Source organism: Podarcis erhardii (genome assembly GCF_964252035.2).
Source record: "Podarcis erhardii genome assembly, chromosome: 4".
Classification (NCBI taxonomy): domain Eukaryota; kingdom Metazoa; phylum Chordata; class Lepidosauria; order Squamata; family Lacertidae; genus Podarcis; species Podarcis erhardii.
In genome coordinates, this window is record NC_138508.1 from 30,383,453 (window position 1) to 30,527,631 (window position 144,179).

At 42.7% G+C, this 144,179-nt stretch overlaps 3 protein-coding genes across 9 annotated transcripts; 1 reads left to right on the top strand and 2 right to left on the bottom strand.

The window, feature by feature from the left end:
* Nucleotides 1-22,992: 22,992 nt before the first annotated feature.
* Nucleotides 22,993-48,409, bottom strand: LOC309341241 (coiled-coil domain-containing protein 169-like). 3 transcript variants are annotated; one of them, XR_014156163.1, is made up of 9 exons: nucleotides 48,215-48,408; nucleotides 46,022-46,104; nucleotides 44,884-44,994; nucleotides 44,734-44,774; nucleotides 34,178-34,276; nucleotides 33,936-33,989; nucleotides 28,368-28,444; nucleotides 26,234-26,323; nucleotides 22,993-23,233 (listed from the first exon to the last, which is right to left on the bottom strand). XR_014156163.1 is itself a non-coding variant. In XM_081860813.1 (9 exons), the coding sequence occupies exons 1-8, from the start codon at nucleotides 48,283-48,285 to the stop codon at nucleotides 26,273-26,275; spliced, it is 582 nt and encodes a 193-aa protein (XP_081716939.1). In that variant the 5' UTR covers nucleotides 48,286-48,409; the 3' UTR covers nucleotides 22,993-23,233; nucleotides 26,234-26,272. The 3 variants fall into 3 exon arrangements, 2 of the variants coding, with proteins under 2 accessions (XP_081716939.1, XP_081716938.1); XM_081860813.1 differs by having other exon boundaries at nucleotides 26,234-26,318; nucleotides 48,215-48,409; XM_081860812.1 differs by lacking the exon at nucleotides 26,234-26,323.
* Nucleotides 48,410-50,066: 1,657 nt separating this feature from the next.
* Nucleotides 50,067-66,167, bottom strand: SPART (spartin). 3 transcript variants are annotated; one of them, XM_081860425.1, is made up of 10 exons: nucleotides 66,013-66,167; nucleotides 61,881-62,719; nucleotides 61,530-61,727; nucleotides 59,984-60,088; nucleotides 57,399-57,522; nucleotides 55,575-55,769; nucleotides 54,359-54,517; nucleotides 54,168-54,258; nucleotides 53,255-53,315; nucleotides 51,107-51,309 (listed from the first exon to the last, which is right to left on the bottom strand). In XM_081860425.1, exons 2-9 carry the CDS (start codon nucleotides 62,688-62,690, stop codon nucleotides 53,255-53,257), a joined length of 1,743 nt encoding a protein of 580 aa, XP_081716551.1. In that variant the 5' UTR covers nucleotides 62,691-62,719; nucleotides 66,013-66,167; the 3' UTR covers nucleotides 51,107-51,309. The 3 variants fall into 3 exon arrangements, with proteins under 3 accessions (XP_081716549.1, XP_081716550.1, XP_081716551.1); XM_081860423.1 differs by lacking the exon at nucleotides 53,255-53,315 and having other exon boundaries at nucleotides 50,067-51,309; nucleotides 66,013-66,165; XM_081860424.1 differs by lacking the exons at nucleotides 53,255-53,315; nucleotides 59,984-60,088 and having other exon boundaries at nucleotides 50,067-51,309; nucleotides 66,013-66,161.
* Nucleotides 66,168-89,053: 22,886 nt separating this feature from the next.
* On the top strand, nucleotides 89,054-115,929 carry CCNA1 (cyclin A1). 3 transcript variants are annotated; one of them, XM_081859223.1, is made up of 9 exons: nucleotides 89,054-89,179; nucleotides 101,087-101,265; nucleotides 108,363-108,597; nucleotides 108,896-109,020; nucleotides 109,333-109,556; nucleotides 111,192-111,396; nucleotides 112,552-112,665; nucleotides 113,814-113,947; nucleotides 115,637-115,929. In XM_081859223.1, exons 1-9 carry the CDS (start codon nucleotides 89,104-89,106, stop codon nucleotides 115,686-115,688), a joined length of 1,344 nt encoding a protein of 447 aa, XP_081715349.1. In that variant the 5' UTR covers nucleotides 89,054-89,103; the 3' UTR covers nucleotides 115,689-115,929. The 3 variants fall into 3 exon arrangements, with proteins under 3 accessions (XP_081715349.1, XP_081715351.1, XP_081715350.1); XM_081859225.1 differs by lacking the exon at nucleotides 89,054-89,179 and adding an exon at nucleotides 98,707-98,858; XM_081859224.1 differs by lacking the exon at nucleotides 89,054-89,179 and adding an exon at nucleotides 98,889-99,081.
* The last annotated feature ends 28,250 nt before the right edge of the window (nucleotides 115,930-144,179 follow it).

Here is a 144,179-nt window from a genome sequence, read left to right on the forward strand (position 1 = left end):
CTGTAATCCAGAATTTCAGTTAGGTAGATGCAGTTAATTAGTGTAGCTGTGGTGTAGTTGGAGTTCACAATAGTTTAATCTCCATTAATATGTTAGGCGTGTAATAATTTGATAGCCATATCCAAATTAATATTTCTCCCACATACTTAGTTGGGAGAAACACGCTTTTGTCTGCTTCGTGGTGGGGGGGGGGGAGGCATCAACCCCTTTGTCAGAAATCAGTAATCACATTTTTCAGGATGGATGAAACTGCATTATAACAAATCACACAAAGGAAAGGCCCTTAAAGGAAAATAGGGCTGTTAGCATAGAAAGACAACATACATTTGATTGAAACAAATTATGCAAATCTGATTCAAAGTTCCGTTTCAGAGATGGCAAGCAGTTTAATGGATAATGTTCGTGCAATCGACAATAAAGAATCATAAGCTTGAGCATTGGCTTTCAGATATCCTGGTCTAGCATTGCAAAAGACAAGTAGACTGCCTCAGAAGTAAAAATAGTGTTTTCAAAGGAAATAAGACGGATTCAAGGAAGCTACATGTCCTGATGGTTGTCTATTACTTCCAGCATCATAAGATGCCTCTGAATCCCAGTGGTTGGAGGAGGAGGAGAGCAGGAGAGGAATATTGCTTTCATGGCAAGACTGTGAGCTTCCCATAGGAAACTGATGGCCAGTTTGGGAACCAGGATATTGGAATTAATAGGCCTTTTGTTTCATCCAGTCAGGTTGTTCTTATGTTCTTATTACAAAATTACTCTCTCTATATATGCCAGCTATAAACATATATTTTCATACTTGAGCATTAAATAAGGGTAAAATAAAATTTTAACCACCTATGACTTAATTAGGAGTCTATTAATGCAGGGAAGACTCTTCAAAAGCTACTTCTGGGAGGGAAAAGCGGTGGCACAGGCCATTTTAGGGGAGGCAGTGTGAATTTTCTTTGGGTCTGGAGTACCCATTACTCCTCACTACCCTGCCACCCTGGGCGTCTTCAAGAGGAAGGACAGGATATAAACTGCATGAATTTGTGAGCAAATAAATACCCCCACCCTCTAGAAGCACCCCTGAGTTAACCAAATAAGAGGTTAAGAAAGTGATGAGGAAAGGCTGGGCAGGCAGGAAGTTCATAAATTAAGCAGATACAACCAGTCACACTTCTTCCTGCAGGTTTCTAACCAGATGCTTTCTTTGAAGTCTGACTACATCCAGAAAGCTGAGCAGAGCGTCTCAGCACCAGCAGCAATGGACAGAGCCCAGCTGCTGCTGCAGCAGCAGCAAGCTAACAGCAGCACAGAGGCAAAGAAGGCCAATGCCCAGCGTTTGAGAAGTAGCAGCCAAGTTTGACAGCCAGGATTCCTGAAACTGCTGAGCTGTGAACAGTGTCTGCAGCAGCGGGGTGGAGAGTTGAAAGACAGAAGCTGGGAAATCGGCTTGCAGATTTGCAATGGTTGGAGAACAATAGGAGACGCAGTAACAACCACTAAGAAACTTCAAGAAGCTTAGAAAGTGGGCAAGGCAAGAAAAGAGAGGTAGTATTTTTGCAACTGGGCTTCACAGGTCATCATGAAGGTTAAAAGTTAAACTGTTAATAATGCATTTGATTTATTACTTGCATTGATATCCCCCTTTTCCTTCAAGGAGTCCCAGGGCCAGGTGTATCATTAGGCAGAGTGAGGCAGCGAATAGTCCCTTCTATTACTCATGTACAGTAAAAGTAGCCAGAGGAACATGTTCTGTTTTTGAAACAGTGTTTAATCACGGGCGGCATGATGAGTTAGAGTCTGCTCTGGCTGGAGTTCTTGAGCACTTGGCACTTCTGTAAAGGTTTTGTGAACCAATGCCTAGTAGAACAAATTTAATTCAAATTTTCCAGGGCTAATCTATTACCCAACATAAGCCCTTTATGTGCTCCCACTGGATGTTGCAGAAATTGCTGGATTGTAGAAGAGAGATTTCCTTTGTTAAGGGGATTTTCTGCCCTAGCCATTATGAGAAACTAAGAACAGAACAACACATCAGACCATTTGGTTTAGCAAAAACACAAACGCTTAGCAAAACCACTTATAATGATTGACTTGTCCCAGTAGCAGTCTAAATTAAGTTGCTTTGCATCAAACTTTTTATTGCCCAAGAAAAATTGTATTAAAGAATTTGTACGGTATATTTTGCTTTCCAATAATCTTTGAATTAGTCCTATGAAGCTGACTTTTATGGATTACTTCCTTAGGCAAATACATTCTCTGCTTCAATAACTTTTTTTTTTAAAGGATCAGATTTGTTCTGTAATAGTAGATGCTCAATGAAACAGAAATACTTCCTTCATTTTAAAGAATTATAATAGGGGCCTCCAAACCAGACTTGTGGTACTGGTTAAAAAGGTGAGGAAGATAAAGATAGATTCATCTCCATGTATTTCCTGTTTCAATGGTCTCCAACCTACAATCATGTGATCAGAGGCAATATTAGGCTTGTTTACATGACACGTTACACTGAATATGTGTCCGCACTGCCTCTACTCATGTACAAATGTTCATGTGAAATGTTCTGTGCTCCTCAACTATTGTATACACAGGAATACAGCCAGGAGCAGCCATTGGGGAGAGTCGCCACTGCACACCTGGCCTCCTGGCTGTGGCATTGACTAGGATGGAGAGGGGAGGAAGTGGAGCCTAAGCAATGTTCCTACTGGTTCACCCACCAAGTGTTGACCTCACACCTTGTCCCTCTCCATCCCAGGAAGCAGTGATGCCTCTTCTGGCACCCCATCTGTTTCCCATCACTGTCCACTCCAAACACAGAGTGTACACTCATTGGGTGTTATGTGTAAATGACTGTACAAGTGTGCAGCTCAACTATTTGAGTACAGTTTGTATACTCACTGAATGCAACATGTGAACACTCCTATTAGCAGCACAGTGTGTCCTTCAACGAAATATTAGTTGAAGAAAAGCAGCTAGTCCTAATTAAATAGGCCATAGCAACTTGGAAGCTACTTTATAGCAGGTCCGTTGCCCGTCCAAGGCAGCATTGTCCGCTTTGACTGACAGCGAGTCTCCAGGGTCTCCTGAAGAAAGAGGACCTTTGCATCACTCACTACCAGAGCATTTAAACAGGCGATGCAATGAATTAAAACTGGAGACTTCGATGCAGAAAGCAGATGCTCCACCACTGAGCTATGGGTTCATCTCCATAATGAAGAAAAGATCAGTGCAGAAATATTGATCATTTCTCTGCCTCTGTGCTATTGAAATGATCTCCCTATATAAAAGCCCTTGCTTGTTCAAACTGCAGCTCATTTCTTAAGTCAATATTTTAAAAGGGGGGGGGGTGGAATGTTGTGCTTACTCATTATATCACGGCGGGGCATATATTTTATTTGCTTATGTGCGAAGTTCAAATTTCAACTATTGCAATTTAATTACAATGTATTGTTTGCAGTCAGTGGACCATAAATAAATTATATTCGGATTACAATCTATCAAAACAGTGGATGAGTTTTGAATTTAAGCAGCAGTTTGCCACGGAGTATGGAGAGACATGCCTGAAACTTTTTTTTTTTAAAGCCCAGTGCTTGTAAAATATTTGTTGTACAGTTCTTTGGTGTGGAATTCTTTTTATTTCCCCCCATTTATAAGGGTTTGGAGTAGTATTCATGTCTGTTGATCAGCAGGAAAAATGTGCAAACACAAAGGCTGTGTACACACTCCTGTTTACTCCACATCCAATGCACTCCCAACACTGGTTTGGGGTGTTGTGTACACACAATGTTAGCCACAATCCATATCTATCATACAGGGGCGGTCTGGCCTGTTTTGTCAGCAGTGACGTGTACACACAGCCAATGTTTCTCTGCTCCTGCCTTCACCTATCATTGACATTTATGGACTTGCAAGCATTCTGCAACAATGGAGGAAAGAAGCATTGCACACAAAAAATATAAACAGAAGAAAGGGGTTCTCTGGGTTGCAGCTGATATCAAGAGCTGTAATTGAGGGTTTTTCAAATTCCTGTAATCATGCTGACGAACTGGTTTGCTTTGAACAGGGACTCAACTTCTAGCATTCCTGCACATACACCGCAAACATCAGTTGGTGTACATAAAGTATTGGGTGTACACTGCACCAAAGCAGAACACACACAATGAACTTTCAAATGTGTTTGCTGCATCTGCAAGATGGACACACACACACACACACAATCTGCTGGCAAATTAATTACTGGCAAATTAATAGTGTGATAGGAGATGAAGCCCAGAGTAAGAATTGCCTAGAGTAATAAAAGCATTTCAAATGATTTCACTTATCTTCTGGGTCTGACCCAATAGCCTGAAATTTAACTATTTGAACTTGCAAATTAATGTATTATCTAAGTGAGATGAAATCTGACAAAAATATTGTAAGTAATAATTTAACCTTATCATATACATGCATTTCAGTCATGGATATTTGGATAAATGAAGTCCTTTCAGTATTTTCTAAAAAAGAAAACCCTAACTTCATAACTTTACACTAATTAAACGATCAATAAATTGCTATTTTATTCTTTCTGTACTGGTCAAACACACAAATGCCAGTGTCTTTGGTCACTGAGTAGGGAGGAAAGTGAAATTTGTTGATCAAAACCAAAAAAGCTTACATGATGCAAAGGGAGTAAAACAAAATCAGGAGTATGAATTTTTTTGTAAAAGAAAAGAATTCTGATACTCCACCTATCTATTTATAGACTTATGCAAAACACTTGCTCCAGAGTATCATCCAACTCATCTACTTTCCATATATACCAATCTTTTTTCCGTCTTGAAACCCAGATATCAAAAGTTCATTTTCTTTTTGGCTCAAAAAGTCTGCAAGGGGTTTCCAATCATTAATAAATGTCAATAATGATTTTTCTCTAATTATTAATTATTTCACTTCTATACTGCTTTATATTTTTAAGAAAAATATCAAAGTGGTTAACAGCATATTAAAACATCAATACACAATCCAGAATCAAACATTTCTGAAGAAAGTCAAATACAGAGTATACAGTCAAAGCAACATAACTAACAGAAAACTAAAAGATTATCTTAAAGATTTCAAAATAAAACATTACAAGTGAGGTCAACTACAGAATACATATTTAACACAAAGTTAACAAAAAAAATAAACATTTTTTTTAAAAATTGCTAAGTGAAGTCAAATATAAAATGCACATTTAAAGCAGTGTAATTAACAAGAGAATAAAATATTATCATAAGCACGACACAGCTGTTTGGCAGGCACAAAAAGATGGAGCAAAAGAATCCAAGTTAGGGTTTGTTGTGAGGCACAGCAATGTCCCTCTGGTCTCACCAGGTGCCTTTTTAGTAGGGCTGGGTGAGTCTGGGTCCCGCCCCCTAGGCCAGGTGGAAAAAGGCCTTGCAGGGAGCGGCCTTCACAACTCACAGCCAGGTGAATCAACTTCACCATCAACTTCACCATCTCAGCCAAATCCAATAATTTCAATAACCGTTATTCCATAATAGGTGATAGTAAGTCCTTCCATCTTTGTGCATATAACAATCTCGCCACTGTGAACCTATATCAAAAAAATCTTCCATAATTTTTTTCTACTTTTGAATCTATTAGACCTAGCAGGTAGAGTTCTGGCTTCAGCTGAGTATCAATTTTCAATGTGCATTTGCACCCAATATTTTGCAGCTTTTTTGCACATCCAGCAAGCATGGACGTCCCTTCATGTTCCTGACACTTCCAACAGACGTTTGGAATATTTTTTATACAATCTGAGTAACTTCTCAGGAATTAGATACCAATGGTACATTGTTTTGTAAAAATCCCCTTTTAATCATAACACAGTGGGTATTTTGGCCCTTTGGTCCACATGTGTTCCCATTGTTCTATCTGTATATTATAATCAATATATTTTGCCCCTTTAAGCATGCATTCTTTAACTTGTTCCTCTTCCATTTCAAATTTCAACAAGAGTTTATACATGCTCATCATCACTACCCAATTGCATCTCAAAATCCACCTTACTTTGTTCCATACCCCAAGTCTTCTTATCCAACTTAAATCTCTCTACTAGTTGTAAATAATAAAAAACTCACTGAAAGTTGTGGTGTTCTGTTGTTATTCGTTGTTCCCTTGTTTTAATTTTATCATTTCCTTGATGATAAAATTTGCCTGTCACCTCTTTTCTGAAGAAAGCTTCTTGCGGTGAAATCCATCGTGGTATCTTTGTGCATAATCTAGGTTTATATCTATTCCAGATTCTTAGTATGGCACATCTGATAAAATGATTCTTAAATTCCACATTTAAGTTGGGCAAAAAGATTCCTGTATTGCAAGGGGTTGGACCAGATGACCCTAGAGGTCCCTTCCAACTCTACAATTCTATGATTCTACAGCTTAAATAGTGGATTTCTTAAGAATTGTGTGCCGTTCTGGATTGTGCCTCCATTGTAGCACAGAAGTGGATGCATCAATGGTAATGTTATTGCAAGGAAGCCAGAGAGCTGACATGTTGCTAGAGCTGTGATGTGCCAGACGAATAAGAGCAGAAATGTGGGGCCAAAGGAGACTGCTTTCAAAAGTTACATCAACAGCATTTTCTGAAGCATAGTGTGTAAGAAAACTGCCATGAATTAAGGATAAAATGTACAAATTAATCTTCATAATTCCAAAGGATTCACACTGATGGCAGGAAAGACATACAAGACCCAGGCTAACTACAGCTTTCTACAGAAGACTATAGGCATGATGACCATAGCTAACTTCTCTGGCCTTCACAAAATTAGCTAATCCCTTTTCTCTTAGGCCAGAGATGAGGGAAGCGCAGCCCCCCAGTTGTTGTTGTTGGTCAACAACTTCCATCATGTCTGACAATTGGCCATGCTGGCTGGGGCTGATGGGAGTTCCTCATTTCTGTTTTAGGCTTATCATATACTTGAAAGTGGGACGCGGGTGGCACTGTGGGTTAAACCACAGAGCCTAGGACTTACCAATCAGAAGGTTGGCGGTTCGAATCCCCGTGATGGGGTGAGCTCCCGTTGCTTGGTCCCTGTTCCTGCAACCTAGCAGTTCGAAAGCATGAAGTGCAAGTAGATAAATAGGTACCGCTCTGGCGGGAAGGTAAACGGTGTTTCCGTGTGCTGCTCTGGTTTGCCAGAAACGGCTTAGTCATGCTGGCCACATGACCCAGAAGCTGTACGCTGGCTCCCTTGGCCAATAAAGTGAGATGAGCGCCGCAACCCGTCGGCCACAACTGGACCTAATGGTCAGAGGTCCCTTTACCTTTACCTTATACTGTATTTTTCACCCTATAGGACGCACCGTCCCATAAGGCGCACCTAGGTTTTTTGGGGGGAAATAAAGGGGGGAAATTTATTTTCCCCCCAGGCGCGGTGCTGGGGCGGGGGAAGCCTGAGCTTCCCCCGACCCCAGCCCACAGAACAGGCAACTCTCCGCAAGCCGTGGGAGCCCGGCGCCGGGCTCCCGCGCCTTGCGGAGAGCTGCGCGAAGTCTGGGCGCGCTGAGCTCAGCATGCCCAGGCTTCAGCATGCAGGCAACTCTCTGCAAGCTGCGGGAGCCCAGCGCTGGGCTCCTGCGCTTTGTGGAGAGCTGCGCGAAGTCTGGGCGCGCTGAGCTCAGCATGCCCAGGCTTCAGCATGCAGGCAACTCTCCGCAAGCGAGAGCTGCGCGAAGCCTGGAGAGCGAGAGGAGTAGGTGTGCACCGACCCCTCTCGCTCTCCAGGCTTCAGCGAAAGCCTGCATTCGCCCCATAGGATGCACACACATTCCCCCTTCATTTTTGGAGGGAAAAAAGTGCGTCTTATAGGGCGAAAAATACGGTACTTGAAAGTAGATATTTGTAGTTAATTCTTAGCTCTTTTCAGTTAGTTTGTCATTCTTCTGTGTACTTATGTGCATTAGCCCAGAGGCCTTTCAGCATATTTCAGAAATCTGAATAATAAAAAATACAACGTGATGGAGTCAAATTTGGTGCAAGAAGTTACTCACATTCTAGTATACCAATGTGATTGTATCAAATCAAGATAGGCACAAGCCAGGCTACTGTATCAAAGTAAATGAAACTTGGCACGGCCTGTATTAAAAGCAGCAAGCTCCAAATTAAAAAGACTTATGGGCTTCCTGCTGTAACTTTATACAGTAATTGAAGCAATGACAGCTTGCTGCAGCTGTCACTTGAGATTTTTCAGCAGCAATCTGAAGAATCTAAGAGGATTTCCTTCATACTAATATACATAGGATTGGGCTGTTAGGCGGTCATTCCCCACCTCCTAAAAATCTGACAATTTATCCCATAAAACCATGACTGTGCCTTTCATTCCCACTTCCCTTTTATATCAGACATGTTAAATGGGAACATAAGCAATGCAGAGAAAACGTAATTGTACTTCATCAGTATGTAGTGCATTAAAAAGTAAATACTGCTGAAAATATTGCCAGCTTGGAAAGAGGAAGGCAATAGAAAGCTTACTGCAGAAAAACAAGAAGTTGGCCATCCAAAACTGAAAATGTCATTCTACTTTCCCATCCAAACATTCTGAATTTATTGACATATTTATGGCACTTGCTATTTCATTGGATTATCTCAATTTTTTACCTTTCCTAAAATCATACAGGGTGATATCCCACTGTAGTGTCCTGCTTGGGCCATGGACTTCCATTCATGCAAATGAGATTTCCCCTTCTACCACCATGGTCTCCCAACCCTCTGCTCTGAAGGGTTGTGGGAGACAAACAAGAATAAATCCATTTTCCATACATAGTGTAAATACATGCAGTTGAACAGCACCTATGTTGGAAGCAGCACTTGTGCTGGGTTGCCTCAAGATCCATTATTCCTTCTCAGTGGAGCACATTTCATCATGGGATAGCATGAGCATGTTGTTGTTGTTGTTTAGTCGTTTAGTCACGTCCAACTCTTCGTGACCCCATGGACCAGAGCACGCCAGGCACTCCTGTCTTCCACTGTCAGCCGCAGTTTGGTCAGGCTCATGTTTGTAGCTTCGAGAACACTGTTCAACCATCTCATCCTCTGTCGTCCCCTTCTCCTTGTGCCCTCCATCTTTCCCAACATCAGGGTCTTTTCCAGGGAGTCTTCTCTTCTCATGAGGTGGCCAAAGTATTGGAGCCTCAACTTCACAATCTGTCCTTCCAGTGAGCACTCAGGGCTGATTTCCTTAAGAATAGATACATTTGATCTTCTTGCAGTCCATGGGACTCTCAAGAGTCTCCTCCAGCACCATAATTCAAAAGCATCAATTCTTTGGCGATCAGCCTTCTTGATGGTCCAGCTCTCACTTCCATACATCACTACTGGGAAACCTTTGTTGGCAAAGCATGAGCATATATCACTCAAACTCAAAAGGACAGTTGTCCTACAACTCAAGAACCTTGCAGATGGCCACTCTCACCTACTTTAATTCGGGCTGGATTCTGTTCACAAAGCACTGCTGTAATTCCTCATTACATTAGTGTCAAATGGTAAGCTGACCTCAGCAACACAAAACTAGTTACATAAGTAGGGAAGAAGAAGGGGCTGCCCAGAGCTTGCTAGTTGCTTTGCTTTCTCCTTTGCTCCCAGGCTTCTTTTCTTCAGGAGTAGCATCCCAATCTGTGTAAGGATTAATTTGTTAACACAGCCTTGTCAAGAGGCACTGTCCCTCCAGGGATGCCAAACAGCAATCACTCTGAAGTGCCAGAGTTTTATTGCAACGTGTTAAGATAAATGATAGATAATCCTCATGATAGGAAACAGAGCACAGGCGCAGGGCTGTCAGAAGGAAGACACACACACCCTTCAGAAGTACCTTAGGAATAATTAAAGAGGGCTCAGAGACACCATCAGAAGAGCACATCTGTCAAGATCTTCATACACTCAGGGACTTTATAACTGCTTGTTTAGTCATGCAAGCAAAACAGCTCCAGCTTATACAAGACACACTTAAAAGTTATGTCTGTACTGACGTCCCCCTCACAATCCTTACCTTTCCATTTGTTCCTTGTCTCCTCATTTCAAAGCTTTGCATGCTTAGAAATTCATATGCATTTCCTTCTACTGGGATTATGGACTCAGGGTTTTATGTGTGCAGTTGTACCCACAAATCCAAACATTTTGATGCATTTGAACAACAACAAAAAATGGGTGTGCTGGGAAGAAATCCCTGAACAGGACCAGGAAACACTGGAATAGACACAAATTGTGAATGGTCAGAAGTTACGGACTGCCATATTTCCCCAGTTATGCTCGTTACATCTGATACAAATACCAAGATTATTAATAAGTCTGTTCACCAAAGGATGCTGTTTCACTGTTCTTGCCTTTCACGGGGCAGGAAGCTCAATCTACTCTACAAACCAGTTCACCTAGAAGTTGTGATGCACACAAGGGTGCTTTTTTTAACTTGCCTGCAGGACTGCTGCATCTACTCTTTTCTGTTAAAAGATAAATTTAACTGTGCTTTTTGTTCAGCAGAAAGGCAAACATCTGTCTCTTTGGGTGCCAACAAACTTGGGGATGGGGTGTAGGATGGTGAAATATATCTTAAGCATATTAATTTGCACTCAAAGCCATCATCACATCAAGCATGAATTGCATATTGCTATAAGGTACTTCACATGCTATGATAGAAGCAGGATGCCATTAAAACTTTAGTGTGTATATTTGTTTCTACCTCATAATGTGATCTGGCACCATGCCTTTTTATATCACATCCCTGCCTTGGGATTCATTGCAGCTCCCAGTGGTACACTGTGTAAACACAGCAGGAGAGGAAGATTACGTGTAGTTACTTCACAAGCTGGCATCTTGGAGCGGCAATCATCTACCATTACTGCTAAGCAGAAAGAGCCTGTCTTAGAGTGGTAAAACTTCAGATAGGTGGCAGAGCTAAAGGTACCCTCATCCATAACTGTTCTACATGGGGGGGTTTTGTAGGAGAAAGTAATTGAAGTTGCCCTGGGATGAAAGGAGGTGAACTCTGTTGGCAGCAGTTATCGCTTGATGCTGCCTTGCAAACTGTAGAGCAAGAACCTTCTCAATGCTGGTTTTCTCCCTAGATTAAGATCACATTAAAAAGAAAGCAGAACATTGCATGGCAAAAGCTTTCCTGTTTGCAGAGGAGAAACTGGTTGACACACTCTCTTATAATTGGTGCCACACGACTCATTTCTGCATTCTGTTGTAAGAGGAATAAGCTGCAATCATAACAATCTACTAAGATGTAAGCCCCACTGACATTGAGAACGCAACACAAGAAGAGGCCTTTTCTGTGGTGGCTCCCTGTTTGTGTGATGCTCTTCCCAGGGAGACTCACCTGGCACTTTCATTACATATCTTTAGGCACTGGGCAAAAACTTTCTTCTTCAACCAGCCCTTTGGGTGATTGAACATTCTGGTCTTCCAAATGTGTTTGTGGGAGGGGAGGGAGTTATAGGTTTGTGTTTGTTCTTTTTATTATGTATTTTGTGTTCTCATTTTGTATTTTTATGATGTGAACTGCCCTGTGATCTTCTGATGAAGGGTGGTAGGCAAATTTAATAAATAATAATAATAGCCATGCATGTAGAAATTCTGCTTGCCCCCCCCAAAAAATCAGTCTACTTTGCCAACTTAGAAGAAATACTAGACCTGAAGCCAAATATTAGGCCAACCTTTAAATCCAGTTCTAAGACAAAGATTGCTTCTAGCCTCATGACCTTCCAAGACGTACAGAGGCAAGTAAGTACAGAGGCAAATCCCTTCTACTGTTTGCTCCCCTTCCTTTCCCGCCATACATGTGGATCAATTTATTTTTGCTGTTGTTCTCTCAGTGCATAAAGAATTTGTACTCAAACGTTAAATGTCAAAATCCTTCTTGGGGAAAGGGGGCTTTGACTGTGAACTACAATTAAAAAAGCACTACAATAGCGCACACGGATTTAACCCAAGCACAAAAGAAAGCCACATGGATGCAAGAGCACAATGTCTTATATTCTAAAAGAACCCCAAAGCACTCAGTAAATAACTATCTCTCGCAACCGCACCCCGCCTCCTCCTTCAGTTCTGCCGCTAACAGAATGGAGGGAGGGGCCAGATGGGTGGCTTGGCTGACATTCTCATCAAGAAAGCTGTGGCAGAAGGCTCTGGAGCTAAAAGCTGCTTTAAGTGGGCGGATTGCTGCACCCACATTAAGAGACAGGGATCGGGAGAGGGCCCTGTGATTGCATAAAGCTATTTAAAATTATGTATTATCTGTTCTGTGGACAACCCCCCCCCCCCAACACAAAAATACACCGCTGCCTGCAACAAGGAAATAAGAGTTAAAAATAAGCTCAGGAAGTGGCGCTCTGTGGATTCATCAGATTGTTTCTTAAACCATAGCTTTACAGTGCAGTCCTGTCGTTGTTTGCTTGGAAGACTACGTTCAGCGGGGTTCATTTGAAAGCGGACACTTACAGAGCCCATGTTTCTTGTGGCATACATGGAATGGGCAGCCCTTTCCACAGGTAAAAAGGGTGCATATACACCCCATCAGCCCCAAATCTGCTCTGGACAGATTTAGGGTGAATGCAAGGGAAAGAGACGGGGGTGCAACAAAAACATGTGCTCAGTGCTACATTGAATACAGCTCACCTTCTGGTGGGATCCCGCCTTTCTCAGGCATAGAGGGTCAGCTGGGAGTCCTATCAGAGTCAAGCCCCTGCTAAGTTGATAAAATACAAGAAAGGTAAAATGTTGGCCTGAGTGTCTTCACTAGCCTGGGGATCACTAAGCTCAGGGACAACCCAATCATTGGGCAGATGATGGAGGTAGGAAAAGAGTGAAGCGTTTGACCACAGATCTAAGTGTGCCACATAACTGAGGGAGTACAGGCCAGGCAACTGATTTAAAATAGAACAAGCCACAGTTGACTGGATAGTTCACTCCTCCTGCTCTGTCAGGCCAAGTCAATTGAGATATTAGCATTGCTCTCAGTTCCAAAAGGCCTGGAGGAAGATTTTCAGTGTTGGCAGCAGCCACACCTCAGGGAAAGGAATGTGTTTCTCTTCCAGGGCACCACCACAGAGAAGGCCCTATCCTAAGCCTAAGCACCCTGGATTTCATTCAGCAAAAGTATTTTTGTCTGTCTGTCTGTCTGTCTGTCTCTCTCTCTCTCTGTGTGTGTGTGTGTCTGTGTCTGATATACCACCCTTCACTGATAAAGTATTAAGGCAGTGTACACCAAAAGAAACATAAAGGCAGGACAATAAATTACAGGTCAAATATAATAGTAAAAATGATCCGATAACCCTAGGATACAATAGAAGGCAGAATTGTCACTTCCATACAAATCCAAATGGACAATCAATATGCCGCACTAAACAGATTTATCCATCCATTCCTACACATGGGTTAAATTTACAAGTAGATACAGTTACACAGTACTAAAAAAGAGGACATGAATTTGCTTCAAGGCTTTCACTTCTTAAGGTTATTTATCTTTCAAACCAGACTTTGAAACAGCCCTTCAAATGTATGACACCTTCATACAGAGTTCCTGATTGTGCACCTGGTCTATGCAATTCTTTTCCCAACTCACTGTGTGTGGCTTGGGAGGGGGAAGCCTCCAGTATAAACTGGGCCAATATGTGTGGTAAGAGGGGACAAACTACTCCACCAGTTTTGTTCCTGTCTGAATGCATGAGCCAGGGAGGCAACTCTCTCTTTCTCCCCACCCCCCAGCCCTAGTGTTACCACTTTAATTTTCATGGAAACTTGACACCTTATCTTGACCTTGGGAAAGAAAGGCAACTCTAGCCAGCTCTTCCTTCCCATGGAGATACAAACAAATGCTAATTAAAACAAAGCATGAATAGATGCCTTTCATCAGAGATGCCAATATAGTTAAAGAAAATGATTTAATACTTAATTAGCTGCAGAGCTCCTTGTACTTGCACAGTGGCAGGCGAAGGCTTAGAAGAAAGAAAAAGGCAGCGGACGGGTAGCTTCTCCAGGAATGTGGCCAGATTGGGAACCTCATTTGCTACAATGGTGGAACCAGCAGCTGTTTTCTGAAATAATTCCTACAAAGCCTTGGTTGCAGCATCTGCAGCAGCACTGCTTCTCATTGATATGATATAAAAGTAACTCAAAGTATAAACATGGCTGGCCCACCCATTGGAGGTTTTTAAGCAGAGGTTGGTGGATTCGAACCCCACGTTGGTAAAAAGATTTCTGCATTGCAGGGGGTTGGGCTAGGTGACCCACGTGGTCCCTTCCAACTAAACAATTCTATGATTCTATGTCTACACTCCCTTATAATTGTGCATAGAATTTCTGCCGTCATCAGGAACAAGCTTGTTTGACCATTTTCATCTTTTTCCAAATGTATCTTATGATTTTCTAACAAGTATAAAAAAATAAAAAGTGTCTTGTCTATTTTGATTTCAGGATTTCCACAATTAGCACCCCCCATGAAGTTTATGCATGGCAAATTCCTTTTGTTTTTAACCTTTGTTGCCTGTACTTCCTCAGCAGGGAGAGTCAGGCTACTTAGCTGGGACACCACATATATATTTCTGCCAGGCAATTAACAGTTGCACAGCTGCAAGAGGTTTAGCACCAGACAGCTGCAGGAAAAGAAACCACATGCCTCATACTTTCTTGCAGTATTTTGAAAACTTGCTTCAAAAGGCAGCTTCTGACTACAACCTTTTACTTTTCAAGTGCCAATTTAAGCCAAAATCATGCAGAGAGAAATGTGGGTTTGCCACTGAGCATACGGCCAATAGGCAAACCCAGCCAATTGCAGCTCCGCAATCAGCATCTCCATGTATGATACATGTGCTTGTCAACTTGACATTTTACAGATTAATCTTTGGTGGAGATGCATGTTTGAAATAGTTCCATCTTACTCTGGGGTACAGGCTCAGGCCAATTATGAAGGAAGGGCTCTGGAGTGCACAGCCACATGGTTTTGGTTGAGTTACGAAATTCCTGCATCTAAAAGTTCGCTTTAATGGCTATATTTGGGAAATGTTTTCTGCAGCACTTTCCCCCCGAGAATGTCATGTTTAACTGCCACATCTAGATACCAAGTGTGAATGATTAGGAATGGCATCGTTTTTTTCCAAGAAATGAAAGACTATCTGATATTGTTGGTCTTTATGGTAGTTTAAATTATGCTTATTACTTGTGAAAAAGCAATTTTAAAAATTGGGGAGGGGGAAGAATCGAATAGAATGTAGCTTGTGAGGGAAAAGGCTGTAGCTTACTGGAAAAGCATCTGTTTTGCCCACAGAACATTCCAGGTTCAAGCACCAGCCTATCAAGGTAGGACTAGGAAAGACTCTCTGCCTGACAGCCCAGAGAGCCATTGCCAGTCAGAAAATTAAAGAATTATAGAGTTGAAAAGGATCCCAAGGGTCATCTAGTCCAACCCCTGCAATTCAGGAATCTTTTGCCCAATGTGGGTTCGAACCCATGACTGAGATTAAGAGTCTCATGCTCTACCAACTGAGCTATCCCAGCAGACAGCATCCCAAGCAGACACATTCTCTCTCTCTCCATCCACCCACCCTCAGTTCATCTCTATCACTTTTCCCCAGGATCCTCACCCAAACCCACATGCACATTCTGTCTCTCCTGTCTCGCAAAACACACAGCTCCCCCTCCATTTGTGGCTGCAGCATCATTTCACCCCATATTTCTCCTCTGGGCTGTTCTGTTTTCTGTCACCCCACCTCCACTCATGAGAACTGGAGATTTTTGGGGCCCTATCTCTGCACTGTCCATGGAGGCGCAGGTCAATTCTGTGTCCAGGGCAGCTGTCTACCAGCTAAATCTGGTATGCAGGCTGAGACCCTACCTGTCTGCGGACTGCCTCGCCAGAGTGGTGCATGCTCTAGTTATCTCCCGCTTGGACTACTGCAATGCGCTCTACGTGGGGCTAACTTCAAAGGTCACTCGGAAACTACAACTAATACAGAATGTGGCAGCTAGACTGGTGACTGGGCATGGTCGCCGAGACCATATAACACCAGTCTTGAAATACCTACATTGAATTGTGGTCGGATACGTACTGAGAGCCAAAGTGTTGGTGCTGACCTTTAAAGCCCTAAATAGCCTCGGCTCAGTATACCTCCATCCCCATCATCAGCCCAGACACTGAGGTCCACTATGAGGGCCTTCTGGCGGTTCCCTCATTGCGAGAAGTGAGGTTACAGGGAACCAGGCAGAGGGCCTTTCAGGCAGTGGTGCCCGCCCTGTGGAATGCCCTCGCATCAGATGTCATGGAAATAAACAACTACCTGACTTTTAGAAAACATCTGAAGGCAACCCTGTTTAGGGAAGTTGTTAATGTCTGATGTTTTGTTCCGTTTTTAATCTTCTGTTGGAAGCCGCCCAGAGTGACTGGGGAAACCCGGCCAGATGGGCAGGGTATAATAAATTATTATTATTATTATTATTATTATTATTATTATTATTATTGCTGCTGCTGCTGCTGCTGCTGCTACTACATTGCTTTATGGTTTGGCAAGTTTACGGAATGGGGATTCTGTGTTTTACATTATTTGACTGTTGAATTTTATTGTGTTGTTTTATTCTTTTAACTGGAAGCTTGAGGGTCACTCGTAAATAGTCTAAATAACCTGCCTGACACCAAGCCTTCAAGATAAAAATCCATTTTTCTTTTTAGATCTAGTGCTGTTGTCTGCTCTGCACCTTGATTTACAGTGCAATCTTATGTGTCTTTTCTCAGGAGTTAACATCTGATGAAGTGGAGTCTGGTCCATGAAACCGCCTGCGATAATAAGTATGATGTGCCAATGAGATTGTTCCATCAGCCACAGCATTTCTGTTTCTCTGATGGAACCACCTTCCCTCTTCTTCCCCTGCAGTTTTGTGGTATCTCCTGTCCTTCAGGGGTAGATGTGGGGGAAGCACATGCGGGGGGGGGGGGGAGCCCCATTATTCTAAGCAGGAGTCTTTGAGCTGGCTTCTGTTACTGGAATGGGGTAGTTAAATCTGGCCCACATCCTTAAGATGTTTATGGTGCTAGTGTAAAGTCAGGAGAAGGCTTTATGAACAGGAGGACAGAAGAACAGCTGTGAATTCCTACTACTGGATACTACGGCACTACAAAGATATTTGACCGTGTACAAAAGTACAAGTTGCTCTGAACCCAAGTGTAAAATGGCAGGGGCCAACATTTCCCATACAGTTTATGCCGTTATCACTTGTTTTCCTGCACAGAAGCAGTGACATCATGCTCTGCCTGTAGGAGTTTAATTGCAGCCTCACTTTAATGCTATCTGTAATAAGAACCAACCCTGTTAACGCTGCCCCTAACAAGGCAAACAATTACAACACAGTAATAAATACTCCTCCATCAAAGCTCTTAAAATGCTTGAAGACAGCCCATCCATTAGGTTTGCACTTCTGTGTGCCTTTTAAGGTTAACCTTGGAGTTGAGGTTTAAATGCCTGGTCTTCAATCTTTCAGAGACTGCTAAAGTTTAACATTAAATAATATTAGTGTTGGTAAAGAAAAATACATGCCTGAGAAGACACAAGCCAAAACAAATCCTTCATAGCTCTGCTTTGCAAAGGTGATTCATGAGCCTCTTGCTAGGACTTGCTGACACACACAATGGACAGCCATACCTGTGTTCAAAGTAGCAGGGATGCGGATGGTCTAAACCACTGAGCCTCTTGTCGGCGGTTCGAATCCGCACAACAGGGTTGCTCTGTCCCAGCTTCTACCAAACTAGCAGTCCGAAAGCATACCAATGCAAGTAGATAAATAGGTACTGCCAGGGCTTTTTTTCTAGAAAAAGAGGTGCTGGAACTTGTTCAACTGCCGCACTGCACCACCACCATCCGCCTCTGCCACACTGCCCCAATAACCAGGCTGCCTCCTGCCACCTCTGCCATGTAGGCGTACCACCCTCAGCCTTTGTCGTGCAGCCCTGAGCACTGTGCCCAGGAAGAGTGCATTTTTTGTGGGGGTATCCTGCTACATCCATCTATAGGGCACGCCATACTATTTTCCTGCAGTACTTCAAGTGTGTTATTGAGAGCAGAACTGCTGCAACTTTCGTAAGCAGAGAACTTGGAATTCCATCCATAACTTCACTGAACATGATTATTCAATGAGATGGGGACCATGGTTTAACACAGCCTTCCCCAGTGTAGGGGCTCCAGGTGTTGCTGGACTAAAACCGCCATCATCCCTTGGCCATGCTGGCTAAGGATGTTGGAGAATGTATTCTTGAGATGGTTGGTTTGCCGTGTACTGGTGCCATCATCTTGGTGATGGGGCCACTGCCATAAATTCCTCCCATTGCACTCTGGCCTGCTTGCATCCACAGTAGCTGTTGCAGTGCTCATCAGCTGTGTATTGGGCTGGAAAAAAGGCTGCTGTACATTCTGGGTCTTCAAGGTGCTTGCACCTCCTAGGACAGTGCTGTGCAGGGTTGAAACTCTGGACAATACTGCGGACATCAAAGTTATCTCTCTCAGCAGTTTCATACATTTATTAAGCATCATCAGTGAAAACACTGAGCTTTGCAGAACATCAAAGCCCAATACTAATAAGGAAGGCCTCACTTCCCCGGGGGCTACTCTTCAAGTGAGAATGGAGAAAAGGAAACAGAACTACAACAAAGTAAGTCTTACCTGATGTTCTAAATAGTTCGAGGAAAAGATGCGTCCCACAGTATCAACAATCACTAAGTTATCCAACAAGATAAGCAGGGAAGCCTGTACTCTGTACATCCCCTGACTCAGATTATTCATCATGGCTGCATTTCTTTCTAAAACATGTCCCCAAAAGCAAATTTAAAAGTGTGAAACATGCTTCCTCCAAGAACCTCTGGGGTTGCTCTACTACGCAGTCCACCAACTTTCTCAAAAAAGGAAAGTTGCGCTACTGCCTACAACAGGCTAGTTCCTCCTCGTTCAAATATGCCTTTCTTTTCATTTTTTAAGAAGGGGACAAGTTCATTTCTTTTTAAACAGGCAGGATTTATATTTTTACAATGAGGCATTATAACAAGCTCCTCTTGGTTGGGCTTCACAGCCACGATGGGCAAGGATCTAAAGCACATGAATTTATCTTCACACCATCTATCAGCTGTAACTCAGTGGCTAGAACACATGCTCTGCATGCAGGAAGTTGCAGGTTCAATTCCTGGTATCTTGAGTTAAAGCTGGAAAAGAGCCTTGCCTGAAATTCTGGCAAGAGCTGCTGCTAGAATAGAAAATGCTGAACTAGATGGACCAATGGGTCTGACGAGGCTGAGGAAAGAATAGAGCAAAATTGTCACTGCACAGAACAGATGAGTCACCATTCTTATTAGTCTCTGAACCAGCTGGGAAACCTCAGCAGGATGCTATTCAGAAGAAAGATTATCTTCACTGCCGTCATCCGTTACACCTGAGCGGTGGCAGCAAAACAATGCTAGAGGCCATTCTGTAATGCTTGTTCCAAGTTGCGGGAAAGTTATCAGTATTTTAATCACAGGCTATATTTTAGGTGCATGCTGTTGTGAGCAAATCATCCTTCTCTGTTTTCCTGATTAAAGCTTTGTCCTGTTCTGATCCCAAGGAGGAACCCATGTGAGAAAGAAAGTTTGGTTGTTGCAGCACCAAGGAGAATTTCTTGGGAGCAGCTTGCTCCTGTGAGGGCTGGAGGTAAACTGAGGCCTTTAAACTTCTGCCTGCAGTCAACCTGTTCTGTGCTTTGCCCCTTCATTGCACATGCTATAGAATCATACACTTGTACTAGAGCAGGGGTGGGACCTTCTGGCCTGCCAAGCCTCCCCATTTGGCCACTGAGGTCATTTTGTGGAAACCATGCTCACCCACCTGACATGATACATTGCTTATTCACCTTGCAGTGGAAGAGCAACAATTAACTGCTGCTAAATTACACATACAGTGGTGCCCCGCAAGACGAATGCCTCGCAAGATGAAAGAGTTTTCCGTTTTTTGAGGTGCTTCGCAAGACGAATTTCCGTATGGGCTTGCTTCGCAAGACGGAAACGTCTAGCAAGTTTGTTTCCTTTTTTGTAAAACTGTTAAAACCCAGGGTGCATTGCTTGAAGAGGTGCAGTTGCGACTTGACTTCGAGGAGCAACTCATAGCACGCGGTTTGGTAGCCTTTTTACAGGTTTTTGAGGACTTTGGTGATTTTTGAAGCTTTTCCAAAACTTCTTTTGCATCCATTTGGTAAGTTAAACTTTTAAAACTTTTTTTGTGGTTTTTGGATTTTGGGTTGGGGTGTTTGGAATTCAAGGACTTGGTGTTGCGGGGGGGGGGGGGTGGTTTGCAAGAATCTGGGAGCTTGTGTGGGGGTTTTTTTGAATTTTTATGATTTTCTGTGACCATTGGGCCATGTTGTTTTTTTAAAAAAAAAAATTCTGGGTTTGAATTTCTGTGTGGTGGGTGGCTGGGGGAACAGTTGGGGAGGGGTTTGCAACAGTTGGGGAGGGGCTGGGGGAACAGTTGGGGAGGGGTTTGCAATTTCTGTGTGGTGGGTGGGTGGCTGGGGGAACAGTTGAGGTTTTTGAAGACTCTGGTGATTTTTGAAGCTTTTCCAAAACTTCTTTTGCAGCCGTTTGAGGTTTTTGAAGACTTTGGAGATTTTTGAAGCTTTTCCAAAACTTCTTTTGCATCCATTTGGTAAGTTAAACTTTCAAAACTTTTTTGGGGGTTTTTGGATTTTGGGTTGGGGTGTTTGGGATTCAAGGACTTGGTTCTGGGTTTGAATTTCTGTGTGGTGGGTGGCTGGGTGCTTTTGAATTTTTTGGATGTGAAGCACTGGTGGTTTTTTTTTTGTGAGTTTACAAAGGTAGGAGCTGTGCTGCCATGGGACCCAAGAAGACTGCTGCAGAGGCCGGCGAGAGGAAGAAGGAGAAGGTGACGCTGGAAATGAAGAAGGAGATCATCTGGAAGCACGACGGTGGAATGCGTGTGGCAGACCTCACCAGGGAGTATGGGAGGAATCCATCGACCATCGGGACCATCCTGAAGATGAGGGAGAAGATCCTTGCGACTGATGACAGCCAAGGGTGTCACCAGGATCGTGAAGAACCGCCCAGCTGTTCTGGAGGAGGTGGAGAAGTTGCTGCTCATCTGGTTAGAAGAGAAGCAGTGTGCAGGGGACACAGTGACTGAGGCCGTCATTTGTGAGAAGGCCAAGGCCTTGCACGCAGACCTCGTCCGGGAACAGCCAGGAACCTCAGGCGAGCCAGAAGTCTTCAAGGCAAGCAGAGGTTGGTTTGACCGGTTCAAGGCAAGATCTGGAATCCACAGTGTGGTCAGGCATGGAGAGGCTGCCAGTTCTGATGTTCCTGTGGCTGAAGACTTTGCAGCGGAGTTCCTGGAGGTTGTGAAGACAGAGGGCTACGTTCCACAGCAGGTCTTCAACTGCGACGAGACCAGGCTGTTTTGGAAGAGGATGCCCAAAAGGACTTTCATCACTCAGGAGGAGGCCAAGTTGCCTGGCCACAAGCCCATGAAGGACCGTCTGACCCTGCTTTTCTGTGCCAACGCAAGCGGCGACCTGAAGATCAAGCCCCTGCTGGTGTACCACTCGGAGAACCCACGGGCCTTCAAGAAACAAAAGGTCGACAAGGAGCAGCTGAGTGTCATGTGGCGATCCAACAGTAAGGCTTGGGTCACACGTGTGCTGTTTGTGGACTGGGTCAATCTTGCTTTTGGCCCTGCTGTCAAACTACCTGCTGGACAACAACCTGCCGCTGAAGGCTTTGCTTCTGATGGACAATGCCCCTGCTCATCCTAAAGGCCTTGAGGTGGACTTGTTGGAGGAGTTCAGCTTCATCAACATCATGTTCCTGCTGCCTAACACCACGCCACTGCTCCAGCCGATGGATCAGCATGTCATCGCCAATTTCAAAAAACTCTACACCAAGGAGCTTTTCAGGCGATGCTTCGAGGTGACTGATTGCACCACCATCACCCTGCGGGAATTCTGGAAGGACCACTTCGACATCGTCACCTGCTTGAAGATGATCACCACGGTCTGGAACGGGATCAGCCAGAGAAATTTGAACTGCGCTTGGCGCAGCCTGTGGCCGGACTGTGTGGCACCAAGTGACTCTGATGCACCAGAGTCAACAGTGGTGCAGGACATTGTTGCCTTGGGGAGGACCATGGGCCTGGAGGTCACAGAGGAGGACGTCAGCGAGCTGGTGGAGGAGCACGACCACAAGCTGACCACCCAGGAGCTGGTCGAACAGCAGGCAGAGGCTGCGCAGGAGCACGCCTCGCTGGAAGAGGAGGAAGCAACTGAGGAACGGCTGTCCTCCAAAGAACTGAGGGACATTTGCCTGAAGTGGAAGGATGTGCAGGCTTCTGCACAGCGGCACCACCCTGACAAGGACCTGGCACATGACCTTGTGAACACTTTTGATAAGAGGGTCATGTTGCCTTTCAGGGAGGTGCTGAAAAGGCGGATGAAGCAGCAGACCATGGACAGGTTCTTCAGCAAGAAGCAAAGAGTGGAAGAGGAACCTTCTTCGAGTGGTCCCCCAGAGTCTTAGAAAATGTACTGTACACGTTGTTGATTTTTAAATGTTTTTCTGTCATGTTTAGAAACTTAATTTATTGTTCCTTCAATTTTTGAAATGCTCTTTACAGTATGTGTGACTTTAAAGAGCAGTTAATAAACTCTTTTTGTACCAAATTTGGCTTTGTTTGGACTTTTTTTGACCATAGGAACGCATTAATTGATTTTCAAGGCATTCCTATGGGATTTCGTGCTTCGCAAGACGAAAAATTCTCTAGACGAAAAAACTCGCAGAACGAATTAATTTCGTCTTGCGAGGCACCACTGTATCTGGAACCACCCCTAGAAGTGAAGGACAATGAGGAAGAGATCCCACAACAAGCTGCAGACTTCACCAGGTTTTTCATTACATTATTAATATGTCATGCACCAAACAGGTGGTGCAGACATTTCCTTATATGCAAATCTACTAGAGTCAATCAGGCTTGCTTGTTCCTAAACGTGATTAGGAAGAGGAGCGTTACTTTTAATATAATCTGTATCAAAATAATACTTTGCACTTCACTAAAATTCCTATTGGGAGAAAGGAAGAACAAATGACTAAAAGACCCAGGAATAAGAAATCAGAGCTTCAGTTTCGGAAGATGCTTGACTCCTGCAGTCTTTTTAATTGGTCCTTTCTTTGGGTCCAATATTCGTTGATTTCTTGGAATATTGCACTTTCCTCTGAAACATAAAGAAGGACAAACAGAATTCAGAAAGCACAATTAAACTTGCTCATGTAGCTGCAGAAACTGAAATTGTTTGGCAATCCTTACTACTACTACTAGACACTGCTGTCACTGCTATTATAAAAAATATGGTTGCCTAGATTTTGAAGAGTAAGTAGGCTGCCAAGCTTAAAAAATAGGGTTAATAAATACGTATACCAAATCGGATGTTCTTGGAGACTAATAAGAACACTTTAACAATAATTATTCCCAGTCCATGGTTTCGGAATGATACAATTTATATGATAATCAATAGGATGCTGAACAATTGAACAAAACCCAGAAATGATTAAAGCTGGGAATAACTGGTATCAATTATTTCTTTGTAAGAGACGGAAATTGTTTTCTGTGTGTCCAATTAAGAGTTCTCTGCAGGAACTATCCTCCCTAGAATCAGTGTTCAGTTCTGTGCCCTTACATATACAATTAAGGAAGCTGGCTAGACATATTCTATTATCTTCCCAGGGAATATGCAGCCAACATAAACATAAAGATGAACCCATCAGCATTCTGCATTACTTTCCATTGAAAAGCACTGCTCTGAAGTTGGGTGTTCACAGTTTACATTGTAGAGAAAGGCACCCACCTGACAGAATCTGGGTCAGATTTGTAGGGAGAAAGAGAAATGATTGACCTTACATTTAATTCTGTCATTCAGCACAGCACAAGAGACCCAGAGTTCTCCATACATTTCAGATAACTTGGGAAGGGTCGCCATTCCAAAAGCAAAAGACTGACCCCACCCCATGCCCTCTGTCATACAACAGAGAAATTGCAGTCTTCTCAGTCTAGCTTTTCTTCACACAAAAAACCCATAAGGTAAGATGAGGGGTCATGCATGCTACTCTAAGCTCCTTGGGGAAAGACACAAGTGTAATAATAAAATTAATTCAGACAGTAGTGGGGGTCTCATTCTTAACTCCATGCCATATTCTGGAGGAAGAAAGAAGGAGCAAGAGAAAGAAAGACTCTTGCTGTCTGTCTTTCTCTAAAGTTGGTAGAAAGGCAATGAATATAGGTTATCTCAGGGGTCCTCAACTTTTCAGGGTCAGTGGGCGCTGGTCACAAACTAGTTGCTGTGGGGGTGTGGCATAACACAAAATGGCTGCTGCAGGAAAGAGGCTCAGCCAGTGCAAACAAAAATGAAGCAGGAAGAGCAGTCTCTCATGCACTGTAGATTTTTGAGCGGATATTTAACTGAGACCTTTCATGGGTGCCACAGGAAATACAGGCAGACTACAGTGGTAACTCCTACGTTATCATGATAAAAAATGGCCGCAAGAGTTATGCCCTTGAAATTTTGACTAATAGTTTTCAGTGTAATGAGTGAAAATCACTTGTGGGTTTTCCATCACATGGTATGCTTTTTAAATCGATGAACTAGCACAGTTTGATTCCCGTTTTAGTTGATTAAACTAAAAGCCATCTTACATGGGAATTTTAAACTCTTTTCCTAAAGCTGACTCACTTTTGGCTGACACTGACACAATAGAAAAATGTGGTTTTAGTAGACTGGAGATAAAAGTTTGGTGTCGGGGTAGTTAAAGAACAATGAAAAGATGGATTCCTCCCCCCACCCAATCCCCTTTTCATTATTGGGATTCTAATCTGTGTTAGCGACCACAAATAGAAAAGCAAGAGGTGGCATTTATTCTGAATGAACTGTGTGGGAGACAGATTGTATAAGCTGCTCTTTAAAAGTGAATCATTCAGGAAATCTTCCTCCTACAGTCAGGAAGCTGACTCTGATTGGCCTGTGCATGGTGCTCATAAGCATCATCAAGGTCTATATGTTATATGGAACTTTCCTTATCACTTAAAATACCCCTTACTGTTCTAACAGCAGATTCAGAAGTTTGCCTGAAGAGCGCTATCACTTCCTAAAACACTTCAAATAACTGTCTTCCACATCCTGAGGAAGTTTTCAGGTCAGTCCCTGGGCTGCAGATATTTTTTTAAAAAAATGTTCACATGTACTATACCACCACGCATGCCTGGTGCCCCACCACCATGTGTTGTCTCAAAAAAGAGAGATTCTACATGGATCTAATTATGTGAATTTGTCCATGAAAGCAAAGGACTGGAAAACTAATAGAATTATGGCAGCTGCCATTAAATTAACACAGAAAGAGAAATTAAACATGCTTTATGTGAGATTGTTACCCAGTTATTTAATTACTGCAGAGCTAAAACAAACAAACCATTAATAAATGTGAATGATTAATAGAGTTGTAAGGTAGGTCAGAATCTAAAGAACCATGCAATGAGTCCAGCTAGCCTAAATGAGCTTTTGACTTGTGCTTTTTGAACAGTGGGACTATGGCCACTTCCTCTAGAACAGGCATGTCCAACTGGCTGATCGCAATCTACTGGTCAATCACTCAACATCTTTGGGTCTTCCTCCCCCCAAAAAGCTCAACAACTTTGGTCAATTCAATGGGTAGATCACTGCCAGTTTTTTTTTTAGTGGGAGTATGGGAGTAGACTGCAGTCTCTTGGGAGTTGTACATGCTTGTTCTAGAACCAAGAAAAATTTCACAAGGAATATGTGGTTTGGACTGCTGATTTTCTGTTTCAAGAAAAAAGCCCCAATTCTGTATTAAGTATTATTAATTTCATTTCTACACTGCTTTATATTTTTCTAGAAAATGTCTGTTTACATTATATTAAGACATCAAACAAAACCATCCAAAATAAAATATTACTGAAGAAAGGCAAATATAAAGTATACATTCAAAGCAACATAATTACCAGAAAACTAAAATATCTTAAAGATTTCAAAATAAAACATTACAAAGGAGGTAAACTACAGAACATTTAACACAGCAAAGTTAACCGAAACAAAATTGCCTTCAACATATCAAAAGAAAATGTTACTAAAGGCAGTCAAATATAAAACCTATCTTTATAACAACACAATTAACAAGAAAATAAAATATTATCACAAGCCTAGAACCTATCTGCTGTTGTTGGTGCCAATCCTGCCAATGGTGGTTCATGGCAGGCGGCAGCTATGGAAGCTCAGGCTGGATGACCTGGGTCTGCACTAAGAGACAGCACTAAGTAACTCTTGGGACACTGGCAACAGATATAACTCAGAGCATTTCCTTGTATGAATCATAGAATCATAGAATCATAGAGTTGGAAGAGGCCACAAGGGCCATCGAGTCCAACCCCCTGCCAAGCAGGAAACACCATCAGAGCACTCCTGACATATGGTTGTCAAGCCTCTGCTTAAAGACCTCCAAAGAAGGAGACTCCACCACACTCCTTGGCAGCAAATTCCACTGTCAAAGGTGTCCAGCATTGAGATTATTGTTAGTTGTACTCAGCAGTGCCATATATAGGAGGGGAGTGGCAACAGCACCAGTGAAGCTGCCGCCATCAAGCCAAAGCTCTCTTGACTTTGCCCACCTTGCCCCACACCATCCCTGTCTTGGTGAGTGGCAGCACAGTTGTGGGGAGTGCACAATGGCTGCTCCACCCTGCTCACACACCACTGCTGCTTGTACTGATAGGACCAGAGACCATATTCAAGATGGTTTTCCAGACAATGAATTGTTCATCAAAGCCCGGGGGTGACCACGTAGTGTCTGGCTGATGTTTTCGACTCCCATCAGCCCCAGCATGCATGGCCAATGGCCAGGGATGCTGGAAGCAGTAGTCTACAAGATCTGAAAGGCACCATGTTGGCCACCACTGATCTAAGTTATTAAAGGATGAAATATTGATTTTCACTGAATAATCAGAAGATGTCACCTGCACTAATCCCTTCCTATTATTGTTTTATGCAACTGATATATTTAATTAAAAAGACAAGGCAGTTAATAAGCCCTTAATCTGTGGACTGCCAAACTATAAAGATTATAAAAATGAGACAGCAGGATCTGGTTTTCATAATGGGATACTTTATTCTAGGTTCTATAGTCAATTGTTACTGCAACAATTATTTGTTCTAAATTCAGACTTGGCACACAAGCCCCACACAGCAGAACAGTTTTATATCCTCAGTCCCCTCAAAATGGCTTGGCTCTCTCTGTTCATTATGAACATTTAATAACATGGAAAGCTTTTTGCGGCACCTGTATAATTAAAAGACTGAGTTTGACTTTTACAAATCTACCTGAAGCAATTAGGCTATGGCATAACGCCATGTTAAAATTATCACTGTTATTATATAAACGAGAACTGCACCATCTATAAAATATTAAAGATCAAGTAGAAATTGTTGCTCAGATTTTTCAGCTGGGTGAAACTGGACACGAAGAGGTTGGGATAAGTAGGATAACTGACCGTTTCCCTTAATATTTAAAATAAAAATATGTGCTAGAATCCAAAGAGTTGTACAACCAAACCAGCAAGCCCAAGAAGACTTCTGGCTTTTGTTTTCACTTACATTTCATAAACAAGGAGTAGAAAACACTCAACCCTCCAGGTATTGCTTAACATCATCCATCATCCCTGGTCATGCTTGCTAGGAGTGATGGGAGTTGTAGTTCAGCACTCCTGTCATAAACATTAAGGGCTCATCCACACTCCTGCTTGTTCCATGCCTAGAAAACATGCATCCAAGCAGATTTCCCCTTGCCCTGCTCCTTTCCCAGGAAAAAACTGCACTTCAGTGCTAAATCAGGGCAAACGTCAGGCCAGAGACAACCCCAAATACCATTTGCTCTGACTGAGCACTAAAATGCAGTTTTCCCCAGGGAAAAGCAAAGGAAGTGTGGATAAGCCGTAAGTGATGTGTTACATTTTTTACACTGGAATAAGCCAGCCGTCACCAACCTGGCTTCAGCACATGGTTAACAAAGAGAGAGCTTTACCACAAGCCCTGGTTCAGAGGGCATACTAAACCTTGGCTTAGTTCAGTGTGGCATATGAATAAATAAAAAAGACTGAGGAAGAGCAAAGTGGCTGCAAGCTCGACACCAGGAACCAGCACGTTCACACGGTTTTGGTAAGCTATAATTTGGCTTACCACATGATGCAAACCAGGACAGTGTTGTGTTAATAAAATCGTAAATCTCAACATAGGCTGTCCCAAGTTCCTTAAAACCAAAAGCCAGGTTAAATATATATATATTACTTACCGCATAAGCTGGTCTTCCCTCTTCATTTCTGCTGCATCCATTTTCTGCCTCTCTGACGGTTTCAGTGATCCTGAAATCTGCAGAAGTAAATACGTGTTCATTCCTAATTTTACATGCAAGCTGGAAATGTTACAGACATATTTGGCAGAGATCTGTTAACACAAAGTTGCATGCATGTTGCATGCTATGTTCAGTTTTTTATGACACCTGGTTAAGACAAAATACCATCATTATTTGGTACAGTAAAAATGAGTACGTAAGGACATAACCACATCTCCCTAGAAACCATAATTTCAATCCTGGTTTGCAGGGCAAGCATAAGCACAAGCCTTTTTTGTCAGTTCTGATAACACAGCAAACTACTGCTTGCTTCAAACCAGAACAGGAGTGAGGGAATTGCCAGTATGGTGTACAGTGGTACCTTGGGTTAAGTACTTAATTCGTTCCGGAGGTCCGTTCTTAACCTGAAACTGTTCTTAACCTGAAGCACCACTTTAGCTAATGGGGCCTCCTGCTGCTGCCGCGCCGACAGAGCACGATTTCTGTTCTCATCCTGAAGCAAAGTTCTTAACCCGAGGTAATATTTCTGGGTTAGCGGAGTCTGTAACCAGAAGTGTATGTAACCCGAGGTACCACTGTAGCGGTTAGAGTGTCAGACTGTGGTCTGGAGACAAGAATTTTGTGGAACGGTTGAGGGAGTTGGGTATGTTTAGCCTAGAAAAGAGGAGATTGAGAGGATAGTCATCTTCAAATATCTAAAAGCCTGTTACATGGAAGATGGAGTAAGCTTGTTTTCTCCTGCTCTGCAGACATCTCTGTAGCACAGTTGGTTTGCCAATGACCCGGTGCTGGAAACCAGCTCTTCATATAGCAAGCCCATGGGATCCTGCCATCTTCCATTCTGTGGACATGACCAAGCAAGTCCACAGAATGGAAGATGGCAGGATCCCATGGACGTCATTGAGACAGGAGTACAAACATGCCCGGAATATGGGCTTGGGAGAGCACATCTTTGTTTGAGACTCTATGATGTGATACCCAAAATCTTCCTGACATAGCACATGTGTAGGCATTGAGGTGTCGCTCCTGGTGGCTGCAGTTGCCCATGACTCACTTCCATAAAGCAACCGTGCCCAACATTGCTTTATGGTACTGGACGTTAGCACCACATACTCCCATACCCTTTTGGAGAGGTGAGCCATTGTCATAGCTGCCTTGTCAGTACGCTTGTCCAGCTCAGCATCAATGTGATAAATAGAATATATAAGATAAGGAGGGAGCATGCAAGTCCAGGGCTCCTCAGTTGGAAAAGCCATTCTCAACGCTGGGTATTATGTCTGAAGTAGCCTGAGACAGTGCATGCAGAAAACTTAAGAAAGTGCTATATAAATACTATTGTTTATCAAACAATGAATGAAATCAGCTGCTTGAAACTTCAGTCTTATGCATATGCTTATAATGCCAATAACAACTGACAGCTCCTGCTAGTGGACTGCTGGCCAATGGCATAGGATTGTTTCATTGACAAATCTATTACAATCTGAATCTTAAGAGCACTTGTGCACAAGTGTGCTTTTATTGGTGATCCCAAATAAAGACTACTATTTAAAATCATAACATGATTTTAGACATTATGGTGTTGGAAAGGGGAGGATATGCTTGTGTTGTTTTAAAACATCTGCTTTCTAGTTTACATGCTTTTTTAGTAATTGTATTGTATAATTTCCAAACTGTCCTTTAGCAATGAAATCTACAAACTCTATTTGGATCTCAGAGGCTACAGCAAATACTACTAGAGCTGTATACATTGCTTCTGCCATCTAAAACATGGAAAAATTCAAAGGGAAATCTTACTGACTTTCAAAAGGACATAGGGGATGCCTGACTTTTTCTGGATTGCAGCAACAGTTTCCAAAGATGCTTAACCTAAGTTTTGCTGAATAGGAAGCTAGGTGCCCATGAGTGAACACATACCTCCTATTTGTTCCTTTCCTTTCTTTCTCTCCATTCTCCTTAAACGGTGTATGTGTTATAAACAAAAATGCATCATTATTAGCTAGCCAAACAAGGCAAAGTTGTTCTTCAGCAATGGCACCTCATTCCAGAAGACACAGATAATTATAGAGAGTGAACCATATGCCTGCTGCTTAAATACATGGAAACATGGCTAATTGCAGCCTTCCCTTTTCTCTGCACTGATACACAATGAACTGAGCGACAGTTGTTTGTTTGTAGTAGAGGCAAAGCATCACGCCAAGCTACTACTTTGAATACTATTTAAGGAATAATTTTCTTCAAACAATATAAGGAGACTCTTTCCAAACTATATATACATCAGCAGCAGCAGCCTTGCTGACTTGACTTCATGCCAGGAAATATTGCTAAGGTACTTCCCAAGCTACAGTAACTTCCAAAAAATTATGATTTATCCATTGCTCCTGAAAGACAAGGAACTCTGGGTGCACCTCCAAAATGCTTACAGTAATTCAAGGCTACTAAGAGAGCTGGAATTTGTCATATATAATCCAATTCACTCTTGATTACTAAAGGAGTCTAAAAAATGTGATACTTTGCACCTAAAAGTCAAAATGCAGCACATCAATCCATGTGGCATGCTGAACCAAATATTGGGTTATGGGGCTACCAAATCCTCCTCAAATGGGTTGGGGAAAGATGACACTTCCAATAGCAGTCGTAATATGAATCTAGGATTGCAGAATACAGGCTTCATTTTTGTGTGTGCACACTATGAATGTATATATGTAATAACTGCCATATGTGAGAGAAACAGGGAGTATGCTCCATTCTGAGACACTCGATATTTTTTAGTCACTCAGCTGGGTATTCACAGGCATGTTCACATATAATTGGAAAGATTTTGTTTAAAAAGCAGCCTATATATATAATATTTTAAATAAATGCTAAATCTATTTAGCAGCCTGAACCAGGGAAGGCACACCAACAGGGCTGGCCAAGGGAAATCTATTTGAAGGCAGCTTGATGCCAAAGCAGGGCGCTCACGTAAATGCCTGAACTACAACAGCTTCCTTCTGAAAAGTTCATTAAAATAATACTGAAACTCATCAGGTTGCCTGTGATGTCCATTTCCAGCTCCAATTCAAAGTGCTGTTTTTGACCCTGAATGAGCCACATTATATAAAGGACCATCTCCAATATGAATTTGCCTGCCAATTAAAATCATCATCGATTGGGGAAGGGCTCTGCAGAGCATCTGCTTTGCATGCATAAGGCCCCAGGCCTAATCCAAAGCATCTGTAGGTAGGTCTGCCTGAAGTTCTGGATAGCCACTGCCAGATGGAATAATGGTCTGATTTGGTACAGTATATGACAGCTTCCCACTTTCATGTCTCCACAGATCCTTTTCCTACTTGTGGTTTTGGAAGCTAACATATTGGCAAGAGAGTCTTTTCTGGTAGCACCCAAACTATGAAACTCCTTCACTAGACATCCTCACTTGGTACCTACATAGCTATATTTGAGGCATCAGGAGAAGACCATCCTGTCCTCCTGGGTTCTTGTGGTATTTTAGATATACAGTGGTGCCCCGCAAGACGAACGCCTCGCAAGACGGAAAACCCGCTAGACGAAAGGGTTTTCCGTTTTGGAGGCGCTTCGCAAAACGAATTTCCCTATGGGCTTCCTTCGCAAGACGAAAGCCCATAGGGAAATCTCCGGGACAGCGGGGAAGCGCAGCGCGTCTTCCCCACTGTCCTTGGACCTCCTCCGAAGGCTGGCGGTGGGGCGGAGAAACCCCCTCCCGCCGCCAGCCTTGGGAAGGCTGCTCCGAAGGCTGGCAGCGGGAGGAGGTCTCTCCGCCCCACCGCCAGCCTTGGGAAGGCTGCTCCGAAGGCTGGCGGTGGGGCGGAGAGACCTCCTCCCGCCGCCAGCCTTGGGGTGGCTGCTCCGAAGGCTGGCGGTGGGGCGGAGAAACCCCCTCCCGCCGCCAGCCTTGGGAAGGCTGCTCCGAAGGCTGGTGGCGGGAGGAGGTCTCTCCGCCCCACCGGCAGCCTTGGGAAGGCTGCTCCGAAGGCTGGCGGTGGGGCGGAGAGACCTCCTCCCGCCGCCAGCTTTCGGATGGCTGCTCCGAAGGCTGGAGGTGGGGCGGAGAGACCTCCTCCCGCCGCCAGCCTTCGGAAGGCTGCTCCGAAGGCTGGAGGTGGGGCGGAGAGACCTCCTCCCGCCGCCAGCCTTCGGATGGCTGTCCTGAAGACTTGCGGTGGGAGGAGGGTTTTCCTTCCCACCGCCAACTTTCAGAATGCTGTTCTGAATGTTGGCGTGGGGAGGAAAAACCCTCCTCCCACCGCAAGCCCCGGGAACAGAAGAGAAGCGCTGCGCGCCTTCCCCTCTGTTCCCGTACCTGTTCTGAAGGCTTGCGGTGGGGAGAAAAGCCCTTCTCCGCACCGCCAGCCTGGCAAGCGGTCTTCATAGGAACGCATTAATTGATTTTCAATGCATTCCTATGGGAAACCGTGCTTCGCAAGACGAAAAACTCGCAAGAAGAAAAAACTTGCGGAACGAATTAATTTCGTCTTGCGAGGCACCACTGTATTACTGCTTTCAAGTGCTGTTCTTATAATGCTGACTTTTGCAGTTTTATGTTTTGCAGTTGTTTTATTATGCCACTGAGTCTGAATCCAACCTATAATACAATGGCTGAACTTGAAACCAATTGAAATGAATGGGACACATCAGGTGCAATCTGAACTCCACTCACCTGAGACTAAGCCCCAATGAATACAACAGGACTGACCTGTGAGTAGACATAGTTAGGATTGTTAATCTGCTATGTTTTTGTATGGATTTGTTTTGTAAGCTACTTTGAGGAAAATTAAGGCAGCATAACAGACATATTATTTTAACAGAGTAACATATTCAGTAACTTTTTTTTAGACAGGAGACTGGCAGGCCCCCAGGTAATTTTAGTTATCAGGCTTAGCAGACTGGAAAAAATGTATTTAAAAATGGGATACTTCATCATCTTTCCTCCTTCCAAACAGTCAAGTCTTTGGAATATTTTGTAAAGGACTGGAAGTCTTTGCATTTCAAAGTTTAATTAAACTCAAGTAATGAGCCAACAAAAGCCACTGGTTACTCAAAGGCAAAGATCTAGTCAGGACTGATGTAGAAAACGAAAATATGTAACTGAAGATCTTCCACCTTATGATGATATCAAAGTGGTACAAAGGCTTATTTTTAATAGAATTGCAGCTGGGGGAGAAAGAAGTAATATGTAGAGAACCTGTCTGCCAGCAGTAAAACTTAATGCAGTATAGAAATGAGGCTGCTGCTGGTGGAACAAAGTAGTCAATTGGCTGTCAAGGGTGGAAGCACAGATTCAACCATTTAATTCGACATGGGCAAAAAGATGGCAAGAGTGATTAACATCCCTTTCTAGCATTCCAGCTGAGTCAGACTTAGCTTTGCAGAGTTTTCTGGCTTGGAGGCAAATCAGCTTAAAATAGAGAAGAAAAGTCCAGCGGGAAAAGAGTAATGATCAGCTTAGGATAAAATGTTTTCTCATCAGGCTACAGAGATTTTTGGACTTACTTGTGAAATCACGGCTAAGTATGCACGACGTTCATCATTAGCTTTATGGTAAGCCTAAATTCCAAAACAACAGATAAGTAGTTACAACAGAAGAACAGACAAAAGATTAAAGAAAAGCATAGCTCAGGATTTATTTATATATTCATTCTTGTATTCTTTTCATCAGTGTTGTAAACAACATATTCAACAACAAATAAAAACTTCTAAAGTATTTGTGGTGCTGGTTATGGCAAAATACAAACCTTTGCTTCTTGTTCCAATCGAAGCTCGTAATCTTTCAGTTGGTTCTGCAGACTTCTCTTCTCTTCTCCCAGTTGTTGAAGAAATTGATTTAAAGAATCCTGCCATTAGGTACAAAATAAAATAGAATAAAATCAACAGATTTATACATAGTTTCTTGTTATTTCACTAACTGAAAAAAGAAGATGACAATTTCTACCATCCTGAATTTATGGGTGTGCACTTTTAATGCTTAGCAATTGCGGTCACTGTTCTTCCTGCTGTTTATTAGTCTCCTGCTGACTTGCCCAAAAAGATGAAGACAAGAAAAAACAGGCCATATGTTGCTATCAGTTCTGCACTGTAAAGTTTCAATGTCTTAATGAGATGCTTGCAGCTCACTTTGATTCTTGTCCTCTCCCAACTGAGCAAATTGTGTTTTCTGTAACTCCAGTTTAGGTAAATGCCGTGGGTAGGAAAGATCATGGTTCAGTTGCACAGACCTACTTACAAGCTTCTTGCTGATTTGGCAGCATCGTTTTCAGTACCATTTACATAATTCTGTGTCAGTTCTCCACCGCCTTCAAAAGTCTTAGGCACTGGTCCAGTTCAGACACAATGGAAAACTATGGCTTCCTGCTACTTGAACAAGTTGTAGGAAGCCTTCAGCTTATGCATTTCCTCTTCCTCTCTTGTTCACCAGAGGAGGGGAGTAGAAACCTCCACTTGGTTTTAAAACAACCACGGTTCCCTGTGATGTCCAACGTGATGGAATTACAGTTAGTTTAAACTATAGTTTGAAAACAAGGCAGGCTCCAAAACTTGCAAGTTCAGACATCATCAGAACCTTACTGGGCTTAAAACTGGAAGAAAAAAACTTTTGAGCTCCACCTTGCAGTCATGAAAGAGGAGAGGAAAGTGTATGTGAACCAGAAGCTTGCCCCAGCTCATTCACACTGTAGAAAACCATGGATTGCCATTACATGTCCAGGTAGGGTTGGGAAAGACCGCTTTCTAAAACCCTGGAGAGCTTCTGCCACTCAGTGCCAACCAAGGTGGTGAATCTCTGGCCCACGGTTCTAATTAGGCCCATCAGCCTTTTCCATTTGACCTGCAAACCATTTCAGTCAAGCCTATGCAAAGGCAGCTTGTGCCTGAAAAATCTTACGCAAAGCACTATGAAAGATACTGCTCTGAAAGTTCTTCACAAGAAAGCCTCCTGTGTAACCTCCAATCTCAACATTTTAAAATGAAGAGGAAGATGTTTGTGTGTCATAAAGGTCCAGATTATAAAGCAATATGGCCACTCCATTATCACCGTGGAAACAGGTAGGAATCAGCTTATGCAAAATGCATCCCGACAATGCTCTCCTATACAGATCTCTTAGAAGGAAGCTCCATTACGTTCAGCGGGACTTACTTTATGTAAATGTGTTTAGGACTGCACTCTTACTAGCCAAAGAGTAAGGCCCATTGTACAAAGTGGGACTTACTTCTGAGTAAGCAAGCTTCAGATTGCACTGAAAATTTTTCACTGTGATGGGACTACTGCAAGAAGCTCATTGCAGAAATTCTTGCAAGTTCTATGGAGTCAGGTATTGTACAGGTTATATGGGGGGGGGGGAGAGAAGGTAAACAGCATATAGTAAGAAGAGCTATTTGGATATGATCATTAAAAAATACATCACACTAGTTCCACAATAGAGCTGTCCATTTTTTAGCTTGCTGAGAGAAGTATTCTTTTTATATAAAAAAAAACCCCAGAGAGCACAGTTTACAGAGAAGTGAACAAAAGTGGCATGTTATTAAAAAAATGCTGACATATTACAATAAATCCCCTGCTGGTTTTGAAGTCAAAAACTGACACCAGAGCCACAGACTGCAAGACGAATTCTCCCATAGCTGGGTAGCTGACTGTTAACTTTAATCTTCTCTAGAGGAAGTAACACACAGCATGGAAAGATAAAAAACTACTTTTTCTTCTTGAATAAACACCAAAGTCATGCATGCATCTTTCATTTATGGATGATTCTCTCTCGAATGAAGAACCTCCACCATTGATATACTAGAGCCTAGAAAACCAGTAGATCTGAATGGCAGTGGATTTAAGTCAAACTAATTGGATCTATGCAGAAAAAGGATAACTAACATTTAGGAACTCCTGTTCTCATATCAACTTGCCTGTCTGACTTTGGTCATCCCCATCAGTAGTCCAGGGCCTTTTATGCTGTGACACCCTGCCTGTACAATCTTCTTCCCCTCCAAGCTCATTTGGCTCCTACTCTGGTAACTTCAGGCACCAGGCAAAGTCTGTTCCCAGGCCTTTCACTCAGTAGTTTTTAGTATTGTAATAGATTTTGTGAAGTTGCTTGTTGTTATTTTAGGATTTTTAAAATAGTTTCTTTTTTGTCATATAAACCAACAGTTGATCACTGTCATGGAGAGAATGTTGGTCAATTCATATGTGTGTTTGTTCCATGTCAGTTACAGATAGGTAGCCGTGTTGGTCTGCCATAGTCAAAACAAAACAAATTCCTTCCAGTAGCACCTTAAAGACCAACTAAGTCAGTTCTTGGTATGAGCTTTCGTGTGCATGCACACTTCTTCAGATACACTGAAACAGAAGTTTCCAGACCCTTCTATATAGTGAGAAGGTGGGGAGGGGTATTACTCAGAAGGGTGGTGGGAATGGGTGATTGGCAGATAGCTGTGATGAGCCTGTTGACGACTCTTAACGACTGCAATAGGTCTTACAGGAAAAAGCAAGGGGTGAAAAGGTGAAAAATGGCTTTGTCATGTATAATGAGATAAGAATCCAAGGTCTTTGTTCAGACCAGGTTTGTCCATGGTTTTAAGTTTGGTGATAAGTTGTAATTCAGCAGCTTCTCTTTCCAGTCTTTGTAGTAAAACAGCTCAAAGATCTCAAAGTAGCTGTTTTACTACAAAGGAATTTCAGAAATAGACTGGAAAGAGAAGCTGCTGAATTACAACTTATCACCAAACTTAAAACCATGGACAAACCTGGTCTGAACAAAGACCTTGGATTCTTATCTCATTATACATGACAAAGCCATTTTTCACCTTTTCACCCCTTGCTTTTTCCTGTAAGACCTATTGCAGTCGTTAAGAGTCGTCAACAGGCTCATCACAGCTATCTGCCAATCACCCATTCCCACCACCCTTCTGAGTAATACCCCTCCCCACCTTCTCACTATATAGAAGGGTCTGGAAACTTCTGTTTCAGTGTATCTGAAGAAGTGTGCATGCACACGAAAGCTCATACCAAGAACTGACTTTACTGGAAGGAATTTGTTTTGTTTTGTTCCATGTCAGTTTTGCATGTGTTCAATCATTAGTTTGTTCTGTCTCATTTCCTGTGGATTTTTTAAATGCATGAAATCTTTCTTATAAATCATGCACATTTTTCTTCGTACTCTCCCCTAAAGTATGCAGAAATGTATGTTTTTCTATACATTTTTCCTTAAAATCTGTAATTTATGCATTTCTGTACACATTTACATGTAAAATATGCATTTTTGCACCAAAACTGTATCATAAATACACAGAAGTGTATTGTCAACAAAATCTGATTGTCAACCCATGCTCCACACAGCATATAAATCTGGGAACTCTGAAATAGGTTGCAGTTTAAAATGTAGGCTGAATGAAATTTCCTTCTATTCTTGATTCAGAGTGTGTGTGTGTGGGGGGAGAATCCCTAAAACAAATGTGTTTTCTCCCCAAAGCAAATGGGAAAAAGAAATCTTTGTAGTGCAGGCAGAATGACAACTTGTCAGGAGCTATAAGCCTCATCTGTCATACAACTCTCCTGGGTTTTGCGAAGGCGAACTGTGAACTAAACAAATATTTACCAGTGAGTATCCCAATTTTGCTTCAGATACAAGAAACAATCACTAAAAGAGCTGATGAGTAAACCAAAGAACAAATACAGTGGTACCTCGGGTTACATACGCTTCAGGTTACAGACTCCGCTAACCCAGAAATAGTGCTTTAGGTTAAGAACTTTGCTTCAGGATGAGAACAGAAATCGTGCTCCGGCAGAGCGGCAGCAGCAGGAGGCCCCATTAGCTAAAGTGGTACTTCAGGTTAAGAACAGTTCCAGGTTAAGTACGGACCTCCGGAACAAATTAAGTACCCGAGGTACCACTGTAATATTATTTTGTAATCCAAAATGTTACCAATGTAACTGCCATTTGAAGTAGCCTACTCCTTTGTTGAGTAATTGGTGAAGATATGAAAGAACATCACATTCTGCAATGAGATACTCTTTTTGCATTGGAGAAGCATCAAGATGCACCAGTAAAATGGAGCCTTTTTACTTAATGTATTTTACGCTTTCCTCCTATTGCAAATAACAGGCAAGGATGGAGAGGTGATTCTGACTGGGACTGCTATGGAGGTGGGCAGGATTAAAGCCTCTTTTTTCATCTCCTCAAACATCATAGTCGTGGTTTGAGTTCGACTTCCCTGCACCCAACTATTTATTCTGTAATAATCAGCTACCCAAGTGCAAGCAACTATGTGACAGACATCATGGCTAATTTGCTCCTGAGAGAAAGAAAGAGCTATAGGAGCTTTAAGCTAAAGCTTTCTAGGGGTACAAAACTGCCTTCTTTGCCCAGCAGATGTAGGACTGTTGAATTTGCTGCTGGTAAATGGGTTAGGCTGTGTGCCTCCGCCTTTGTTCACCTTGTGTATTTATAAATAAACTCAAATTATTACAGAAATGCCTTAAGTCTCCACTGAGATCTTTCTCCAAAGGAAACCAAACTGGAGTAATGGCTGCCCTTGGAATGCCTCGGTACTCAGGGAAGTGGGGAATACATAACTGTACAATCACGTGTATGTTGACTTCCAAGTGAGTCCCACTATGTTCAATAGAGCTTACTCCCAGATAGGGACAGAGCAGGATGGAGGAGAGAGAAATATGCAAGCCTACCTAATTTGCACTTCCCAAAACAATTTGCAAACCAAAATGCAGCAAGCTGTTCTTCAAAATTTGTACTTCTCCAAATTTTGCAATGCTGTTCTCCAACCAAAAAAATACATAAGTGTATAAAGGATAAAGTATACACAAAAATGTATATATTCATGAAAACAATGTATAAAAGTGCTTCAGATGAGGGGAAATTGCTCACAAAATGTGTATATTAGGCAAAACTACATTAAAAATATGCATATCACATGGCATGTGTACAAAATTTCATGCAGGTGTTGTTTTTTAAATCACAAAGTGATATGGAAAGGGTGAACTGAAGTTAAGATTTGGAAAAAGGAACACTGAGAGAAACTGAAATTGAAAGATTTATCAATTCATCCTAGGTAAGTGTGCAAAAGATTACAAACTAAAAGGCTGTGGAGCATCATAATTTGGTGGGCTGCTCCTTTGATTTCATATCTTATTTTTGGCATTTAGCAAAGTCTCAGGTTTCAGAAGACAATTGCCTCATCAGATCCTTGTTTCTCCACTTCTGCAGTATTGCTGGTTTAACCATTATTCAACTGTTTTATGTGGCTGCAGGCAGCCTCTGGTTTTTTAAAGCCACTAACATACACAGTAATCACATTCTGGATAATATAGCATATTGCACAATTAGCAATGCAAGTAGCGTTTCTAATTAATTAGTCCCTTGTATTCAAAATGCATTTTAAGCCCCTTCTCAAAGGACTGCAAATTTGTTTTCCCCAAAATTTGGCATATCAACTGCTGAGCTAGTGACATTTATTTTAATCTCAATTCCCTTTTACTTTCTCCATCGGGTAGAGGCCCAGATGTGATGTATTTGTTTGACATGTTGTGGAAATGACAACCACTGTGAAGCCCCTGTAAGCTAGTCAACCTGCCATTTGAAACTGAATGCAAATATCCATCTGAAAGAGAACAACATTCCCTCCTTCAAAAGCCAATAGGTGGTCTCTATCAGCTGGCTTAAGGACATATTTTAACATTATAAGCCACAACTGTGACGCTCATGGATGCCAGCACTTAGATTTGCAACCAATTAGTGAAAATAAATTAAGACTAGAGAGGCTGCATTTTAATTTATTTATTTATTTTGCTACTGTAACAAAAGTCCCATTGCACCTATATGGAATTATTTATACTGTACGCATGATGGTGCTTGTGGTAAAACTGACAACATGGCTACTCTTCAATTAAACATAAACCACACAAATACAATGGGCACAACACAGCCAATGCTAGAGCAATTTTAAGCCTCCTGTAATCACTGAAACCAATGGGACTGCAAGGTGGCTATCATTACCTGAATTGTGATCAATAAGTAAAATATCTCACTAACCTATGTCAGGAGCTAAAAGACTCTGAAACTAGGGACCTAAAAGCCTGGACCATATTTAAATATGAAGTGCCCCCTGGTGGCTAATTTTAAATTTTACAATCAGGTTTATTGAATAAACCTATACAGTGGAACCTCGTGTTACATGCCAACCCGAACGCTGCGGGTTATGAGCACCGCTAACCTGGAAGTAGATGCCCCTTGTTGCGAACTTTGCCCCGGGATGCGAGCGGAAATCACACGCCAGCAGCACGGCAGCAGCGGGAGGCGCCATTAGTGAAAGCGTGCCTCATGTTATGAGAAGTTTTGGATTACAAACAGACCTCCGGAACGGATTAAGTTCGTAACCGGAGGTACCATTGTATTACTTCAGCCATTCTTAACTAGTTGTTTTTCCTAGGATATACCCCAGAACACACTAGGAAGGCCTGCTTCACTCTGCAACATGCAATTGCCAGTGGGAGCATCATGCCCTTAGTTAAGACTTCAATTCAGAGTTTTATCATGGGAAAATCAGTGCCAAGTTGAGGGGGCACAAAATTGAGAAGATCCATAATTGAGAAGATCCATTTGTGGGCACCAAATCTTGGCCTTGCACATAGCTCCATAGTACAAAAGATTGCCAAAGTCCATCCCTGGTCTCACCCAGTAAAAAGACATTCCCAAAATGTCATGTGATGTCTGCTGTGATGCTGTGAGGAAATTATTCTCAATTTCAAAATAAGTTGTAGTGCCAATACTCACATGAATCTGAAAAGAAGGATGCTTTTCCTGGCAAGTGGGAGTTTTCCTGTAAGTCAACTTGCTCATAAAAAATGACATCCATATCAGCAAACTGGAATTTTTCCTTACAAGTACATTGGCATGCTCTTGTGATCTCTTATTTGCCCTTTTCTGCACAAATATGCCCACATTTACTCAGGTGCAATTCCTGCTGAATTCAGTGGAGCCTACTCCCAGGTAAATTAAGTTAGGAGTGCAGTCTTAGCGCCCCTCTACTACTCTCTGCATATGCATATGACACACATGGAAGGACTAGAAATACCACAGCCCTATGCTTCGACTTGCTGGCATCATTCTCCACAGCCATCCTCCTTCATCTTGATAATATAAGATCCCTGTTGGATGAGGCTAATGGCCCATTTAGTCCAGCATTCTGATCTTACAGACACCAACCAGGTGGGAAACTTGCTAACAAGACCCAAGTACAAACATAGAAACTTGAATTCAGAATCACTACTGTCTCTGAATCTTGAAACCCAAGTTCTGTAGCTTCCCATAGGAAAACTGGTATGGATGAAGGGTTACAGAATGAATGATATCCACTATAAATTACATCATGTATCCCAGCTTCCTCAATTGTTCCCAACAGAAATGTTGCTAAGATGGTATCACAACTACATGTATCATACTTATGAAAGTCCTGCAATTTTCACCAGTGTATTTGCCTATCAGGATCTTTCTATAACCGTAGGTTGCTGTCATGCAGGTATTGTCACCATGGCAGAAGCAGAGGAAGGCCACCTCTGCTAAAAAAATAATTTCTGAAGAATTTTTTTGTTTATTTCCTGAAATCTCTTTTGATGAAAGGATGCTGGCTTCCTAATTTTGAAGAAAGCAAAATTCACAGTGCATGATGATTCCAGTGAATTGCATTTTGATTGCTTCATAATTGTTGCCAGTATAAAATAAAGCACATGGGGCACTAACAAATGTGCCAATGAAACAGAGCTGACAGCAGGGATGCCGCTGAGCTGCCACTTGATTTTAGGGAGCAGTTTCAATATCTACCTTGAAATGTAAAGATACAGATTCTCCTTGTACGTTACACCTTTCAGTTCTATCCTACTGCATCTAATCATGTTCATTGGTTCTACTCCACCACCACTCTGGGGAAGAAACCAAGCTCAAAAGATATACTTAGAAACACCATTATACATAGATAACAATGGACTGTAAAAGGCACAGAGAAAAAAACAACTCTCAGAAAGATGTCTCTTTGACAGAGCAAACAGAGTGACCTTTAGCAGCAATTGCACACTGAAAATTCAATTTGCTCCTGCATTTGTCATCCAACCATTTTCATTACCATTAAAAATTCTACTTTGATTTCAGTATGCCTGTCCCCATGATACCTAAAAACCTATTTTTTATTATTACCTTATTACTTTAACTCAAGCATATTAACCTTTGCAGGCTAAACAAAGCTGTAGGGGAAAGCCAAGTTCTGGTAGAATAGCCTATTCTAATTTGCTTCTCTTCTTATAAACGATGGTCACTGGCTTCAGTTTGATTAGGAAAGGGGTCAACTAAAATAAGTTATCTTAGAGAAAGCTCAGGAAAAATTGCTTCTCCCTTAAGAGTTCTAAATTAACTAATAACGTTGCCATACTATCTTAAATTGGCTTAAAATGTCATCTGTTCTAAGTCCAAGATCTGCAGCTGACAAGGTGCAAAGCAATCACTGTCCAAAAGATTTGGCAGTGGGATGTTTAAGGCTCCAGGGACCAATCCCTGTGATACTCCCAAACCTATGAAGTAGTACAGTCCTAGAGTTTATCTAACCAAGATCTGAACACCCTTTCTAACCTTGCCCAAGTCAAAAGCAGAGGATTTTCTAAATGGTTCTGCCAGCTCTTCATTTAGCCTATGCTAACCTTGGACTTCAGCGAAAGCATTTGAAACAAAAGCAAGCAAGCAAGCAAGCAAGCAAGCAAGCAAGCAAGCAAGCAAGCAAGCAAGCAAACAAAAGACAATACTTCATCCCACACCTCCAGTATTAAATGCAAATATTGTAACCTTTGTGAGAAACATTTTTTCTCATATTATTTTAAAGTATTACAAAAATACAAACAGGCAAATGTGTCTTCCAAAGCAGGTCATTTGAGGCGTTTCCCTGGCTTCTCTAATCTCTAATTTAGGGTTAGGGGTGAAAAGTTCCTGATTGCATATGTGGCAGGAGTCCAAGTTTAATGCATGTTCATAGCATTTTGCAGTCATTGTATCACTGAAGTTTATTCCAGATTGTCATAGGTGGAGAAACTGACTACTCTGGATACTGGAATTCAGTGGATTCTTAATGAGACTGCACCCCCCCCCCGCTCCCCCCCGCATCACATTAGCAGTTAGGGTTAGCTTCTCACCAAGGAAGCCCAGGCAGCTGCTACCACAAAGAGCACTTATAAAATAAAGCACAAAGAGCACTTATAAAATAAAGCACATGGGGCACTAACAAATGTGCCAATTGGCATGCTAGCTGTGACCCGCTCTAGAGAGTACAGATCATGCAACTTCCAGACTAGACTGCTCTGATTTGCTTTACATGGGGCTACCTTTGCAGATGGTTCAGAAATTACAGAATGCAGCCATGTATTAGTTGAGACGAGGAGATTAGATCATGTTTTGCTGATACTCCATCTGCTGCACTAGTTGCCAGTGTGTTTCCAAGCCATATTCAAGGTGCTGATGATGACCTTTAAAGCCAAATAGTTTGGGACCAAGTTATCTTAGGGACAGCATGCACCCACATCAGTCGAACTATGCCTTAAGATCTGACCTTTTAACATGCTCACCAGCAAAATCTATCAGGATGGTGAACACAAGAAACATGACTCTCTCTGCAGCATCCCTGCCCTCTGGCATTCAATTCTAGAGGAAGTTAGGGAGACTCCTTCTTTGATTTTGTTAAAATAATGTTTAGAGACTAAGGTGAGACGCCAGATGTTAGTTGGAAATTAGGCCATTTGTCCAGTGCTGGTTTTAGTTGTCAAATTTTATTGATAAGGGTATTGGGAATTTGTGAAACGATTGTTCTAAAAACAGTATATAAGTCTCTTAAACAAATAGGCCAGCAGGATATCCCCACCACCCAGCAATGCATGAAGAAGTCCTAAGAAACAGGGTTTATTCTCAGCATTTGCCAATGCATTATAAAGCCAATTTGTACACAGATCAGTGATCACATATGACTGCCTCACCATATGCTGGGTGCCGACTCATGCAGGCTTTTCCTACAGCCATCATGGGAACAGTCCAAAAGAGGCTGGGGTGGTTAAAAAGCACAACAATTCAATGGTAAAAGCCAGCAATTATTTAAGCCAAACCACTCCTCGATGAAATGCTACAAGGCAGAATGAGAGGGGAGTAGATGTGTCTCAAGATTACCAATCTATCTGTAATATAAAACATACATTTCCTTATATAGTAGAATATAGTAAAACTACTAGACATTTGTTCAGTTAAAATGCCACCATACTTACCACATGCATTTGATCAAAGGAGCGAACAGATGCCAATCTGTCTACAAATAAGGAAAAAATGCAATGAGCCTTCTGATCAACAATATGCAAGCACAGAGAATGTTTGTGAGTAATAGCTGTCAATGCCAAACAAAAAATCTTAAGCCATACCTGTTGGGCTTTCATGAACTTGCTCCATTTTCCCCTGGAGAAGGCCAATTTGCCTTTCTAACTGTCTGTTCAATTCTATTTGGGTTTCATATCTGGTTTTCCATTCATTGTCTTAAAGGAAAAATAAAATGCAATTCAGTATGATTCATTTAAGGTTAACAATGGTTTGTTTTAAACTCTGAGAAATTTGCTAAAATATTCATCTGCAGCACAAACTGACAAGGCTACCAAAATCCATAACATGCTAGAACAACATCTCATAGGTTCTTAGTCCACAGGGCAGCAAAATGCAGAAGGAATGAAGCACCTGATAGGGGGAAATACTTCTTTCCCTGCTAAAAACTGAGAAGGTTGACTGTTCATTGGCAGAGGATGCTTAATGGTTTTGGTACCAGAGCAAGTGAGCTGTTGTCCCCACACATTGGAAACCTGAATCCAATTTCATCTTACAGATGGCGGGCAGAATCCATTTGCTGGGAAGATGGGCCAGCTGATGTCTCTTTCTGGTAGCTAATTGTTAAGACATGGGTTGGCAACATGGGGCCTCCAGATGTTGCTTGACTACAACTCCCATCAGCTCTGACCATGGACCATTAAGATATTTCCTAATAGAGATTTCTTGAGTGTTTGCAATGGGAAAATCATCAGAGCTTGTGTGTGTGTGTGTGTGTGCGTAAGTGAGGAGAGAACAGCACCACTTGTGAGCTTCTTTGGAACATGCAGGTAAGAGGCAGAATTAGAGAGTGTATGTGTGAACATGTGCTAAGTATTGGGCCTGAAGCACCTTGTCATGCAGGGGCTTTCTAGAGAACTGATGTGTATTGGTGTATCTGCTGTCTTGGAACTGCTGTCTCTGCCCCCACTTTTGCTGAATATTCATAAAAGAAATATTACAAAAATCCTGTGCTTTTTCCTCCAAAAGAACCCCAAACCCACTTCCTGCTGTTCCTGCAGCTTCTTGCTACTCATGGAAGTGAGAAAAATGCAACAGTATGCTTTGATCAGCATGCACAGCTGGCACTTAAAAGGCAATTTAATATCAATGCCTGAAGCTCTTGTTGTGTTTACTTTGTAATTAGATGTACAACATCATGGGCTTTTTATTACATTTGCAGAAGGCTAGAATTTAGTCTCTTACCTTCATCCTCAACACTGTTAAGTCTTTTCTCCAGTTCTGCTACTGTATTTTTCATTTCGAATACTGAGAGTTCTAGCACTTCTCTGTAATGTGGAAATAACATATAGTTACATAATTTAGAACCTTCTAATAGACAAGGGGAAGGGAATGTTTTTCAGCCCAAGGGATGCACACAATGGTGCGTGGGCTCAGAAGCAAAAGTGGATGGACAACAGGTGTGACTGTTATCTTTGTACAAAAGGCTACATTCCACCCACAAGAACCAGAGGTTTCTACATCACTCACCCACACCCACACCTTCACTCCCAATCCAGGCAAGGAAGAGACATTATCATGGTTCTAGGACACATTCCAGCCAGGAGCAGCAGCACTAAAGGAGGATGCAGAGCAGACTTCATAAGGGCTGCGGCTTGGTGAAAGGGGTCATGGCTTGGGGAGAGTCCAAAGGCCAGATACAGAGGGTTGCATTTGGCTGACAGGCCAGATGCGTACAGAATACAACATACCGTATTTTTCGCTCTATAGGACGCACTTTCCCCTCTCCAAAACAGCTGCCTGCAGCCCAAAGCCCAGGGAGCGAGGCGCTGTGCACCCCGGGCTTTGGGCAGCTCTCCGCAAGCCTGCGGAGCCTGGCGGGAGTTCCCGCTGGGTTCCCAAGGCTTGCGGATAGCAGCCTGCTGTCCCCGCAGCCCTCTGTCTCGCTGTTCCAGCTTTGGGATGGCTGTGCAAAGCCTCCACAGGGAGGCGGAGTGAAGACACCCCGCCGCCCTGCAGAGGCTACAAAGGATGTCCCCGAAGCCTCAAGCCTTTGGAGTACAGCAGTGCTCCAAAGGCTTCAGGGATCTTTGAGGCTGGCGGTGGGGGAAAGCAGTGCTTCCCCCCACCGCCAGCCCCACAAGCTGGGAGGGGCAGCGGCAAGGCCTGCTCTTGAACGCACCTTGAATGCACCTTGTTTTTGAGGGGGAGAACAAGAGAAAAAATTTTTTTTTTCCTATTCTCCCCCTCCTATGGTCCGGTGCGTCCTATGGTGCGTCCATAGAGTGCTCCGGTGTGTCCTATGGTGCTCCAATAGAGCTGAAAATACGGTATATGATAACTGGGGGGTTTTACACTGAGGAACACATCCTCATAAGGTACCATTCAAAACTCCTGTGACTGCGTTTTGAACTAGTTGCCGTTTCCCAACCATATTCAAGGTCAGCCCAGTCTAGTGTGTGTTGCGGTATTCTAGATGCATGATTCTGGTGGGGTGGTATTATATTTCTGCAAGCACATGGAGCTGCTTCTCTCATATCGTTTCCTTCATTCCAATCCCACTCCCAGTGTCTCCACACCTTGGAACCCTACTTAACTAGAATGCAGCATGTATTTAACATTTATAACCCACCCTTCCATAACAATGCTTTAGCATGGGTTATAACATATCAAAAATAACCCAAAAGGCACCTGAGTGTTGTGATGTACAGTGTACTTTGGTTTCACAGAAGACATAGGATAACAATGGCATCTGGCATACTGAATTCACCCAAAAACAGTTAGTGATAGCAACATGAAAAAATGAGCTCCAGTCACAAATAAGCTGACGGCCAAGTTCCCACGGATGACACTATGCTCTAACCTCCACATGATTTCAGGCGGTGTGGCCTCTTGTGAAGGCAGAAGCCAAAGACACCACCCATCGATGTTCTAACATGGAACATTTAATTAAAAACTGTGCAACTGATGTCACTGGTGAGATTTGCCGAGCTTATAATTGGCCAAGCATGCTACGCAATCCGTTTGGAAGTGTTGGATTCAAGACTCTCCTCTTTGGTAAACCCAGCAGGTCCTTCAGGGAGGCAGAAGCCATTATTCCCCTCCCTCTCCGTCTCCCTCTTGTCTCCCGATAGAGGTATTCCTACTGTTCTACCTTGAAGGGCTGTTGTTGGTAAGGCCCATGAATACAAACGAAGCCCTTCGACACTCCAGCTAAAATATCATTATTAATACAGGGCGCAGAAGGGGACACCGTGTGTGAGAGCACACGTAGAAAAGTAGTTTCTTCAAGCAGTCAAACAATTATTAATTATTATTATTATTATTATTATTAGGGTGGACTCTGGCGCTCCTGCCAGTCAGAAACGAGGCGCGGCGTAACAATGCGCCCCTTCTGCGCGGGGCTCTGCGCAGCGCTGCTGGGCGGAGGAGACTCACTTCATCTGCTTCTCCTGCCCCAGATCCAGCACGAGCCCCTCGAAGTCCGGCAGCTCGCCGCCTTCTCCCATGGCGCCTCCCTCCCTTCCCTCAGCCGCACTGCGTCTCCGTCGCCTTGGAGCGAGAAGACAGCGGGCGGGGCGGGGGCGGAGAAAGGAACGCTGGGGCGAACACGTGACAGTAACGGTCGCCCGCGTGCTTTATTGTCCACCTCGCGGCGCCCATCGTGTTGGCGCTCTCTCTCTCTCGGGTTTACGTCAGCGTGCGGCCGATCGGGAGAGGGCGCCGTCGCCGCTCAGGGGAAGGCGCGCATGCGCTCGCCTGCAGAGGCGCGATTTGTTGACGGGAGCGTTTCAAAAGGGACCCTCGCCTCCTAATTGTTGCCAAAGCGGTGGCAGCAGCAGCTGTTTGCTTGTGCGGGAGTTTTAAAAGGAGCTCGTCGGAGCCCTTCAGGTGCCTAGTTTGAGAAAGGAGGCTTTAGAGTTCACTGCAGCTCGGGCCATCCTGCTGCTGCCCTCCAAGGGTTGTTAAAAACGACAAAGTGAGGGGTGGCAGCGAATTAATCTTCGGAACTCGCTCCCCCAGGAGGCAGCGATGGCGAGCAGCTTGGGTGGCTTTAAAAGGATGGTCAAAAGAGGCGGCTATCAGTGGCATCCATTCTTAAGGCAATCAGCTCTGAGTGCTCACTAGAAGGACAGATCGTGAAGCTGAGGCTCCAATACCTTGGCCACCTCATGAGAAGAGAAGACTCCCTGGGAAAGACCCTGATGTTGGGGAAGATGGAGGGCACAAGGAGAAGGGGACGACAGAGGACGAGATGGTTGGACAGTGTTCTCGAAGCTACGAACATGAGTTTGACCAAGCTGCGGGAGGCAGTGGAAAACAAGAGTGCCTGGCGTGCTCTGGTCCATGGGGTCACGAAGAGTCGGATACGACAAAACGACTAAACAACAAAATCAGTGGCTACTAGGCAGGCATCATGGCTATGCCCTGCCTCTACATGCAAAATCAACTAGGGGTATTTTAAGATTGATAGCTTGCACTCATTTTGAGGCAGTGCATTTTAAAAACGGCTGGAATGCAGCCTCCAGCTTGCTTTATTGCAGGTGTTTTCTACAAGTTCCTGACACCCCAGTGTGTTAGCAGTGACATTAGTCTTAGCTGCTCTAGGATGCTTCCTCAATGCTACATTAGTTACTGTTTACAACAGTAAGGCAAACCCCACCACCACCACCAAAGATTCATGGTATAAAAACTAAGGCTTTCCAAGTAGGAAGTTACACGATACACACCAAGAACATAAGAGGAGCTCTGCTGGATCAAGCCAGTTAATTATTCTCCTCCATGAATCTCTCTAGTCCTTGACTTACTTAAGTCCTCCAAGTTAGTTGCTATCACTGCTTCCTATGGGAGCACCATAGTTCATGTGCTGTGTGAATAGGTATATTGGAACTGAAGCAATGCAACTACTCCAAAACCTTTGCAGGTGCAAACAGTATTAAAAGCTGCATCACATGTGACCACCCTCTCTAGGCATCATGAACACAAGTCAACAGGAATGTACCATAAAAAGATTTCTGGAAGGACATTCTAGGCTACTCCAGGGAATGTAGCACACTCTACCTACGTAAGCAACTTTTACTGAGATGGTAAAAAATCAGGAGGGGCAACTTCCGCTATCTTCTGCCTATGTAGAAGGGGGAAAATGCAAATGTTGGATTGTGACAGATGTGTGTAAATGAAATGCAATTCTTCCTAGTCCACCTATACAAAATGCAATAACCGTCTACTGTTTCTCAATCAATTCTCCCCGTAACTTTCATTCAAATAAAAAATACACTTAACCAAAAAATGCATGTTAAAGTTTATTTATAGTTTTCAATCCATACAACATTTCAAGTAGTTAGCTTCTTAACCAGTGGATGTGTCCCTCCAAAGTGCCATCATTTCTCTGTTGCAGACTACAGCGCTACAATTTTTAATATCTGCAAAACTTCACATAAGTTGAAGTCAAAAATCTGAAGCAAGCATAGTAAGGGACTCACAATTCCCACATTAATAGCAGATGAATCCCTAGATAATGATGGGGAGTGAAGTTGAATATCTTAAAAGGAAATGCATTGCATTCCATCACAAGGCAGCAATAATCATTTCTGAATACAGGCTTTTCAGTAAGATAAGTTACAGTGCAGCAATTCTATATAACAAATACAGAGGGTAACCATTAAAGCTTTTACAGAGCCCAACCTTTTCTTTAGTGGTCTCAGAGCAAACACTGTTCCCACACACTGGCTGGATAACACAAAGTATAATGAATCCAAGTCCTTGCTACTGGAGTAGGCAAAAAAATGCCATGTATTTCAATGAAACCTAGGATTACACCAAAGTTTGGTTGACTCTGATACACTAATTCAGGAAATAGCAGTATTCCAGTCTTTGGTTTGTCTTAAGAGTTTGGATTTTCCTAGTTTTTAGGAGGAATTACTCTAGCCTTGTCAGTTTATTTAAAGCTAAGAAGAGTGCATACTATTTGATCAGACAAGTTCAGTTTCAGCCACTATTCAAATCATTAGCTTTCTGAAAATATTTTGTCTAGAAATAGTTACAAAAATAGTCCCTCTATACATGAAGCTAGAATCTAATTTCCACATTTATTTGAAAAAAAGGCATTTAAGCCCTCCTCGTGGAAGTTTAATGCAAATTCATTTCCATCATCTAGCTCTAACAATAATACTGGAGTTAGAGATTCCAAAAACTCATTTTAAAAGTCTTCCCAGGTATGATATATTTAAGTCCAGCAATCTTAGGAGTTAGAAATACAACACTTGTTAATCAGTTCAACTCTTTTTAAATAAATTATGTAATAAATTAAGGCTTTGGGTAATTTATTCACACAGTGTCCTCAATATCCATCTTCTTTTTTCTCGTTCTTTTCTATGATTTTATATTCATCCAACACAGCATGGCCTGTCTCCTTTGCAGTTTTCTTCACTATAGCTTTGATTCCAATGTTGTCGATATTGAAAGCTGCCACACCAACATTGATAGCAGAACTCACTGCGTTGTCAGTAGCATGGCCCGCATCATCCCCGTACCTTAATGCAAATAAGGAGCATGTCAATAGAGTTTCCCCATTAGTACACGAATGCTACGATTGTTGTTTAATCTTTGTGTGCATGCCCTCATTCCCAAGTAGCTGCTTAATTTTAATTTGGAAAACCTGAAATCAGCATACTTCCCAAAGCACAGAAGAAGATTAGCGAAAACAATCTTAATGTTTTAGGGCTGCTAGTCTGTCCCAGGTTTTGTCTCTTGCTTCAGTTTTTACTTGGCCTTCAACGCAAATTCCAAAGTTGTGCTTATACTTGGTAGATAGATAAAGCTTTTGACTCCCCAGAATTACCACATAAAACAATTTTTTTTTTACTGAAGCTGCTAACTAAACCATGTTATACCATGTGCTCTGTGACAAAGAGAAATTTAAAAGCTCCAGGTTCAATAGGTTATCCCTGCAATAGTTAAAGTACTGCTGTTAAAATGTTAATAATTTTTTTTAATAAGTTAATACATTTTATTGTAAAAATAAGTCTGAAAATCTACATTTTTGCCCTGAAAAAAATTAAGAATCTCCCAACCCAACCAGAAATTACAAAACAGTTGAGGGTGGCCCCGTACACCGCTCAAAGTTCACTTCAAGTTCTTAGTATATGTGTAAATGATGACTGCCCAAAGCTATTTCCCTTGTTATTTAGTTACTCAATTTCCACAATTATATGAAGATAACCTTTCCCTCTGGTTGAGAAGAACTAAGCGGGTATTTCAACCCCATTCCAGTGATGTTTGAGAGAAAGCATTTTATCAGCTGGGATTGATGATGAAGGAATCCTGCCGAGTTTAAGTCAAATTTTATTCACATGTCACTCTGGGATAAACTATGCAAAAGGGACTTCTGATACATATGAAAAAAGGCAAACAATTCTTTAAAAAAGTAACCAAACAGGGCAATAATACAGCCTACTACTTAAAATGCTAAAATCCTACATGTTAACTAGCTGCAAAAGAGTAACAATACTGTACACAAAAATGCTGAAGCTATCCTTTGCTAATCTACTAGAGTGGCCAACTAAATTTTAAAGCCAAAATACTGAAGTCTCCCTTTGAAACATTGATTGCTGTTGGCATGATCAATACACAGTAGTAATCTGCCTATTTCAGAACACACATTAAAACTGAACGGAAAAGAATCTCTAATACTGTATTTCTTACAATGTGACAGCATAGCAGCCTTGGAATTATTTGTCGAACACAACACATCTGATAAAATTAATTGGACAGCAAAAGATTTTCATTTTTGTTAGTCTCCCCATGACATTAGCCATTAACACCCATATTAGAAGAAAGCAAAACTGACTCAAGCTGTGCCCAAAGGAACAAGAGTATTCACACCATCTCAAAACTATGCAGAACCAAGAGTGGGCAGGAGTTTACAAGATAAAAAATTTTATTGAATGCAGGTGGATATAAAATGTGCCAAGAACTTAAAATATTTTGCGGCAATGCAGATCTACATTTGGAGCTTGTTTCTCATATTCTAGTGCAGCTATTTATTGTTAGTGAACAATTAACATTGCAAGATTTCTGGACCCTTTTAAATGCCCAGAGGGTTGGGTTCTTCCAGGTTAAAGATCATTTTGCTAGGTATGCATTATGGTGACCTAAAATTGCCAACCTTCTTCACACGAGTGTAAACACACTTAAAAAAAATAAGTGGCCTATTATGAGAAACACAATAAAAATGATAATATGTATGAGGTGCATCTGCCATGCTAATGAAAATACTACTAGGGTTCACTGCACACATTTTAAAGTACCGGTAAACCACAATCCCCTTGTATGCAACAGATTTTTGATGTGGTCTTTTGTCTTGGAAGAAAAAGTCTACTTATTTCATTAGGATGTGTTTTCTATTATACTCTTGCATAAACAGGAGATGGGGTGAATACTTGAATTGTTAGTTAGTTGGAGATAACTGCAAGTTACTTATTGCTTTTCACTCTTAGTGGCAACTGAAGACTCATCTCCTTTTCCCCTACTTTTAAATCTAAAATAAGAACAAAAGATTAACACAAACAGTAGTGTACCAAGAGAATTACAGAGTAAGTACCAAGTAAATCCTTGCATCCTTATAGGTAAAATAAAGCAGAAATTATTTTCAGAAGTCTAATTGGCAGCCTGACATTTCCCTACTGCATTTTGCTCCAATGTTGACTGCAAACATTTTAATTTTTTTGCTGAACTAATGGGCTAGTACATATGTTTCATTTTTCTTTAGCCCAGAAAAAAGACTCAAACTTCAGAAAACAACCCAAAATTAGACTCTATGCAGTTACAGATAATTACATAAAATTGGGCAAAACTTTAAAAAAAAGCTCAGATTTTCATTTTTTGAAATATGGCAACCCTAATTTATATAGACAGAGGCTTCCCTTTACAATTTCATCACCACTCATATTCCAAGAACTGAAATACATCCAACTGAGTATTCAGATGGAATCGGCCTGGCAACAATACCTCTCTGCATTAGGTAAAACCTAAAATGAACTGAAAATCCAATTTAGGGGTGCAGCTGCCCCTTAACTAGAAGTGACCTGCACTTGCTTGACCTTTACACAGCAGCAGCAAGTATGTGTTGAGGATAGGATCTGCAGGGAAACAAAGTGAAGGTGGCTCCTTCACTTATACTGTACACTCCTCCTTGTTTGTTCCTCCCTGCCTATGTAACTGGTAAAGTTCCACTTTTAGATACATGCAACTGTGATCATTGTGCCTAGTTTGGTTCCAACAATAGCAAAGCATTTTTACTTTTTTAGCAAGTTTTGTTTGACGCATGTAGTGTAGGCTCCCTAGTATTCATGCACCACCAAAATTTATTGCAGAGTAAACATGAACTTACTTGTACTTGACAGTCTGAACCGTCTCTTTAGACACATTTTTAGCAATACACTTTGCAGCGCTTTCCAAACCGTGCCATATTGTTGAAAACCCTGCAAGGAGAGTTAGCGTATTGGAACCGGAAGGTAGCAAACAAACGACGTTCAGTAAAAACTTGCACCACACATTGTGGAAGCGTTATTTTCATGCTACCTTGAACACCACTTGCTGCAACAACCAGAGCACCATCGAAAGTAGATTTTCCATCTTTGTCTTTCTTAAGGGATTCTGGAACCAGTTTGCTTCCATGCTTCTTGACATGCGGGGCTAACTCTCTTCCCACAGAACTTGCTATAGAGCACACACCTTCCACTAAAACAGAAAGCATTAAGATAATTTATAGGTTACAGAATGTTCTGGTCAGATAGATTAAGCCACTGAATTCAATGAATTATTGAGGATCATGAAGCCAATTTTAAGTTAGTGGCTCCTTTTCCCACAACAATTATATTTGGAGGAAACTGCAGATGCAAATAGTGTATCTGCTGGTAGTGGCCCCCGCCCTGTGGAACACCCTCCCACCAGATGTCAAAGGGAAGAACAACTACCAGACTTTTAGAAGACATATGAAGGCAGTCCTGTTTAGGGAAGCTTTTAAAGTTTAACAGACCCCTGTATTTTAATACTTTGTTGGAAGTCACCCAGGGGGGCTGGGGACATCCAGACAGATGGGCAGGGTATAAATAATAATTATTTCTACTACAGTGGTGCCTCGCAAGACGAAATTAATCCGTTCCGCGAGTCTCTTCGTCTAGCGGTTTTTTCGTCTTGTGAAGCACGGCTATTAGCGGCTATTAACGGCTTAGCGGCTTTAAGAAAAAGGAAAAAAACTCGCAAGAACTCGCAAGACGTTTTGACTTGCAAAGCAAGCCCATAGGGAAATTCGTCTTGCGGAATGACTCAAAAGACGGAAAACTCTTTCGTCTAGCGAGTTTTTCGTCTTGCGAGGCATTCGTCTTGCGGGGCACCACTGTACTGTCTATATTGGGTGAATGAAGCCGGGGCAATGAAGACTTCTGAAGGGTGATTAATTTAAAGAATTTGTATACCACCCTTCATCCAATACGATTCCAAGACCGTGAACATATAAATATGTTGATATAAATAATGAACCATTCCAAAATGTAAAAAAAACCATATCAACAACATGAGTCAATAACTAAAAACATACAGCGAGCTAAGGCATTATTTTTTTTTTAAAAAAAGAGCCTAAACCTGATGAAGTCCGTTTCTCTCCCAAAGAGAATGTAATGAAAAAGAAAATCAACATTATTCCCTGTCCATTTTTTTAAAAAAAAAGACTGAAGAAACAAAGCATTATCAATTCCTGTCACTACTTTTTCAAGGAAACTGGTTGCTCACATCTCACCTAAGAACTGGCTGACTTTCACAGCTCCTCCTGTAGCCTGCTTGGCTACATGCAGCCCTTTAGCTACGGCTGGGTTGACTTCCATTGGCTTTTCCTCTGGCTGAATGTGCTCTCTTAGTTTGGAAGCTCCCTTGTGGATTGCTTTCCCGGTATATTCTGCTCCTTTGACCAGGCCCCAGCTGACCCAGGATGCTCCTTTAAGGAAACAAGAACAGATTGACGGATGCAGCAACATTATCATGTTATAGGACAGCATTTCCTACCCACTTAAGTTCAGGCTAGTAAGCTGAAAAAAATACAGCCTGAACTCACACACTGCTGAGTCTCCCATATCCTCTCAAATAGCTACAATTCCATCTTCAGCAATGGTGAAAATAGGAAAGCTGGCCACATGACCCAGAAGCTGTACGCCGGCTCCCTCAGCCAGTAAAGCAAGATGAGCGCCGCAACCCCAGAGTCGTCCGCGACTGGACCTAATGGTCAGGGGTCCCTTTACCTTTTTACCTTTACCATATCAGACCACTTGCGCTGGGTGCCTCATATTTTTGAATATGCGCTCTTTCTTTCTCTCCATAAGAAGCTTCATGCATGTGGCGAAAAAGAGGGGTGGGTTTACGCCAAGCAGGTCAACATGGCAGAGAATTAAATAAAATATTCCCCCTCCCAACCAGTAGTCTAACGCGGTGCAGTCTAAAATTCTACCACTTTGAGCTGCATCAGATGTAAACAGGATTTAAGTTAGCTTGCGAGTCAGCCCCCAGTTTATTCATCCACCAGCATAATTCAGATGAAAATCCCCAAACATACACTAAACTGGCAAAACAAAGAACAAGTTGTTGCTTTTAGCAACCACTACATAATTACTGAATAACTCTAGCTCCTGGAGATTGGACAAACTATAACATCTTCTAGAGCTTGTCTCAAGAGCTTTATTTTGAGTTGCCATTTGGTTTTTGGGAATCTAACTGGCAGGGAATTAACTTACTATTTATCTTTAAGAGAATTTAGTATTTTATCAAGAGGCAAAGTTTAAACAAACAATTGCATGTAATTAATATGCTGAAAAAGTCACATTAATAATAATAAAATAATAATAATACATTCTTTTACTCTCTACCTCTGAGCCATGTAGACCTGCAGCTAATGAAAACTTGAAAGTAACACAGACATAGTAACAGGATGTAATTAAAGGACTGTACCCTTTCAAGTAGTAAAATATTTCTATCAACAAGATGGAGCCTTTGGACTGCAGAACTTGACCGCAGGTCAATCCATGTAATTGATATAATGTGTGGTAAAACCATTTAGTTTTCTGCTACCTGAGTGCTGAATAAAACTAATATATCAGGAAACACAGACAACGAAACTATTTCTTACAGAATATATTCTCATGCAAAGTTATAATATGGAAGTGGCTGAAATTAATAGTTTAGCTTATGATTTCAGACTGGAAGACAATTTCACTATACTGCCAGAATGAAGAGGAACTTTAGCCCAATTCAGGTGAGACAGGTGGGTTGGAAGCTGTGACAGTTGCACCCACACAAAGCCTGCCCCTACAATCCTTGCACGCACCAGCTCCACTTCCAACCTCTGCATGCTGAGTGTGGAAAACAGACCAGATTTGCATGGGGACACTGCGGTTGGAGCCAACACTGTCTTTCAGATGTTGTTGGGCTGCAACACCTACCCTTGAACATGCTGACCAGCTTGTGGGAGTCCAACAACATTTAACGGCACCCTGTTGGTTAGTACAGCTTTAAGCCCAAACACCAGAACAGGTTTATACCAAGGATCAATCCAGAGAATCAATCCTAAGGGTACCTGTTAAGATTCCATGGGCCATTTTCTCACTCCAGTCAGGTAACTCTCTTTCCCTCTCTTCAGACGCTGGCTCAATACGTACAGTCTCGGCCAGGTTAATCGCATCACTAGAAGCTTCTGCAGGCTGCAAGATCGAAGCACATATATATATACACAGCAAGATCAAAAGCTAAGATAAAGCAATTAAATGTCAAATTGGCCACCGTGATATTCAACAAAGAAATGCACACTGTGACCCTAAAGCTTCCATCTTCTCGCAGATAATTAGAGGTTTTACAACAATAACCAAAATGCATCAGTTTCTTTATTCATCTGCAAGAAAATGGCATTTCTGGTCACATAATTCCCGCCTATTTTACATGCACAGGAACATTACTGTTGCTCCTGCCTTATTGGCATTTGGAGATCAGACCAACATGTACCTCTTTGGAGAGATAATTAGGGTTTCTTCACCCCTGATTCTTTTCACTTCAGTTAATATAATTAGCATGGTTTTGTATTTTAGTTAATGCTCTATTCGCCTTTGAGAACATTTTGCACAACAGACAGGCAGGGTATGCATATGTTCATATTTATTTGATCAGGAAGGAAAGTTGCCCAAGTCTACCACTCCCTTTCATTTTAAGGGGAAACACAGTTCTCCTTATTCTGTATTGTTATGTGTCTTTACATTGCTTCTCTTTGTTCAGGACGGCAAGACTGAAAGAATGAAGCTTTTTGGGAGCTGGGCTGGATTTACTCCTCCTCCTCCCCATACAGATTTACAAACAACGAAAGTGCATTCATTCTGTTTTTTCTTGGTTTTACACATTGTTACTGCCAAAACAAGACAAAGTTGAGCATGTGATGGGTCCTTTCTTAGAGAAGATGCCAAGCTAAAAGGCAAAATATCTGGGATTCGGAACCAAACACCACCCCATGAATTAAAAGATTGCAACAACAAAGATGGAAACAACTACATTAAACATAACTTGTTTTCACATTAGATTATGAAGGATTATTCTATGTGATCAAATGAAGGTATTATCACAGGCATGTTATCGTCACAGCTCCAGACTTTCTATATCACTTTGGAATTAGTAAGGTTCAATTATCCGCACAGAAATTTCACACAAGCAAGTAACACAAGGATCTTGCATTAGAATGCAAAACTGACATGGATTTTGCATTTTCTGTGTAGCATCTTTTATGCATTTATGAAACAATATGACATTGTAAAATCAGTCCCCAAGTATAAGCAGGATGGCTACTACTGCATTAGGGTGAACCAAGGCAATCCTGAGACATCCGCTCCAGGTTCTAGCTTAACATCCTATTTCGTCTGCATAGCCTAACATACACACTTGAGAGTTAAAATAGCCTACACTCATGTGAACAGCAGGAACCAAATATAAGCGACTGGTGTGTATTTCTGATTGATCCCCTCTAAGCTACTAAAGTGAGTCACAGGCCAAAGCTCAATCCGTTTTGTTAAGTCATGCCATTATGTACAGTTGCTATGAATATACTCCGAGTTCTTAAGAAGTTCTGCATTAGGTTAGCTAGAGCTCACAAAGCCAGCCGTAATATTGTTCCCATTTTCCCATCTATTCCTAAACATTACATTACATTATGTTGAACTGGGTGGTACTGTACTTTAAAATTCGAGCCATTCAAACATTCTTGACAGTGTTAAAGATTGTGACATTGTGGGTTATGATATCTTTTATTTTTTAAAAAAGGGAATAAATAAGTTAAATAACCATAGCTGTTCTAGAACTCCCTCATGGTTCTTGCAAATATTAATTCCTCAACAATTAAAAACTCGTAAAAATGTCATGTCCAGGTTTATAAGCACTTAAAAGCAGTTTACTGCTTTGGCCACTGTAGGAAACGAGATTTAACAAACGACTGTATTTTCTTTGAAGCTATTAGCATGAGGAGGGAGCACAGAGATCAACAGAGATAGGTAGCCTTTTGTCAGCCTCTGTAAAATATGGGGTGTCCTTTGGAGATGGGGAAGTGGAGAAGAGGTTGTGTCCCACCACAGCACAAAGGCCAGAGCCAGTTAAGCCCAACTTCTGTCACACACTTATTCCAGAAATCGGCAAAAGAATTAATTAGCCTTCAGTTCACACCTGCTCTCCCTGAAATAATGGAAGTTTTCTCCAGCCTTGGGTCCATTTCTCATAGCCTGTGTCCTTCATCTATTTTGGTTCATCCATGGTAACTTCTGATACCTCAACCGTATTCTATTACTTGAGAACTACAACAGTACCCATTGGGCCTTGCAGGTGGAGGGGTTCTCCACTAAAGAATTTTGTGCTTCTGTAAACCTCAGGGACCCTCCACCCTGCAGATACTCTCATGTGTGGGGGGTGGGCCTTGTTCCGGCTGCATAAGGACTGGCACTTGAAGAACCCAGATTGCTTCTAGTATACATGATTAATATCTTCAACATTTTCATTATTTGTTCTCTCTCCAAGAGCCACTGTTGGCGGCAGATACATTTTTCAATAAATACCACAAAACAAAGTAATTTCCATTTCTTAAAGTTTAAAATGTGTTGGCTTAGTAAAAAGTTTGCCACCACCTCTGAAGTTTACCTTGGCTCTGAGATCAGATCTTTGTTTAAACAGATCCTCAAAAAGCTCTTTGTAAGATCTTGAGCGTTGGGACGGTAACCCTAGTCCCTCATGGGATCCTGGAACCTGTGATACCATATCAAGGACATTAATAGATTCACAAGTTCAAAGGCTCAACAAGGAATCTGTCAGGTACTGTTGTACACCATCAGACAATAATATCACACAGTGGAAAGAATTATCCTTCTCATGAACCACATGCAGGTGAATTCATGCATTAGTAAACATCCCCACAGGTGAACAAGTAATTGCAAGATCAGGTTGTTCGTCACCATATGGCCAGTTCTCCAAGAGATTAGAAAGTATTTTAACATGTCAAGACAAATGGCAAATGTTCTCACTTCTTCTAGTAATTAGTTTTAACCCCCATCATTCTACCCAGACACTGAGGTCCAGCACCGAGGGCCTTCTGGCGGTTCCCTCAGTGCGAGAAGCCAAGTTACAGGGAACCAAGCAGAGGGCCTTCTCGGTAGTGGCGCCCGCCCTGTGGAACGCCCTCCCACCAGATGTCAAAGAGAACAACAACTACCAGACTTTTAGAAGACATCTGAAGGCAGCCCTGTTTAGGGAAGCTTTTAATGTTTGATGGGTTACTGTGTTTTAATATTTTTTTGGAAGCCGCCCAGAGTGGATGGGAAAGTCCAGCCAGATGGGTGGGGTATAAATAATAAATAATAATAATAATAATAATAATAATAATAATAATAATAATTGCTAAAAATGTGCCGTTATAATTACAGGTATGCCTCCCTCTAACACCTGCTGTTTAGATTTCCCACCTTCTTAAAAAAGAGTTTGGATTTGATATCCTGCCTTTCACTCCCCTTCAGGAGTCTCAAAGCGGCTAACATTCTCCTTTCCCTTCCTCCCCCACAACAAACACTCTGTGGGGTGAGTGGGGCTGAGAGACTTCAGAGAAGTGTGACTAGCCCAAGGTCACCCAGCAATTGCATGTGGAGGAGCAGGGAAGCAAACCCGGTTCCCCAGATTACGAGACTACCGCTCTTAACCACTACACCACATGGCTCTTAATACTGACCTTGTTTACTAGAGTGATAATCTCTCAGATAACCTTTCCCTGCACTTCACGAATGAACTGTGATCTACCAGATTCTTAATTATCTTAGAGGGACTTCCTATATATGTAGCATTTTAAGATTTTGCTTAGTCATTGTTGCACTCTGAGCAAGTGAACTGGATGTGATACTTCTGACACACTGCAAGCTGCAGTAATGCCTCTCTACGTCTGCTCAATTGATCCTGCAGGAAAATCATTATCAGCCTACTTGCCCTGCCCTTCACAGCACCACACGGTAAATTTATTTTCAGACGTTGCCCAGCCTCACCATAAAACATACTCTATATTGCCAAAGGTAAATCCTTGCAGAGGCTATGCTGAAATTCATTTATAGTGCTCTATGAAGCGGACAGTTTAACAGCTCATCAGTGTCACCCGGTGATACTTGTGCATTGAAATTATTCTGGATGGTGGCATAACACTGTTTACCTGCACTCTGAGGTCAGACATCTGTTTTAGCAGATCTTCAAACAGTTCTCTGTCAGCAGCTGGAAGTTCTGAAGATAACACTACTCCCACATAGGATCCTGGCACCTGTGACATCAAGTCAGGGAACATGTAGACTCCTGTGCTACAGGAGAGGACAGGAGACTGGTTGCACATAAGAGGATACAGCCAGTCACAAACCTGGAAAAGAGAAGACCAAAATAACATTTTGCACAGAATCACATTGGATTCAAATGAATGATACATTAGCACTCATGTCATAAAACCGTTAGCACTCATTTCACAGCTTGTGAACAGCTGTGGCCAGCAACACAAACAAAATGTGAAAGTTACCTGAAGGAAAGCAGGGGGGCGATTCTGGGCTGCTGCAGCATCAGTGTCCAAGAGCTTCACAATGCGAAGGTATCCGGGATACGAGGGAGCACTCACTTGTCCATCAGGACTCACAAAGAATATCTGCACCCCGTGGGGAATGAGGATCAGTTCATCAGCATCTACCCCTAATGTCTGAACAGGAGGAGGCTGTGTGCATTTCGTGTAGAAATCATCTCCGACCGAGGAGAACTCCCCAGAGTCTGTTCCGTACGACACAGTGTAGTGCCCACCTGTGGCCTCAGGTGTATAAGCTGGGGGTTCCTCCCTAGGCATTGCAGACGAAGGACTCATCACAGCAGCTTGCCCTTGGCTTGTACATCCAGCATTTCCACCTGCTGCAGCCAGGTGTGATGGAGTCATCAGTGAATTCGGTACAGGAGGCCTCTCTGGCTTTTCTTTGGCTGGAATTGTTGGGTATATCCTGGGCGCTTCCATAGGAGGACACATGGCAATGGGTTTAGGCTGTGCATTTTCATCTAGAATGCTTAGGCGTGCAGTAACGTTTTGTAGCGTCTCTCTCATTTTTTGCTGCATTTGCCTGGCAGACTCCCATCGGTCCCCAGTGCATTCATGACCTTGGGACGGGACGCTAGTTCCCCTGAGCAAGTGGTCAATACCCTGCCTGTAATAATTCCTTGCTTCTTCCTTCTGTCCAAGTTCATCTGCATTCAGGGCTTTATTAACAAACACAAATGCTTCCTTGTACTCTTCTTCAATCGTCTTCAAATTTGCACCCTCTTGCGCAGCTGAATCCCTTTCTTGATACATTATGGAAAACTGGATCACAGCAGCAGTAACTGGAGACAAAGCGGAAGAGAACACTTCCATTAAAGAAAACCAGTAACAGCTTGAATTAAGGGATATATATATATAGTGATCCTACCTTCCCATAAAACAGGCTGCTTTGCCTTAAAAAAGGGTTATGGTGGTATTCAACTAAGTTTTACCTAACTTAGCCACGATCATTAATTTCAGCAGGTCTACTTTGAACAAGACTATGGATACATAATCTTGATCTGCAAAGCACTTTTACAGCATTATATAGCTGCTGTGCTTCTATAGTTAACCTTTAATTTATACAAACAATTGAATTATTATAATTAGTACTATTATTTATTAAATTTATACAGCTCCCTTCTTCCAAAGATCTCAGGGGGGTTCACAAGATAAAGATACAGGATAAAAGCACAAAATAAATAATTAAAAACACCCCCCCCACACACACACACTTAAAAGGCCATAGAATATTAATCAGCCAAAGGCCTGGTTGAAGAGGAACATTTTTGCCTGTCGCCTAAAGGAGTATAATGAAGGCACAAGCTGTACCCCCCCGGGGAGAGCATTCCACAAACAGGGAGCCACTGCAGAAAAGGCCAGTTCTCATGCTGCCACCCTCTGCACCTCTCGTGGAGGAAGCACACAATGAAGGGCCTCTGGTTACGATCACAGAGTCCTGGTCACTTTATATGGGGTTCTAACAATCCCCCCCCAAGTCACTTAGCACACTAGTGTTAAGAGTAGCCTTTCAATGACTGAAAAGCTCTTGAAAGCTATTTATATTGCATGGTATTTCAGCATTTGTTTTGACAGGCTGATATGCTGCTGTAAAGCTCAAGTTCCCCACCATCTGCAAACTTACGGCAAGTTTATATAACCAGTGACATCAAGGGATAAAATTTGAATACAGTGGTACCTCTGGTTACGAACTTAATTCGTTCTGGAGGTCCGTTCTTAACCTGAAGTACCACTTTAGCTAATGGGGCCTCCCGCAGCCGCACCACGATTTCTGTTAACATCCTGAGGTAAAGTTCTTAACCCGAGGTACTATTTCTGGGTTAGCGGAGTCTGTAACCTGAAGTGTTTATAACCCGAGGTACCACTGTACAGCTAACATCTCCATGTCTATGTTAGCCACCACCCACAAGTGCTGCCGCCACCATCATTCTGCCCACAGTAAGTTTAAGAAATGGGGTGATGGGGAGATGGAGGGGCTGAGCCAGCTTGAGATGCATCAGATCCTGAGCTGTAACAGCTCCAGGGTGGTGTAAGTTAGAAAAAGCATTTCCAGTCTCTCTCCCTCTGCCCCCCATACACCCCCCCCTCCTGTTGCTCCTTTGGGACTGCTCTGCTGGTTATTAAAAAACTTTCACTAAAAACATGGGAAGCGACAAACTTTTTTAAAAAATTGTCATTCAGAATTGTTCAGGGGTAGGATGGTTTGGAAGAATGAAACATCCACCACAAATACAATTGTGAACTCATGATGTTTCGGGAACAGTGCTCTTTTGATTTGCTCCAATTAGCAATAAGCATGCAACAGAGCTAGCTGCTAAACAGCAACCATCAGCAAGGCACATGAAAGAGGAAGGAACATGGTCATAGGCTTATGGTGGATTGTGGCCAGCTTTAGCCTTCTGAGCTTCAAAGTTTGGCCTCAACTTCACTTGTATAGACAACAGGCAGTTAATAAGCTGCCCCATAAACTGATCAAACTGCATAGTCCGAGAGAGCATGATACAGTTAGCTTGCTAATACTAAGTGGTCTGGATCTGGTCAGTATGTGTCTGTTGCCAAACATTTTCAGGCCTCCGACCCCTTGGTTCCGTGAACTCATACCCAGTGCCCCCTACCCCATAAAAAACAATATTCATAATAGCTGTTTGCATAAACCACTAAGGAAGTTGATAACACAATAAAATTCAAAACAGTAACAATTAAGTGCACATTTATTCAAAATCTAATTCAAACTATTTGGTCCAATTCCATAAAATTGATTAACTTGATCCAGCGCCAACCTCCTTAGGGGGCAGTACTGCCCATTTTGGGAACCACTGATCTAGAATCCCATGTACTGCACACCACCTCGAGTTTCATGGGATGCACATGTGGAAGGAACAAGTACACAGCTTGTGGGAACTTCTGGGTCCATTGCTGTCGCGTGAGGCTCAGGTGGCGTTGGTGTGCAGAGTGCCTTACATCAGCTTTGGCTGGTGACTCAGCTGCACCCCTATTTGGACCAGGATACACTAACTTCTGTTGTCTACATTCTATTAGCATCTAGGTTATATTACTTCAATGAGCTATACGTGGGGCTGCCTATGAAGGTGGTTTGGAAATTTCAGCTGGTGCAGAACTGAGAAGCCAGGTTGCTCACTGGGGCAAAACTGTTTGATAATAATGTGCTAAATAAAAAATGCCCCCTTCAAAATATACTATTTATAGATGAAATGAGCAGTGACAAAGGCAGCCAAATATCTCACTATTTAGAAGACAAAAGCAAGAAGGTGCAAGGAAGCTTTTTCTAAAGCAAACGTACACACAAACCCCAAATAAATGTGTCTGAAGCCCTGTGTGCCTTTCTGTGGGGGAAGAAAGTCCTGCTGAACTTGCTTCAGAGTAAACAAGCAGAACAAGGGCAGCCCTCCTTACAGCCCGACAGACTTAACTGGGAATTAAACCTCATTGAATCCAGTGGCCTTAATTCTGGCGAAACAGCCGCGGCACCAGGCTGCAAGGCGAATACAGGCACCAATGAGGCCAGCAGCGACCTCCTCCCAGAGTTAAGACGGTATGACTGATAGGAAGAAAGTCCACCAAGAAGTTACTACCAGCCAAGGAACCGGCTGCTACTTCCAAAGATCTCTCCTCTCTCTTACACACACACACCTGGCAACAACCTCCTGAGACAGGAGTGGCGAAGCCTCCACTTTGCAACCGGAAGGTCCCCGGTTCCATCCCTCCAGGTGCGATAGGGAGATCCTCCTCCTGCCCCAAATCCTGGACAGCCGTTGCCAGTTAGTGTAAGCAAAACTGACCTAGACGGACCGACTGCCTGGTTTTACTAACGCTCAGTGCCCAGACCCTTCCCCGCCCCCACAAAAAAACAAGGCCTCTGAGCATACGCAGAGTGCATTTTCAGCAGCAGAGCGGCAATGATCTGCTCCACGAGCGCAGGGAATCAAGGAGGGGGAGACGGAAGGCGGTTGGAAACAGGAGGCAAGGAAATGTTATCTGTTAAGGAATTGATCTCCCTAATTACAAGGAACTCCCCCCCCCCCCCCTTCTCGTTCTGGCTTTCCCTTTCACTCACGGGAAGCGAGCAGCAGCGACCTCCCAGGCTCCAGCGAGACGCCCACCCGGCCACGCGCCGCAAACGACCCCTCCTGCCTATATATGCTCGGCTCCAGCTGTTGCAACTTCGGCCCACGCAGCGTCACGTGACCCGCTGCCGTCAGCGGCTTGTTGTCCTTTGCCGCCTTCCCGCCCACTGAGAAGCTTCTGGGCTCCCTTGCAGTCGTTTCGGCCGGCAGGGGGCGCTCTGCGGTGCGCGCGCTCGCACACAAAAAGTTCTGCTGAGTTCGCTGTTTGCTTTACAGTATTGTATATGCAATTGTGTTTGATGTAACAGCGATAGCGACGCCTGGCTTTTGTTTTGTTTCGTTTTTTACGCAATTATAGATTATTCTGAGGTTCCCAAACTTATTTGGCTTACTACCGCCCACTTTTCAGGGCGGAGGGATTACTCAGCGCCCCGCTATAAATCTACCTTCTTTAACCGAACAAACAGAAAGATGCAGTGACAAATTTGCGTTCTTTTATGTACTGTATCTATATTTCTACCTAAGTCCTACAACATAATAAAGAAAGATGTCCTGTGCCCGATTTACGTATAAGCTAATTAAGCTACAGCTTAGGACCCCCCTCTCTTGGGACCCCCAAAAAAATTTAAAGGGAAAAAACCGATGTACATTTCCAAAATATAAGATTAAAAAATAAAATAAAACCTACATACAGCAACAGTGTTTTGTATGTAAGTAATGGGCCCCGCCTGCCAGCCTGCTCCCTAAAATATCACTGGTTTGCTCATTTCTATATATAGGGTGCCTACATTCTGCATATGCAAATGGCTTTAGATACCTATTAGGTCCATAAATTACTATATTCAACACGAAAAACAGTGACAATTTGTTGTTGACAAAGGACAGCTGGACATATAAAGGGCCCCATTACCTTCAGTAGCCTAGGGCCTCATCAAACCTAAATCCAGCCCTGAATAGGACACATTGAAGGGAGGGCATTGTCACAGTCCCTCAATGGCACCCAACTTGGCAGTAAACGTTATTACACAACAGATGAAACATGTATGAACAGTTTTTCAACATTTTCTTCTCTTCTTTATTCTTCCACTGCCCTCTTATTTTTATTCAGTGGCCCCCAATTGCACCCAAGGCTGCTACAGGCCCCCTGGATTGTTCCAGCGCCACCCCCAGGGGGAAATATCGCTCACTTTGGGAAACACTGACCCTGATGGGAGCTTGAGAAGATCAGTAATAATAACCGCAGCAACAAAATCCATGTGGCAAAACAAAAATGAACTCATTCCATCTGCAATTGGATAAAGGTTGCCACTACACCCCAGAACTCTGGGAATTGTAGTTTTGGGGGAAGTGGTGGTTTAAAACCCTCACACAAATGTAGTTTGCAAGCAAGGGATAGCATCTGATGGTGGGAAGGAAAGGAGCCAGCCTGGCTTGCTCCTGTTGCTTAAACAAAGGTCTTCCCTGCTACGTAATCAGCATGGCATGGAGCTAAGCCTTCTCTCCCCAGCTGCAGTGGCATAGTGTGGGTTGCTGGTGCCTGGAGCAAAGCAAGTGTTGTGGCCTTTAGCCAGTGCAGAGGGTGAACAGAGCCCTCCTCTAACAGGCTCCTTGCCCGCTGCTTCCATCTACCTGCCCACTAAACCAACCTGCCTGCCACCACACCTCAGTTGCCAGGGCTCTGTGTCTTCATGGGGGCACCTGATTATGCCCCCTAAAAATGTGCACCTGAGGCCATGTCCCCCCTGTCTCCCCACGCTACCCCTCTGCACAGCTGTAGTAGGGAGTCAGGTTCAAAAGATGGGCAACTCTGTTTCGAGAGGGGCTATAGGAACCATTTCAGCACCATTTATCCTGTCACAAGACTCTTAAAGCCACAACAATCTTCTCAAGATCTGAAGTCTAGCTGCTATTTTCTCCGGAACATAGCTTTGAGCATGAACAGATCCTAGTATTCCTGACGAAATGCTGGATGAGTTTCTGTTGAATTTCCACCCTTCAAATTTCTGTCTGTTGTGCAATTCTTAAAGGGACAGAAAACCTTTCAGAACAATAGTGGCAATGGAGGGTTGATAAGCGCCTTAGGGATAGAAGACCACAGATTTGTAATGCTTTGTGTGATGAAAGGTTTCATTCACAAGAATGGGGAAATCTTGTGAGAAGCCCTTTCTCTTTTCACCTGGGAACAGCAGTTCTGTTCATTCATGGATTTGGCAGTCCAATTGCGTACCATATCACCTATAAGCATCAGGGTTTAGAATGCCAGAGACCTGGCAGTTCTTCATTACTGAAGAAGCTAAATTCAGCTGCTCCTCTGAAACACCTGTTCTGTTTTCACCTCGAAGCTGCATCCTGAAACAGACTGCCCTCACCTGGCTGCAGGGCGACAGTGGCCTTGAGAGTTTATTTTATCTTGCTTTTCCTCCCAAAACTGGGCCTCCAGAGTTAAAATAAATGTAGTAAATACAATAAAGTAAACACAACACCACAACAATTAAAGAATACAGCAGCATGTTTTTTTAACATTTCAATACCCTTTTGTCACTAGATGGCAGTCTTTTCATTGCTTCCAAGTTAAGAAGAGCATGACTAGTCAGATTCTTAGCCCAGTTTAGGAAATGTAGTCTGATGTAATCTGAAGTCACATTTTGCCTTCCAAAACCTGTCATTTTCAGACAATGTAAGTGGTCGTCATCAAATTTAGCTGAGAAAATGTTACATACAAGTTTGACTGATGACCTGTATTTACTTTGTCCAGTTTGCTGTATTTAACAGCATCAAAATCCTGCAATAGCCTGTGTTGGAACATGCAAAATTATATTGTGCCCCATTCAGGCTATTTGCTAAGAATACATAAGCTGCACACCCAGGTGCTGCACACCCAGGTCCAGCCTTCCACATCTTAAAATCTGCAGGTCTTAAGGCTCCTTTTGTTGCAGTATGTAGGGTTGCAATATGTCCTCTATTTCCAGGATACGTCTTCCTTTTCGTGGGTATGTAAAATGAGAATCGTCATAGTGATCTATAGTTAAAAGTTGTTGTTGTTTTTTAGTCATTTAGTTGTGTCCGACTCTTCGTGACCCCATGGACCAGAGCACGCCAGGCACTCCTGTCTTCCACTGCCTCCCGCAGTTTGGTCAAACTCATGCTGGTAGCTTTGAGAACACTGTCCAACCATCTCGTCCTCTGTCGTCCACTTCTCCTTGTGCCCTCCATCTTTCCCAACATCAGTTAAAAGTAGAAGTTAGCAAATGTGTCCTCTTTTTTGCTCTTCAAAATATGGCAGCCCTAAAAGTAACTTAGAAGCTGAACAGAGGTGCAAATGGAATAACCACAATGTTGGGTTTTCTGTCTGGTTTTGGTCAAGGGAGGGATGCATGTTCAAATCTTCACTCAGCCTTGAAGCTCACTAGGCAACCTTAAGTCAGTTGCTCTCTCTCAGCCTAAACTACCTCACAGGGAAGTTGTGAAGCTAATATGGTTAGGGTGGTTTAGCATGTTTGCTGCCTGGAGCACCTTGGGGAAAAGGCTGGAGACAAATGCAACTTATACAATAGCCAAATTTAGGTCACCACCCGAATGTTATTCCAGATTTTCTAACAGCTTTACTGAAATCTGCGATGCTTTCATGTTTATTGCAGAAGCTAGGGGTGCAAGTAGACAGGACGAGATCTGGGATCAGATATCCCGTGTTTATTTGAAGTTAAAAGTAGCTGAGGGATGTGGGTGGCGCTGTGGTGTAAACCACTGATCCTTGGGCTTGCAGATCGGAAGGTCGGCCGTTTGAATCCGCGCGACGGGGTGAGCTCCCGTTGCTCTGTCCCAGCTCCTGCCAACCTATCAGTTTGAAAGCATGTCAAGTGCAAGTAGATAAATAAGTACAACTCCGGTGAGAAGGCAAACGGCGTTTCCGTGCGCTGCTCTGGTTTTGCCAGAAGCAGCTTAGTCATGCTGGCCACATGACCCAGAAAAACTGTCTGCGGACAAACGCCAGCTCCCTCAGCCAGTAAAGCAAGATGAGCGCCTCAACCCCAGAGTCGTTCGCAACTGGACTTAACCGTCAGGGGTCCTTTACCTTTACCTTTAAAAGTAGCTGAGGGATTGGGGATTGAATCAGGTTGCAGCTGTGGTAACAAAGGAGGGGGATTTAGCTCCATCCCTACATCATTTCACTGATTTCAATCCTTTCTGATTGCAGAATCTGCCTATGGCAGAAATACACAGGTACCTATTCCACACCTTTTTCAGGGGGAAGTGTTAAATCAGGAAGACCCCGCTCTCCCATAGAACCTTAGTCTTCTGAAGCTGCTAAAAATGCCCCATGGAGAATCTAATCACAGATCCCCTGCCGTCTCATATGGTTTGATCCTAATCAGGCTCTGCTCATAGGTGAAAGGGATGGTCAGCATATGGATTGAAGCAATAAAGAGTTTACTGTGGGTCGCAAAGATCAGATATGCATTCAGTTCCTCCTATGGCTCATGGCGACTGCAGCTAAGTATCATTCAAAGCTTGTCAGGTAGATCTCATTTGATGTACTTAGCAAAATGAATCCTCAAAAAGGACCATTTGAGGGGAGGTTTTGTTCAGTGGCTGGATTCCTAGGAATCACAGCTGAGCTCTTTCCTAGGTATTCTATTGTGGGCAAATGTTTGGATCAAATGAATATCTATCAAATAAATTTAAACATCCACAACATATCTGGTCTGTTGTGCAAATAATTCAGTTTTTAAAATATGTACTTAAACATTTTTTTTAAGGATTTCTCTAATAAAACAATGAAAAGTTCAGTGGCACCTTAAAATAACAAATATAATGTTGTTTAAATGTCAGGTGGTGATGTGGTTTTTGGACCTGGAAAGCAAAAAGAGAGATGCATTCCTTATTCCTAAAGGAACCAAAGCACTCTATGAAAGTCTATTGAGAGGTGTGTTTTTTCTTACATCAGACTCTCGTGGCTTGAATTTGTAATGAACTTGTAATGAAACGTTAGTTGAAAATTACCCTGACATAGCAATTAAAACAAACATCAACACATGTTTTAAAGCAACATATCTTTAGTGGTGTGATTCCACAAGTGGAGAAATTGTTCCTAGCTTGTTTTTTTTTAAAAAAAGAAGAAGCATAAAACCATCTTTTCTCTGCTTGAACACATTACAAAAGAGCCAGCTTATTCATGGATGCAGTTTCCCACATTTTATTTAAACAAATTAGATTGTAGCCAATGCTAGTCCTACCCAGAGTAGACTGGTTGAAATTAAGAGCACAAGTTAATCTCATATATATAGATATATAATCATATATGCTTTCGTAGATTTTCACGGGTACAGGAATGCAGGTTTTGGTGTCCTCGGGTGTCTTCCCGTGTAAAAGTTGGGGTGTCTAGGCGACGTTTCGACGAGGTCTCACTCGTCATCTTCAGGCTGGTGCTTTCGGCTTCTTGTTACTGGAACAGAGCAGGATCTCAGTGTTTGAGTTCCTATAAATACTGTAGAGGGGGTGTGGTGTATAGCCTCCAATGTTCTGGGCAGAGAGGAAGTTCCCAGGCTAGTGTGCCTTTTCTTCTTTTGTTCCTTAATTACTTGAGAGATATCTTGAGTGATTTCTTGAGTGATATCCTGAGTACCACTTAGGTGGGTCATTAGGTGTGGATTAGTTGTTAAAGTCTTTGTGTCTTGACCTCTTGAACTTTGTGAAGAGTTTTCCTGAGAAGATGGCTGTACTGTACTTAGTTGTGCTCTGGCTTGGCTTCGTGTATAGGGGCGAGCTGTGGTTTTGTGGCTTGTGTCAGCCAGATCTGTGTAGGGATTGCAGGGGGGTGCAGCATCCGGAGGTGCCACCATGGATTGGCTACTGGATGGTGTCTGTAATTCATCTGTGGAGAGGGTCTGGGTTTGGGTCTGGTGTGGTTGATTGGTGTTGGCGTTCTGTGTGCCTCTGGATCTGGTGTCAGTTTTTGTGGGGAGGGCTAATTTCCAGATGTCTGGCAAGCGGGATGTGTCGTCACGCTTGTTCATGTTGTGAGGGTGTTTCTCTATCTCGATGGCTTCCATGATTATTCTCTTGTGGTGATGTTCCGTGTTAAAGAGCAATTTGGAATCTGCAAAATTAATTTCGTGTCCTGTTTCTTTCATGTGTTGGAAAAGAGAGGAAGTTTTTTCTTCTTTTTTGACGGCATTCTTGTGTTCTGCGATACGTGCATTTATTCGTCTGTTTGTTTGTCCAATGTACGTGGCTGGGCAGACTTTGCAGGGTATTTCATAGATCCCTTGGTTTTCCAACTGGATTTTATCCTTGGGGTTTCTGAGGATATTGGCTATTTTTTGGTTGGTGCAAAAGGCTGTTTTGATATTGTGTTTATGGAGGATTTTGCTAATTTTATCTGTAGTGCCCTTGATATAAGGAAGGAGGGCCATGCCATTGTTTTCTTCTGTGTCTTGGTTTTTGGGGGGTGTTTCCTTTTGGATTAGCTTCGTAATCCTGTTTTGCTGGTATCCATTGGCAATTAACACGTTTGAGAGATTCTGTAACTCAGTTGTCAAGTGGTCTTTGTCAGCCAGGCGTTTGGTTCTGGAGATGAGAGTCTTGGCTACGGAGTTTATTTGTGCAGGGTGGTGGTGTGATTGTGCATGTAAGTAGCGGTTGGTGTGTGTTTTTTTCCGGTAGATAGTGTGTCCTCAGGAAAACTCTTCACAAAGTTCAAGAGGTCAAGACACAAAGACTTTAACAACTAATCCACACCTAATGACCCACCTAAGTGGTACTCAGGATATCACTCAAGAAATCACTCAAGATATCTCTCAAGTAATTAAGGAACAAAAGAAGAAAAGGCACACTAGCCTGGGAACTTCCTCTCTGCCCAGAACATTGGAGGCTATACACCACACCCCCTCTACAGTATTTATAGGAACTCAAACACTGAGATCCTGCTCTGTTCCAGTAACAAGAAGCCGAAAGCACCAGCCTGAAGATGACGAGTGAGACCTCGTCGAAACGTCGCCTAGACACCCCAACTTTTACACGGGAAGACACCCGAGGACACCAAAACCTGCATTCCTGTACCCGTGAAAATCTACGAAAGCAAATATATATATATATATATATATATATTTCAACGGGTCTACTCTGCGTCAGACTATCTAATTGGGCTAAAGAAACAAGCTGCACAAGGAGATGCCCATAACAGTTTACAATTTACTTGTTGCTCTTTTGAGGCCATACTATTATAACAAGTTCATCAGTGAAGTGTATCAAAGCCAAGGAGGGTCTATCATTCACATACAGTGGTACCTTGGGTTACATATGCTTCAGGTTACAGACGCTTCAGGTTACAGACTCCGCTAACCCAGAAATAGTACCTCGGGTTTGCTTCAGGATGAGAACGAAATCGTGCTCCGGCAGCACAGCAGCAGCAGGAGGTCCCATTAGCTAAAGTGGTGCTTCAGGTAAAGAACAGTTTCAGGTTAAGAACGGACCTCCGGAACAAATGAATGAAGTACTTAACCTGAGGTACCACTGTATTCAGTCAATCTCAGAGTTTCAGCACTCATTTGAGCCCAGAAGCTAAACATGGAAAATGAAATGCCAGTATGAGGATTTCAGTCTGTTTTCTTCTGTGTCACGGTTGAGCGCTATGCATTGTAAAACTTGGGGAAAGCAGCCTCAGAGGCACAAATGATCAGAGAACTGAAAGTAAAGTTAGCCTGGGCCACTGTTCTGCCTACGAAGAAGACATAATTCAATTCATCTGGAGTTGGCTTTGCTGCAGCTGCACACTTTCTGGCCTGGGGGATAAACTGTGTCCCTGTCGAACGCAGATGTGCCAGTGAAAGTTCTTTTTTATTGTTTTTATTGTTTTTCAGGTATACTGGAACAAGTTATCTCAAGCAAAAGTACAGAATGTAGACAGAAATAATGAATCCCTGAGTTGACATGAGGCACTTTGACTTGGCTGAAGCGAAAATCATCTCCCTGGATTGAAGGAGGACACTCTAATGTCGAATAATAAAACTGATACATTACAGTCACACCCAAGAAAAGTCTAAAAACAATTATTAACAGTTTAATATATAAAGCAATTAAATCAATTTCACCTATAAAAAAACAACACAATCATTTAAAAACAATTCCATGTATAAAAACAGTTTAAAATAGCTCCAGTACAGATGCAGGTTGGGATAATGAACCCCTACTGAGAACATGTGTTGGAAGAGGGAGGTCTTCATTCAATAAGTGCCAAAAATAGGTGAATAAGAAATGGGAAGAAATGCTAAAGGAAGAAGAGGAGGAGGAGGAGGGGGAGTTTGGATTTGATATCCTGCTTTATCACTGCCTGAAGGAGTCTCAAAGCGGCTAACATTCTCCCTTCCCTTCCTCCCCCACAACAAACACTCTGTGAGGTGAGTGGGGCTGAGAGACATCAGAGAAGTGTGACTGGCCCAAGGTCACCTAGCAGCTGCATGTGGAGGAGCAGAGACTACCACTCTTAACCACTACACCACACTGGCTCTAAAGGATAGCTTGCACAACACTATAGATCTGGTTCCTGTATCAGACAGAATGGACTTTCTGATATCAAAGACTTGAATATCAAACACAATCTTCGGGTCATGCATCTTATCTTTCAAGGGGTACACAACCCCATTTAGAACGAGCTGAGTAACCTCTCCCAGATGCCAGATTTCCTGGGTAACTATCTGGATTAATTTCCATCTTGTTCAGCTCCTATCTGTCCTGAACTGTTGCCAGTGACTGTTGATGTTGTAATCATTTGATGTTATAGTTATTAGCCATCGGCCCATGATATCCCTTACGTTTGTCTGAACTAAGAAATGGAGCGCTTACTATGATCACTGGGCTGTCTAAATGGCTCCCCCAATTCAAGCAATGCCCTCCCGGTTCAAAGCATCTCAAGGTCTGCCTCTCCCCATTTGCACCAACCCTGTGATCACCTGAGCCCTTGTCTCCACATGAGGTCTAGAGGGTGGCAACAAGAGAGTGGACCTTTTCTATGTTGGCTTCCTATTTGTGGAACGCTCTCTGCAGGGAGGCTCGCTTGGCACCATCATTATATACTTTTAGGCGCCAGGCAAAAACTTTCCTCTATTTTCCTTCGGCCTTTAACTATCTGTGGCCTTTTAGAAGTGGGCAGGGTGTTTTTAATGTGTTTTCTTTCACCCCTTGGTTTTATTGTATCAACATGGGGGGCATTGTCTGTTGTTGTTGGTTGGTTGGTTGTAAGTCGCTTTGGGTTGTCCTGTGCAAGATAAAGCAACTAAAAACTCAATAATAATAATAAGCATTTGTAAGTGGTCATCACGCTGAGAGTTTGCATCCTCTCCTGTTGCTTCAATAATTTTCAAAGGTATACACAAAATGTCTGGGTTGAAATTTGGAAGTCGCAGCTGGCGACTTTCTTTTATCAGTGGTGTTTTGAAGGTGTTAGCATGCCCCAATTGTGTATTATTTAAAATTGCAGTCAATTTTCTTATCCTATAGTTCGGGTCATTTATTCTTTCCTTTTTTTATGACGGGCATAAATAATGCCTAAGTGGTTAAATTTTTCTTTTACAGAGGCACATAAAAGACAGAAGATTAATCTCCCAATTTAAACTGCAGCTTGAGGCATTTGCTAGATGCTTAAATGACAGCTAAGAGATAGTTTATGATTCCCTAGGTTGGGGCTCAAGGAAGAATTCAAATGCCCAGAATTTATGCAACTATTGTGGGGAATCAATAGCTACCTTTATGAAATAAATTACACCAGCGTTTAGCAGATGGTTATGCATGCAAAACAGCAATGCATGGAACATCAAAGCCGTTTATTGCAAGTTCCTTAAATGATTTTGTGTCAAGGTGTGTAGGTTATAAAACACGAAATACTTATTCCCTGCAGCATCTGGGACAGAACAGAGAATCAAGAAATTGACTTTGTATTGTGCCTAAAATCCCAATCACTTTCCTTGTGCAGTTAAGATATCAAGGGCAGCAATTTGTGGAGGAGAGCAACTCTTATTTTGACTCATTTTTCAAGAATTCATAAAGCATTTGATTTAGCATTGTTCGCATGGCAAACAACGACAGCTTGCCTATACTACAGATTAACTGTAATACATGGGCGTAGCCAGGGGGGCACGGAGGAGCAGTTGCCTCCCCCAAAATCAATAAATATCAATAAAAATACATCGCTAACTCAGGTTCTGCCCCCTCCCCAGAAAAGGCCTGCCCCCCCCACAAAAATCCTGGCTATGCCCATGTTGTAATATGGCTTGTTTGTTTTGGCACCAGCCTAATAGTAATATGATTTATTTGTTTTGGCATCAAGTAGCTTTAAGAAAACATCCCATTTATACCCATGCTGTGAATAGTCCTCTGTAATTGCACGTACTGTACTTTGCCATAATTATTGTTGCACATCACTCCAATCGCCAAGCAGCCAAGAGATTCCAGGGCTTCCAGCACTTATCTGGAGTTTGGTGTCCTTGGAAGGAAAGTCAGAGGGGCCTGTGGCATCTTCTGGGTATATGGTTTTATTTACACTTATATACAACCTGAGCATAAGACAGAGGGGCTCACAGCACAAACATCCCAAAAGATCTTGCTTCTCCATTAGTCACAGCTTTGGACCCAGCACAGAGCAAGCAGGTGTCTGTGTCTCCTGCCCAGCTCAGTTCACACACATGATCTCGGGCTGTTGTTCTCCTATAAGGGGGGTGGGGGTGGAAAGGCCCACCCATTTGTTCTATGTCACAGAGCATATTCTTTGATTCTGCTAATCGTGGTGTTTAACTAGTCAGCCGAAACCATTATCTAGACCAGTGATGGCTAAACTTGGCCCTCCAGCTGTTTTGGGACTACAATTCCCATCATCCCCGACCACTGGTCCTGTTAGCTAGGGATGATGGGAGTTGTAGTCCCAAAACAGCTGGAGGGCCAAGTTTGGCCATCACTGATAGAAAAAGGGACTGGTTGGGGAAGCTTACTGACATACATTCTACCCCCAACAGATACAGGATCCTAAGAATTGGAAGGGACTCAGGGCATCATCCAGACTAATTCCCCATCCCCCCAATTCCCAACATTATTATTGCTGCATTAAATGGTGTCAGAGACTCCTGTCATTTTCAGGTCACACACAGTAACATTTTCTACACGTTTCCTTGCAAGCTGAAAAAACAATCTGGCCACATGATGGAGTGACCAGATGACCAATTGCACACTAGTAGTTTCCCTTAGCTGCAATCTACCATACATATTAGGGTTGCCCAGCCAAGGGTGAGACCTGCCCATGTGAATTGTATCTAAAGGGGGAAATTAAGGGGAGAAACTTAATTCAGTAGACTGGCAGCTCTTATATAGCTTGCACAAATCATTCACGGCTGATTCTGGTATAGTAAGTTCTACTACATTTTTTTAAATTTGCCTTGAGAGCATCTTTAAACCTCTTTTGTTGTCCACTGGTATTTTGCTTTCCATTCTTAGGTTGGGTGTGGATCCAGAATTGGCCTCCACAGACACCTACAGACTCACTGTTAAGACCTTGTTCATGGGAAGAAAATCTTACTTGGCTTCAAGTGATCAAAGAAGAAGAAGTAGAAGAAGAAGAGGAAGAAAGCTCTACACATTTTGATCTCCAAAATGATTCTAGGACAGTCCAGGGTGGAAAATGGTTGTGTCCTAATAGCTACTCCTGTAACCAGGATGTAGCAGGAATCTGGGGTTCCAGACAGGCTGTTTATTCACATAAGGTTTGGTGGTTAGCTCATGCTTTCTAGTGCAATTATAACATCTATTTTTCTAGCTGCAAAAAGAATAAGAAAAGTGACAGAAATTGCACCAGTGACATCAATCACTGCTGTGTAACCACTGTGTGAAGATATCAGAACAACGCTAAAAAAAAAGAAAAGAAAAAAGAGGTAAGGTTTCGTGCCAACTTCTCAGTGCAAATGTCCTATTAACAGCCAGTCTGGAAATTTCATTTGAAGGATTCTGCTCACAGGATCACCCTGTGAAACATTTTGCATGTGACTTGCTTCTGGCATAACCTTTCCTGTTGCAGAAGCCTTGTTTTCAAGCTTAGCTTTGAAGGAGGTTTTTCCTGTAGTGTAGGCCACCTGTCCACTGTTTGGCACCTTCCTCTGCCTCTGAGGTTCTCTCTTGTCACCTGTCAACCTGATTCAGAGGCGGAGACTCCAAGAGCCTCCTTTTTTGTGAATTCAAGATAGATTTAGCCAGCTGCTGTCAAGAGGACCCCAGCTTGTCACACTTCAAATTTTGCTTTGGGGCACATGAAAAAAAAAAATAAGGGGACACCAAAAAAGGAAAAAGAAAAACACCCACCAATAAGTAATATGAAATATATGAAATTCAGAGTTTATATACAACTGTTTCCTCCAAGGACAGATCCTGAAGCTGAGGCTCCAATACTTTGGCCACCTCATGACAAGAGAAGACTCCCTGGAAAAGACCCTGATGTTGGGAAAGATGGAGGGCACAAGGAGAAGGGGATGACAGAGGACAAGATGGTTGGACAGTGTTCTCGAAGCTACCAGCATGAGTCTGACCAAACTGCGGGAGGCAGTGGAAGACAGGAGTGCCTGGCATGCTCTGGTCCATGGGGTCACGAAGAGTCGGACACGACTAGACGACTAAACAACAACAATTTTTTCCAAGGAGCTCAAGGTGTATATGGTTCTCCCCCATCTCGTTTAAAACCCACAACCCTTTGAGATAGGTTAGGCTGAGAGCAGGGGCAGCATATTCTGTTTTGCCGCCTGCAGCCAAACAGGGAAAGTGCTGTCCTCCCCACTGCCTCTCCACCAGAATCTTGCCTACTGAGGTTGTGCACCAGTGGCAGCTTCCAGTGAGATCTTGTGAGCATTCTGTGAGATCTTGTGAAAACTTGCCGGTTTCTGCTGCCACACCCACCCAACCTTGGTGGTGGAGGGGCAGGTGGGGTGCCCACAGAATCCTCTGCCACCTAAGGTGGCTTCTTCAGCCTGCCTCATGGGTGGGCCGGCCCTAGCTGAGAGGCAGGGACTGGTCTAAGGTCACCCATTGAGCTCCATGGCCAAGTAGGGATTTGAACCGTGGTTTCCCAGGCCCGACTCCAACACTAGGAAAATGCACTTAAAAAGAGTTGGACAGGGAAATGGTTAACAGGAAGACATATACAGTGATACCTCAGGTTAAGTACTTAATTCTTTCCGGAGGTCCGTTCCTAACCTGAAACTGTTCTTAACCTGAAGCACCACTTTAGCTAATGGGGCCTCCCGCTGCTGCCGCGCCGCCGGAGCACGATTTCTGTTCTCATCCTGAAGCAAAGTTCTTAACCTGAAGCACTATTTCTGGGTTAGCGGAGTCTGTAACCTGAAGCGTATGTAACCTGAAGCGTATGTAATCTGAGATACCACTGTATGCACCCCACAAGCAAATCAGGAGGAATGTTGAATGTCGTGTGGGCTTTATGGAGGTTACCCTAAACCTCCCATGACTTCCATTGTGTGTGGAGATCCTGTGACTAGTTCCACACTTTGTTTTGTTCAAAAAATGCAGGTCAACAGGCAGCAGTCTTCCTCTCCTTCGGTGGATAATAGCCTCTGCCACTTCTGTTGCTTTATTGTAGCATTTTTGCACCTGTGTTTCACAGGGTTGTGCTGAATTAACCAGGGGAACATTACGATTCCCATTGTGCCAAGAGGAAAACTGATGGAAAGAGATACTGGCATCTCAATTAAGCCCAAGGTACCTGGCTCTTCTGCTGATTTGGTCTCATTGAAGTAAATGGGAACAAATCAATTTAAATTGGAATTACTTTGGCGAGTAGAGAAGAGAATAGAAATGCTTTCAGCACGACCCCACAGATTAGCTTTGGCACAGCAGAATCCTGTTTTAGCAGCAAGGGAGCACCTGAAACCACCAGCTCCTTGTGTTGCTTCCTTTTGAAGTTGGTTCTGAAAATCTCTAGGATCTCTGCTTTTCACTGCCGCATTTGGATGAATACAATAGATTGTGCTCTGAAGGGATTAGTAATAAGGATATTTATCTGTGTGCCACTTTGGACTGGGACATTTTTCCTGTGGACAGCCTCATGCAAATATTCTTATCTAGCTGACAAAGATCAACAAATGAGCACAGAAAAATCCTTTGAGTAAACAGTTTCTTGTGAATGCCCTTTATAACTGCTAACATTGTAAGCCAGCGATAGTCTGTTTGCTTTAGATAAAAGTGCCCATGTATATTAGCCACTCTTGCAAGCTCATCTGAATGATTCTTGATCCATTCCAAGCTTTGCAAATGTCTCCTTTAAGTCATGGGAACAGCAGCATTCCACTTCACCCCAGAGAACCAGGCAGAGGGCCTTCTTGGTAGTGGCGCCCACCCCGTGGAATGCCCTCCCATCAGATGTAAAAACAGATAAACAACTATGAGACTTTTAGAAGACACGAAGGCAACCCTGTTCAGGAAAGTTTTTAATGGTTGATGTTTCATTGTGTTTTTAGTATTTTGTTGGGAGCCGCCCAGAGTATTTGGGGCAACCCAGTCAGATGGGATGATGATAATAATAATAATAATAATAATAATAATAATAATAATATAGCTAAAAGTATTTTGTTGGTTCTCTAATTAGGTTGCAATGTACCTCTTCAGATGCTGAAGAGCAACTGGCAGCCAGAGTAAATAATACTGGGGTAGTTGGGCAAATGGTTCCGGCTTGGTGCAACTTTGTATGTCCATGACGTAAACCGGAAGCCAAAAAGAATCTTGCTTAACTACAAAATGAATAATATGCCAATAACTAAAAAGGATGCTAATGGTTTTTCTAAGCTGCTTCACTTATTATGATGAAATCCCTGCATCTTTTCTCTGTTCCTTTTGATAATACCTCTGCATTAAAATAAAATAAAAATGGTGCAAAAACCAAAGCATGATTAGTCAGGCAGAACAAAATGCATTTAAATGAATGGCTGAAAGAATTCTCTGCCTGCTCCAATCCAGGCACCTGGCAAGCACAAAATTCTAGGAAGAAATCATTTTATTGCGCTTGACAGTATTATTAAACTTTAACCGCTTTCATTGTCTAATGCCATGATGTTCCTTTAGCTGAAATAAAGAGGCTTAAAGAAGTATTTACTAGATTCTCTAACACAATGTCTCAAAGTGAAACAAAATTAAAGAGTGCTGCCAATCCAGGATTTGCAATAAATTGGCACCCATTTTATGTAAGATTTCAAATGCCACACAGCACCAAGCAGTGTATTGAACAAGCAATGTGTGAAATGTTAAGCCTTTGGGAAGTTAATGATCAAGGACTGATGTATCATCTCCCCCTTAGCTGTCAGTCCCAAAGTTACTTCAGGATTTGTAGAGACGAGTGGGGAGCTGTTAGTCGTAGTAGCTGCAGAGTTTAATTGCCTGACTAGAAGCAAATCATACACAACCCTCCCATTTGTTACTCCTCTCTTCCACTATTAAACTGCACAAGAAATGAGAGAAGAGGAACCCTCCAGACATATTATATACAGATTATGAATCATCTTCATCTTTATTTTTTTTCCCCTACTCATCAACTGAAAAAGCTCCCGTTGGCTTTCAGAACAAGCAAGTTCCTGCCCTCAGGCTTACAATCTTAAAGGCCTATCACAAAGGGAAAGGGGAATGAAGAGGGCAAAGGAAAAAAAGCAAATTCAGGCACTAGTTCTTAAATTTACAGAATTGCTATAACAATCAACTAGAATGAAAGAAGAGGTCAAAAGGAGCTGGTCTCTCAGCGGTGTTGATGGAATACCCTTGCTTTTGCAGTCTGATGAAATGGAAACTTTTGTTCTAGGTGACAGCAATTGTAATTACTCCATCTGAAATCCACACATGTTGTACCATTACATTTAACATGCTTCTCAGGTCTGTTGCAAGAGATTGCGCAGCCCCCTCCTCTTTTTTGAAAGAATAATAATTTTTTATTAATTTTCAATTATAGTCTGATAATAGCTTCATTATAACAATACCAATTTGTTATAACATACCAATTTATAATACAATTATTAATGCCAATCGTTCAAATACCAAATTATACAATTTAGATAAAGTAGCCCCCTGCATGCTAATTTGATGGTTTTCTTTACTTCTGCATTCCAAAATCTTATAAATTTCAATTACATTCCTGTCATAATAATAATAATCCCTTATACAACAACTGCAATATTAATAACTTCTATTCAAGTTGACACATAAAATGATTTATAAAAATACAAGTGAGGAATTCAAACTATATGCTTGTTCTTCCTGTGTGGGGCAATTATTCTGTCCGTGGTGTTTATTCCTGTCCTTGTAAGATGTTATGTCTTTCTTTCCCCCCGGTTGTTGCTGTTATCAGTCATGCCTTAAGCAGAGCTGATATCCCATTGTTGTTCCAGAAATTTCTCCATTACTCCATCCCGTGCTTCATTGTTTTTCAACTTTAACAACAGCTGCAAAAGTCACTCTGTCCTAGTAAATAACCTGTTGTCACCATTTTTCCTCTCAGCCTGGGAAGAAGAACGGTCTGTTGAACTGCAGATGACTCAATAAAGAACATTATATGTTGCTTGGCAGTTCACAGACTCCTTTCATCCTTCCTTCCAACTGAAGTTACATGAGCAATTATACTTCCAGTTAAGTTAAATTCCAAGTTCTCTTAGCATTGTTCAGTTCACTTCATAAATAATAAAAGTCGGGGAAGAGTCAGCTCAAAGTTTCCATCATAAACCTTTTGCAAAATAGAGCTTCCCTCCCTTTTTCCTTTTTTTACACACACAGTTCCGTTTGATGTTATATTCCATATTTATAATCCAATTTCTTCCATGCTCGCTTGTACAAATATAATTTGAACTAATATTCAGAGGAGTGTTGCCAAATCATAAATGGAGAGAAGAAAACTTTAAATAAAGAAACTGTAGGCTCCCCTCCGCTGCCCACCATCTTTTGCACGGAATGAAGTCTTATCTCAAGTTCAAACCTTAAAGTCCTTGCAGTTGGTTTGTTCCACAGTTTGCGATCTCATCTATTCTAGCACATGCCTGTACTTTAGTCCAATTAAGCTCTAATTAACAGGAGAGCCCCTGCAACACAACCCCTTCCTCTTGTCTTCCCCCTACTGCCCATTTGACCTAATCCCCCTCCCCCAAATTATTCCCCCGCCCCATAGTTTTGCCACCAAAATTAGCAGCGGCAGCACTGGTGCTTTCTCCCTTCCTCACTCTGAGGAAGAACCCACAAGAACCTTCCTCAGAGCAAGGCATCCTGGTCGAGGGGGCTAGAAATGTGCCTGTACTGATAAAAAATTATGTTTGATCTTAGAAAAGGTTGAAAGTTACTGTGAGCCAATGAGCACCCTGTGAGCTCCCTTTCAACCCAACCTATTTCACAGGGTGGTTGTGAGCATCTTGGAGGGAAGATGAGGTGGTGGTGGTGATAGCTCAATCGGTAGAGTATGAGATTCTTGATCCCAGGGTCGTGGGTTTGAGCCCCACACTGGGCAAAAGATTTCTGCATTGCAGGAGGTTGAACTATGGTCCCTCCTGGTCCCTTCCAACTCTACAATTCTATGATGGTTAATATTATTTAGAAAGAGGGGCTCATCTAACTTTGGAATTAATCTGTCAAAAGCATGTTTTAGGGCTCTCATTGAAATGAGGTTCACAAACAGCTGGTCTCATGTTTGGAGGGTGTTGAAATCTAAACTTTCAAGTGGATTGTATAGAAGGGTGCACTTGGTATAGCTTGGATGATGGGTTTTGTTAATATGCCCTAACATTGCAGAGGGCCTTCTCAGTAGTGGCGCCCGCCCTGTGGAACACCCTCCCATCAGATGTCAGACAGACAAACAACTACTTGACTTTTAGGAGACATCTGAAGACAGCTCTGTTCAGGGAGGTTTTTAATGGTTGATGTTTTATTGTGCTATTAATATTTTGTAGGGAGCTGCCCAGAGTGGCAGGGGAAACCCAGTCAGATGGGCAGCACATATAGATATAGATTATTATTATAGGCAGGTATGCAGGGGGTTTGAGGGACGCGGGTGGTGCTGTGGGTAAAACCTCAGTGCCTAGGACTTGCCGATCACATGGTTGGCGGTTCGAATCCCCGCGGCGGGGTGCGCTCCTGTCGGCCGGTCCCAGCGCCTGCTAACCTAGCAGTTTGAAAGCACCCCCGGGTGCAAGTAGATAAATAGGGACCGCTTACCAGCATTCCGTGTGCTGCGCTGGCTCGCCAGATGCAGCTTGTCACGCTAGCCACGTGACCCGGAAGTGTCTGCGGACAGCGCTGGCTCCCGGCCTATAGAGTGAGATGAGCCCACAACCCTAGAGTCTGTCAAGACTGGCCCGTATGGGCAGGGGTACCTTTACCTTTACCTATGCAGGGTGTTGGACTAGATGACCCTCGGGGTCCCTTCCAACTCTACAATTCTATGATTCTCTTATTCTAAGTGCTGCACGTAGTGGGTAGTGTAGTTCTGATAGTGTGCTTACCATACAAATCCAAACCTCCTTTTTTAGTGGCATGGATTCACAGACAGCTCATTTCAATCTAGAGATGAAAACTGTTCCCTCATTCACTCTGCAAGACCTGATCCAGCGTTGTCTGAACCTGGTGGCAACATCTCCTGCTGCCTTCCATGCATATAAAACCAGGCCTGAGCATTCTTGAGTTGATGACAAAATCCATAAGAGGGAAGCTCACTTCAGAGTCTAGCTAATGCATTTGTAGTTGATTAAAATCGATAGTTGTGAAGTTTCTGGGCTGTGTGAGGTCTTTGTTTGATCTTCGCAGTCCACGGAAACAAATGTCTGTGTCGAGCTTTTCTATTATTTCACAGGAAAGAGATCAAAGTTCAGGGGCCCATCAAGAAGACACACCACGTGCAAGTCAATCTGGTCATAACAGTCAAGGTGCCAATTTTGTCAGGGGAAGGTTGAGCAAGATCACACAGCAACAAGCAGTATAGAATATCTGTCCACTGCAAGGCTTCACACACTGTTTCATTAGAGTCTGCACCAAGGTGTTGTTTTTGAAGACAAACTTTTATTGAAGACATACTCCTACTCAGCCATAAAGGGTATTATGAAAGAAACTGAAACTTCATTAAACTCACTGGGGGAGGGGGGAGCACGTATGTTCAGTATCTTCCAGACATAGCACGTGATCAGCTGCCTCAAAGAAAGTGAAGTATTGGGGTGGGAGAGCTGGAAATAATGCCAACATATTTCACATCTGGCAGAAACCAATGGTTTCAGATAGCACATGGGTAGACGAGTCTAAAAAGCCTGGGACAAAATTTTCACAACGCTCTAGCAGCTATGGTGACACTGCTGGGGCCAGACATGAGGGGCAGGTCCTTGGGAGACAGGGAAAAGTAGCCTGGTTGTCATTGTGGGGCTGATGAAGATACGAGTGACACCTGTTGCCTTTGTTGTTATGCTTTGCTAGAATCACTGAGGACATATTTTGAGAGGCCTCTCTGATCCTGGGATTATAAAACTAGGCCGTTGCTTCTGAAATACTTGTCCTGTTCTCGGATTCCTTCCCCTCACCATACACTCCAGTTCCTCAGGCCCCTATTGACCCTCCAGTTCAGTTTCTCTTTACAATAAGCTTTGCACAAGTGCTTATTTTAATTTTTGACAAGAAGCAAAAAAGCAACGTTGAACTGTATTAGAAAGGTAAACTGAATTGGAAAACAATAGCATGATCTTCCTCAGAGACTCCATTTGCTTTGATGCCCCAGCACTGCAATTTGCATTTGCAAATGATTTCTCACCATGAACATACAACTGTGTGCCGCATTTTTAATGGCAATATCAATAAGAGCCCTTAACTGTATTCCCAGCATACTTCAAACATTTTGTCATTATGCAATGTCACTGGTTGGCCAAACACATTAATATCGAGATGCACTCAATATTCTGCATGCCAGAAGTGACTTAACTTCATTAGCAGGATGTGCATTTAGTTAAGAAATTATATTTCTCTGACAGTAATACATGTCAGGGCTTTACAGAATATGCAAAAGCATATATTTGCATGCCTAATAAACACTTTGGAATACTTGCTTTGTAAAATTGACTACAACACCTAAAATGCTTAGTTCTATTTCTAGCGAAGTTAAGTAACAAATAAGGCAACTTCATGAAGAGGGCCAACTTCATGGTCAATGTTTTAGAAATTGCACAACTACTTAAAGAGGAAAAACAGATATTTTTTAAAGGTACAGTATGAAAATAATGTGGAATACATTGCTGTCACCTCTTTTGTGTTAAGGGTTTTATGGGCTTTCACAATGCAGAGTAAAACCTTGATAATAATTTTTGTGGCTAGGGAAACCTTCATCCCACTATCATAGGAGAATCCTGATTGGATATGTTGTCACTGTAACTTCAGGAAATATATAAGGAATGTGGATCACAAATATGCTGCAATGCCCAAGTGATTAAAGTGTTGGACAAAGGAAACCTGGATTCAAGCACCCACTCAATCTGGGTTTATCTCTTTTCCCGTAATGGAAACTGTGAATTGATTTCCCTGTCTCTCAGAAAAACGTGTAGTAGAAGCATGGACATCCTGATTCCACAAGCCCTTGTGCTATTCTTTTTCAAAGAAATAAACAAGGAGAATCATGCTTACCAGGATCTAGTACAAAAATACTAAGCAAAGGTACCATTTTGATGTCTCTGGTAAATGTTTGTTATAGACCAAAAATGCCTGTCACTCACCATATGTGTTCTGGGACACAGCTGTCTAGGAAACCTTCTGATGAGTTGCTTTCATCTACTCGACAAATTGCATCTAGAGAGAGGGAGAGAAAGAAATAATTAATTCCTCTTGCTTCGGTGTTTGTTTGATGAACTCAGCTACAGCAACGGAAACAAACAGACAAATATTGGGGGAAGAAAAGTATAACCACAAATCTTCATAGGGGTTTTCAAAGGTCCCAAACAGCTTCTAATGAGCTTTCAAACCCAAAGGGGACTTTAAAAGAAAAAGGAGAGAACAATTGACTTCTGTCGAATCGCTTCTTGTTCTTAGTGATCACCAAAGGCAAACAAAATAAATCAAACCGCAGATACAGTTTGAAAGATACTGACCTAATTAAATAGAAATTATGGAGAAGCCACACACAACATTTGTAATGCGCCAGCAGATGACATCAGTGTAACAAAAGCCAACAGTGACTGGCTGGGTTACTTTTGCTAAGGTAATTCAGGAAAGGGGATTTCTTATTCCCTTTGGTGCTGCTGCTTTGGGGAGCCATTCTGAGGCACCACCAGGAGTGCTCCATCGGAGAACCTCAGTGATTGAGGTGGAGTAATAATATCCACTAAAGGCATTTTTGAAATCCATTCATCTCACAAACATAAGGTGTCAACCTTCACTTTGCCTCATTCAGAGACATATTAGCATCATGATAGCCCAACACATTACTAAAGTTTTTAAAAGACACTTTAATCAGTGATGTAATCCTGGGGAATTTTTGTATCTCATAACCTATTTATATTGCTATCTACAGCAGTGTTTCCCAACCTTTTTTGGGCAAAGGCACACTTGTTTCATGAAAAAAATCTCGAGGCACACCACCATTAGAAAATGTTTAAAAAATTAACTCTGTGCCTATATTGACTATATATAAAGTAACTCTCTTTAATAGGCATCAAATAAACACAAAGAAAGTACCGTATTTTTCGCCCCATAGGACGCACTTTTTCCCCTCCAAAAATAAAGGGGAAATGTGTGTGTGTCCTATGGGGCGAATGCAGGCTTTCGCTGAAGCCTGGAGAGCAAGAGGCATCGGTGCGCACTGACCCCTCTTGCTCTCCAGGCTTCAGGAAGCTGTCCGCAAGCCTTGCGCGCCCGGCAGGAGCTCCCGCTGGGCGCGCAAGGCTTGGGGCGGCAGCCTGTTGCCCGAAGCACAGGGAGCCCTCCGGAGGGCTCCCCGTGCTTCGGGCGAGTGTCTGCAAGCCTTGCGTGCCCGGCAGGAGCTCCCGCCAGGCGCGCAAGGCTTGGGGCGGCAGCCTGTTGCCCGAAGCACAGGGAGCCCTCCGGAGGGCTCCCCGTGCTTCGGGCGAGTGTCTGCAAGGCTTGCGCCCGGCAGGAGCTCCCGCTGGGCGCGCGAGGCTTGGGGCGGCAGCCTGTTGCCCGAAGCACGCGGAGCCCTCCGGAGGGCTCCCCGTGCTTCGGGCGAGTGTCTGCAAGCCTTGCGCACCCGGCAGGTGCTCCCGCTGGGCGCGCGAGGCTTGGGGCGGCAGCCTGTTGCCCGAAGCACGCGGAGCCCTCCGGAGGGCTCCCCGTGCTTCGGGCGAGTGTTTGCAAGCCTTGCGCGCCCGGCAGGAGCTCCCGCTGGGCGCGCAAGGCTTGAGGCGGCAGCCTGTTGCCCGAAGCACGGGGAGCCCTCCGGAGGGCTCCCCGTGCTTCGGGCGAGTGTCTGCAAGCCTTGCGCACCCGGCAGGAGCTCCCGCTGGGCGCGCGAGGCTTGGGGCGGCGGCACGGGGCGGCCGGCCGAAGCGAGCGGCGATGGGATTTGGGAGGGAGCTCGCTCGCCGCCCCGCGTGTGCTCGCCGCCGCCGCCGCCCCGCCTCTCGCCGCCGGACTCGCCCGCCTCCCTCCCACGGCACACCAGGCAACGTCTTGCGGCACACTAGTGTGCCGCGGAACACCGGTTGGGAAACACTGATCTACAGGACAAGATTTCTGGCTACAGTGAACCATAATCACCTTGCCAAGACCATGTTTTAACACTAACCTAATTGTGATATGCCATTCCTTCAGGAAATAAGAAGAAAATCCCCTAACAATAAGTGAATTGTAATCTGATCATAGAAAAGGCATTTGTATTTGTTTTTTATTATCTCATAAATGACACGAGACCTCACAGAATACCAAGGGCAAACAGTGCCGATTGTCTAGTTCACATGGATACTACGAGGCTTGGCTTGCTTAACTCCTCAGAAGCTGTGACGGTTCCTGGCTTAGTCTCTTGAGTTAAGTATCCAAAACACAGTTTGTTTCTGGTGTAGAGGGAAACCTTTTCTGCTTTTGAATATAAATTAGGGGAGATGGCTGAACTGAAGAACGGTAGCTGCACAACAAAGGGATATACCCCAAAGTTACCTGTCTCCAAAACTGCAAGAGGTAGGCAGAGGTGACTGTTGATCTGGGATTGTGCTGCTAAGCGTTTTCAGTTTTCGATATTGAAATTTGGCTTGAATTTTAAAATAAATCAAACTTGGAGTTGATTATAAAAAAGAGCAGAAAGAACCAAATTAATCAATCAATACATATTGTCTGTTATAACAAGGCGGAAGAAGGATTGAATGTCCTTGCAATCAGTCAAAACAAAACAAATTCCTTCCAGTAGCACCTTAAAGACCAACTAAGTCAGTTCTTGGTATGAGCTTTCGTGTGCATGCACACTTCTTCAGATACACAATCAGTATTATTGCAATCAGTATTATTCAGATACACAATCAGTATTATTGCAATCAGTATTATTCCAAAATCTTTAGTCTTTTTTGTACCTTTTATGGTGTTATCAACTTGCTATGTTTAATATTTTTCATATTGTGTTCCCCCTCTAAAACCTCCCAGACTAACAAAAATCAATTTGGAGAATGCATGAACTTGGATTATTTTTAGGGTTGCCATATTTCAAAAAGTAAAAACCAGGACACACCGAATGTTGTGGACAAACCACAAAGTGGTTTTACAAAAACGCCCCAAAAGAGTGACTTTTCTTGCCTAAGATCCAGGATAAAGCGCTGCCTTTTGGAAATCCCCCCCCCCCCCGGACATCAATTCCACCTTTGAAATCCCAGTAATGTCCAGGAAATTCCGGGCAGAGGACAGCCCTAATTATTTTGAAAGGAGGCAACCAGTGTAGCTGTAAGACCTTGAGATGCAATCCATAGAGCTGGTCCAAATTAATAACCCAGCAGCTGAGTTTTGCACTATCTGTTGTTCCTAGAAAACCTTCAAAGGCAGATGCACCTTCAGTGCATTGCAGTATTCGAATCTGGAACTCTGTATAGTTTTGTCTTAACCCACCCTAATCATTTACCAAAATCCCTGCAAGCAATTATCCCATTCAGAACAACACTATTTGCCTTGCTGAGTATTAATATGTAAGGCACATACTTGCAAATGTTCTAAAAATAACACTAATTATCAGGCTTTCATGAAACAGGAAGGCACAGTCGATAAATTATTACTTGTTATAAGTTTGATTTTTTTAATTTAAAAAAGATTATATAAAGACCAATAAATGACAAGCTCTTTCAGAGATTAGATCCCATTCATTCTGAGCTCTGATAAGCGACTGTCTTCCTCTGCGACATCAGAGATGGTCCCAAGTAAGTAATGATGGGTCAATCAATCAGGTGGATGGATGCTAAAGGACCACAACAGCTACTTCTCTTTCAGAGACTTGATGAATGGTTGCATTCATGCCCAACCATCACTTAAATTTATAGTAGGGAAGAATTTTTTCCCTCTGGCTAGACTGACTGGCAACTCTGGTGTTTATTTTTGTGGGGAGAAAAATAGATACAGATCACCCATGTGGGGGTAATTAATAAAAGAGTGTGCTGGATGCCTACCATCCAGAAATGCAGGGCAAGCAAACTCCAGTAAGAAAAAGCCCCAGCAGCAGAGTTTTAAAGTCACAAAAGCAAGAAGCATGGGAATATAGGCTGTTAAACCTTTTAAACATCCCATCCTGAGTCTCTACCGGCGCTTCCCTGTTTTTAGCCCTCTTGCAATGAACAGATCACAACGCTAGTCAGTTCAAACACTTTACTTACAAAACTTACAAAAATGTCAGATTCATGCATTTATCTATGCAGCAGCAAGTAAACACAGTTTGAAATCTTGGGATACGAAATATAGTGAAATAGCTCTAAGCATATGGCCTGAGCTTATAGCGAGCAAGCTCAGATATGTCCTATCTCAGTGAGTTCACATGGTGAGGAAAAAGGGCGAACAAAAGAGGAAACAAGAGATGAGGGGCCAAACGTAGCTGAGTCTAGGAATACAATTCTGTGGTCTTAACCCCCTTCATGCATTAAATAGCCCTAAGCTTGCTTGTTATATTGACTACAATTTCCCACAATTTTCACCAGTGACTTGGATATATCTGGGAATATTATTAGGATTTGATTTTTCTCAGGAAGCTTAATAGGACTCATTACATGCTTATAATTACATAAATTGCAAATTTGGATTGGGATCTTCATTAGCAGTTATTGTAAAGTTATTGTTGTTGTTTTTTATCCTTTGCCATTACTGTCAGGTCAACATAACTTTGGTTTCTTTAAAATTCTTTAAAATGCTCAGGTCTCCTGTCAAAATTCCCTTTCTAAGCTTAGGTATACCTGTGTGTGTGTGTGTGTGTATGTACACTGCATATGTCAGTGTACACACACACACACTGCTTAAAAAATGCTTTTAATTTTCAAAACTTTATTATGCAGTTAAATTAATAACAACCCAGTAAGGAAAGTAACTCCAAGTCATGTCTCATTATTTTTTGTTGAGTCGAATATGGACTTTCTTTCTGTATCTTATTATTTTTTGTTGAGTCGAATATGGACTTTCTTTCTGTTGCAACATCTAATTCACTCTGTGGTCTCCTGAGAATGTTCTTTATTTTATGAGGTAGTGGCTGTGAACCCTGCGGGGGTCCCCCCCTTTCTTTTTTAGTTATTTTATTTCACACTTCTTCCTGCTTTCAAGATCTGAGATGTAGCTAGCAAAGAGAGAAGTGCTTGATAGTGACTTGTAACCTGAAGCCAGAGTGTCACTTTCCAATCACAAGGCTCTCAAGTTGGGACATGAATTCCATTGAACGAAGATTAATACCAGCTGCCAAAAATATGCCATAAATGAGGGCCCCAATCCCTGCAAATGTGCTTTGGTTTCACCGAACAGCACTGTGCAAGAAAAAATCCAAGTGATTTTCTTCCCGTAGTGAAAATACGAGATTTACAATACCATAGAAAGCATACACAGAACAACTGCATATAAAATTAAAAAGTGAAGCATTTTCATATATAAAACAATTATATATGTAAAACAATTGTAAAACGACAACGCATATAGAATCAATTCACATCCAGCACAGATACAGATAAAAGTCTCTGCTTAGGATTGCTGAAAAAGGAATGTGTTGAAAGGACAATAGAAAGCATCCAATAATTGGGCTATTGTCATTTAACCATTTTTTGTTCAGTTCATTTGTATCTTTTAGTTCAAACCCCGCCCCCCAATTTCTCCAAATGGCTAACCAACAACAATTAACAAAATGCCACAAAACATGGTTTTAAAAACAGTGATATTAAAGCCAGCATCAAATAACATCAGGTATTTAAAAATAAATAATTACAGCTGCAGTTAAAAGAGTCCTCTCCAAAAAGTAATTTACAGAACTAAATGTGCATTCTCACATCTGAAAAAGCTAAGTTAAGCTTTATACCAAGAGTGTCCATACCTTAAGCTTTTAGGGTCTACTTTGATTTTTACTAGATCTCTGAGATCCACCAACCAGAACCAGTGTAAAAAACATACCCTAAAGCCGCAATCTATACAGTGGTACCTCGGGTTAAATACTTAATTCATTCTGGAGGTCCATTCTTAACCTGAAACTGTTCTTAACCTGAAGCACCACTTTAGCTAATGGGGCCTCCCGCTGCTGCCACTGCACCGACAGAGCATGATTTCTGTTCTCATCCTGAAGCAAAGTTCTTAACCTGAAGCACTATTTCTGGGTTAGCGGAGTCTGTAACCTGAAGCGTATGTAACCTGAAGCGTATGTAACCCGAGGTACCACTGTACATGCTTACCTAGAAGTACAAGACCACCAACGGATGTGCCAACTGGGACCCTTAGACTTTCAGCTTTCTTTTTTAAAAAAATAAAATAAAATATGTAAGTCTCTACCCCCCCCCCCAAAAGTTATGAAGCTAAATGTTTAGGTACTCTTCTAAACAAATTGTGTCAGTTAGTTAGCCTGGCTGCTCCCATCTAGCCAATGAGTGAAGGTAGGGCTGTAATTGACAGATGAATTCTGTGGGTTCCTAAAGAGCTGCTCTTTTGCCATGCCCTTTAGTGCAACACACACACACACCCCTTTCTGGCTTATTTTGCAGCCTGTGGATTTCTGTATTTTGCCCTTCTTTCCCCCTCCCCCTCTAACAACCAAGATGTATCTTTTCTGTGGCGGATTTGTCTGAGATAAGGGATTCCCTAGGAGTTATTTTGTGTTTAGCATGGCTTGCTAACTCCCAGGTAAGTGAGTGCAGGATTACAGCCTAGGCTTTCGTTTAGGTCTGGCATTGGGGCAAAGCATACTGTAGTTCCTGGGCATTTAACAGTAGTGTGGCAGGCAGAAATACAACAGGTTGAGCATCTTCTAGTATGGATATACAGTAAGCCCACAATTTATGCACATTTAACTTGCACACATCCAGCTTTACACGCTTGGCAATTTAAAAAAAAACTTAAATTAAGTAAGTAAACAGGTCTTGCTTCTGAGGAGATAGCAATAGGTTTGCACTGTTAGAATACAGGATTTTGAGCCCAGGAATTTGTTGTGCCAGAACTGAACTGGTACTGAACTTGTTCTTCCCTGCTTTGAACAGTGTTCAGCTAATACATCCTGACTCATGAAAGGCATGATACCAAGCTATAGTTGACCTTGGGGCTAGAAACTCAACATTGTCCATCATGCCTAATAATTAACTTCCAACGGAAGATACGAAATGCTTTCTTAGTACTCTTGTAGTTAAAGGAAACTATGGTGTCTGTTCTGTGTAACACAGCTGGACATAAAATGATCACAAAGATGAATTTCCCTTTGAGGTAATGTTCCCCCTAAGGCTTAGATGAAGGTAATTTGCTGTCAGAACTATAAACCTGTGTGCATGTGGCTGTAAAACGTTTGCCCAGAGTTGGATGTAATGCCCTGAAGTTCTATTTAAGGAGTCTGACCATATATGAAAGGTACAGTATGGCTTCATCTAAAATAAGACATAATTTTATTTAGGAGCATATGGTAGGTGGCAGTGGAGATGCGGTGTGTGACCTGAAGAATTACAAAGTTTCAGATAAGCCTGTATTTTTTATTAATATACTGCGAGGAATGATCCAGCCCCGCCAAAGCACTTCTGTCTCATTGAGAGAGTAATGGAAGAGATTCCATGGGGTCACGAAGAGTCAGACATGACTAAACAACAACAACAAATTCTACTGAAATTAATGAGTTGCAGAAGTGCTTAACTTTGGATAGATGATGCCCTGTCCCCTGTGTGTTTTCTGTTGATTGTGAAAGTCTACAGCTGAAACAGAGTATCAAAAAATTCCTTAGAAATAAATCATCATTATTTTTGGTGGGGTTGGGAAGAGTGCAAATCTGAAGCTATCACCCTGGCAGAAACCTAGAGGTGGCATCAAATAAATGGATTTTTACACTCTCAGAGTTGATTCTCTGATGTTTATTTTGTTGTTGTTAAGTCGTTTAGTTGTGTCTGCCTCTTCATGACCCCATGGACCAGAGCACAGCAGGCACTCCTGTCTTCCACTGCCTCCTGCAGTTTGGTCAGACTCATTTTAGTAGCTTCGAGAACACTGTCCAACTATCTCGTCCTCTGTTGTCCCCTTCTCCTTGTGCCCTCAATCTTTCCCAACATCAGGGAGTCTTCTCTTCTCATGAGGTGGCCAAAGTATTGGAGCCTCAGCTTCAGGATCTGTCCTTCCAGTGAGCACTCAGAGCTGATTTCCTTAAGAATGGATTGGTTTGGTCTTCTTGCAATCCATGGGACTCTTAAGTAAAGAAAGAAACCCAAACTCCAGTTTCCTTAATAGGCATGACTCATTCTATGCTTGAAGGCTAACAAACAAGTTATGGATTAAGGGGTGTGCTAGAACCAAGAATGCTAATATTACATAAATATAGGATAATAAAATAAAGGCAAAGGACCCCTGGATAGTTAAGTCCAGTCAAAGGCGACTCTGGGGTTGTGGCACTCATCTCACTTCAGGCCGAGGGAGCTGGTGTTTGTCCACAGACAGCTTTCCGGGTCATGTGGCCAGCATGACTAAACCACTTCTGGTGCAACACTACACTGTGATGGAAGCCAGAGAGAACGGAAACACCGTTTACCTCCCCACCACAGTGGTACCAATTTATCTACTTGCACTGGCATGCTTTTGAAATGCTAGGTTGCCAGGAGCTGGGACAGAGTAATGGATTTGAACCGCCAACCTTCCAATCAGCAAGCCCTAGAAGTTCAGTGGTAATACCCTCTTGTGAGTGTCATAGGAAACTCTCTTATATGGAACCAGATCACAGGTATTGTCTGCCCTGATTCCAGGATTTCAGGAAAGCCTTTCCCAGCCCAGCTGAAGATGTTGGAGACTGAGCCAAGGACCTTCTGAATGCAATGCAGGTCTTCTATGGCTGTTCTATGCCCCTTCCTCAGAGGAAGGTCAGTGTGGAATAGTGGCTGGTATGTTGGACCATAGCTGAAGGGTAGGTTACCTGTCAGAGGACTTCAGTTTCCAGAACCTGTAGCAAACTACAGTTCCCAGGATGCTTTGGGGGAAGCATATGCTTTAAATGTACGGTGTGGATGTGAATTTCAAATCACTGTAGGTGAATCTAGGCTGGTCACTTTCTTTTAACCCAATCGACTCCACAGGCATGGGCATAGCCAAGAAGGGGCAGCTGCCTTGTCCCCCCTCCCATCAAGTAAAACAATAGAAATACTTAAATGGCCAATCACATTGGTTCTGCCCCCCAACCAAGTCCTCCCCCCCCCACAAAAATATTGGCTATGCCCATGTCCATGGGGTAGTTGCAAGGATAAATTGGGGATGGGTGAAAGCCAAGTCCTTTCTGAATTCCTTGGAGGAAGTATGGGATAAACAGAGAATTTTTAAAATCTTCACCCCTGTTCGATTTAAGTGCTGCCTCTTACTAGCAATTTATCAGCATTTCCAAGGCCTTGCTTCCACAGGAAATGCATCAAAAACAGGATGAACTGTCCTGTGCTACGCTGTTCAGTTCTTTGCAAAGAACACCAAGGACTCAGCTGTACAGCTGCAAATAAAACGTTTTAAGTGCAATGTGCAATGTGGATGGCGATGGTGAGCCTTATGGAAAATTCAATGTATTTTTAAAAACACTTTTTTAAAAAAAAAAGCATTTTCAGAACTTTTTTTTTTCAAAATGTGTGTAGATTCCACCCAAGTGGGTCTTTGGAGAAATGGCTCTTGGGCCAAGTTGTGTCTGAAGGAGCACTTTCACTCTGTTTACATCTACTGAGATGTGTCGCTGTTTCTCTCTATTCTGCTTCCACATCCACATGTACTGTACTCCCAACAGCCACCAGCAATGGGAAATAGCAGAAAGCCAGGATCACACCAAAGCCAAAATCCTACGTGAAGAAGCACAAGCACGACTGAACCTGCCTGAGAACACATCCCACTGAATATAAATAAGACTGACACCTGAGTAAACCTATAGAATTGGGCAGTATGGCTGCAATCTTATGCATACTTACATGGGAGTAAGCCTCATTAAGGACAATAGAATTCCGTATGATACAAATAACAATCTTGTTGAAGCTTGTGTGAAATCTATTTAGCAGATGAGTGAAGAAATCCCAGCTAAAATCCTGCCTCCCTCAGAAACTCCCCTTTCTGGGGTTGCATTTCCACTACACACTTCCCGTACTTGGGAGCAAGTTACATTGAATTCAATGGGGCTTACTTCTGAGTAGGCATGCACAAGGTTGTGCTGTAAGTCAGTGTGTTATCGTCCCTCCCCCCACCCCCAGCTCGTCGGAGAGAGTGAAATATGAAAGTGATACAAATAGCATAGGGATAATACAGGTAGGACTAGAAGGACAGATCCTGAAGCTGAGGCCCCAATACTATGGTCAGACTCCCATAGTCCCATGGTCCAGAGAAGACTCCCTGGAAAAGACCCTGATGTTGGAAAAGATGGAGGGCACAAGGAGAAGGGGACGACAGAGGACGAGATGGTTGGACTGTGTTCTCGAAGCTACAAACACGTGTCTGACCAAACTGCGGGAGGCAGTGGAAGTCAGGAGTGCCTGGCGTGCTCTGGTCCAGGGGGTCACGAAGAGTCGGACACGACTAAACGACTAAACAACAACAACCTTTCAGGCTTGTTGTAGCAATTTCTGAGATAATGACTGCAAAGTGTTTTGAACACATAAAGCACTTGCAAGTCCTCCTTGGCAGCCAAAAGGCAAAGTAGAAATCATTTTAAACATAGAATCAAATGAAAGCTTAGCAGTATTATTACTACAGAAGCAAATAAACACAGGTGCCTATACCAAGGTCTCTGGAGATAGGAGTGTCAATGGTACAAAGCATCTTTCTTCCAACACTCCTGAGGTTGCATTATGTGCTTCCCTAAAATGGAAACAACTCAGAAAAATCCTGAACAGGAAGAGAAACAAGTATCTGTAGCTCAGGTGAGATACCTGGATTTTTTTTACTCTAAAAAGTATCCCTCCCTCCCCCAGTTTTTCGAAGAAATCTCATAGACTGAGTTTGGCACTACACATCTGCTGTTATTGCAGCTCTCCATCCTTCAAACCACAAAAGACTGGCACAAAACATTAATTACGAAGAGCAGCCCTGATGATCTCAAGCAGGGAGTCTTGAACAGCCTCTCAAACACACAGAGGGAAACCAAGGAAGGAGAATAATTAGATCCTCAAGACTTGGCTTTATTCATTTTTTCCTTTAACTAACAGATACAGTAAATGGCAAAACAGTACTGCTCTAAGATTTACATCTGGCATCAAGTCAGTTTGAAATATTTGCTACAAAGCCTCTTGAGGATCTTTAGCAATTTTCTTATGAGAGTGATAGGAATAAAGAGAGGAATGAGCAAGTTAATATTTACAAACATTCTGTTGTTTTGCAGTCTGTGTGTGCATTTTTATTTATTTTTTGGTGGTTTTGCAAACCCCCAGGGTTACCCAAGCTTTCCAGTTGGGCTGCTTCCCGTTTCTGTTGGCACTCAATACCTGACCTCAGAATTACAGGGAGTCAAAATTCTCACATTGTTGGGATCTTCTTTAAAAAAGGTGCCTTCTATCAGCAACAGAAGAGCGCTTACAAGGATAAATGGGAACTCTGCTACAAGCAGCATGCAACCCTGTCAAGTTGCAGTCCTTTATCATGGATGGGTAGAATCTTTAAAATGTTTCGCCTTGCACATTATATAGGAATTATTGGGTATTAACCACACAACCCGAGAGGCGCTTTTCGTTTTAAAGCGCAAGACTGTGTAACTGGCCTGACCAGGGCCAGATTTAGGTTTGATGAGGCCCTAAGCTACTGAAAGTAATGGGGCCCTTTATATGTCCAGCTGTCTTTTGTCAACAACAAATTGTTGCTGTTTTTGTGTGTGTTGAATATATGCTAATCTATGGACTTAACAGGTATCTGAAGCCATTTGCACATAACAAAATATGCATTTTTTGGAAATGTACATCCAGGTTTTTTTTCCTTTAAATTTTTTTATTTTATTTTTTGGAAGGGGGCTCAAGAGAATGGGGCCCTAAGCTATAGCTTGTTAAGCTTCTACGTAAATCCGGCATTGACCTCCGCAGCGCACCAAGGCAAAGGCAGGAAAAGGGACGGGGAGGGAGAGATCCGGCTTCCTCCTCTCGCCCGCAAGATCTCCGGTTGCCACGGGAGCAGCCTGCCGCCTGCGGGCGAGCGCGGTGCCAGCGCCAACTGGCCGCTGCTCCCAACAGTCGCGGGCGGCTTGAAAGTAAGCAGCGCGCACGCCGAGGCGCACCCGGAGGGGCGGTGCGACGGCTGTCTCCACTGATTGGCCGCCGCCTATATAGGCTCGGCAAGCGGCGCCCGGAGCCACTTCGAGTCCTTGCCCACCAGTCCCCACCTGCGCTGCGCCGGGAAGGAGCAGGGCGCCCCCTTCAGGCACCAAGGAAGAACCGCCCGCGTCAGCCTCCGCTGCGGGTGGGGAAAGGCAGGTGGGCAAAGGCGCGGCGAGGGTCCGCGGGGGTCCCCGGGCAGAGTTTAGGGTGGCGCTGCCAGGGTGGCTGGGTGGGTTGGTAGCTTTCCTGAGGGTGTCTTTGAAGACCGGGCTTCGTTCCGGGGAGGGTCCGAGCGCTCACTGCACAGGTGCCTTGGGGCAATCGCTGGAAACAATGGACTAGAAACTTGGGACGTTGCCCTTGCTCCATGTAGCTGAATATAGCCCATATTTCCAGCATTTCAGATAAGGGAGTGTTCCTTCCCAGTCCTACCTGGAGGGGCTGGGGATGGAACCAGCGGTCTCAAAGCAGATGCTCTACTCCTGAGCCACAGCTCTTGCCTCACTTAGTGATTCCCAAGTAGACCCCTCTGCAGTTATTGCCTCCAGCAGCCTCTGTAATTTGTAATTGGCGCTGCCTGCAGGCCGGCTGAGATGGGCCCAGGTCACTTACTCCAGGGTTGTGTGACCACAATGCTATTATAGCTCTCTATGGGAGCACCTGGTCATCTTTCAGCTGCCACAGGACCAGCAGAAAAGGAGCTCTGTTTTTTTAGAAAATGATGCTGCAGAGTAGAAGGCTGTTTGTGTTTTGAATAATAATAACAAACTTGCTCTGTAATATCTCTTAATAGTTATCAAATCCCAGAACAGGCTTGTGTAAACTAAATAAAGGTAAAGAAAGTGTAAAGGATCCCTGGATGTTTAATTGCAGTACCACAGTCCTATGTTTTATTTGGCAGTAAGTTTCACCGAGTTTAGCAATGCATGCTTCTGGCAAAAGTGATGTATCCCTTATTCCTCAACATGTTTACTTGGAGGTAAATCCAGTGGCTTGGTTCTAAGCCTTAGAGTTTGGGGGACCTTCAACAGTGGTTTTGCTGATTTAATCCCATTGGTTTCAGCAAGGTAAAGCTATTTGGTGGAAGGATGCCAGTTTTAAAGAAACATGTAATGGCAAGGTTGCTTTCTTCTCAAACTCTTTAATGTGATTGACTTTCTGGGGGCTAAGGATACCGCAGTATTTCGTTTGTTACATTTATATCCCACCTTTTCCTCTGAGGAGCTCAAAGTGGCATATGTGGTTTTCCCGCTCCCCAGTTTATCCTCACAACCACTCTGTGGGGTAGGTGAGACTGCGACTGGCTCAAGGTCACCCAGTGACCACCATGGCCGAGTGAGCATTTGAACCTTGCATGATGGTTGTGGCCCATCTCTAATATTGCCAGGGTTTTGTTATTTTTAAACAAGCTGCTCCCCCTGTGCTGACTGCTCTGAGTCCTGCGTCTCTCACACATTTCTCTGTGTACCTCAGTTGGTTTTATGGAGGGTCACCGAAACACTAGTGAGAGAGCAAAGATAAGAAAAGGCAGGCTTGTACAAACAAAGCTACAGGAAGATTTCCGTTTTCTAAGAGTCAAGTCAGAATCAACTTCAGGGTTGGGTTGCTCTTGAAGGGAGTCCATCTGAGGATATTGTCAGAAATTGGGTGCATTCAGGTATTGCATTAGTTTTTCTGATTTTAGTGCTACTGCCTCTGTGCCGTTTCCTAACATACCTTTCACAATGCTGTAACTGTGGCTTTTTGACTGAGATATGGGCATGTCTCAGTAAACTTCATTCACACCAGTGGGGGTGGTGTGGCACAACAACAAATGTCATTAGACAACCTTGCTACTCCTCACACTTCCTGCACATGCATGCTTCAATTTCCTCATGAGTCTCCTATGAAAACGGCAGGAAGGAACAACTGTATGCCGCCCCAAATCTTGTCACTGCTCTCATGATTTTCTAGGTTAATTGGGCTGCAAATGTGTTTTTTCCCCCTGGAAGCAATTAATACAGAAAGGGAGCACTAAACTTCCACTGCATTCTGCCAGGTTTCTGGAAGTGGCTGTCATACTGGGTAGAAGCTCAAATATAATGCAGGAGTTAATAGTTAGGGAAACGGGAAGGACTGCCGTGTGGGTGCAGCCTCAATGTGTGTTTCTTTGTCTTTCCAGCATCAGCTGCTGACCCTGAGGAAATGCATTGCAGCAACAATGGTGATGAGAAGGCACAAAATGAGCTTTGGGATGCCCTGCCGGCTGTTGCACAGCCTCGAACCAATCAAAATCTCCACCAAAGAGCTATTCTGGGGGAGCTGACGGAAAATGGGCAGTGTTTGAGACCCTCTGTCCAGGTAAATCATGGAAGACTGGGATTCCCAGATAACTCATACAGAAGGTTCTTTTAGCACCTGGGCTTAGGAAATCGGAAATTATTATTTTTTTAGAGTTGTAAATGTGGGAATAAATGGACCAATGGTCTGTCTCTATGTAAGGCAGCTTCCTAGGTTCAGTAGCTGTTTGCAACTTGTTTTGAGGCTCACTAACCAACCTAGCAGTTCGAAAGCACGTCAAAGTGCAAGTAGATAAATAGGTACCACTCCAGCGGGAAGGTAAACAGCATTTCCGTGTGCTGCTCTGGTTCGCCAGAAGCGGCTTAGTCATGCTGGCCACATGACCCAGAAGCTGTATGCCGGCTCCCTCGGCCAATAAAGCAAGATGAGCGCCTCAACCCCAGAGTCGGCCACGACTGGACCTAATGGTCAGGGGTCCCTTTACCTTTAACCAACTAGGAAGGGACAACAACCCTGCAGTTTCATGTTTATCTGCACCTGTGCATCTCTGAAGCACCTCTTCTGCTTACAACTCCACCTTTAAAAGGTTAGCTTTTTCCCAACTGTAAATAAGAACTGTAACACAATTTCTGTGTTTAAAAAAAGTGTTATGGCACTTTAAATACTAAACAGATTTTCTAAGGGCGTGAGCGTTCATGGACTCTGGGCAACCCTACAGTTTATTGGGGTTAAATCTGGCCAAGTCACACCCTGGAGTATTGTAATCAAGGGACATAACCAAACTTAAGTTGGTCATTCTATTGGGTCTGCTTTGAGCACCCAACCCTTAAGCTACAATTCTAATCCCGTTTACTTGAGAGTAAGCCCACTTAAGTTTATTAGGCCTTACTCATGAGTAGACGTGGCTAGGGTTGTGGCGGTGTCATTGCTAGCGCAGCAACTCCTTTGGGCTTTGTATGTTAAAATGCTGTAGGAATGGCAGGTCAGAGAATAGTGTGACTTGAGGTCCCAGCTGCAGTGTACATTTAAAGCAGTTTCAAAAAGATTGCCCTTCCCTTTGGGGGATGCTATATTTGCTGGCAAACGGCATCCTCTGTAGGAGGTACAGAGCAGCACTGTGAGATGTTGACTCTCCTTTTGCTCCAGTACTACCGACGTATGTTCTTTGGGCTCAACAGCACTCAACGAACTGGGCGACTGTTAAAGAGGTTTGCGCATGCCATGAGCTGTGGAATGTAGGACCACTGGAAAATGCATGCACTCTTTTTAACTGCCAGTGGGTCAAGTACTACTGAAAGGTTCCATCTTCAGTTTCTTGGAAACTTGAAGCCAGGGATTGAGAAGGACTAGAAGTCTCTCTGTGGTTTTCAGTGGGACTTAAGACTTCAGCATCTGCCCTGTTTTAGAGAGAGAGGTTTTTGCTGTTGTGCCAAGGAGGAGTGTTGAGCCACCAAAAAGTTCTTTATGGGCTAGGCTTCCTGAACCTCGGCCTTCCAGATGTTTTTGGCCTACAACTCCCATGATCCCTAGCTAGCAGGACCAATGGTCAGGGATGATGGGAATTGTAGTCTCAAAACATCTGGAGGGCCGAGGCTGCTTTAGCATGTTATGTATCATGCTATCAACCATACACCTCTCTGTCTTTCACCCAAGCAAGCAAGAGGCAATCTGGTAGGGAGTGTGGCTGGACGGTTGGTGTTGCCTGGAGAGAGAGAGTACTGAGGGCTAGGTAGAGAGACTTGGAGGGGCTGCATTTGGCCCCTAGGCATTACCTCTCTGTCCATGCTCTAGGCCAGTGTTTCCCAGACTTGGGTCTCCATCTGCTTTTGGACTACAACTAGCTAGCAGGACCAGTGGCCAGGGATGATGGGAAGTGTAGTCCAAAAACAGCCGGAGACCCAAGTTTGGGAAACACTGCTCAGTCTAGGCTGTTATCCTGCCTTTCAAAAGTTTGGAAATTGATCATAACCATGACTTTCAGAGGACTTTGTCAGACGCATAGAGCCGTTGTCTTCAGAGACATTTTTTTTTAATTTTTTTATTAAGGTTTCTTTTTTTTCCCATATAATTTTTATTAATCAACATCAACAAACAAAACAAAACAAAATACATTAATTTCACATCGTTTTCATAACTTATTTCTCTTTTGGACTTCCCTCAGCTGTTCCGTAAATCATCCATAGTCATAATTTTAATTACACATTTCTCAAATTTATATTGACATTATTTATCTCTTTTTTTTCTATTCCCTTTAGACAATACTTCTTACTTTTTTACAGTGCTTCTTTAAATCCCTTAAGCGTCATCTGTCCTTCACTTAAACATTCCAGATATTCCACAAATTTCCCCCAGTCCTCGATGAACTTTTGGTCTCTTAAGTATCTAATTTTCCCTGTCAATTTATCTAGCTCTGCGTAATCTAACAATTTCATTCTCCACTCTTCCACGGTTGGTATTTCTTGTTGTTTCCATTTCTGGGCCAGTAACACTCTTGTGGCTGTGATTGCGTATTGAAAGAATTTACAGTCTTTCCTTTTTATCTCATTTCCTACTATTCCTAACAAAAAGACTTCTGGTTTCTTTATAAATGTGTATTTTAAGATCTTCTTTAATTCATTGTATATCTTCTCCCAGAAGTCTTTCACTTTCTTACATTCCCACCACATGTGATAAAAAGTACCTTCTTTGTCTTTACATTTCCAACACTTATTGCATGTCTTGTACATTTTTGCTAATTTTACCGGTGTCATATACCATCTATAGAACATCTTCATCATATTTTCTTTTAACGTCATACAAGCAGTGAATTTTAGACCCTCCTTCCATAGTTTCTCCCAGTCCTCAAATTGTATATTATGACCCACATCCCTGGCCCAGCTAATCATTACCGACTTAACTTCTTCATCTTCCAAATTCCAATCTAACAACAGTTTATACATTTTAGATAAATTTTTACCATCATTATCTATAACCTCACTTTGAAATTTCGATTCCTTATCCGCAAAACCTCGTTCTTTGCCATCTTTCTTAAACATCTCATTTGTTTGGAAGTAGTGCAACCAATCATATACATGTTCTTTGACCTGCTCATACGGTTTTATTTTCCACTTTCCTCCTTCTTTAACTAACAATTGACCATATGTTATCCATTTACTTCTCATATTAATTCTCTTTACACTCATGACTTCTAGAGGTGATAACCAACGTGGTGTTCTAGGTTCTAATAGGTTTTTATACCTGTCCCATACCTCAATTAAAGGACCCCGGAAGATGTGGTTCTCGAAACCTTTATGGACTCTCTTTTTCTCATGCCATAAATAGGCATGCCATCCAAATCTATTGTCGAACCCCTCTAAATCCAACAATTCATTATTCTCTAGTTTAATCCACTCTTTCACCCAGCAAAGACATGATGCCTCATAATACAGTTTCAAATCTGGCAGGGCAAAGCCGCCTCTTTCTTTTATATCTGTTAGCAACTTAAATTGAATTCTCGTTTTTTTTCCTGCCAGATGTATCTTGAAATCGCTCTTTGCCACTCTTTAAAAATTTTGCTCCCCTTAATTATAGGGATAGTCTGGAATAAAAATAATATCTTTGGAAGCACATTCATTTTAATTGTAGAGATCCTTCCCCAAAATGACAATTTCAGTTTTCCCCACACCTCCAGGTCCTTTTTTATTTCCTTCCAAACTGATTCATAGTTATTTTTATATAAATCTATATTTTTGGGAGTTATCCATATTCCCAGGTATTTCACCTTTTTAAGTGTAAGAGATAATATATATTATGCACACATGGGTGGAGAGAATTGTAAACTGTAGGGGGTCAAAAGACCATGAAATGCAAGAGACTGTGAAAGGTTTATACAGAGGTCACATGTATGAAAATTAAGCAGAGTGTGATGGACTATGTCAAAATGGCAAAAATTAACTGGGAAGCTCAGAAATCGAGAAGACAAAAACTTTTAAAAAGAATGGGAAAAGTTTACAATTTATATATGAGATTATTGTAAACAGGTTAAAACATTGGCAGGATTTTTACCGCACTTGTAATGTAACGGAACATATGGACAATTTAGAAAGACAAAAAATCGGAGAAGTATTGATATGCAGTTGAAAATATTATGAATAGGACACATGGAAGGGATGGGGAGGAACTCAGGAGATTCAGAGTAATCTCAATATTTGGATTCTGAATTGGTTTTTGTTGTATGTTTATACTTTTAAAAAATCAAATAAAAAAAATATATATATAAAAAGCAAGCAGATCTACCATCCACAGCCATGTGAAGTTTGTGTAGATATGCCAGTGCCCCCCTTGACCATGTGTGGCCTTTTGGCCTTATTTTTTTCTCCCTGTGTGTGTTATAACTATGTGTAAAAGATAATGTGTTCTGTTGTGCCAGAAGTGGTTTAGTCATGCTGGCCATATGACCCGGAAAGCTGTCTGTGGACAAATGCCGACTCCCTTGGCCTGAAAGCAAGACCCCATAGTCTCCTTTGACTGGACTTAGCCATCCAGGGGTCCTTTACCTTTTACCTATATGTACCAACTGAGGGCAATGCTTCTGCATCCGAATCATGGACTTCCATTTCCAAAGGTTTATTCAAAAAGCAGTTCAAAAGCACATCAAAGTGCAAGTAGATAAATAGGTAAACCTCCGGTGGGAAGGTAAACGGTGTTTCTGTGTGATGCTCTGGTTTGCCAGAAGCGGCTTAGTCATGCTGGCCATATGACCTGGAAGCTGTACGCCGGCTCCCTCAGCCAGTAAAGCGAGATGAGCGCTGCAACCCCAGAGTCGGCCACGACTGGACCTAATGGTCAGGGGTCCCTTTACCTTTACCAACTGAGGGCAATGCTTCTGCATCCGAATCATGGACTTCCGTTTCCAAAGGTTTGTGCTGCAGTTAAATCCACATCTTTTTAAAGATGCTACAAGATTAGCCTGGCTGAATCACTTTGGCTGAGCTCCCCACCCTCCGAACCCGTCTCTGTGTAACTTGAAACGCCTGGTATTCAGTCATGGAAATTATGGACACAGTGTCTCTACGTGCTGAATGGTAAATAGCCACACCATGCAGTGTTCTGTACTGATATGGAGTACTAATGATGGTTGCTTCAAAACCAAAATGTCTTCTGGTGCTGGATTGCCAGGGCTCCCTTGGAATACTGATTTGCCGTTAACTTTAGTCTCTGTTTCTTGTTGGAGTTTTCCAGCTCATCTACAGGCTGCCTTCTGCTTCAGACTCTTCCCTGCCTACCTTCTTTCACAATGCATTAACTTGTTGTTATGTACTAAGCTTGGATCCTAGAACAATAGGCAGGTAGGATCCTAGAATGCAACAACTGATTGGCTTGCAGGAGAAGACCAATCAGGCTCCAGGAGGAAGTTAATCAGCCTGTTTGGATCGTAGAATGCAACAACTGATTGGTCTGCAGGAGAAGACCAATCAGGCTCCAGGAGGGAAGCAGAATCAGCCAATCAGACAGGACTCATTGTGTAAATAATGTATATAAAGGTCTGAGGTTTTGGGGGGAAATTTAAGCACTGTTTTACAAGCTGCAATAAAGAGCATGAAATCACTGCAGAACTCCAAGTGTATTTCACTTGTGTTTCGGTGTACTAGGATGCGGTTTAAACAAGTTGCAAACCCTTCAGTGTGAACAAGGCAAGACTTCTTCCATAGCTTTTTGCAAACAGCTATGTTTTCTTGCCAATGAGCAACCAAGTAGGAAGCAACATAAGATGAAAACTCCTGCACTATTGTCAGTGGCGTATTCACCGAGAGATCAGTATCACAGACTTGTACCTATATTCTGCCCACTCCTTGTATTCTGGCAAGTTCTGTGCAGCTACATTGGAATGCAGGAATATTTTTTGGCTTGATCTGGGAAATACCTCTCGCATTTCCCTTGTCCTGCTGGCCCTCAACAAGAAAGAGCGCCATGGGCTCCCAAACTACAGTTTTGGAGAACTGAAGGCTTTCAGACAATCCATATGCCTTGCCCTACCCTCCAGCCTTCATAAGGGAGCTGTTTCCAGAAGCACTGTGAGAGGAATGAAACTTTGTGCTGGCCATCAGGCAAGGGCTTTTTCTACCTGCCTTACGAAGGGAGTTGCTGCCAGGGGCGTTATGTGCATGTGTCTTTTGATGAACTGAGTAGATTATGAATTGTGGTGGTGGTGGAGAGAGAGAGAGAGAGAGAGAGAGAGAGAGAGAGAGAGAGTTAAACAGTGCTTAGTTTGTTTTTGGTTGCTAGGTTGTTAATCATAGAATTGTAGAGTTGGAAGAGACCATGGTGGTCATCTCATCCAACCCCCTACAATGCAATGCAGAAATCTTTCACCCAACGTGGGGCTTGAACCCACAACCCTAAGATTAAGAGGCTTATGCTCTACCTACTGAGCTGATATCAGAAAGCCAGGATATATTGCCCATCTGTTTTAACTGGCCAGTAAAACATCAAGGGAGCCTTGACCAACAAAAATCCTGTGCAAGGACTTCCACATGTGCAAGAGAGCTTTCCTTTGGTTAATATTGCTTTGTGAATTATGAGCGCTGGAGTGCTTTGTGAATCTTATACGATGACTATTGTTGGGTTTGTGCTGCTTCACTTATTTATTTATTTTTAGTTAATAGGGCTTTATAGAATGTGTCTGTTTTACTGATTATTTGCTGTTGTTTTGCTGACAATCTGTTAATTACTCTATATAATTTGTGTTGTATTTGTGATGTACAGTGGTACCTCGGGTTACATACACTTCAGGTTCCATACGCTTCAGGTTACAGACTCCGCTAACGCAGAAATAATGCTTCAGGTTAAGAACTTTGCTTCAAGATGAGAACAGAACTCGTGCTCCAGCAGCACAGCAGCAGCAGGAAGCCCCATTAGCTAAAGTGGTGCTTCAGGTTAAGAACAGTTTCAGGTTAAGTACAGACGTCCGGAACGAATTAAGTACTTAACCCAAGGTACCACTGTACTATTACATTGTTGCTATTTATTATTTGCGAGCTGCTTTGTGATTCATGCGAGCAAAAAGCGGCATAGAAATATTGTAAGTGAACTGAACTGAAATGCGTCTTTTCCTGCACTCCTTGAAGCAGGAAAATATAGGCTGTTCCATCCAAGAAGATTCTCATTCTTCTTTTCAGGGAGCAAACAGGCTGAGAGGCTTCTCTGGATCCGAAAATGTCTGTCCTGCTTTAACTACTGGCAAGACTATGATGCCAGTCTGTGTGGCGTCCAAGCAAAGTTTTGCTGTTTACAGAGATGAAGTGGAAGGGAAAACCAGGTACAGCTGTATGGCTGTGGAAGAATCCAGCATGTGTGAAGTTGATACCTGCACCCGAAGACCCAACATTCACCTGCTGCTGAGTTTGAGTACAGGTACGTCCAATGGTCTAGCAGGGGCAGTGTTGGTGATGGTAGAAACCTGTGACCCTCCAGAGGTTGTTGGCCCTTGGCCAGTAGCCATTCTGGCTGGGGCTGATGTTAGTTGGGCTCCAACAATGTCTGGAGAACCATAGCCTACTAAGCCTTTTTTTAAATTACAGTGTATGTTGCCTATAACACCCAAGAAATCTAAGGGTTTATGACTTCTGCTGATGGAAGCATACACTGAAACTAATGGCTAACTTAACATCATTTAAAATCATTCTTCCCTGTAATATGTTGGTGAATCCAGGCTCTCCGATGCTGGTGGATAAGTCGTTGCAGTCCCAAGATGTGGATCTTCAGTGTTCTAAAGAGGACGTCATGTGTGCTGCAGAATATGCAGAAGATATTCATCGCTACTTGAGAGAAGCTGAAGTGAGTGGCGCTTTTAAGGAGCTCACTGTAGCCTTGGCTCAGAGATAGCACCAGTGTAACATGCACTCTGCATCCTACCTTCTTTCTGATATTCACGCCGTGAGTATGTACTTTAGCTTATGGAGCCTAAATTGCACTCAAATGCAAGTTTAGTCCTGTCCTCTGGAGGAACAATCTCAGTTTAGTATCATGGACACCTTGAATTCAAACTTCCTGTAAATCAACTCACAGAGGGGCTTCTCTCTCTCTCTCTCTCACACACACACACACACTTACACCTCCTTATTCTGAGGCCAAACTCTTTCCATGCAGGTGAAATACAGGCCCAGAGCATGCTACTTGAGGAAGCAGCCTGATATCACCTCGAGTATGCGTGCAATCTTGGTGGACTGGCTGGTTGAAGTCGGTGAAGAATATAAGCTTCGTACTGAAACGGTGTACCTTGCTGTGAACTACTTGGACCGGTTTCTCTCTTGCATGTCTGTCCTCAGAGGAAAGCTTCAGCTTGTGGGAACAGCAGCAGTTCTCCTAGCTGCGTAAGTAGGCTTGCGTGAGCGAGCAAACCTTTGGCAGATGATAACTGTTTAGGGCTACCTGGTGAGACTTGTCCGGATCTGTCTGGCGAGTGCTCACGTGTCCTAGCAAAGGCAGGAAGCCACTTTATTCCAAATTAGTCTTATCTAGCTCATGAGTGGGGAACCTGCAGCTCTCCAGCTGGACTCCAACTCCCATCATTCTTTGCCACTGGCAATACTGGCTGAGGCTGATGGGAGCTGGAATCCGTGTAGACAGCTACAGGTTCCCCATGCCATTCTAGGTCACTACTGCCTACACTTCTGTGTTACAAACAGGGCTATTGTCCAGGCCAAAATGGGAGATGCCAAGACTTGAAGCCTGGCACCTTCTCCATTGTGCTCTGCCAATGGACTACAACCCTGTTTCCCCATAGAGATACTTGGAGAGTGGGCTAACAGTCTTCAAATGTTGAGTTTGGACCCATCACTGGTTTACAGGACAGAGTGGGTTTTCGCTTGCTTTTTCACTGGCGGTGGCTCCTGTGAGCAGGTCCCAATGACGTTCCGCTGCTGCTGAAATCACTGTAGGTACATTTTTTTGCAAGCAAATGTTTCACTTGCACCTACAACCTTAATCCACCTGAATAGTTTGTGGATCCGAAGTTCAGAGAGTGAGGTAATCAAATGAGTTGGTATGCTTTAGTTATTTGTGTGGGGATTAGCCTGGGAGACCCAGAATCATATCCCTGCTCAGCCACAAAACTTACTGGATGACCTTGTATCAAATTGCTTACCTCTTGGTCTAACCTATCGCACAGGGTGGTTATTGGAATAAGGAGAAGGAGAGATGATCATATATGTCAACATGAGTTGTTTGAAGGAAGTGCAGAATAAATATAATATAACTTACTAAGGGTGCATTTATCTTACATAATCAAATTTTATTATCGGTTTTGTGACTACAGTGGTACCTCGGGTTAAGTACTTAATTCGTTCCGGAGGTCCGTACTTAACCTGAAACTGTTCTTAACCTGAAGCACCACTTTAGCTAATGGGGCCTCCTGCTGCTGCCGCGCCACCGGAGCACGATTTCTGCTCTCATCCTGAAGCAAAGTTCTTAACCTGAAGCACTATTTCTGGGTTAGCGGAGTCTGTAACCTGAAGCGTATGTAACCTGAAGCATATGTAACCCGGGGTACCACTGTACTATCGGTCCATTGTTCTAACATTCAGTGGGTCGTCTCTTCCAGCTGGTGAATGAAAACTTTGTTCAAATTCTTAAGAGTGTTTACATACTTTAAGATTGGGACCATTTTATGGTTAGCATCCAAATGGTTCAGTAACAGGTTTGTATAGGGACCAAGACATATTCCAGGAGCCTGGCATAATGCTATCTTGGTCTGAATGAAGTATATTCTGAACGGTGAAAACAAATTCTTTTGTCTAGGCCTTAATGATAGCATAATGCATGTGCTGGTGGTGCAGTATACAAATCACTTGGAGTGGTTCTGAAAGTGTGGGACCACCACTGAGAAGGCCCTGTTTCTCTTGTGCCTGGCAGTCTCAAGATGGTGATGCCAAGGGATTATCTTAATGAAGCAGAATTTAAAATATGCAGTAAGGCTTTGTAGGTTGCTATTTCTCCTGATTCCCCAGGAAATATGAAGAAATCTATCCGCCAGAAGTCAAAGAATTTGTGTATATAACCGATGATACCTATACTAAAAAACAGCTGCTCAAAATGGAACACCTGCTCCTCAAAGTCCTTGCTTTTGACTTGACTGTTCCAACCATCAACCAGTTTCTCTTCCAGTATTTGCAACTTCATGGTGTCAGCGTCAAGACAGAGAACTTTGCAAGGGTAAGGATATGACCTGTACGGCAAAGACTTCAAAGGACACCCAGACCAAATAAAAAATAATTTTAAAAAATCATTAGCCTAACTACCCTGATGCCAGTGCCCCTCCAGCTGCATCTTCTCTAGAGAAGGATATGTTTCGTAGTATAATAGAATTGTAGAGTTGGAAGGGACCCTGAGGGTCATCTAGTCCAACCCCCTGCAATGCAGGAATCTTTTGCCAAATGTGCGACTCAAACCCACAACCCTGAGATTTGAGTCTCATGCTCTACCGACTGAGCTGATTCAGTTTCAGTCTTTACCTGCTGCCTCAGTTGTGCCCCTGTCCAGTCCTGCGTCTGTCTGTCTGCATTTCAGTGGTGACCAGCAGTCTTGACCAAAACTGAGACTGAGGTAGCCATGGGCAGTAGAAATCTATGAGAGAGCTCTCTCACACAAATTGGGGGGGGGGGGGTAAGTGAAGAGGAAACATCTCCCCTTCCTGTGCTTCAGGGGCAAAACAAAGTTATTTGCTAAAACTCACAAGCAATTTGCAGCACTAGTTTAGATTTATAAAAATGATCTAAATCTGCTAAACTAAATATTGGGTCTGGGCACACTTATTAGTCCATATTGGACTATGGATGACATGTTTTACAGTGTTGACCCATGGTCACAACTACACTATAATTTAAAACACTACCATACCACTTCAAATAGTCATGGCTCCCCCTCCCCACCAAAAAAAGGTCATGGGAACTATAGCTGGTTAAAGCTGCTGAGAGTTGTTAGACCCCCTCACAGAGCTGTACTTCTCAGCACCCTTTGCAAACTACAGTTCCCAGTGTTCTTTGGGGGAAGGGAAGTCATGCTCTTAAAGAGCACTTTATAAGAGCACTTTAAATGCCTGCTGTTACTGTGGCCCGTCAGTTTTCCACAAACGGTGACATTATTATTGGTGGTCTTCTTCTTCTTCTTCTTCTTCTTCTTCTTCTTCTTCTTCCCATCGAACTAAAAACACCAAAATATAAAAACACCAGCTATAAAATCACTATGGCGAATGGTTAGCGATAATGGGAGTTGCAGTCCAACATCTGGAAGGCTGGTAGAGATACTATGGGATAGACTTGAACCTCTCTTGATTTCCCTGTGATTAAAATGGTGTCCACTTCTCTTTAGTATGTAGCAGAGCTGAGTCTCCTTGAAGCTGATCCATTCTTGAAGTACCTTCCCTCACAAACGGCAGCAGCTGCTTACTGTCTTGCAAACTACACCGTGAACAGGCATTTTTGGGTAAGCCTGACTTTTGAATATTAACCAACTCCTTATAGCTTGCCAGCTCCTGGTGTGTGCAAACCCTTCAAAGAATGAAACTGGATACAAAACCGGGAGGTGCCTTGACCCCAGGTTTAGCTGGCTTTCCCTTTTTTTTTTTAAGCAACAAACTTTAAAACTGGCTGATGCAGTAGAAATCCTTCAGTCTGACACAACTACGTTTTTGCCACTCGGGAGGCTATTAACTCTGCAGAGAGATGAACTCTGGAGCTTTCTGGGTTAAAAACGACTATGGGTTTAGTTTACCTTAATGCGTCTTAGTTGCTGCCGCTGTTCTACACCTGCTATCTTATTAACTTTATGGGCATAAATGAGATTTTTCACTGGCACCTTTTATGGTCATTATCCCAACATCTGCTTTGGGAATGTTGCAAGGTAAAGGATATGGCTGGTATAAAATAAAACAAAACGTTTCACAAGCGCTCATGAAAGCACAACTCTGCAGTGTCCCTTCCTGGGCGGTGCACTTTAGTATGGGCTGCTTCTCATGAAAAGAGCCACCACCTCCTGTGTAGGGCAGTGGAAAACCAAGGTTGCATCTCATACAAGTGGAGCATAAGGAGGCTGCCTTATACAGAGTCAGAAAATTGATCTAAATAGCACAATATTGCCAACAATGGCTGCTGGTGGCTCTCCAGAATTTCATACCAAAGTCTCTTTTCCTGCCCTGCTTGGCACCTTCTGCACCCAAAGCATGTGTTTTGCCACAGCCCTTTCCCCTAAAAAAGTGTTCCCCAAACTTAGGTCTCCAGCTGTTTTTGAACTACAACTCCCATCATCCTTAGCTAGCAGGACCAGTGGTCAGAGAAGACAGCTGGAGACCCAAGTTTGGGAAACACTGCCCTGGAATAATTGGGGTAGGGGTTCTACCGGATGTGAGTGGAGCTTCTCTGCTGGATTTTGCTCTGTGCATGCCTATTCAAGCAGCCTTTTTCCCTTGTAACCAGCAGCAATTGGTGAAAAGTTGAAACAAAGCTACTGAGTGAGGTCTCTCCTAAACTTGATGCTGGCTCAAGGCAGGAGAGTCTCTCTCCAAGCGTATGTGATTGTGACGCGTTCTCACCTGAATGGAATAATAAAACTTTCATCTCTCTTCTTCTGATCAGCCAGAAACCCTTGCGGCCTTCACTGGCTACTCACTAGGTGAGATAGTCCCTTGCCTAAGTGACCTGCACAAAGCCTGCCTTGACGCTCCACACCGACCACAGCAAGCGATAAGGGAGAAATACAAGCTGGCTAAGTAAGTTCTTGGGCCAACAACTGCTTTCTGAACAAATAACGGCTGTTAGAGGAGGACGAAAGCTGGACAGCATGTGGGAATATAATAGAGAGGTTGCAAATAATGCCAAACCATAGTTTAGCAGTATTGCAAGGGTGGGAGACTAGGATTGCATCTGGCCCCTGGCTTAATTTCAAAAGTCCTCTGTTAGCCCTCTGCTTTTTCTAGGTGGTTGAATCATCTGCCTCTTGCCCAGTAGCCTACTGGTTAGTGGGGAAGAGGAAGGGCAGGAGGGAGAGAATAGGGGTCATATAATGAGATAAAATGGGACGCGGGTGGTGCTGTGGGTTAAACCACAGAGCCTAGGGCTTGCCGATCAGAAGGTCGGCAGTTTGAATCTCTGTGACGGGGCGAGCTCCCATTGCTCGGTCCCTGCTCCTGCCAACCTAGCAGTTCAAAAGCACGTCAAAGTGCAAGTAGATAAATAGGTACCACTCTGGCAGGAAGGTAAACGGCGTTTCCGTGCGCTGCTCTTGTTCGCCAGAAGCGGCTTAGTCATGCTGGCCACATGACAGGGAAGCTGTACGCTGGCTCCCTTGGCCAATAAAGCAAGATGAGCGCCGCAACCCCAGAGTCGGTCACGACTGGACCTAATGGTCAGGGGTCCCTTTACTTTTAATGAGATAAAAGAGGTTGGCCTGCCTGCCACTGACTTTGGCTGTATGCAACCCCTGGCAGATTTGGCCCGAAAGGAGTGCATCCCTTCAATGAGAAAGAGGTTGCCCATGACTCACTGAGGAGGATGAGCCACTGATAGCTTTGGGCTCATGGGCTCCCCTCTCTGCCACTTGCAGAGGAGGAATTTGAACACTTCCGTTTCCATTTTATATTGACTCCAGCACTGCCTGCCTCTGAAACCCCTAAACCGTGGTTAAACATGAACAATGGCTCGTTCGGACAAACCAGCTGCTTAACCTGTGGCTTGAAATGGCTTGTTGAAACAAGACAACAGTTTGGATTAGCCACAGTTGTTTGGGTCCGAACAATCCATGAAGTTCAAAGTTAATCCAAAAACAGGAGGGGGAGCTTCCAAACTCACTCTGAAGCAGCCGCCGGAGGGAAGATTAGGCAATGGGTGAGCCTAAGGCTTGCTGCATCTCATTCTCATAACATTCTGTTTTAGCATGATATGCAGCCTGGCACAAAAGCATGGGCAGGATGTATATAATGAGTGCCACGCACATGCAATTTAAACTTTGTACCAAGAACAATTGATTTTTGTCAGACGCATGAAGCTTTCGAAACTGTTAAATGGTAGCTTCCCCTATGACCACAGGAAATCTGTTAAGAATTCCTCTCTGATATCTCACTTGGTGTTGCCTATATGCTTTCAGGCTTATTTTCTCCAAGGATTTTTTTTTTTTTTTAATGGAAATTGCTTCTCCCCTGAGGATGCTCCAAGCGATAACCAATAAGAACACAGCTGGGCCAGAGACACAGGCGTGTTTTCTTTTATAGAAGTAGAGATTCCTAGGCACTTGCAAATAGCAAAATAACCACAGTGAATCTTTTCTCTTTTTTAACTTAAATCCAGTGCAGATTTCCCAATCAAGATTACGCAATCTGCTAATCTCGAGTTCTTGAAGTGCTGCAGAATTATCAATGGGGAGTTTGCTAACTCTTTGTACTGAGTGGTTTCTTCCTTTGCAGGTACATGCAAGTATCCCTCCTGGAGCCCCCAGCCATTCTACCTCTGCTATGAACTGCAACAGACGCCAGTAAATGCACAGAAACTGAAGCACTTGCCTCCTGATCAATAGAGTTGATCTGGCCAAATTATTATGTTTTTAATAGGGCACTGCAGGTCATGTGTCTAATCTTGTTGCTTGAACTATTTTTAGAGGACCTTTAGTATATAGCTGTACTGTATTACAAGGACTCGGGACTGTAGTTTTACCACAAACTAAAAGCACTTTTAATAAACATCTTTTCATTTAAAAGAACTCTTGATGTCTCTGCATGTGTGAATTGCTCTGAATTGCCATGTCTGTGTGACGGCAGCCTGGAAAATGAACACTAAACTTCCCAACAAAATGAAAAGCAGGAATAGGAATTGAAGAAGCTGCCATATACGGAGACAGACTGTTGGACAAGCCTTTCTGATTGGCAAGCCCAAGAGGCTCAGTGGTTTAGACCACAGCGCCACCTGTGTCCCTATTCTACCTTTACCAACTCACAATTTCAACATTTCACTGGGAAAACTGATGATGGGTGTACATTTTAAATATACCCTCAGAAAGCCAGGAGCGTGGCTATAACTAGAACAGACGAGAATGCTAAATATGAGGCTGTCTCTTTGCCATTATAGAACAGTGCTGTTAATTCCAATATAGCATTGTAGAACTAGACTAAAAAGTACTTGAATGGTAGGCCAGCGCTGGGACTGATGGCAGTCGTAGTTCGAAACATCTGGAGGGCACCAGGTTGGCACAGGCTGTTTTGGGGGTACACACCAGAACTTTGAATTGGGCTCAGAATCAGATAGGCAGCCAGTGAAGCTGTGGCGACTGGTGAGATGTGTTCGGAGTGAGCAATGTCCATTGCATTCTGCTTCAGATTACTTGTCAGAGGCTGCCTGCATGATGTGTTCTGGTAAGTGAGTTGGGATGTCTTCCTACTTAAGACATAATCTTGTTCTTGATCTAGGACTGAGGAACATTTGAGGTCCAGAACAACACAACTCTTCCTTCCTTCCTTCCTTCCTTCCTTCCTTCCTTCCTTCCTTCCTTCCTTCCTTCCTTTCCTTCTCTCTCTCTCTCTCTCTCTCTCTCTCTCTCTCTCTCTCTCTCTCTCATTTTTAATAAGCCAAGTACAGTACTACAAATATGGCACAGGAAAATACACTGCAGAATCTTAATAGGAATTAAAGTACATTGGTCTGATTTAATTGTGATACATTGGGTTATTATCTTATGTGGCAAGAGAACAAATGCTGAATGTTTGTCCCTTGGAGAAAAATAGTTCCACAAAGCAATCTGCCATGTAATTAACACCAGTGTAAATGATGCAGAAAATGTAAGAGAAGAAAAGAAAACCAGGCCTTTAGAATTATAATAATGAAAGCCTGTAAATGAGATGGGAGTGCTGCTGTGGTAAAATTAGGACAAGCCCAAATGCAGCCAAAATGGTGTTTGTAAAGTACATAGGAAAGTATAACGTAAACGCTTATCTTAATGTTTGGGCAGGGGGAAGTAGCCTGTATGCCAAGACCCCTCTAATCCCTGGATTTAGCAAGTGTCAGAATTCAGTCAAGGCTTTTAGTTCTTGGAGTAGCCAAGCTAGTCTCCTGGCGAGCTGATAGCCTGAGTGATGAGCCATTAAGGAGAACAAAGGAAGGGGCTCTGTGGAAGATTGCAAATGGGTGGAACCCCTCCCCTCCCCCTCCCCCTCCCCCACTCCCTAAACTCATAGATGGTAAAAAGGACAAAAGCCAGGGTTGAGAGTTTTTTGGGGCATTGATGTGACCTAGGAAAAGATAGCGAGTTGGAGAGAGAATCAGAGCAATATCTGAGAGCAATGTTTGATTTCTGTTTAAATCCAAGGCTGTGACTATGGGAGAAACAAGACCCTCTTGGGATGTTGATGCTGTGAACCCCTCCACTGGACTCAGGTTGTATATGTGAGTAATAAACTCATATCATAAAGACACCACAGTCTCCACTTTGCCTCATTTCCAAAGGAAACACGAACCCTGGGTAAGTGCCTGGAATCTGGCACCACTTGGAGACGGGTGGTGTGTAACACTTGAATTTATACCATACCCTTCCCTTCTCAAGGAACTCAGGGAGATATATGTCCCTGTAGGTTCCGTCTGAAATTTCAATCCTGCTTCCTTGTATCACACTACAAGCGACTCAAGTAGAAGCAATGTGTTCTGAACTGTTGCCAATAGCAGGTTATTTTTATGGTACCACCCAAGCGTGTAACTTTTTTTTAAATAATAAAGCAGATTAGCCTGCCCTGAGGGGCGTTGAATCTAGAAATCAGAACAGACAAGACAACAGTGCAAGGGACTGGGAAGGAAGCCTGGGATAAAGAGGAACAATATGCAGGCATTTCTGAAAACACTGGGGTAAGGGGTGGGCAATGAAATAGGAAGGAGCTCAACTCAGTGACTGAGTTCATTTGCTTTGAACGCAGAAGGGCCTCGATTCAATTCCTGACATCTCCCAGATGGGCTAGGAAAGAACTCTGACTTTAATCCTGGAGAGCTGCTGCCAGTTAGGGCCCCAGCTGTGCTATTTGCTCGGTGAGCTTTGTACAGAAGAGGGAGGAAGAGACAGCTTGACTTCCAGAGCTGTCCCAAAGTTATTTCTCCCAGTGGATTTCTAGGGCAGGATGTCCAACAGATCGATCACGATCTACTGGTAGATCCCCACAAGGTTTTGGTAGATCACGGTCGATCTCAGGCTCCCTTTCCTTAGCGTCGCTAAAACTGACTCCTGCCCTGCCCCCCTCCAATGTTGTTTGATCTCTAGAAGGGAAGACGGAGCTTTCATCCACAGCGATCTTTTTGTGGAAGTCCCCCCCCCCCAAATCTTCTTCTTTTTCTCCTCCCTAAAACAAGCTCAATAACTGAACCCCTAAAAAACGGGGTTTTCCTACTGCCTAAAAAAAGCCACTCTGCTCTTCAACTGCAATACAGACCTCTGTCTCAGAGCCAGGGTGAGGCCGTTGCCTCATGCTTTCTATGTGAGCCTGCTGCACTCAGGTAAGATAGAGGATGCTGTTGAGATAACGGTCAACTGCTGGTCTTAGTGGCTCCTGTACCTGAAATGGGGAAATTGCTATCTTGCTATCTTTTGTCTCAGGCAGCAAAGCCAGTGATGCAAGTAGCTTGATGACATCATCTCCCTTCAGGGAGGGAGAAGCTGTAGAAAGCAGCCTCTCAGAAGGAATCGTTGGCCATTTCCTTAGTTATGCAGACAAATGCATCATCTCATCTCATTACATTGCATTTATATTATATATACCGTATATTTTATCTTGTGAACTGTTCTGAGATCTTCGGATGAAGGGTGGTATATAAATTTAAACCACTGAGCCTCTTGGGCTTGCCAATCAGAAGGTTGGCGGTTTGAATCCCTGCGATGGGTTGAGTTCCTGTTACTCTGTCCCAGCTCCTGCCAACCTAGCAGTTCAAAAGCACACCAGTGCAAGTAGATAAATAGGTACCACTGTGGTGGGAAGGTAAATGGCATTTCCTTGTACTCTGGTTTCCATCACAGTGTTCTGTTGCACCAGAAGCGGTTTAGTCATGCTGGCCACATGACCCGGAAAACTGTCTGTGGATAAACGCTGGCTCCCTGGGCCTGAAAGCGAGATGAGTGTCACACCCCATAGTTGCCTTTGACTGCACTTAACCATCCATGGGTCCTTTGCCTTTTTTTATTTTTACATTGCTGTCCAGGAGGAAAGAAGCCATGTTTTTGTCCTGGACAGGGTAGCGAGTTCTTGCTATAAAACTTCGCTCCTTTAAGAGCAGCGGTGGCAAATTAGAATGATCCCAAAGACTGAACATTTCCGTTTTCTTAATAAAGAAACTGCCGATAAGACTTTCTTTGAGACACACACGCCCGCTGCACAATGGAGTCTCACATAATTATTCACCAGTTTCTTTGTCATGAATTTAATTCCAGCATTCCAGTCACATTGTCACCGTGGATACTAAGAAACAGATCAAGTAATTTAAGTTTTACTGAATTTGGGTGCAAGTTCCTCGCCTGCTTGAAATCTATTATTTCCTTTCTTAGTGCATGTGAAATGAACTGGCAAAGTTAGGAGTTCGTCGTGCATCAGTGATGAAGGGTCCCCAACAAAACACAACTGGAATGAAAATGAGGAGGAAGCCTAGTATTATTCGAGGAAAAGGTTTCCGTCAGTAAAAGTTACAGAGAGCATTCAAAGGGAATTACTGGTGTACTGGAATGCTAGCAGTTTGCTAAGAATACCTAGCATTTCTCTACCACATACTGGATATTTATATACAGTTCCATGTAATCTTGCAACTTATAAATTAAATCAGCACTATACAAGTGGGAATTGGGGGAAAACTTTTGCAAGAGATTCTTGCTCCCTAAGAGAAATGCTCCTACTTAGGGAGCTTGCCACATTTAAGGAACCCACAAAGATTCCCAGGAGCTGTAATTTACCCCTTGTTGTTTGGTCGTTTAGTCGTGTCCGACTCTTCATGACCCCATGGACCAGAGCACACCAGGCACTCCTGTCTTCCACTGCCTCTCGCAGTTTGGTCAAACTCATGCTGGTAGCTTCGAGAACACTATCCAACCATCTCATCTTCTGTCGTCCCCCTGTCGTCCCCTTCTCCTTGTGCCCTCAATCTTCCCCAACATCAGGGTCTTTTCCAGTCTTATCTTCTCATGAGGTGGCCAAAGTATTGGAGTCTCAGCTTCACGATCTGTCCTTCTAGTGAGCACTCGGAGCTGATTTCCTTCAGAATTGAGAGGTTTGATCTTCTTGCAGTCCATGGGACTCTCAAGAGTCTCCTCCAGCACCGTAATTCAAAAGCATCAATTCTTCGGTGATCAGCCTTCTTTATGGTCCAGCTCTCACTTCCATACATCACTACTGGGAAAACCATAGCTTTAACTATACGGACCTTTGTTGGCAAGAGTTGCAATTACCAGTACCCATATCAAACTATAGTTACTAGGATTCTTTGAGAGGTGGAAAATGTGCTTCAATAGAATGTTTGCTGTGTTTGCAAACACTGTAAGCTGCGAGGGGCTTAAGGAACATTAAAAAAAACTGCTTTATAACAATTCAGACCATTGGTCCATCCAGCTCTTAATAGATTGCAGGGATGGGGCAGGATGTAGGGGCCCAATTCACATATCATGAACTGGGCCCAGGATATCCTCTTGAGGCCCCTGCATACCTGCTTCAAGGGGTTTGTGACTAATCTGATTTTTGAGCTGGTGGTTTCTGACTTGCCCTGCGTCAGCTTTTAGCCTGTGAGCCGAGTTCAGCATCATTAGTATGCATGCTCTGCTGTGGCTCTCCCAAGCAAACGGTTTTGACTGAAATGGTGCTTGAGAACCAAATGTTGCCATCATTAAAAACCACAGGTTTCAGGAAGAGGTTCATATGTAGCAGCTGCAAAGGCAGGCAGTGTCCCTTTGTAAGAACAACCAGAACTTGCAGGTATTAAATATGTTATTTCCTTGGCCCTAGCTTTCCTTAATCTGAACCACTGGGACTGCTGGTTACTCAGGTGTGTGGGGAAGGCGCTTTACGTATGTTCATAATCTCATCTATTTGAATCGAGTCTAGTCTCAACACTGGGATACAAAAGCAGTTTAAGAAGATGGTGGCAGGATGGCCTCAAATTACATGCTATAATTGTCTAAACGGAAGAACAACACTGGCTCTCACCTACATCTCTGAGCTAAAACCACTCAGCTCTATTGTCTTACAGCCTATCCCGGGTAGTAGGCCTCAGTGGCATTGTTAGGTACTGAAGTTCTCACCCTGGGCCAGCAGGGGGATACTGCAGATAGTTTTCACTCGTTCCACATATGCAAATAAGGGATTGAAAGTGACGTTCAGTGATTGGATAGTTACAGAAAGTTGTTACAGTTGTGTTGTACAGGAGCTCTATATAAGCAGGCTGGCTGAACCCTTCAGTTCAGTTCTGTTCTGGCCTGTGAATAAACAAGAGCTGTTTGAAGAATCGCTGTGTTGTCTGATATGTTCACCCACAACTTAACAGGCATAGTGTAGGTTGACAGCACCCAGGGCAAGTATTGCATCCCCTGACACGTGGACCATTAGCATGGATGCCAAGAGGCTACACCACAGAGCAAACACCATGGAGACGGTTCGGCATGTGCACTTGCCACTCGTCTCCCCCCACCCCCTCTTGCACCTGGGACACTTACACCTAGCGCCACCGCCCGTCTGTCCCCCCTCACCCAACACTATGCCACTGGTAGCCCTGCCCTTGCTTACAAACACCCCAAAATAGCAGCTACTCACCAACAACAGAGGGTCACATAAACAAGTCCCAAACACAGGGGCCAGACCCTGCAACAAGCTCAGATGCCAGCGTTGTCTTTATGCCTCCTCAGACATTATTTCAGTACCCAATAATGCTACCCATAAGACCACAGGCAACTGAATTAAATGCAGGCCTGTAGCAGCTTCGAATATGCATAAGCTGTGCACCCTTTTCCTGTGATGTTTGAGGAAATGCTTGTTTCATAACTACCCAGCAGGGCATTATGCATTTTTAAACTTAGTTGTTGTTGTTTTTCCAATCCAAGATTTTTTTCAAGGCTCTTTTAGGCTTGAGGCTTCAGTCCTGGCAGGGGGAAAAGCAGTAACCTTTCTGACAATCACTAGCAAGAGGTTGGCTCACCATAATGAATCTGGCTGCAATAGCAAGTCTGATGTTAGGAGCAGTAAAGGCGCAGTAAAATCTCAACTGTGTGGTGGGCAGGTGCTTGTGTTGTTGGCACTGAGGAAAGCTGAAGCAGCTGCTCACATTGGAAGCTACCTCCTATCAGATCAGGTCATTTGTCCGTTCAGTCCAGTATCATCTATTCTGATTGGCAACTGCTGTCTAAGGCAGAAGTCTCTCACATTACCTGAACCCTGATCATTTTTTAAAAAACTGAAGATAATAATAGAAGCCGTACGTTCCAAGTGCCTCGATAAAAAGAGGAACATCCTGTTTTTTCTCATGAGATCTCGGCAGTCACTCCCCAAAAAGTGCTTTGTTCAGGGTGAGATTGAGGCTTGAGTCACTTGACTCACCTACCCTCCAGCATTTCTCCGATGAAAATAGGGACGTCCCATTCCATAATGATAATTTTACTATTTATACCCCACACATCTTACTGGGTTGCCCCAACCACTCTGGGCAGCTTCCAACACATATGAAACACAGCTTCCAACACAGCTTCCAGCAAAACATTAATAATAATAATAATAATAATAATAATAATAATTTATTTATTTATTTATTTATATCCCGCCCTCCCCAGCCGAAGCCGGGCTCAGGGCGGCTAACAACACTAAAGTAGTGCAACATTATAAAAACATTATAAAACATTAAACATAAAAAACCCCTTCTCTATACAGTATTGCCTTCAGACAGCTCAGGGGTCAAGTAACTCCACCCCCTCCAACATTTCTCCAATGAAAATAGGGACATCCTAAGGAAAAGTGGGACATTCTGGGATCAAATCAGAAACTGGGACAGCTTCTCTAAATCAGGGATGCCCCTGGAAAAGAGGGACACTTAGAGGGTCTGGACTCGCCCGGGAGTGCATCCTGGAAGTGTTTGATAAGTATTGTATACAAATGCAGATTAGTTTGCTTTTTTGACTAAGTCTTCTACTGTTATTTTTATTCTTATCTATTAAATTCAACCTTCAACCAGCATCATTTAGCATTAATGCAAGATGCATGTTTCCTATTCAGGCACCTATACCAGATCAGTACGGGGCAAGAGAGAACCGGTTGTATTCATGGCAGGCACTGATTATACCTTTTAACTCCAGGTTTCTGTAATACATGATGTCCCAAAGTCCCAAGGTCTTTCAAATGAGCTGTCAAAAAATAAAAAATAAAAACCCAATGCTCTTAAATGACAGACAGCAAGTGATGTGGACAGATCCACTTGCTGGCAAATTCTTTCTCCCAGAATGCACCATTCACAACTGGAGCTGGAAAAGAAGCAAATCTAAGGCAGATACATTGCACTTCAATGAGAGATTGTTTGCGATACCCGCTGTAATCAGACGCAAGTGGTTTTTGTTTTCCCTCCAAAAAAAGTGGGATTGATATAATCATATGTAGTGACAGTGACCCCAGTTTTCTGAGTGCTGATTTTTATATCATGAAAATGACCTCACCCACGTAGAATAGGAAAGTTTCTGTATGCTTCGGGAAACCCAAAGGTCTGCAGAACTACAAAACACACACATGAAAGCAGGGTGGGGAGATACCTACATAAAAGCCACCTAAGGAGGACTGAGCATGCTCAGTGGGCACAGAATGCTGACTGGCTGCTGAGGGAAAGGGAGGTGGAAAACTGATGGAATGTCAGGAGCCCTGAGCAGAAGCACTCTGCGCTGCAACATTTTGTGGTAGATCGCGCTTGTGTTATCCTATTCAGAGAAGCATGCTTTCATTATAATGGAAAGCATTACTGCAGTGAAGCTATTTACAAACCATTTCCCTTTCACAGTGGTATATATGCTCAATTGGCATTTCTATAAATGGAAAAGAGAAATGTGACGATAGCAGGAATTTCAGGAAAATGAAAGAGGGGCTTGCCAACAGGAATTCCTGGGTCTGGTACACTGTATGCGGATTGGGACCCCTCTATCCCACCTGCCCCTCCTCAATCTATTGACGAGAGCTGCTGCTTATGTACATTCTGTATATTAACCTAGCCTACCTCACAAGACTGTTGCTATAAAATGGGGGAGGGGTGGAAAATGTATAGAACCTTGAGCTCCTGGGTGGAAAAACAGGATGCAAATATGTGCCCCACAGTGTGCAGGTAAGCTATGAAATACCCTCCCATGGCAGACAGTGACAGCTACCAACCTGGATGGCTTTTTTTTTTTAATAAATATTTATTAAAGTTTTTGAATACAATACATAAATAATAAACAACATTACTTATATCATGACATAGTTTCATCACTTCTTTGAACTCCCTCACGTCTCCCGCTCCCACTTACATCGTTATAAATTTTTTTCAAGCAAATTATCATCTTGTTTAGAACCTTGTATCCGCTCATTTAAATAAAATCTAGCAGTTCTCCAAAAAATTTATATTTTCCTTAATCTCACTTATCGTCAAAATCAAATCTAATTCAGTGGTGGACAATTATTTATGATCTAGCATCCTTCTTAACATTCAGCCAAATTACAATATTTTTGTAGATAAATCTTAAATTTCTTCCAGTCTTCTTCAACCCTCTCTTCTCCCAGGTCTCGGATTCTGCCAGTTATCTCGGCCAATTGCATATAGTCCATCAGCTGCATCTGCCACTCTTCCAGTGTGGGTAGATCTTGAGTTTTCCAGTTTTTAGCAATGAGTATCCTTGCTGCCGTTGTTGCATACATAAAAAATGTTCGGTCCTTCTTTAACACCTTCTGGCCGACCATACCCAGAAGGAAGGCTTCTGGTTTCTTAGTGAAGGTATACTTAAATACCTTTTTCAACTCATTATAAATCATTTCCCAGAAGGCCTTCACTTTAGGGCAGGTCCACCAAAGGTGAAAGAATGTTCCTTCATTTTCTTTACATTTCCAACATTTATTATCAGACAAATGGTATATTTTGGCAAGTTTAACTGGGGTCATGTACCATCTGTATATCATTTTCATTACATTTTCCTTCAGAGCATTACATGCAGTGAAGTTCAGCCCAGTGGCAACCTGGATGGCTTTTAAAGAGGTTCGGATAAATTCATGGAGGAAAATCAGAGGGCTGCTAGCTACAATGCCTATGCTCTGTCCCTTCCCATTGGAAGGGAGGTCAATATTCCTTCCTTTGGTCTTGTAGTAGCAATTAAGCAATTACATGTCCTTAGTAATGGTGCTGCCTGCTGAGTGCAGAAGCATTAGAGTTGCCTCTGCATTTTCTGCTTTAACTTTCTTCAGAAATGTCAGGTTGATTTACTTTTTTGAAAATAAAAATAAAAATAAGTGCCTTGGCTCAAGGATCCATTAAACCCTACACCAGCAGCCCTTGGCTTAATGGCAGAGCTGAGCACATGCTGTTCATCTAGAAGGTCTCTGCTTCAGGCCTTGGGATCATCTGGTGAAAAGGCTTCATGCAGACAGAGCAGTGAAAGATTTCCACCTGGAGAGGCACCACCAGCCCAAGTAGTTAGTACTGGGCTTGGTGGCAGTACGGTCCAATGTAGCTTTACCACATTCTTCAGACGGTTAACTTCTTACCCTGCAATACAGTGTAAGAGGAATGACATCAAGATTAATTGATTCAACCTGGTATGAGTCAGTCCAGGACACAGAGCTTGCAGAGGAATGGTGCCTGCATCACAAATGTGCACACAACTAATATATACCGCACAGGCATGAGCTGAGCTGGGGGGGATGACTCATGTCCAGACCCTGGGGAAAGTGCTTTGCTCACCAAGGTGCTATCTAAATCAGCAGCTGCATACCTCCTTGATTAAATATATCAGGTGCCATGGGGACAAACATTCCGTTCAGCAAGAAGAAATGTTGGAAAACTTCCCAGTGCATCGAGCCTTTAGGCTGTTTTGTTTATCTTTACAGACAGGATACTGGCCTTCTAATATAATTGATGTTGCAGGACAACAGAGCTTTAAACATCTGGAGAGACATAGGTTCCTTATCCCCGCTCTACAGCAATAATATAAAATATTATCTAAAACTTCTTTCAGATGTGTCTGATTTGACAATTTTCATAAGTAAATCTCACTTTTATTTAACAGATTCTTTGTTTGCCCTGGGTTGTTCAGATTCCTTCACAACTCGAAAGCTTTGACCAATTATTTGCAATGGGTTAGTCTGCTTGGTCCAAGAATGATTCTGAGAGTTACACATAAGTAGAGTCATGCAGAACAATCTCTGGACCATGACTGGTAAGAACTGCTGAAGACCTAATACAATTTCATCATGTAACTGTATTTGTTATTTCTGTTTTTTTAAAAAACAAACCAACAAACCAACAAACCTCTGATTCTGGCTCTTGAATCTAGGTGCACCAACATTTCCATTTGATATTCTCTCATACAACCTGCTACTGTAAACTTCTCAGCCATTCCTTTTGAAGATGACACAGTGCACTCTGCACTTGAAGAAAGCAGAAGTTGCCATGCTCAAGAGGCTGACAGAGGTGTGTGTCTAGCACAGAAGATAAGCAGGAATAGAAGCTTGGGGGTGGGCAGCATAGTTGTAAGGTGAGCCCTATACAGGCTTAAGCAGTGGCCATGTCAGTTTCTGTGCCATCCCTGCTCCTCATCCAGTTGTCTTTGAGCTGGAAGGTGGGAAACGGCAGCAAGCGATACACATCACTGCATAGAATCATAGAATTGTAGAGTTGGAAGGGACCCCGAGGGTCATCTAGTCCAACCCCCTGCAGTGCAGAAATCTTAACTAAAGCATCCCTGACAGAAAGCGGAATGTGCAATCTTGATTGCCTTATATTAGTTAAGCGGATTTTTTTTTTTTTTACACATCTGCCAATTCACATTTTAAGCTCAGGCTGTGCTCAGACATATTGAAGCCCCAAAGCACAGGTGGCTTAAGATATTTTATTGCCTTTAGGCAGATGTGTCTCTTTCTCCCAAAGAATGGTGCAATGTCAGCTTCCCAAGCACACAGAATGGACAACAGTACCTATAAGTCCTTTTTAGTGGGGTGCAGTGTCTTGTGAACATGGTCTCAAACTTCATCTGAGCTCTGTTGGAATGGCTCTGGATTTAATGCTAAGATATGAAGACTCTCCACAGAAGGCTGACCCTTAGTTCAGACTTAGGATCAGTCTTTTGGAAGGCACAAAATTCCATTCTTTTGCTGGAACTTACACTTTGCCACGGTCTAGAATCAGGAACAGCTGATCACCATTCATTTGGTCCTCTCACAGGGTCATTGTGTTCTGTGACATTGTTCATTGAACACGTCTGTAAGGCACCTTTGATTGGTTTTTGCTTAGAAAGGCAGGCTATACATTTTGGACTCCACCAAGGATTGGAGATGGATGCCTGAGCCCTTGCTCATGTGCCTACCTGGAAGGGAAGTCCAGCTGCTGTCTACAAGGAACAGAGCCTTTTCTGCTGGGGCCCCACAGCTCTGTCATTCCCTCCCCTGAGGCATAACAGCAGCCACTCCTTGGCAGTGATTAGGTGGGCTTTAAAAACGTTTGGGATTGCTTCCTATCTTATTTGGGTATGGAAATATTTATATACTGACATTGTCATTGTTACAATGGAAGGCAGCTAGTAAACATTTTTAAACAAATTAATAAGCACAGCCATATCATCACCAAGGAGATAATCAAACCAAGCAAAGGTGGGGAGAGGATCCACCACAATCTCTGAGAAAAGTGAAGGAAAGCCGTCATTTCCATTGCAATATGCTTTTCTGAGCTAGAATTAACCTGGTAGTGAACAGCAGGTGACAGCAGTGCACTGGCTTAATACAATTTACGCACCAATGGAACACTTGAAAAGGTGTCAGGTAGCTTTCTTTATCAAAGTAGAGCCTTGTCATCCGAAACCCCACTGGGCAGCTTCTTGAACATCAGCATCCCTTTTGCTGCAACGATTTATGGCACTATGACGCATGTTTCAAGCATCTGCCTATAGAAAGCCTTATGTCTCATCTCTCCCCCCCCCATGTGCTTTTACAACTCAACACTTTTTGTTTCCCCCCGGTTTTACTAAACAGGGGGGAATAATTTGGCTTGCAATCACCGTCACCCTCTTGCCTCGACTATGTACATGCGCCAGCTCTGAGTCCAGTGAGAGCATTAAAACTCACAGGCCTCTCCACTTCCCTTTCCAGAAAGATTTCTAGCAGGGGAAAGAGATGATGACACCTGGCTCAAGCAGCACTCAGGACTTGGGCGGGGGGGGGGTGTATGTAGGGGGGAGAACTCCTTGTCCCTATAGTGGAGGAAAGAATTTACACATGGGGAAAACGCTTACATCTCTTGCTGGCTTGGGGCAATGCTATTTTAAAACCTGTGTACTGAATTGAGCGATTGACCCGATGCATGCTGAACCTGTTTTCTTTAGATGTACTTGTCGAGCATGTTTTGAATGCTAATCCTAGCCAATGGCAAGGAGTATTTTCTTATCTGCATTCCCAGGAAAAGCACAGCAGCAAAGCCCACCTTGTAGCCCCTACATTGAATTTTAGCAACCACCTCAACTTTTCATTCAATTCTTATCTGCCAATTTGCTTCTTCTGGGCAAACTGGACTGGTAGATTTCATTGTCTGCTAATTGCAGCAAGGTGATGGGTTATTTATCTGATTTCCTTATTTCTCACTTTAACCCTTTTACCGTGTGTTTTTTAAAATTATTATTCACAATGCAGTGCTGCCATTGGCAGAACACACAATCCTTTTGCAGTGGGATTAATTTGCTGTATTGGCTGCTCACCGGAGATCGCAGGTTCATTCCCACTAACAGTCAACAGCTGGGAAGTTTGGAGTTTTGTCAGCACAAGGGAGATGAGTCATCTGTGACAAATGGTGGTTCTCTGAGAGGTAATAAAAAGCACAGGGAATGGATCGAAGTTACCCAGTCTAATGAACTAGAAGATTCCATGGGAACCATAGTTAGCTTCAATGATTCCTTTAGCTACAGCTGAGCGTTTGAACAATTCCCAGAGATAAGTCCAGTAATGGGAAGGAACAGACTGCAAGTGTTCATAAGGGAGTCATTTTGCTGCCTTTTCTCATCTTTCCAGTTGTTCTTCTGTGCTCTGATCCAGGTTCTCTTTAATTCTTGTCTGCACCAGATGTGCCTAGCATGTGGCAGTATCTGCTTCTCTCTTTGTCCAGAAAATGTCTGCAAGCAGTTTGGCATCTTCTACTTCTTCCCAGTCTTTGCTAAAAAAAATTATATATAGTAAAGCTTTTAAAAAGGACTTTGTAGACTTCGTTGCATATGTTCCAATAACTGTAAAGTGCAGGCAAAAATCACAGATCATGTTAGGTGGAACACCTTGACTGAAACAACTGGTACAAAACACTGGAACACCTAAGGACCTAAGGACCCTTCTTCAAGCACAAATGTTCAAAGCAAGAAAATGGATAGTTAATATGACATGACTGAATATGCAGATCACTCTTAAATTACAGTTAGGAACTGAAACTGGAGGCAAAAGATGCAATTGCCCAGAATGTTCTCAAAAAGAACTATAAATAATATTCACATTATACTTGCCCCATGGATGGTGAGTGATGGGTGATGGGTGTCAGGTAGAACTGAGGCTAGAATAAATAAAGTTTCCAGTAGTCAACAAAAGACTCTGCAGAGTTCTCTGTCCTTCCCCTTGACTAGCACAAGCAGAATAAATTATCCCAAATAAACTTGGTTTACTTATGCAGATCACAGAATTCAGCTTTCCTTAAGGCAGAAAAGGGCAAAGTACACAGAGTGCTGTCCATGGTGCTTAAAATGCAATCTGGATGTTGTTCTGTATCCCATCCTTCTGTTCTGCTTCAATACTGTGAGCTCAGTAATCGTCTGTCATGTAGGCTTGAAGGTTTGTGATTCGATGTAAATCTCTAATTAGTTAAATATCAGTTTGCATTCAAATAACCCACACATTCAGTGTAATGTAACATTTGCACAAAGCACGCACTCAGGTTATTCCCATGGCTAATTGCAAGCAGAGAACTTCATTTAAAGTCTGCTGCGGGCATTCATGCACCATGAGCTAGCAGATGCAAGCTGTTAGCAAATAGAGATATTTGGTGCCCTTTCTATTGATACAATTCCGCCAGGAACATCTGCTGTAAAAGCCCCTTTGCAAGAAATGGATATTGCATATCATAGTGAATTGTACATATACTATGCCAGGATTTAAAGCAACAATATGTAAAAGAATAGGAGCTATAAGAACAACATAATTCTATTTTCAGAAACTGTACATCTGTGCAAGGCTGAAACTTAACTTAGCTCCAAGGTAGTTACTCCATGAAGAAGAAAACAAACTGCTGTTTCTCCCGAATTTCACTCCCCCACCCTTCAATATACTTTATCTCACAACAGACCTGTGTAGTGGATTAGACTAAGAGATTGTGAGTGGTCCAAGGTCATGCAGGGAACTTCATGATGGGTTTGAACCTAGTTCTCCTTGATCTTCTTGATCAACCACTGCACCACTCTGCCTTGATATATTTCATATATCGCTTAAAACCTCAGAGGTGAATTGTCTTTCCTTCATGAGAGTACAAAAACAGCAAGCTTGGCTGGCAAGTATAACAAAATGGTACAGAGAAACATTTCATTTATCTTCTAAGATAATTAATGCACCCCTTTTTGTTAACTGTGACTAAAGCTTTTTTGGTTTTCAAACAATGATTATTAGCGTGGGTTCTTCTTATTATCTTTTCTCCCCTAAGGAATTGGTCTTAATGAGTATGAAGATAATATTTTATTTTCAAATCAAGAACTTTTAAATCAAAATCTTCATAAGAGGGAAGCTCTGAACATTTTAAAAACTAGATACACAGTGTGCTGTGGCTAAACTAGACACTATGCTAATTGTGTGGATGCAATTAAAATGTATGGTCTGGCGATTAGAAGAATAAGAAATATTAAATACTGCTGGGAGTTGGATGTGCTGAGAGTTGCCTGCCCCACTGAAGTGAATGACAAAATCTGCTGCATGAGAGTTCCATTCATGAAATGGAATTACTCAGGACTCTGATCTCAAGAACAAACCAACTACAATGCCAGCCCATTACAGCTGAAAACCATGAAAATAAGGCAGGTGTGCAGCACCATTGCCTATAGTTGAACATTATCTACCATGCAGTTACTATTTGGTGACTTGTTTCCCTTGCCAGATTGGTGTGGCTGCCAGCCAACACAGCATGACTCAGTTCCACTGAAATAAAAGGCTTAGTCATGTTTACATTCCATTGCATTGCATTCATTGAGACTGGATGTAAACACATTTCTTCTAAGTTGTGCCTATCTACTGAGAAACCACAAACCAGCTATGTGGTATTATGAGACACTGAAAGATAATTCTTTGTGTTGCTTACTTTTTAATAATACATGGAAGATGGATCTCCCTCGGGAGGTTCTGGACTCTCCTTCCTTGGAGGTTTCTAAGCAGAGGTTGGATAGTCATCTGTCATGGATACTTTAGCTCAGTTTCCTACATTGCCATTGCAGGAGGTTGCACTAGAAAAACGACCCTTTGGGGTCCCTTCCAGCTGCATGAGTCTATGTGTTGTTGTTTTTTTGCTTCAACAGTATTTCATTATGTTCCTATCATTTTATGTAATTGTATTTTGTATAAATTATAAAAATTATAAAATTGTAAAAATTGTAAAAAAATATAAATAAAACATGCTCTATTTACAAACAAAACTTTTAAATAGTTACCTTTCTACTGGTAGGACAGGGGCATGGGTGTAGCTAGGACTTTTGTTAGGGGGGCAGGCTTTTGTTGGAGCAGGCAGAACCTCTGATTTGTATTGATTTGTATTGACTTTTATTTATCGGGGGGCAGATGTCCCCGGCCCCCCTTGGCTACACCTATGGGGGGCACAGAAACATCCTTAGGAGTTGCCTTGCATCTGGCTCATAATGAATGTTCCACAGAGAGCTGTCCAGAGTTCTGATCCCAGGTGACTGGACAGTTCTCTTGCTGAGTCTCACCAGCACCATTACAGTGGTACCTCGGGTTAAGAACTTAATTCGTTCTGGAGGTCTGTTCTTAACCTGAAACTGTTCTTAGCCTGAAGCACCACTTTAGCTAATGGGGCCTTCCGCTGCCGCCACCACGCAATTTCTGTTCTCATCCTGAAGCAAAGTTCTTAACCCGAGGTACTATTTCTGGGTTAGCGGAGTCTGTAACCTGAAGTGTCTGTAACCTGAAGCATCCGTAACCCGAGGTACCACTGTATAAGGTTCCAGCCCTGAACAGGATGCATGCAAGGACATAACACATGCACATGTTATTGAAAATATAAATTTCTCATGTGCACACCTTGTTTTGTTTACACATAAATTCCACAATTTAGTACAGAGATAGGTGGGCTTGAACCAATGGATGCCAATGCATTAGGGCAAGAATAAGACATTGTGACACCTTAACAACTAACCAATTTATTTTAGCATGCAATTTTTTCTAGGCAAAAGCTCATTGAATCTGATTTCAGGCACAACTTAAAAATTGCCCTTCACTTTTTGTTAATGAAAATATCCCATAGGAATACAGGTGAGAGAAACAGGTGCTTTTGTAAACTGCAAGAAGGTGGAGGCTAAAGGTCTATGTTTAGCAGATTTGTATAAAAATGCCGCTAGTAGGGAAACAAATGTGGTGTTCAAGAGCATCAATATTTGGTTTTTATAAAATATTGCTGAAGCTTTAATGGGGAAAAGGAGTGATTCTTCTGTGTGCTGAAATCAAATACTGACAAGGGGGAAAGGATGAAGAATGGGAAATTAAAGGCATCCAGTCAGCAATATGTCATTAACACATATACTAGTTCAATGCAGGGTGGCCCATTCATCCATCTCTGTGCAATTTGCAAGCAAGATGGATGGGACTGTAGCCTACAGAAGCTGCATTCTGTGTCCTCATCATTGTACCACTTACACATCTGTGCAGTAACCTTGAAATGCAGATTTCAAAGGACTTTTCCAGGATCAGTGCATTCAATTCAGAAACTCTTAACACCAGCCCTTGGTTGAAATTACTTAACTGTCAAGGATTTGTAATATGTGGCTTTACTATTACACTGTGAAATACAGATACTACAAATGAATGTTGATGATGCTGTGTAGACAGCACAGAAAGCCAATGGGCAAATGATTTTGATTTTTTAAAATGTTATGCAGGGTAGAGTGGGAATAAATTCGAGCAGCTAAAGTGCATGGATAGCATCACCTTTCATGCGCTTCAATTTGCCTCTTGGCACTTGATTATAAGTAGAAAAGGGAGGGGAAGGACGTCAACAGATAGCTGTCCTTTATTTCTTATGCAGCTTAAAGTTAATTCACACTACAGTGCCACAAGTCAGATGTTGGGCAAATGGTTATTGTCCTTCTTTTCCCCTAGTTCTCCCTCCTCTGCTGTTTTGATCCTAAGGATGGGATGAGGAAATTTCATCAAGTTTTAAAGTCTGATTTTTGATAGATTAAGATTTAATTAACACACCCATAAAGGGAGGGGGGAAGAAAAGTGTGATTTAAGATAACCTATGTACAGTGGTGGTTGTCAATCATCATCATCATCACAAGCTTTTTAAGGTAAGTGAACTCTAGACTCTTTCAAGAGCTTTGGGATTTGACAAGCTCTAGCAACTTTAATAGAGGCAGTGTGGCATAATGGTTAGAGTGTTGGACTAGGAACTGGGAGAGCAGGGTTCAAATCCCCACTCAGCCATGAAGCTCAATGGGTGACCTTGGGCCAGTCACCATCTCTTAGCTTAACCTACCTCACAGGGTTGTTGTGAGGATGAAAAGGGGAGGAGGAGAACCATGTACATCACCTTGAGATCCTTGGAAGATAAAGGTAGTATAAAAATGTAATAACAAATAAATAAATAAATAAATAGTAGGCGTCATTGAATTTGCTGACATTCCTTCCACACCAACACTTTTTGTGATTTCCCTCCACAGGTTTCAAATGATCCCATATATTAAAATCAACAACGTTGTCATGAATGTGCAGTGACAATATATATGCTTCCCGACAACAGAGGAGGAAAGATGAGGACATAAGGAAGTAGAAGATTGTAATCAGCTAATTGATACACCAACATCTCAGTTGCTTGGCCTGACTACTGAATGAAGGCCATTGGATATTATGGTACGGTTGCCATACTTCTGGAATTTCCCAGACATACCCAGAATACCATGGTCAGAAGCAATGTCTGGGCAGGAATCGCTAAAATACCCAGGAAAATCCTGATTTTCAGTTTGAAATATGGCAACCCTACATTATGGAGATAAAGTCTTTAAAATTCTGCCTCTCATACCTCTCATTATACATGTCAATGTAAAAGTAACACTCTGTCCTAGACCAGAGAGATTGTTTTTAATGTGGGTTATAAAACATACATTAGAAGTGTAATGTGTTACACCGGGTTAGCGCCATCGACTAATGGCAGATTCCCTCTGAGCTCCGGAGGGAATCGGCTCCGCAGGATCGGGTCTTGCCACTGCGGCGATGCGGGGACCCTTAAAAATCACAGGCGCGGAAGCCTGTGAGCGTGGTGACTCGGCGTGCACCATTTGCGCCCCCCAAGCTGCGAAGGAGCCTTTTTAAAGGCTCCGGAACGGGGACGGGGTGCGGCGCGGTGCTGAGAGTAGATTGCTTCTTCTGCGGAGTGAAGCTGCAATGCCATTGTCGGAGAGCGCTGACTTTTTCTTTTGAACAATTGGACTCTAAAGCAACAACCCGTGAGTAGTACGGAAATTGGAATTTTAAAGAAAATCTTGATGAATTAGGCACGAGCGGGGAAGGTTTAAAAAGGAAGTCCGCCCCCCCTCTTTGTAAATAATTTAAAGCAAAGGACCTACTAACTAAGGTCGAGAGAATCCTTTTTTTCTTTTTTGTAAAAGACTTTAATTTCACGGTTTGGCATTATAAGAAATCTTACTGGAGGATAAAGAACTAATTTTGGGAGCTGAAGTTCCACCCCCACCCCCCGGACCCGGGAGCGTTCCACGAGAGAGCCTGTTGATGAAGTATTGAAGAGTTTGACAGCTGTCAAGTTAGCTGTCAAGACGGAAAAAGAGAACTTTGTTTTTGTTGCTTCTGCTGGTTATATTTGTTACAATTTGTTGAAAATAAGGAAGGGCTGATACAAACTAACTTGATTTTTGGATTTGAGCTGAAAGGAACACTAAGGAACCAAAATCCCCCTAGAGGGGGTTTAGGGACATTACAAGAATGGCTGGAGGAGGGAAAATCCAGGCTGAATTGGACAGAGCATTTGTTCTCTTGGGAAAGTTACAAGGCCAAATTGATGTTTTGGCTACAAATGTTACAACTCTGGACTTAACAGTAAATAACATTATTGAATTTGATAAGGATTTGAAACAGGAAGCCTATTCAATTGGACAAATAGAGAAACTTGAGAGCTTTGAGAATATGGAGAAGGAGATATATGTTGCCCCTGAAGAAAAGGAAGGAGGAGCTGAAATTTTGCAGATGTCAAAGGAGAGCTGTAACTTGAGGCCTGACATGATGGCAACAAAGGAAAATAAAAACTTGATGTGGAAAGTCTGACCTGAATCGGAGAGTGAAAAATTGAGAGATCTCCTTAGGTGGAGATCTGAAGACCGAAGGATTATAAATTTGATCAAGGAGGAAGTTGGAGCTTTGGGGACATTTGGACTTGAAAGGAGTATGAAACAAGATTTGGAATACCCCATAGGCTTTACTTTTAAGTATGGAGGTCTGGCTGGAAGAAACATGGATCCTGTTGGGCTGGAGCCTCTTTGAGATTTGGGGTTCAATATTAAGGACTATCAAAAAGACCGGCAGAGAGGAATTGAGAGAGAATTAAGAGCCTCGGATGTGAGATCTCCAGGCTAATAGTATATTGAGACTGATGGACTTATGCAACTATATTCTGCAGACACAAAAATTTCACCAATGGGACTTTCACCCTCTTGTTTTTCGTGACTGGCATTAGTAAAAACATGGTACTTTCATAAACTAGATACAATCTTATTTTGGTCTGGTATTCTTTAAAAAACCCAACCACAATGGTATTTTTAAAAGTTCAGAATGGATGGGATAATTTGCAGAAAGCTTGAATGAAAAGCTATTTGTTTCAGCTTTGTTAATGATGCTTTCCATAGTCATGTCCTAAATGTGCTGCTGTCTCCATAATAAACACATATTCAGTTGAGAATTACCTCCGAGCTTATTGTCAGTTTAAAGTTCAGCAGATGACTCATGTTCTAGATGAAGGTCTCCATTCGTTCAAAAGGCAAATCCACACTCATCACTAACTGATGACTTGAAAAACCTGCCAAGCATGAGTAAGCTCTCAAGTGGAGTCTCTCCAACCTTATACATATATTATTAAGCATTAGGAAATGCCTTGGGGCGTCTTAAATGTCTACTGTTGAGAATGAGTTAGTGAAGCGGACATTATTCCTGGCTTTAATGAAACAGAACTCACTGTGTCTTGAAGACCCCCATCTCCAGAGACATTGTGTCTGAGATATTTCTGCTATTAATATAAATGAATCAAACTGCCTTAATGTTTTATCTCATCATTTGTTTTCTATCTTGCAGGTAAAATTCAGACAGGATAAATACGGAACAGAATGCCCAGTAGGAATACTGTCTACACAGGAGTTCATTTTTTATTTTATTTTGTCAGAAGCTCTTTATTTCTCCTTAGGTACAAATTCTCAGCACAAAACAGGGTGTTTTGCAAAAACCTAATAGACAGGAAAAAGTGTGAGAAATCATTCATAAAGTACATAATATGACAAAAGATAAGACAAAGCACTGAAGAAAACTTTGGAAGGCTTCATATTAAGGACACTTAGCTGGGAGTAAGTCCCACTGAACTGAGGAAAACTTAATCCTGACCAATCACACAAAGGATTGCACCAAAAATGGACAGAATTTTTCTTTCTGTAATAGGGGAGGCTTACAGATCCCAGAGAGAGCTGCATTATGACAGACACATTGTATAAGCGGATAATACGAACACAAGCACTGCCTTGGAGAATTCGGAGAGCAGGATTTGCAGAGTTCATAAAAAGGTGCATCCGCAGATAAACAATGGGGAGGAGGCCTCAGTAGAGACAGGTGTGCTTGCATAAGTTAGAACAGCAGCAATGTCATGTGGTAAATTAAAGGAAGAGTGAGGTACAATTGTTGCAAGGCAGGGAGATGTGCTGTGAACAAATACTATTTCAATAATGCAGATAGAAGAAAATGCAGCGGGAAGAAATGTGGGGAAAACCTGAGAAGATACAACAGCAAAGCCAAATACTGGACCTAGCTAATGTATTATTAATTTTAATATGCATGGAAATAGTAAAATATAATATTGTGGTAAACTTTACAGCTGAACACTCTTGAGAGTGGGAGTGGGAACGGAGGTGTTAGGTTTTCTCATTAGAAATGGTTTTTATCCCCTCATTCCTCTCCCATCTCAGCAATATTTGTAATCACAATATTACATTTTATCATTCATTGTTAAGTTACATTTTGATAGCTGGATCATGAGCCTGTCTGACTGTAGGGCTTTAGTTGATTAACTGTCTTCTGCTTAGCTATCTAATTGGATTTGTTATCTGATTAGAATAAATACAAGAGGTTTTTTTTCCCCCTTTGGAGATTTATTGAGGATAACAGTTTATAGTTTAGAAATCATCTGAATAAGAATGTTAGAAGTGTCTGCTGCACCAGGCTAATGGCCCATTGAGTTCAGAATCCTCTTCACATAGCGGCCAACCAGATGCTGTAGGATACCTACAAGCAGAGTCCAAGCACAAGTGCACTCTCCATCCCACCTGGCTTACAGCTGGGATTCAGAAGCATCACTGACTGTGGCCATGAAGGCAGAGCATAGTCATAATATCTAGTAACCATTGATAGCCTTAGCTGCTGTGAATTTGTCCAATTTATGGTCATCTAGGTGGGGGGGTCATCGCTGCCTCCCGTGGGAGCGAGTGCCAAAGCTTAACTATGACCTGTGCAAATATGTTATAATATCACTTAAAAAAAGATGGGCATGCATATATTTCCTAACTACTCACCAGGCTTCCTCCCCTTTTTTAATGGATTGAGGCCCTGTGTTTTTAATTTCTGAGTTGCACACCAACCCAAGCAAGATTCCAAGGTTTCCAGGCGCTTATCCAGGTTTGCCTTCCTGAGAATGAGTGACAGCGGAGACTGTGATAGCTGTATACAACCTAAGAGTATGGTGGAAGGGCTCACAGCATTCACACCTTTTGCTTCTCCCATAGCCACAGCCTTGGATTCAAGCAGAAATCAAGCATGTCTCTCTCTAAGAGGCTTCAGCCTGCTGCCTGTGTCTAGCTTCTGGCTCACAAACACCTCAGCATACCCCATATTAAATATGAACTTTGCATCAAGAGTGTGATGATATATGTGTGCATGGCCAACTCCCTACGTATCCTCAGTCTCACTGGATGTAAATCTCTCCTGCTCTGTTTCACTCTTTCAGGATCAGACAATGTGTTGCATGACTTGAGTTTTTAAAGAAGCCTGTTTAAACTGGTTGCTTTTTATTGGGGTGGGGTGGGGTTTGTAGTCCAGCTTGTGGTCCAAATCCAGACCAGGAGCCCTGTCCCAGTTTCCTGCTGAAAGCCAACCCCTCCTTAACAGCTCTTTGGCCCTGAGGGAGGAGCAATCTTCTCCAGAAAACTGGTGCTGGGCCCCGATTCAGTTCGGGCAGAGCATAATGCCAGACTGAGGATCTGCAGTGGCTTTTCTCTCAAAATAAAGTGGCAAGTTTGAGCACACATTTAAAATGAAACACAAGAGAATGAATAATGCAGGAGTCTGGCCTTCGGTTACCCACTTTAATCTAGACTGTGTTGGAATTTGATTGAAGGTTACTCTTCTGTTAATGCTTTGCTGCATCTGCCTGATTCCTGACTTTTGAGGGCAGACGTTTAGATCTCAGTTGCATGAATATGTATGCCCCATGGTAAGAAGCTTCTTTCAGTTGTTTTTTTTAGCTGAATTGTGTGTGCTGCTCTGAAACTGATATCAAACCTGGAGAATACAATGGGTATCTGCAACACATAGTTGCATTGTGGGATACTGTTCAACATTCCAGGCTGCCAGCCTTGCCCTTCACAAAATGCTCCATTTCTTTCCTTCTCCCTCCAGTTTTCCACCTCACAACAGGCAGGCGGTATTCCAACTCTGTCCTGATTGGGCTGTTCTGTTTTGGTTTCCCCTCTAGATTTCTTTCTTTCTTTCTTTCTTTCTTTCTTTCTTTCTTTCTTTCTTTCTTTCTCTCTTTGGAGTTGTGTACTTTCTTTGACTTATGGAAACCATGGAGCTCCAGTAAGCCTACTGATGCACTCACGTGCATTGATGGTGACATTTTGGCTTAACGTAAGTAAATGTACGAGTTTACCATTAGTATATAGGCTATATGATGATGTGGTACGGCCCTCTAGACAACACATTGACCCAGTTGGTCATTTTATACCTTTTAACCCAAAGCAAATGGATCAAGCAATCTGAAAATGTTTGGCCAGGGAAACTGGGCCACTGCAATACAAATCGAACATCTTTTGGTATCTTTTATCTTACGAAGGTCTTCCTCAAGGCGACCTGCAGTGTCAGACATAAGCCATGTTCTCTCACTATGAAGTCATAGTTCAGTTTGATGGGGTTGTATTCAACAAGGGATTTCTGTCTGTGAATCTTTGGTGGATTACAAGTAGCACCCATAAAAATGGAGATATTATGGCACCCCTCTCTTGCTCTTTCAAACACACAAACATACAGAGAGAGAGAGAGAATAGTAATAGCTGCAGCAATTGTACCAATAAAGCTAAAGGCCCACTAAATGTTTCTGCTGACCCAGAGAAATGTGTCATAGCTAGCCTGCAATCATTTTTGCTGGGTCAAAGTATCATGTCCAGGAAAAATAAGGTTATAATTCTGTCATGAATAGATATATCTAATTAAATCTTCAGCTTCCCGCTGTAAATGAATGACTGATCCTATAAATGATCTGGCAATGCTGTCATGGACTGTCCGTTCTCATTTTTGTTTTGTTTGAATGATATTTTGTCAGTGGTGTGTAGGGCCTATGAAAAGGATTCACAGAAGCCCCTTTGGCCCACATAAAAGGGATTGGACTACATCCTTTTCACCACACTTGAGGGCAGCAGACTAGCTGCAGGGATCCAGGGCAGGCTGGGTAGCACGCACTGTTTTGTACTCCAACAAAGGGGCTCAGGAAGAACGCCTGAGACAGCTGCCTCAATTTGTCTAATGGTAGGGCTGGCCCAGTTTGGCCTTATCATTGCATGTATGTTTTTTGTTTGTATATCGGAAGGATTTGGAGAGTGGTGAGGTATTTGTTCAGGCCAATGTACAACAGGGAGATTAGTTGTCATCCTTTTGTCTTAGCTCTGGTCCTTTGATTGCAGGATCTTCACCCCTTGTGGAGCTCCTGATGGCCTCCTTCATCTCACTTGCCTGCATATGCCAAGCACTCACTCACTTTATCACTGCATGTGCACACAGCAGTCGGTGATAATCATAAATCTGATCGTTAACTCTCTGAAGTGTCAAGGAATGACTGCTTTATTGGATGCCTTCTCTGTGGAATAGTGAAAGCTGGGGTCTTAAGTGGGCTGTTCAGACACAGCTATTACTTCTTAATGAATGGGTAGGAGAAGGTCACACTGATGAAATCATTTATTTGCTTTACTTTGAGGAGGCTGGAGAGGTTTGGGTGCAATAACGATCTCGGTCCATTTATCTCATATTTCATCATTGACTGACTGACTGACCTCTCGGTGCTTCAGAATGAAGATAGCTTCATAACCTGCCCTCAGAAGTCTTTCCTTGTTTTCTTTTCAGCTTCTAAATATACAGAAAATGGTCTCTGTGGGGAGGAGGTTTTAAGCAGCAAGAAAATCCTTATTTTTCCTCTGTAGTGCTAATAGCAGCTTCGGGGAAGTGACTGCTGCGTACACACACACACAATACCCTTCAAGTACATTTGAAGCACACTCTTTTCCCTAAAGAATTCTGTAGTTTACCCCTCACAGAGTTACAGTTCCCAGCAACCCCCAGCAAACTACAGTGACCAGAATTCTTTGAGGGAACAAAATTGCTTCACATAGGCTGAACAAGTGGTAGAAAAATACTTTGTATATTGTCTCCAGGGCCAGCCTGCCCATGAAGTAAGGTGGGGCAGTGTTAGAAGCCAGAGTCAGGAGTAAGTCGGCCATAAAAAATACTGGTGTCAGTCCACTTAACTCTTTATGCAAGCAAACTAAAACAGTGCAGGCCATGTGAGCACAGAAACTCTTCCCAGTAGGTCTTGTGCCAATGAGGTAGTTGTGAGAAGCCTGCACCTTCCCCCACATGACAGAGAACAGCAACAACCGGGAAAAGATAGACATAATATTTTACAAGGACAGGAAAAAACATCATGGACAGAATAACTGCCACACACAAGAAGAACAAGGATAAACTTTGAGTGCCTCACCTGTAGCTTTATAGATCATTTAATGTGTCAGTACGAATGGAGGATGTTAATATTGCAGTTGCTGTATAAGGGATTGTTATTTTGATTGGAGTGTAATTGAAATTAATAAGATTTTGGAATGCAGGAATAAAGTAAATCATCAAACCATCAATTCTAGCACATGGGGAAGGGGGGCACCTAAATTATATAATTTGGTATCTGAATTATAGGTGTTAGTAATGGTGTTATAATTTGGCATTGTTATAACAAGGCTATTATTGGATTATTGTAATTGAAAACTACTAAAAATTGTTATAATAAATAAATAAATTATTCACAGGCTTTGCTGCATCACAAGATTTTGTATCCGGGGGGGTGGGGTGGGTGCTTATCTTTTAGTGTGTGTTTTTTTACTTGTATGAACACTTACTCAGTGGATTGCCTTGTTCCAGCTTTTGCATATAAGTTATATGATAAAAAAATAATAATGAATGTTTTTTTAAAGGTATAGTGTGTCTGTAGCATTAGTGGAGGACTACAGCTGGCAGGTACATGAGACAAGATTTTTTGGGTGGTGGTGCCCCAGTTTTGGAACTCCCACTTAAGAGCAGATAGACTGGCTTTGAAAGGGTAGACTGTGGTGCATTTTTAGGCAGATAGTTTAATCTTGCCTGTTTAATCTTCCCTTTAAAAAAATAAAATATCATTTTTATTCTGCCTTTTTAATGCTCCCCAGTTGTGTTGAGATTTGAATTGTTGTAAACTACCCTGGAGGACCTTTTGGGACTGAAAAGCAGGATGGAAGCATTTGAATAAATGTTATCTATGCAAACATTCATATTCTGCCCTTCTGGAGCAAAAGTACTACCCAGGGATGCAGCTTTCAAACCATTTCAAAATAACAATTTCAAAAAAACATCAATATCCACAGAGTGCAATCGTGGCGCATCCGCTTAGATCTGTTTAGATCTGTTTAGAAAGGAGCCCAATAATCCTATGCTGACAAAAGAACCCTAAACTGTTTAATTAATGACTGTTTATTCTGTCAGTATCCCACAGTTTCCAAACAACCTGCTGTCTTCAAGCGATGTTGGTCTCTCCAACAGCTGCAATGCAAATTCACAGTGGGGTTCAGTGGGCTGAGTAAGGATTACAATAGGCACAAGGTGTCATGATTCATTACACAGACTGATTGTTGAGATAGATGGGGGGTCCCAGCTTGCCATTGTCTCCGCAGACTGAGAATTTTAATGAGTCCTTCATTGCTCATTGCAAAGTGTGATTGAGTAGGGGGCATTCGGCAGTCATCAAAGAGCGAAATTCAGATTCTTTCCAAAGGAAGAAGAATTTGACCATCACGATTTGACCAAGATCACAAACAAGGAAATGAAATTAAATGGTGTGAACTCTGTGGACACTTGCGTTTTTATCTTGTGAACCACTCTGAGATCTTTTGATGAAGGGTGGTATAGAAAGCTCATGAATAAAAATAAATAAAATAATAGTCTTGAGTTGACTGTGAAACTCACTCCCACCAGAGGCATAGATGGCCACAAACTTGGATGTCCTTTTTCTTTTTTTTTAAGAATTGGACAAATTCATGGAACGGCTACTAGCTGCAGTGGCTAAGCTCGGCCTCCATGGCTTAGTGTGAAGTGATCTAGGTGTCTGAATGTCAAGAGAAATGGAGGCAGTAAAAGAGGTCTGTGTTTTGGGCTCTCTAAGCACCTTAGGGTGCAGGCTGTCTCCTAGAAATCAGATATGGGAACAATGGACCTTGACTTCCTGTTGGACTGCTTAAATTGTGCCTCTGCTCAACCTATATGTTTGCAAATAACATATATGCAAATATTATAAAATTGCCTTTGGAAATTCTTACTGCTTTGGAGAAGTTCTATGTGTGCAACAATGTGGTGAAAACTCACATAATAAATATTCAACAGGTTAGGCATTTAGATTTCGAGACATGGACTTTTAAATTTTTTTTATCCAATGGTTATCAGAATGTTCTGCTGAGAAAGCTATTACTTAAAAAGCGAATCTATTCTGTCTGGTGACTTGAGGTTTTATTCACGTATCGTCCCCTCAGGATCTGAGCATGACTCAAAAGCTCAGTGCTTGAGGAAATTGTCCTTTCCTTGGGCCAGCTTCTGTATTGCACACACTCACTCTCTGTTGTTCACCTTTAAAGCATAGAATCGTTCTGGGATCAAATCAGAAAACAGGATGGCTTCTGTAATTCCAGGACTGTCTCTGGAAAATAGGGACACTTGGCAGGGGTGAAATGAGACT

Excerpts from the sequence above, each read along its gene's own strand:
- CCNA1 (XM_081859223.1), top strand. The coding sequence starts at position 89,104 with ATGGCTGAACTGAAGAACGGTAGCTGCACAACAAAGGGATATACCCCA. Across the intron at positions 89,180-101,086 it reads TGTCTCCAAAACTGCAAGAG|CATCAGCTGCTGACCCTGAG; the intron begins GTAGGCAGAGGT and ends TTGTCTTTCCAG. Across the intron at positions 101,266-108,362 it reads GTTTGAGACCCTCTGTCCAG|GGAGCAAACAGGCTGAGAGG; the intron begins GTAAATCATGGA and ends TCTTCTTTTCAG.
- LOC309341241 (XM_081860812.1), bottom strand. The coding sequence starts at position 48,285 with ATGGGAGAAGGCGGCGAGCTGCCGGACTTCGAGGGGCTCGTGCTGGAT. Across the intron at positions 44,775-44,883 it reads AGTTCATGAAAGCCCAACAG|ACAGATTGGCATCTGTTCGC; the intron begins GTATGGCTTAAG and ends CCTTATTTGTAG. Across the intron at positions 23,234-28,367 it reads AGGGAAGACCAGCTTATGCG|AGGAAAGTGCAATATTCCAA; the intron begins GTAAGTAATATA and ends TTTATGTTTCAG.
- SPART (XM_081860423.1), bottom strand. The coding sequence starts at position 62,690 with ATGTATCAAGAAAGGGATTCAGCTGCGCAAGAGGGTGCAAATTTGAAG. Across the intron at positions 54,259-54,358 it reads TGCAGCAAGTGGTGTTCAAG|GGTTTTCAACAATATGGCAC; the intron begins GTAGCATGAAAA and ends CTCTCCTTGCAG. Across the intron at positions 51,310-54,167 it reads GTTCAGACTGTCAAGTACAA|GTACGGGGATGATGCGGGCC; the intron begins GTAAGTTCATGT and ends ATTTGCATTAAG.